The sequence below is a fragment of the Hirundo rustica genome, chromosome 6 (assembly GCF_015227805.2).
Source record: "Hirundo rustica isolate bHirRus1 chromosome 6, bHirRus1.pri.v3, whole genome shotgun sequence".
In the NCBI taxonomy this organism is placed as follows: domain Eukaryota; kingdom Metazoa; phylum Chordata; class Aves; order Passeriformes; family Hirundinidae; genus Hirundo; species Hirundo rustica.
This window is the reverse complement of record NC_053455.1, coordinates 10,713,718-10,835,613: the sequence shown is the minus strand read 5'-3', so window position 1 is coordinate 10,835,613 and position 121,896 is coordinate 10,713,718. Positions and strand designations below refer to the sequence as shown.

Genomic DNA, 121,896 nt, shown 5'->3' with positions numbered 1-121,896 from the left:
TACACCCTGAGACCACGGCCCCCTCGGTGACCGTCAGCCTCCCTGGAGGCTCCGGTCCCGCACCATCCCTCAGAAAGGGCCCGAGATCTTCCCTCGCACCCCCTTACTGTGCCTCTGTGCCTTCCGCGCCGTTCCGCAGATGCCGGGGTTAACGGATGAGCGGCCGGGCCGAGCCCGACCCGGCCCCGCTCCCGGCGCTCCCCTCAGGCCGCCATGTTGTGTTCCAGTCGCCCCGGCAACCGCGCATGCGCCAGCCCCGCGCGGCGGCCCGCTGCACACGGCACCGCCGGATGCGCATGCGCAGTGAGCACGGGGTTGCCAGCGCCGCGCCCCCGCCCGCCAGGTGCGCGCCCAGGTGCGGGGGGACTGTGGATGTCGCTCCCTCAGATAAATTTTTTTTTAATTTTTTTTTTTTTTAAGTGAACGGGCTGTCTGGACGAGAGCCATCAGGACCGAAGACAGAAGAATGGAGCATTAACTGGGGGAAACGTAATTTCGGCAGAGATCGCAACCCATTGGCCACCTACCCAAAAGGGACCTCAGTCCCTCAGTCTCGACTGGAAACAAAAACTGAGCCTGCGGACTAATTAACATGAGAAGCAACATGCTACTAGCGAATAGTGGCTTGAATACTAATTAATAGAAAAGTTATGTAGTTGGTAACCAAGGAGTGCTGATGGCTTTGTTTGTTAAAAGGTACAGCAAGCGTAAAGTTTTGATGATCACTGAGCTAGACTTCTGTGGGTTACCACCCAGCTCCCTGCTTTGCTCAAGCTAGAATAAAACCCAAAAATTCTTCGCCTCGAGGTGTCAATTTGCGCGGCGCACCCCGTACCGAGCCCACGTTCGGGACAACACCACGGACACGACTCCCCGGGGATGGCGGGGCTGAGCCGCCCGTGGATGGGGCGTTAAGGAGGGGAGCCCTGGGGACAAGAGATGTGCTCCATAAATCCAGCGGTGCGCCCTTTCTGCTGACAAATCTCCCGTGGCCGGAGCAGCGCCCCGGCGGGCTCAGATTCATCCCAGGTGATGGCCTGATCCCTGGCGGATCCTGCGCGCCACTGCGGGATGGGGAGAGCAGCCGCACCGCCAGCCCGGCATAGAGACCACCCCGGGAAGAGACCAGGGGCTGTGTTCCCCTCACCGAGCTGTCTCCAAAAACCTGCGTTTTGGAGAGCTGTGTCATCCCCTCCCTGTCGCCGCCCCCCGGTGTTTGCCTCTTGCTAAATGGACATCCTGTACTTTAACGTAGGCTTCAAAGGTGAGCAGAAAAGTTGTCTTTTCTATGCAGCGTATGTAGTAAAAATCAAAACACTAGGAAAAGGCGAAATGTTTGTCCGTGCAAAACAAGATCCCAATAGGGCGTTAAACAGAATAGTAGGAGCATTTTAAAAATGTTCAAGTATTTTAATTAAAGAAACTGGAATTGTATCCTAGTAAACTTGAAGAAGCCTGTTGACTTAGAGGCGAAGTTGTCCCCGATCCCGAGTTATGGTTGTTTCCTACCGGGCGCTGCATCTCTCTATAGGGCCGGGAAGTTTTCCGATTTGCTTCTTGGTTTTGCTGTTAAGCATGTTAAGCGTGAGTTAAGCGTGTGTTTCCATATGTGCGGGCCCGGGTCCGGCGCTCCCGGGGACACCCAGTCTTCTAGCGAAGACACACCTTCGCTACCCCAGCTAAAGGGTGGAACATTCTCACCATTCTGTCTTTATGTCTTCCAGAGGCAGCCCGAATAATAGGCGGCCGGTTAGCTCAGTTGGTTAGAGCGTGGTGCTAATAACGCCAAGGTCGCGGGTTCGATCCCCGTACGGGCCACAGCCGACTACTTTTTCTTTTTCCTCTTTTTTTTCATCTCTACAGTTTGTCCCAGCTATTCCCACCCACCTCACGCGGTTCTGCTGAGACGCCGTGTGACCTCTGCACAAGGGCACGGCGCGGAGCGGGCCGGGGTGTGTGTGTCTGTCTGTCTGTCTGTGCGGGGCTCGAGCACCCAGGGCGGCTGCAGCACGGACCGAGCTTTATCGCGTTCCTGCGGCTGATGGAGCCCGGCCGGCTCCGGCAGAAGGCGATTTCTGTTTCTGCGCGGGCGGCTACAGCGTGCTGTCGGTGACCCCTTCGGGCTCTTTTCTGTGTGGGCTGCCCTTCCCCCGTGACACGCGCTCCCCCGCCCGGAACCTCGCCCGGTGACAGCGAGTGGCGGAGCAGACATTCACAGAATGGGTCGCGTTGGAGGAGACCGTAACTCGTCCGACATCCCCGCTAAACACACTTGTCCTACAGGACTGCGTCCTGACCGTTCTGGGATATCTCCAGCTGAGGGAGACTCCACAACCTCTCTGAGCAACCCGTTTCAGTGCTCGGTAAACCTGCACAGCTAAGTTCTTCCGCATGTTCAGGTGGAACTTTCTGTGCATCAGTTTCTGTCAGTCATCTCGTATCCTAGAGGCTGGTACCTCCGAGAAAAGCGTGGATCCATTCTCTCGGCACAAGCTCCTTTAGACATTTATACACAGTCGTGAGGTCTCCTCTGAGTTGTCTCTTCACGAAGCTGCAAAGGCGCGACTCCCTCATCCTTTTGTCGTAAGACAGACGCTTCCAATCCCGCAACTATCCCCCACTGTCTTCCACTGTACCCGCTCTAGGAACTCCATCCCTCCTGTACTTTTCCTGAGCTCGAACAGCGGAGCATCCCAACCCACGGTAACTCCGCCCGCGGGTCCCACCTCCAGCCCCACCTGGGGCCAGGAGCTCCGGGCGGTTTCTGCCCGCGCGAGCCGCCGTCGGTGCCGGGCGGCCCCGCCCCGGGGGGGGCGCGGCGGGCGCTGCCGGGGGCGCCATTGGCCCCGCTGCCGGTGCCCCACGCATCCCCCGCGCCGCCGACACCGCCGGGGCGGCCGCCGATGCGGCGCCCGCCCGCCCGCGCCTGCCAAGATGGCGGCTCCCGGGGCGGGGGGCGCCGGGGCGCTGCCGCCCCCTCCCCCCGCTGAGGACGAGCCCCCCGGGGCTCCCCCCGGCGAGGCGGCGGCGGAGGGAGAGGAGGGCGGCGGCAGCGGCGCGGAGCTGCTGGCGGTGACGGAGGAGCTGGTGCAGAGCTTGGCCGCCCTGGAAGCCGGCGCGGGGGCGGCGAGCGGCACCGTGCTGTACCTGCGGGCGGAGGGCGCGGGGCCGAACGCCGGCGAGCAGCTGCGGCTGCTGGAGAGCCCGGAGCCGCCGTCGCCGCCCCGTCCCGCCGCCGCGCCGCTGGCCCCCGCGGAGCTCCGGCGGGTCATCGAGCAAGTGAGCAAGGCCCAGGAGCAGCTGAAGCCGGCGGCGGCCGCCGCGCCCCCGCCGCAGCCGTGCCCCGCGGGCGGCATCATGCAGAACGCCGCCCGGCAGCTGCAGAGCGTGGCCCAGCAGGTCGCCCTGCAGCAGGGCAGGGCCGCGGCGGCCGCCCGCCTCCTCCCGCAGAAGGTAACCTCGAGGGCTGGGCTGGAGGGAGGTTGTGGCGCTCCGTTGGTGATGAAAACTACGGCTCTGGCGGGTTTAATTTTTTTTTTTTTTTTTTTTCGTTCTCCTCAGTCGCACCTGCTCTCAGGTGTAGACTGCAGTCCCATAGCTCAAAGGCACAGCTTTCAGTGTGGTTTAGGAAAATCCGTGTTTGAATGTAGTTGACAGCTGCTGTGGCCAGTATTTTGGTCTGACAACACGCACAGCCAAGAACAGCTTAGCAGAGCTGTTTCGTAGTGGTTAAGTGGTGATACAAAAGAAGTTACTGCATGCTTCTTGCAGGTTCCTGGGCTTTCAACCCACGATTGGGGTGCAGGTTGTGAAGTAATTGATTTGAACTGTGGCAGAAATTTGGATGAAACAGAGAACCTGTAAGGGAGATGAATAGTAGCATCTGATTCTGTGAATCATCACCACAAAGTTTTTGTGAAGTGAACACGTTTCATAGGATGTCCTGGACTGGGCATTTGGCCTGTGTCATGTAGCAGACTGTAGTTTTCCCGTGTGCGGGGTTTGCTGAAGGTTGTGAATGTGCCTGGGGGGTGGCATAACTCTGCTATTCCAGCCAGGCCTGCTAGTAGGAAACAAAGCTGTGACATGGCCTTAGAGCAGACTTTACATGCTTTAGCTGAACAGCAGTCACAGCAGAAAATGTGCAGGAAAACCCATGCCTTGAAGGAAGGGGATCTGTGCTTTGATGCATTAAGATGGAAAGCTTATGATGTGCAGCGGTTTCTTCACGCTTTGCTTTAAGGGCATGTGTGTATTATCTTGATAAGTATTGTATTTATTTATTATTACTGTATCTGTGTAATTGCAACTCTTCCTTTTTTCCACAAAAGCAGCTGGAAGCCATTTGTGTCCAAGCTCAGCCAGGACAGATGAAGGAAACCGAAGGGTCAGTGACATCATTGGCACCCATCCAGTCCAAAAGCATAACGCTGAGTCAGCCAGTTGGTAGGAATTCTAGCATACCAGGACTTGGCGTTATTAATCCCCAGATAATTAGGATACAGCCTGTTTCAGGAACTGAGCAGCAGCAGCTATTCCTGCATAGTTCTTCTGAGTCTCTGGTTCAGTTGCTTATGCAGAGGCCTTTACCCTCTCACAGCTCAGTGTCTGTGGACAAGATTCCCCTATCTAAGATGGTGAATGGACGGAGGGCTGCTTGTGCCACAGCATCATCTTCAAGGTCTCCAAATCCTACCGTGGCTGCAGGCAGTTCAGCAAGTACACCAAGCCTTGAAAAAAAGCAAAAGGACGACAAGTTAAAGAAATCCTTGAAGGTGAAAACTCGTTCTGGACGGATTTCACGCCCCCCCAAATACAAAGCTAAAGATTATAAATTCATTAAAATGGAGGATTTGGCCCATGGTCATCAGTCTGATTCTGATGACTACTCTGAGCTGAGTATAGAAGATGATGAAGAAGGGAAGGTGAAGGGAAAGGATGCATTATTCAGTTCTTCAAATTACAATCTGAAACCCAAAACATTTAAATGTCAGACTTGTGAAAAATCTTACATAGGAAAAGGAGGCTTAGCAAGACATTATAAACTTAACCCAGACCATGGAGAGCTGGAGTCTTCACCTCAGAAAATACCTCTAAATAAGCCTAATGGAAGTATATTTGTGGAAGAGGAAATGATGAGTCCAATACATTTGGATTCAATTGCTGTCACTTTAAATCATGAGAAAGCACTAGCTACCAGTCTGGAAGAAACTGTTGATTCAAAGGCTGGAGAACAGGTAAAGTGTTACTTAAAAAACCTGTCAGTTCTGTGGAAAGTAGAATGGTAGTTCTGTAGCTGCACAGTCTTGTACTGCTCAGAAATACCGACTGATAGACTACATTAGGCAAATTTCCCATTGAAGTCCTTTAAAAAGCAAATTGCCTCTTGCAGTGCTGCAGCAATAGTACTCTTGCACAGACACATACAACTAAATGTGCTCTGAGTGTTCATTTCTTACTGGGTTTCTGACATAAGTTTTCACCATGTCTGCATAAATGACATTCTTCTCTGCATTTGGATAAGTTACAGCTTTTAGCATGACAGCAGCACATCATCTGCTCTCTCATTTTTTGTTGCTGAAATAATGTCATCACAGAAAAATCTCTTATTTGGAACACAACAGTGAACTGCAACTTTTCCTAGAGCAGGTTTTCAAAGTGAGGCTTTGAAACCCTGCACACCAAACACTGAAATTTGAGTCCCTGGGGTGGAAGCTGCCTCAGCTGCCATTTTTTTCCTGTGATGTTCTAAGCTGGTCACTTCAAAGAAAAGTTTCTCTTTTAATATTGAAATGACTCCTAACATTTTGCAGCAAGAGCTGATGCAGCTGCTGGCTAGGAAAAAGTACTCGTTTAGATGCAGGGGTGTCGCATTTATTACTTGTCTTTGTAATTGTGAAGTTGTTCTCAGGAAAGTGAAAATTTACAGCTTAAGGTGCCAGTGCAGCAAACAAACCTTCTCTCAATCTCTAAACTCAGTTGCCATCTCTGGAAAAAGAGAATTGCAGAATACTGAAGTGTGCTCTCTGAATTATTGTGGTTTGATACAGACAGGAAGCCAATCAAGATCCCCATGCTCAACCCCTAGTCCTATATCAAATTTAGAACTAATTTAGTAATTTAATCCCTGGATAGAACTGACATAAATTTGCCATTTATAGAGCTTTCCTAATCAGTAGAATAGTAGGGAGTTACTGAATGTTGGGATGCAAATGTACAGGTTATGCAAAGAAGCCTGATGTACCTCAGTACTATTATAAACTTGTTTCTTGAAAGATGCTGGAACATCTTAGAAATTTTAGCTTGGAAGATATTTAAATAAGAAGTCACTGCTTTGAACAGTTAAAAAGTTTTACACTGAACTTATAATGATAACTTAAACATAAAAGGTACTTTAACTTCCTGTGTGAGCTTATAACAGAGGCTGCTTCCTAGCTGTATTCCTAGGGAAGATAGGATTTTGAAATGTGGTAACTGGGCAGTACATTTTGATATTTAATTACTGCACTTGTCACTGTTCATGATGTCAGAGTTTTTGTCTCTCTTATAAAGTCTTCATGCCTTGACATGGTTACAATGAAACCCAAATTATTCTTTGAGTATGTTTTACTGCTAATTAAGCTTTATTTCTACAACCTCTTTATCTAAAGAGGACATATTTTATTTCAAAAGTATTAAATGTATTTAAGCCACTTAAAACATCTCTTTCATTACGTTTAGTTAATCTTCTTATTTTGTATGAGATCTTGTGGTTAAAAAATGCTAACTTTGCAAATAATGGCATATGTGTGATGCAGAAGTAGCAGTCTTACTAATGTGTTGGACTTATTCCACAACTTTCTTTGCAAGTTATGCTTGTATCTGGCTTTGCATTACTTCAATATGCTATTTATTGTTTGCATAGATGACAAACTTAATTCTAAAACTGTCTTCCTCAAAACTGTTTAAAGCAGTGAATAAATACTTTTCCTTTTAATTAAGGCTTCAGAGTGTAAGGAAAGCAGACACTTGCTGGCAGAACAACCAAATGAAACCAGTTCAGGACACCGGGGGCCTGTAATACCAAAAGGACCTGGAAGACCCAGAAGACCAAAGAGACGTGGTCGGCCCAGGATGGGTGGAAGATCCAGGTGTTCTGGAAGGCTTAGCAGACCTGGTCAGTCCCCTTCAAAGTCACTTAGTAGTGTGTCAGCAGAACACAATGTATTCAGAAGAAAAGCTAGGTTAAAAGAGGTATGGTTCTCTTCTGCAATTACTTCACAAGTTATTTTTCCCCTGCCCTATTCCCCTCCCACCCCTTTTTTTAGCTCAGATATCTTCAATGAATTATTTTCAAAAAAAACCTTTTTTTTTTTTTTTTTTTTTTTTTTTTTTTTTTTTTTTTTTTTTTTTTTTTTTTTTTTACATCCTCATGTATGGACAAGGTAAAAGCCTTAGATGGTTTGTAAGAAGAAAATGTTTTTTTAAGAAAAAAATACTTCAACAGAACACTGGAAAAAGGGAAAATGGGAACTCAGTTTGGAAAAGGACTTTTGACATGTAGATATATTGTTGCTACCCTTTTTTCTGGAGAAGGAAAGTTACTAGCTACTACTATATATCTCCTCCAACACAATAAAAGAAATAGTAATTAAAAAACCGAAACCAAACCCACAAAGAAGGTCTTGGGGGAGGATAGAATGGGGATTGAAATCCAAGTAACACAATTTGTTCATTGTTTTCTGTGTGTTGTAGATCATTTATGGCTACTAAAGCTACTGAGGTTGCTGTGCTTGTTATGAATTGGCAATATTTGTGGGACTGAGTTTTGTCCGTACATGAGCAGTAACTATTGTGAGGTTTTGTAACTTAACCCATTTTGGAGTTAGTTAGTTTGCATCTATTCTTGAAGCTGCCTAAACATACAGCATACAGTCAAAAAAAAGTAGTGATATTTATTTTACGTTTTGAAAATGGGGTGCATAACGTGTGGGCTGCTTTTTCCTAATAATCTCATTCTGGCTTTTGACAGCTAATACAACAATGTGATAATGAAGACTTAATGGAGCTGGCTCTCCCACGTCTTACAAAGCTTGTTACAGTGTATGAGTTTCTGTTGATGAAGGTGAGTTTTTACATAAAAATATTAAATTATTTTAGGGATGTGTCCATTAGTATACATAAAAATATTCCTTTAGAGATATAATTGAATTTTCTACATTAGTATTGTGCAACATGCAGATGTTCAGTTTTATGCAGGCAAAACTCTGAGTAGATCTCAACTCAAAACCTTGCTTTTTGCTGTCTGGTTCAGTGGCATTTTGAATATTCCACAGTCTTTTGACTTGAATGTTTCTATTTTAAAATGTTGAACAGAACAAAATTGACAGATTTCAATTTAATCTTTTTTTAAAGTATAGGGAGGGAGAAAAAAGCCCTTTTCTATTCCTCTCTTATTCCTAGGTGGAAAAAGGATATCCAGCCAAAGCTTACTTTGCAGATGTGTATAGGGAATTTGAAGATTTGCATAACATGGTCAAGAAAATGGCTTATGATCACCTCAGTAATTCTGATTCTGTGAATTGCCAGCAGCCTGTTGAAGTAAAAGATGCTAAGGTAATAAAGCACTCTGGAACTGTGGTTGGTTCGTTTGCTTGCTTTATTTTGAATGCTTCACGTTTTTAATTTTCTCTGATAAGCTTTCTCCTGCAGGTGAACTTACTTGAAAACATGATTTTTAATTAGCAAAAATAGACATTATTGTGAAAAGTCCAACAATATACCAAGAAGAAGAAGAAATCCATAATAAAACTGCAATTCTAGTTTATATCAGTGGATACACTAGAAACATTAAAAAACAATTCTAGCAGTGCGGATACCTGCCTTGCGTATCTAGGGTAGTATGAAGCTGCATATTACTGCAAGGTTTATTTAGCATTAGCCACCTATAAAAGTGCATCCTGATGTTTGATCAGGAAGGGGGGGGTCTATATTTAAAATGAGTGCCCTTGATTTAAAGAGATAAGTCATTTCATTGCAAAATGAGGGCAGAATGAATGCATCTATGCAGTTCACAGTCACAATAACAAACGTGAAAGGTAGCGACTACATTAATAAAATTGCAAACTGTTATTTCAGTGACTCCAGATTCATTGTTTATGGAGCTGTATCTGGAAAGACAGATGGAACATCTTTCTTGCTTCTCTTCTGTGTTCATGTGCATCCTTAATATAGAATGATGCTCTTTAAAAAAGAAAAACAAGACCAAACCAAATGCCAAAACAACCTAGCCTGGAGAAGCTGGATAGTAGCACACGTACATAAGGAGGAGGCACGGGAATGGAATGTGGGGGGGGGGGGGGGGAAAACCTTAACTACGCAGAGATACTCTAAACAGGAAGACTTCAATGTTTTTTATATGATGGAGAGCCTCAATAAGCTTTATTAAATACTGCTCTGAGTGACTGTCCCTGGGTTCTATATATAACCATAATTCTTTCAAGTTTGCCTGTTAACAGTCACCTTCAAATGAAGGTCATGTGTCAGTGTGAAGGCTAGTAGAAGACATCGGAGTCTAAACACTTGCATTGAGCTGAAGTGATTGTCAGGCTAGACATGATGTAGTTCTAGTTCAATTTTAAGAAAAATAATCTGTATTTCAGCATTTTGTATTCAGATCTGAAAGAGTAACTTTTACTTTTTTTCCTTATATCTGTTTTTGAAGGTTGCTGAATCTCTAGGAATCACAGAAATACTCAGTGGAGAACAGAAGATTCAAGGTGCAGGCTCTTATTCACAATGTGTAATTAAAATGGTTAGTGAGCAAGTGCCTGTGGACATACTGGGACAAAAACGGTCAGCTGAGGTATGGAATACCTTTGTGAAGATTAACAGTGAAACTAAGACAAATTAAAACTTGAAAAAATGCAGAATTATTCCTTACAAAATCATGCTAGTATTATCTGAGTCATTTTAAAGTAAGGCTTTTGTGGTCACAAATACTGAAAATACTCTGCTGTGGTATCAGAACAGGGCATATGAACTAGCACACCAAGTCTGTGCTTTGGGATGACGCTTGGTAGTATTCAGGACAGAGTATCAAAGACTTACAGGTCTTTGATACAGGGACAGAAGAATTTTGTTGAGGTGCTGGTAACTGGGGGCTCCACAGATTCCAACCTGTGTTAGAAGAAATGGCCTAATCTACAGCAGGTTCAGACGATGGAGAAGTGGTTGCTCTGCTAATTGGTGGCAGATAGAGGGGCATGAAAACAGGTTTTTTTCTTTCTGATAAGTCAGTTGATGAGCTTCAGTCTGTTTAGAGCTGTAGCAGAGAGCTTTTTTGTCCCCTTGGAGTTTTGGCGAAGTGTTTAAATCCTTACCTCTTAGGAAGACCTTTAGTGTAAATCCTGTTTTCAAGGATCAGCAGTTCATTGTCATGATATTCCCAGTTATCTTTGCCAATATTGTCAACTGTTACAGGGGCAGCAGTTAATCATGTCTTGTATTGACAGAGCTCAGGGGAAGAGCTGTTGCCACCAGCCAAAAGGACCAAGATAGAAGATGTAACAGAGACTGTGAACAATGCTTATGCCAGTCAAGATGAAGTGAAAGAAAAGAGTGGGAGTTTGTGTACACTGTTTGAAAAGGATGGTAACCTCTTCAGATTTTCCAGTTCTGTTCTGTTCACGGAGGAGCTGAACAAATCTTTGTTGTTCAAGCTACTGTGGTTTTTGTCTTACAGTTTCATTTTTTGACTTGCTTCCCAGGTCCTTCGAAAGCAGCTGTTTAACTGGAAAGGCCTCATGAGGAGGGAAAAGTTACAGATGATGCAGACAGCAGTAGCTTAATCCTGGATGCATGATAATCAGTTATGGATACTACTTAGGAGCATAGGACTGTCCTCTGCTGTGTGCTTCCTGTCTGTCCTGTCCCTCTGAGTGCGTGACCATTGTGTCAGCTATGGGAGAGCAGAGGAGGAGGAAGCAGAGTGCACCTCCTTCCTCTTGGCCCCAGCCAGCTACAGTAGCAGAATTACCAGAGCTTTGTGGAACTTGGAGAGGGAGAGCTGGTGTAGGCTGTCCTACATCCATTATTGGAATACATCTTGTATTGGAATCAAAGCACCATTTTGCACCACAGTCTTCAGGTGGTTGCCTTTCTTTTTATTCCTTCTTCATGTTTCATCCTGCTGCCCTTCAGATTAGCAGGGTAACAGTGAAAGGAAAGTAAATGTCTAGTAAAATACGTTTATCAGTACCATCCACTTTATAAATACCTTGTTCTGGTGTTGCTGTAAGTGGCTTTGCTTTTGCCCTTTGCATGTCTTTCAGCCAATGGTTATTTTTGTTCTCCTCCCTTAGATTTTCTTTCTCTGAAAGGGTCTCTGCATGACCATGCTTACTTTCTTGCTGCACTCTGATTTTTTTCTGGGCTATGAGTTTTTAAAATTACATTTTGCTTGCACCTGCTAGTAGGGTGTTAGCTAGTGCAAAATGTTAAAAATAGTCCTCTCTGCAGTGTTAGGTCTCTTTTTTTGTGCAGTGGTATGTTTAATAACAAAAAAAAAATTCAAAAGCAAACTGACTTACTTATTCCTTTTGACCTTTAATAATAAAGACTGACAGCTCATACAACTGCAGTGTCAACTACTTTTCAGGGTTTGGGACCCTGGTCAGGTCCAGGTCAATTAACTGGTAGGACACTGCATTTCTTGTGGTTTTTACCTTTTCTGGCACAGGACAAAAAGTGCTGCTGGGGCTCTTAGCACAGCTAGTTATATGTAGTAACCTGATGACAATTATGAATCCAGGGTGAGCTTGATTAGGAACAGAAATTTAAACAGAATTTTAAATGCTTCCATCAACTTACTAAAAGTGATGAGGATGAGCAGCTGACAAGTTTGTGCCTGGTAAAGTCTTTATCTTTTAATGTTACTGACTGCATGATGGAAGAAAACTGAGTTTGCCTTTCAGCCCAGGCTGTCTTCAGGATGAACAGAAAAATGCTGCCCCTTAATGTAAGGCCTCTTAATATAGAAATACTTGATAAAATAACACTATTCAAAAATTCCTTAAATATTTTTTTATAGTGACTTTCTCATTGGGAAGTTCTATGAAACTCCTGTTCAGTGCTTCAGGTTTGCTAATTTGAGGGAAGCAAAATAGGGAAATAATTTTGGAGGAAAAGCTGGACTATTGCTGAAAAATAATTTTTTTTTGACATGCAATATTAGATTGCCCAACGAAATAATACTTCTTTCCCCTTTTCAGGTTTTAATCCATTAAATGGAGAAATCCTGCTTTCAGAAGATAGGCACATCACTTGCTGTACAACTGGAACTACATTACAGCCAGCAGAGGAACATAATTCACTTGCTGATTCGGGAGTTAGAATCGATGGTGAAAATGCAGGTACCTTCTCCCAGACTGTGGAAATGAGGATAGAGTATCCCCAGCCCGTGAGCACACAGGGACCGGGGGTGGCAGGTGAAGTTTCTCTGCTGCACACTGAAGTGGTGCTGCCTGTCGGAGCGGGCGGCTCGGCCGGGCCGGGTCAGGCGCGCTTTGTGAGCGGGAGCGCGGCGGCTCCTGAGCTCCGCGGCTCCGCGTCAGAGCAGGCGGCGGCCAGGCAGAGCAGCAGCCTACCCACGAATGAAGAAAATGGTCACGGTCAAAAATATCGTGAACTGCAAGAAGAAAACCCTAATTTTGCAATTAAAGAACGTTCTGAGCAAGTCCATAATGCTGATATGACTGATGAGATACAGGAGCTTGAAAAAGTTTTTTCAACGAACGTTGTGCCAATAAAGTACCCCCAGAGTGCTCAGACTCAGTCGCACCAGAACGCTGTCCAGGGAGCCTCCCTGTCCGCTCATGGGAACCAGGAAAATGCTTTCAAAAACGAGAGTGAATATCCTTGTGGGACACAGGAAGCACAGGAGCTGGCAAATGCAGTTACGGTAGATGAAACTGTGGCTTTTGAGATTTCTGATGAGAGCCATGATTTTTTGTCTCAGGGACACGAACAGATTTTTATTCAGACTTCAGATGGGCTTATCTTGTCTCATCCAGACACTGCTGTTTTGTCTCAGGCTGAAGGCATCGTTATTGTGACTGATTCCAATGGTACTACAATGCACATTCGCACATCTGAAGGGATACCTCTGGAAACAGTGGAAGCACTACTGGCAATGGAAGCAGGTGGCCAAAGTGAAGATATTTTGCTCTCGCAAAGTGAATTGGAGCCATAAATTAGGATACCCTATAAGCTTTCTTCTGGAAAAGACTGATTATAAAATGTATATTTTTCTAATGTGAATACTGAGATAATTGAAATTTAACTTATTTGTAAACGGTTTCTATGCCCCGTACTTTTTATAACTTATGTTTATATAAATCTAGCAGCATTGCAACCAAAAATTCTAGAATTAACATTGTTCTATTTGCTTTATATGTTGGGGATGGGTGGAAAGTGGAAATCTTGTCAACCCTAAACCTTGCACTGTTCCCTTTTGTTACGTAGTTCCTTTTCTCTCTAGCCATCCAAAAATGCAGTAAGTTGTACTGCTGTTCAGCAGTGATGTGCTGTGTACTGGCAAGCTGTATATGGGTAAAATAAAAGCTGTGTTAAAAATGTGCATTTTCTGTGCCACTGAGATTACAAAACACTGTTATTGCGCTTTTTAAAAGGTGTCTTGAATATTCATAAGCATCTAGACTTGATGCACATAAATCTGCCTGGAAAAATGGGCAGGTTTAAGTATAATCCACCCTTGTGCATTCTGGGAATAATGTGACAGCCTAGCTGATCCTTAGTGAAATAAGCATTCAACTGAGTTAAGAGACAAAAATAGCCTCAAACAAGATCTGATTTTTACTGAACAGTTGGAAGTGTATTAAGTTGCTTGTCTGATGTTTAGCCACACCTTTTAAAATTGCTGTTACATAGACATAAATGGGAAGGTGCGTAAGTAGTGATCTAATTTTCCTTAATTAGGTACCAAATCCTTTTTTTGCTTTAGTCTGTCATGGCCTGTCTTTGTTTGACTGGTATTAGACTCCTTGTTTTCTTTTCAGAGGATGCATCCTTTATCAATTCTACCCTTGGACCTTTCCAGTAACTCCACACTACCTTGTACTGTTTAATCATAATACAAAGAGACTGTTGCTCTAGGCAGGGAGGAAACTTGGCAAATTACTTGAATTTTTGTCATACTTTCAATCTCATCCTTGGATCAGATTATATTTTTGTGGAGACCTCCTACCAGCATCTTGTCCAAGGCACTGTCTTTTCTTTCAAGAAGTTTAGCAGGTGAAAAAGAATAGTATTAAATGAGCAGATATTAGTGAAAAGTGATAACATCCTTAAAAAGTGTGTGTCACCTCATTGCTGAATAGATGCAGCTACTGGGACAATTGGACAAATCTGCCAAGGACAGGAGAGTTGTTCTTAAATTGAGTATGAACACTGATTCTTTTTCATGGTATTGTGACTGAAGAAAAACACTAAAATTGAATCTAAACAGAATGCAATTTGCAGATTAAATAAACTGCTCTACATCCCTTTAAACATATTTGGGTTAGGCTTTTTTGGTTTTTTTTTCTTGGTTGCATAGATAGTAGAAGATGAATTTGATTACCCAAAATGTTGCCTTTTATGACTAGTTGTGAAAGATACTGCACATTAACAAGTAACTATTTGTTTTGGGTTTTTTTTCCCGCTTTTACAGAGGATACAGACCTACCTTGTAAGTGAAGGTAGCATACAAAGCAAAATTCTGCTGATCTTTCAAAGTCGTTGATTGCAGTGAGCAATTCTTTATGATCCTCTTTTGTACTGACTGTCTAATAATTATATTTGAGGGCTACAAATACAACAATCAACTGCCTAGAGGTAGAATGACAAAACATCTCTGCAGTGATTTTGCAGTAATCTTCCAATACCCAACAACAGTCAATAAGCAAGAGGGTCTTGAATGTGAAGACCCCTTCCTGAAGAGCTTTTTTCTTCTTAAGAAATGAGAACAAACCACAATTTCCACCTGTGCAGAAAATGAAAACTTGCTTCAATTTTTCCTTCCCTATCAATTTTCACATGCTGGGAAATACAATACACCTACTCTCATCTTAAAAGAACAATTCTATATGTGAACCAGTCTTTTCTCCTTGGAAAATATTTTTTGAAGTACCAAGATGTTTCCATAGTGACATTGGTCTGGCCCAACTCAGATTAATTAAGTGAAACACTTCCACTGAAAAAATAACAAAACCCAACAAAGCTGTTCCTAACTTTATTCTCCTTGAACTACAGTAGAATTTCTAGATGCTGGAATTGTGGGCTAAGAATAAAACTCTTACTAGCTGCCAGAAAATAACCTCATTGTTCAACAGAGTAACATTTCAAGAAAACTTTCCAATTCATGTCTGTCTATCCTGGTTCTGCAGGAAACAGATGTATTTCCCTTACTAAGCTTATGAGGTTTCAGCTTAGGGCTAATTAGGTAAGTGACCCTGCTTTTCCTATCAGTACAGAGGGATGGACACACCTTCAAACCAAAACCACTTGACATCAGTAACAGTGACCCAAAGAAAAAACTCCCTGAGCTCTGTGACAGGCAGCAAACAAGATGGGATACAGCCTTGACTAAAGTAGGTTTTGTTTTATTCAATGGATGCTTTCATGAAACATCTCTTAAAAAAAAAAAAAGAAAAGTTAGAATTAATTAAAAGAGACAAGACCTTATTATATAATGACTGTAGAATGCTGAGTTGTACTAAACCTTTCCTGGGTGCTGGTTCAGACTTGGATCACTTTTGAGGGTGACGTACCCAACAACACCAGAATCAAAACCAAACCAGAAATGCTGCAACAGCATTTCAGAATCACATACCAAATTATGTGGATCCTTTTGGATTTTTTTTGTGCTTTCCTTTCCTTCACTTACAAAGCAAGTACAAAACCATTTGCCCTGTTAATTCATGCAAAAAAAAAAAAGCCCATGAAAGATCAAGAAGTGTTGAATTTCTATGGCAAGAGGGACCATGTAGATATTTTAGGCTGTCCAGACTTGGAAGGAAGTAACATATTTTGTTGTAGCTTCTACATGCATTGAATCCCCAGACCACCAAGCAGTCTTGCCTCTTTCTGATTACAGAGCATTTAGCCTCCTACTTGTAGCCTCTGTGTTGCCCTTAAAATAGATAAAAACAACCAAAACTAGATTGTCCCACGCAGGACAAGGCGTTATCAGCCCAGACAAAGTAAGGAATATGAATAGAGAAAAATATTTTTAATAAGTTTTACAAAAAATCAACTTACTTGGTAAGCCTTGCAACATGCCAAATCAGTTTCATATAAGCATCACTAGGAGCCAGCCATGTAACCTTTAGAATTCTAGCACTGCCTGTGTCCTGTTTCCAGCAGCATGGCTTCGAGCAGCAGCATGCTGCTGTTCTCAATGTAAGGCTGGTACAACCATGATGATAAATACACCATCATCAGATCCTGGTCAGCAGAATGAGCAATGTCTTGTACAATTGTTTGCTTGAGTTGTAGTTCCTTCTTGTACATTTCAGACAGCTTCAGAGAAACCTCATCTGAAATGGATTGAAAAACCACACACATTGACCAGAACATTTAAGCAATTCTCTAAAACCTAAATTATACTCATAATACATGGATCATAAAAAAACCCAACCTCATATAAGCTATTCCCCAAATTTAGGCATCTTTTTTTTTTACAGTATTAATGTTGTTTTTACGTTAGAATATGAAATGCTAAACAATTTCCTCAGCTTTGGGATGTATTTCACACACTGCTGGTTTTGGCATGAGTCCGCATTTAATTATAGAGTAAGCAGTTGTACTGGTTCTCAGGACCCACTATAAAATTACCAGTTACAGCTGTTTCTCAAATAACTGGAATTTGATTTTACAATTTGGTAATGCTATCCTGCAATACAAGCTTCACATTTTAGAGTCGCTCTTGGATTTTAGCTAATATTAAGGATGGCCTCACATGCTGTGATGCACTTCAGCAATGCACGATCACCAATGAGCAATACCAATAGTGAAAAATGACAGTAAAAAACCCCAACAGACCAAACTGAAGCATTTATTGCAGAAGTTGTTACTAGTTACATTAATCAAACTGGTAGGGGGTTTAAAATGCATCTGTAATCCTTCATTGTTTAAATTACTAAAAAATAACCACACAAATTATTTTTAAAGAGAGTGATTCTTGTGCTTCTAACTTAGCCTGAACTATCATTGCCTTCAGAAGGATTTAGTATTTCATGGAGCAGACAGCATCACTAAAGGATTCAGTCACAACGGGTGTTTTGACAGCAGTTGTCTTTGTTATTCTTTTAAGCTGGCAGAAACTAATATATAAGATTCCTGCTAAACTGTGGCAGTGAAGTAAGAAGCAGAGCTTCACAGAGGTATGATTTTCACCTCACAAAGAAGGCAGTTGGTTTGCATGCAATCAGGCTTCTTTTAAATTCAGACAGCTTTAAAACTGGGGTAATACCAGTTGGGAGGCAGCACCTTTTGCCATCAAGCGAACGCTAAAAGAATTAATATTAACAGTAGAGTGTAACATTTCTTGTCTTGATTGACACTGAGATCAGAGGTATTTTTCTTTGGCTGCTTGAGAATTAACTGAGGTATAGCTTGCTCTTCACATTCAAGGATTTAATTTCAGCATCAAGTAACAAGTCAAGTAGTTAAGCCTGCAGCTTAACACCAGCAAGTTGCAAATACATCTCTGCCTGCAGAGGCCGTGGCTGTTGCAGCTTGGACACTGCAAGCTGCTGACAAATTTAGTTCTATGCTGTAATTGTTGCATGTCAGACAATGCTTGGCAGTCATCAGCAGTAACCCTAAACCAAGTGGTGCATTCATGTGTTTATTGATTAGATTAGTCAATTGTAAAGGAGACAGCACTCCCTCCCTCTCAGCAAGACATCCAAATAACAGGGCTTATTTTTCAGTCATAAATTAGATGACACTGATGACACAATGTAATTAGCTAAGATAATCAATATTTTACTTACAGAAGTATGGTGTGGGCCATGTATGAAAGAAGGGTGCCGTGCAATTCCCAGCTCCATGGTGGAATGTTTCCAAGTCACAGATTGCTTTAGTAGTTGAAGTAAGCTTTTCCATTTTTAGTTGTATTTTTGTCTGAAAATGATGAACATGGAATATAATGAATATCTCAGGAACATTAGGCTACTATAATCTTAAGCATTTTTATAAAACAAGCTATTTATAAAAACTATTTAATATTAACATTTCTAACTCACATTTTTTAACTCCAGACAGGAATCAAAACTGGAATCTATATAAAGACTTAATATGAGATACCCTGAAATTTTTGAACACTGCTGATATGACTCTGTTTTGGACATTCTTTTGTTTTCTACATGTAGAAATATACTAAAGCCCTCTCATTTGTTCACCTCCCTAGCTTTTCCTATAGCAACTTAGCACTGGGGAAAAACATCACACCGGTATAGCACAAGCCCTATCAAGACATTTTCTTACATTACCATATCGAGATGACTTTAATTTCAAAAGATCAGCAGCAGGTGAGAAAAGCAGCTCAAGCTACTACTGACAATACACCTAGGCTGATCTATCAGCTTGCTTCAAAAAATAGGTCATTCCATCCACTTCCTTCATGTGCCTCTGACTTTGTGCATTTGGGTAGGAAGATTTCCACCAAAATGAAGCTTGCAGGCAGTATCTTTACATCAAGCAGCTAAACCACAGGTACATCTGTGAACCTGTAAGCTCACATAAACTCCTAAGGAATGAAAAATAAATTAGGTCATAGCTATGTTTAGTATCTAATCTAACACTGCCTGCTTAGACTCCTGTTATTCAGGAAGAGTAAAAACTTTCATCAATGCATTTGTAGTCTGAATACAAAAGTATATCAAGGGGAAAAAAAAAAGGGAAAAAGACAATCCCCACACATTTTTCCCACAGAACGAAATCTGAGGGAAATCTAGCCAGTTTCCTGCTTTTTCTAAATACTGGAGGACTGTATCCTGTCTATATTAAAAAACAGATCTACCATCCTTTTAATGGGCCTCCACTTTGGCAAAAGGCTGTAAAAGTTTTAAAATAATTTAGTTTAGTTTAAAAAATAATTATAAATATTATTATAATTATAAGATTAAAAATTATAATATTAAAAAGCTTTAAAAATAATTTAAAATTACAATATCTGGAAGAAAAAACTGTTTGCTCCCTGTCAAATTGACAGATGACATTAGTTCCTAGCAAGGTATCCAGAAAAAAAGATGGGTTACGTAATAATTATCTTATTCCACTCTCCAGAGAAGATCTGCACAGCAAATACAGGCAGGCAGACTAAAAATATGACTGCATTATGTCCGATCAAAGACAGCTGCAAGGATATGATGGCAGGTAAAGCACTGCTTTATGCTTTGCTGTTTCTTTTGTTCTAAACAGAGGGAATAGCCAGGATGAGAAATAGAAAACAGGTGCAGCTTTGGAATGCATTCTTTGTACGATTTGTTTCCAGATCACTGCATAAAGGGGGGAGTAGAACTATAAGTCAACCGAAGATGTAAAACCAACTTTCAAATTTACCAATCAATCAAATAAAGGGTGAACTCTGGATTTATAGTTATTTAGGTTTGAAGTCAAAGAACTATGAATGAAAATCCCAATTTTCTGTCTACAATAAATATTTCAAGACATTTCCTTGTTACTTGAGCACACTTGGAATTGATTCATAATGACTAAGTCTGAAAAATGAATATTACCATATGATTTAAGGTCTCAAGTAATTCTGCACAGCAATTGTCCAGCTCTTCATTGTACTTTCGGGTTGGCTTTTCAGGTTCTGTGGCATTGTTATCACATGCTATCTCCAGTTTCTTGTCTTGAAATCTAAAATAGAAACATGAGGCAGCGTAAACAACTACGTATAGGTTCACTTGAGCAATGCAGACTTAAAGTCCTTGTGGTCTGATCCCACAAAATCTCTCACTCACAGGCTGTTCATGAGAATTCTTACATAAAAACAGCACAAAGTATAGCTGGCCATGTGAGCAAATGGGGATAGTACCATAATCTTCAGAGAGAAACAGAACTACTCTACCTTAGAACATGTGCTTGAAAAAACATTTGCAGGTGTTAAGATAACACTTTTTCCCTCTTTACCTTGCCCCTGTGCTGGAGGTTGTTCTGCCATCATCAACATGGTACACCCAGGCTTCAGCTGCTCCACAGGACAACCTGGTACCTGACCACAAACTCACCTTTGTGCAAATGTCATCCAAGTCATTTATTTGTGACCCCAGAGCAGCCAATGTACAGACCCCCACCCTGTCTGGCAGACTTTCCCACACCAGCTGTAAACTTAGACCAGAGAGAGAGAGCTGCTGAAGAGCAAAGGCAACATCTGGCACCATTACAGCAAAATATTCCTCAGCTTGTACCTGTCAGACAAACCTTCTTCAGCTGTCAGGACTCTGGAGAAGCTGCTCAAAGCCCTGTTAGTTAAGGTTTTTCATTACAGCATGAAAATAAAAGCTCTACCAAAGTGGTTTTTTTCAGTTTTGCTGTGGGATTTTTTTTTTTTTAATGGTGGTTGTGGTGGGGTATTTTTGTTGGTTCTTTGTTGGTTTTGTTTTAAATCATCACTATTACAATTTTTTGTCTGTACAAATCACTGATTCTTTTTAAAAATCTTCTGCACTTTTGACTTGAGGTTTTTACGCTTCACTGTAAAATATGCAAGCGAACAAGGGAACTCACATGGGCTGAGGTTTATAGAATTAGCTTTGAACTTGGTACATTATGTAAGTATTTAAAATATGCTATGTTTGAATATTTAAAAAAATATTTCCCATTTCTTACAAATATCATTACTATACGAGATATTATTTGAACGTAAATAGTTTATGTAACCAAAATGCAGCTGCTGAGTTTGATCTAAGAGCTAGCTTATCCACTGTGACATGTTCGTTTCCCATCTCCCAAAAGAACTTTCTAGTGAAGAAAGCAGATTAATTCTCTCAATAGAAGCAATTTTTATGCTAGCTTTATTTGCGTGCATTAGCATACTTACTGCTCACCGATCCTCATGTTGACTATTTTGTTTGCTGTAGTAAATCCATTATCATTCAGTCTCTCCCATTTCATCATTAAATTATGCCAGTCTGCTGCATTATCTTTAATTTTTCTTGCACTGACAGATAAAACAGGCCTTCTTGGAGTACTATCAGGAGGACTTTTTGCTGTATGAAAAAATAAAGATATTGAAGCCATTTAAAGCGTACAGAAACAAATCAGTGTCCAGCAGCTATTTGTGTGAAGGATTTCCTTGCTTTACTGATAAATATTACCGATTAAAGTAAAATAAAATTTACGTTATCTGTCTTTGGTAATGAAATCTAATTCCTCATATATTACTATTTGCAAGAAAACCATGTTATGAAACAAATGCAAGCACATTCTGTGTTGTGAAGTTGCAGCACAGACAGCAGTGGCTTTGTAGCGCTGGCAGATCTAGCAGTCTTCTGCCATCAAATGACAGCCAGATGCTAATGCAGTGTATGACAGAGAAATCATGGCAGCAATTACTGTGCATGCATACAGTGCTCATGCCATGAATGTCAGAATTAATTCACAGCAACACGTGAGCTGCAAGAGTTTGGGCAAAGGCTGGGTCCTGCTGAAGCTGGTGGATGCTTCACTGCTGAGCACAAAGCTCTCGTGTCACGGTGTCTCCTTGGAGAGCAGATGGCTGTAAGAACATATCCTCTCATTACACCAAGCAGCCCCACCTTTGCACTTCAGGCCCTGCCCTGGCAGCCAAAGCAGGGCTCAAAGCCAAGCCAAACGCCCTGCCTGAACGCTTGCTGGCATCTCTTTTATCTCTTTTATCCACAGAGATGCCTGAAAAGAGTTCATCACATCAAAAGATGTAAAATCCACACAAAATCACAGAATGGGTCAGGTTGGGAAGGGCCGCAGTGGGTCAGCGGGCCCAACCTTCCTGCTCAAGCAGGGCCATCCCAGAGCACATGGCACAGGATTGCGTCCAGACGGTTCTTGGATATCTCCAGTGAAGGAGACTCCACAACCTCTCTGGCTCTTCTGTTTCAGGGGTCGGTCACTGCACAGTAACCAAGTTCTCCATGTTCAGGTGGAACTTCCTGTGCAACAGCTTCTGTCCATCCGGCTAGTTGGCAGCACCGAGAAGAGCCTGGCTCAATTCTCTTACACCCACCCGTTAGATATTTATACAGAGATGTGGTTAAACCCATGGGGGGGGGTGGGCGCTCCACCCGGGGCATGAGCGAGGTGCTGGACACGGTGCACACCGGGGTGTGACAGCAGCAGCCCCGGTGGGCTGGCAGAGCACCACGGGCATATTAAACCCCGTTAGTCTGCTGCGGAAACGCCGGAACCCCGCCTCTGGCTGCTCCCTGCTGCTCCCCCATCCGCCCCTCCGGCTCCCTCCCTCCCTCCCTCACTCACCCGCCATGGCGGCCCCGCCGCCCCGCGGAAATTCGCTCACGTCCGGCCCCGCCCAGCCCGGCCCCCGGCAGCGCAGGCACCGGGGCCGCCGCCGCTCCGCCGCCTCGGGGCTCGGTGACGCCGCTCCCTGCCGCCCTGCCTGAGCCGCCGCCCGCGCCCCGGAGCGGTGAGTGCAGCCGCGGCCCCGCGGAGCCGGGGGGAACCCCTCAGGGCCGGCCCGGTCCCGCTCCCCTCCCCGGGCGCCGCCAGCGGGGCCTGCCGCGGGCGGCGCTCCCGGCCGGCTCCCGGGGCGCGGGCAGCGCTCGGTGAGGGGGCTCGGGGCGGGCTCCGGCGGCTGTCCCCCGCAAGGGCAGCGGCTGGAGGGGCTGCGTCGCCCTCCCCTTGCCGGGGCTCTGGGTCTGGGCGGTAAGTCCGGCATAAGCCGAGGTAAAGCCGGCGGGAAGGCGAGGCTGCCCCGTGGGTGTCCTGCCGTGAACCGCTGGTGCGAGAAAGCACCTGTTGGGAAGGAGCGGTTTGGAACATCTGAGTATTTTTCAACAGAATATGTCGAAGAAATACATTTGAGGAAGGGAGGTTAGGACAAGGGGGAATGTCTTAAAAGTGAAAGAAGGGCAGGTTTATGTTAGATACTAGCAATAAATTCTTCGTTGTGACAGTGGCAAGGCGCTGAAACAGGTTGCCCAGAGAAGCTGTGGATACCCCATGCTTGAGAGTGTTAATGGCGAGCTTGGATGAGGCTCAGGGCAGCCTGGTCTGGTGGAAGGTGTCCCTGCCCATGGCAGGGGAATTGGAACTGGGTGATCTTTAAGGTCCCTTCCAACCCAAACCATTCTAGGAGTCTTTGGGGGTTTCGTAGGGTGTCACAAGACCGTCAGCATGAATACAGCTGAATTTTCCCATCCGTTTAAGGATGTGCAGTGACTGTAGGTTCCCCTTTTCTATCCTTTCCACTTCTTTCATCTAGTGGTGTTTGTTTTTTTGTGTGTGGGTTGTGTTGGGGGTTTTTTTGTGGTTTTTTTTTGTTGTTGTTGTTTTGTTTTGTTTTTGTTTTTTGTTATGTCACAGAGGAAAGAAAACCAAATATAATTTGAACCAAAAATGCAACATTTCATTGTTCATTGTGTAAAGCCGAGTGTGTGTTAATCAGGTAGCCATGACCTGTGTGCCAGCTGGTCATTTGCCTGTGTGCAGGACACGTGAAAGCAGAGCTCCTTTGGCAGAGTGTGTGTTTGTGTTCTCTGCTCTGCTTGGCAGCATTCTGCTGTGAAAAGCTCTGGAGATGTGACACTAGGGTAGCCTGCTCTGGGGCTGATTGTGTGAGAAGTATTAGAAAGGAAAACCGCTTTCCTTTTTTGTTGGCAGGATCTAGCTGAGAACAGAGACTGTTGTGTTTAGCTGTGGTCATATGGGAGTTTGTTCTGTGCTCTGAAGCACTTAAATGTGAGTTTTAATGTCAAAGATTAAAAAAAAAAAATGGTGCTGTTTTCCCTCTAGTATAAACAGGACCCTTGGGCTCAGAGAACTGCAGTGACAGCTTTAGTTTCTTACAGTCTATCTGTGGCATATCCTGGCACTGAACCTTTAGCCATTGCCTGTCTGCTGAGCCACAAGATTACCTCTCAGTTTAGTTGCCTCTGTTGGGCAGCGTTCCTGTTTCCAAGACCAGAAAAAAAGAATTGAAAAAGCTACTTTTCAAAGCATGGCCTTGGATGCAGTATTTAAGAACTTGTGAGGTCTGAGAGTTGAGAAGGAAGGACTCAGGTGATTGTGGTGTTTTTCTCCATTTTATCTCTGCTGCAGGACAGCTGCTTAGCACAAGCTGATGTTTGCCCTATGCGACTGTTACGTACTTCAGAATAACTCTGACTGACACAGACTGAACACATGCATCCAGTTCCAAAATCTGCCTGAGAAAATAGATTATATCCGCTGTTGGCCTTTGATTAATGAGGTAGGAAAAACAGATAACAATTAATCCTAAAGCTGTTACAGACTACATGTGATACACAACTGTCATTAGAGGGATATTAAAGACTTTAGGCTCAAAAGCGGAGAATTGTGGCATTTTTGCAGATGCTTTGAATATACAGGCCATATGAGAGATCTTCTAGTCCTTTATACATTTGGTTACTGTAGATATAATTACGTAGTTAGTAGTATTTTTAATAAAAGTATGATTTTGAGTTTTTACACAAGCAGTAGAACTGTTTTGTTAGTCTCTAAACCTCTCAAGATAAAACTAATCTGTGTACAATGTCAAGAAATTACAGTTCATTGATAAATTTTTCCTTTTGTTGATTGTACAAGGTGAATGGGTTATAGAGAACGAAGTATTAATTTGTGGGTTTTTTGACTACTTTGTCATCAGAGATTGTGTATAAATTATATGAAGAGTGAGATCCCTTTTTGCATATTTCCATAGCTGGTAGTCACTCTGTTTTTAATGGTTTAGTTGAGCTGGAAGAATAAATGGTGGAAATGGTGGAAACTGAGAAAGAGTATGAATTTTGAGGGCTTGGTAAGTTCTCTAGTAACTGAGGAGTGTGAGATGGTTCCAGCTACAAGAGCAGCTTTGGATGCTGACAGATGTAAATTGCAGGAGTCAAAGAGAGGAGTTGAAAACTAAAATATGTGAAATTCACGAGGCAGTAGCTGTGTGATAGTGATAGAAGCTGAAGTTAGACAGAGGAAGATTAGTAAATGTGAGACTTGGGACAAAGACTGGATTTTGTTTTATTGGAGGAACGAAAAAAATACCGTTGACTAGTAAAATTACTAAAGTGGCAAAACAGCATATCTAGAACAGAAAATGAGTGGATTATTTTTATATTTAGTTGACTGCAGATAGTAGTAAATGCTAAGGGAAGGGGTACAAGACTTAAAATATAGGATAGGACTTAGATTGTTTGTGAAAATACTGTGGAAGTGTCATGATGTCGTAAGGTTTTGTGTTAACTTAGTAAACATCTCTGAAAGCAACTTTTCATTCAGAAATAGTTTGGACACATGTATCAGCTTGTCTTTATGATATTTCCTGAAATACATCATGACAGGTTGTAAACATTGGAGGAAAGTGGAATTAATTTCTAAACTCTAGCAAGCAGTAAAATTTACCATAATTAGGAACATCTCACAACTGGTGCTAGTGTAGTTATTGGCAGTTGTCATAGCAGATAAAATATAAGCCCAATAACCAGTCTTTATTCCTGTGGTCTTGTCTATGACATACATGGGCAGTGTCATGCAAACAGTCCCTTTGGACTTAGTGGAATTTTATATTGACAGCAAGTGTGGCAGGGCCCAGAGTGTGGGTGCTGAATGCTCTTGTACAATTACTGAAATAGTTGGAAAACTGAAGCTCCAGAGCTTTTCAAAGTAATGGAGATATTGAACTAGAGCAGGTGGTTTTTTTGGTGGTTTGGTGGTTTGTTTGTTTGGGTGGTGTGGTTTTTTTTTTTTTTTTTTTGTTTTTCTTTTTTTTTCTTTCTTTTTTTTTTTTTTCTTTCTTTTTTTTTCTTTTTCTTCTTTTTTTTTTCCTGATATAATTGATACACACTGCAAGCAATGTATGAAGCTGCCAAACAAAAAACATTTTCAATCCTTAGAGAATTAAAAACTAGGCGCAATAGGACATATCACAAATTGCGGTAGGAGTACTTCACAGAATAATTGTGAGCATTTAGAAGCATTTCTAACTTCAATTGGCTGATTTCTGGTTTTTATTTCTCTAAGGAAGTTCTAACTCTGCTGAAGCTAAAGAAAAGCTTCAGTGTTAAGCTCTTAAACAACCATAAAACACTTTCCTGTCTACAGATATCCAAAACTCTTGTCTTGGAAAACTGCAAGACTCTGTATACCATTCTGTTAATTGGACTTGGCTCATGGCAAAATAAAATTTGAGAAGTGAAGGCTTCTTTTCTTTTCCGTGTTTCAAAGTTACCCATGAGGAGAAGCAGCAGCTACTGCTGCAAAATGTTCTTGTCAAGGCTGTAGAGATGAGAAGAATTACTGGGTTTAATTTTTTTTTTTTTTTTTGCATATTATTGCCTTCCTCATGATCAGCTTTTTCTGAAGGTGCCAGTGTGTTATTACTGGGATGAGCTCTGAGTACATTGTTTTTCTTGGAGAAGGCAAATAGACTCTTTGTTTGTGTTATTCTTAGATACTGTGCCTTAAGTATTTTCACAGTATTGCTCACAAGCGTGAAATTATTTTCTTATCCATTGAAGGAAACCTGGACATATGGTACTTTTTTCCTGTTTGCTCCTTATCTTTCTAAATTCAGTTGCTACATGGATATTTTCCTGTGTCTGTCAAAACGGGAGTTCTTTAGTTTTTACTCTCCCCTTTCTTCCCACGTTATTCTAATTTTTTGGTTGTTATTTGAATGTATAGCAGATGTAGCTCTAGCTGAACTGTTTCTCAGCTGTGTTTTTTCTCGGGCTGTGGGGCATTAAGGAGTGGAGCACAAATGCCAGTCTGTTGCTTTGATCTCACAGCACTGATACAGTGAATATCCCATGCTCTTGGACACTGGTTGGATTGAGGGTAGAGGCTGCAGAAAGATGAAGAAATACGTCACATGGATTGTTCAGTGTCAGAGTCCTTATGGGTTTGTTTCACTAGGCAGATGAAAACAAACACTGCATTTCAACTCAGCTTTGACAAGCTTACAGATGCAGGAAAAAGTGGGTATCCCATATTTAGGGGTTACCATACATCCTTATATGTTAGCTGAACTTAAGGAATGCACTTTTTAGTAAGAAGTTCCTTCTAAGATTAGGTTACATTCACTACAAGAATTTAACCTGCTTTTTCTTTATGCAAAGCAAAGTCTGAGAATTTTTTTCTTCTTTTTTGCTAAATTGTGGCTATCTGTTAACCTTTTACTCTCTCCACACAAGTTAATGCTGTGTCTTCTGCTTTTGTCTTCCAGATTTCCTTATGCGGTCATGTAGATGTGTTTATTTCGGCCTTAAAACTGCTGATGCAAATCCTTGCTATGGCATCTGTGGCTTCACCGGTTATATTTAAGGAATTTTGTCCCTTGTATTATCTCCTCAATGCCATTCCTACAAAGATCCAGAAAGGCTTTCGCTCTATTGTGGTTTACCTCACAGCGCTTGATACCAATGGAGACTACATTGCTGTGGGGAGCAGCATTGGAATGCTTTATCTCTACTGCAGGCATTTAAACCAGATGAAAAAATATAATTTTGAGGTAGATACTAACTTTTACTGTTGTCTCTTCCGATGAAGCTGAGTTGCTCAGAATTGAGCTCTGTGTTGGTGTCTCATTAACTTGTGAGTTCTTTGTATGGTTTGTTTCAACAGGGGAGGTGTGAATCTATAACTTTTGTAAAGCTTTTGAGTTGTTTTGATGATCTGGTTGCTGTTGGTACAGCCTCAGGTCGGGTTGCAGTTTTCCAGCTTGTGTCTTCGTTACCTGGAAGGAATAAACAGGTAAATATTTTCATTTGCCTAAATCTCTGTGAGGTCTAGTGGGGCCAGTTCTAGTAGAGTGTTACTGTGATTCTTTGTAAGCTATTTCAGTCTTGCCTGATAAAATAGCTGTGAATATATTTTAGGCTTCATATGTTAAGCTTATAAAACAATAATATTAAAGCAAGCTTTGCATTACAAAAGATGTATTTAATCAAATACGTTTCTGAGAGATTTCTTGTGCAATAATTGGCTGATCTCTTTGGTGGAGGGGGGTTTGTGTTGTTGTGGGGTTTTTGTGCTAAATAAACTTTAGAAGGACCTGCACTTTTGTGTATTTGATCTCCAGTTAAACCGGTTAGGAGTTACTGAATAGGGTTTGTGCATCCATTTTCTCTTCAGCTCATTCTTCTATTGCCTTGTTATTGTTTCACAGCTTCGCAGATTTGATGTTGCTGGCATCCACAAAAGTAGCATTACAGCTTTAGCTTGGAGTCCCAATGGAATGAAATTATTCTCTGGAGATGACAAAGGAAAAATTGTCTACTCTGCATTAGACCTAGACCAGGTGAGCATTTGTTATAGGGACCTTAATTCACATTTGCACTTTCTGAAAGGATGCTTGTGTGTTTAAATATTTAGCAGTTATTTAATTGCTCAGTGTTATGTGTTTAGTTGGATACCTTTATTGGTAAGCGTAACATGTGGCCTGGTGTATGCACACCCAACAAGGCAACCATTGGATATCCTTCACAACTGCCTTATCTTTTTGAAAAAGTAATGCATTTTAAAAGAATTAGTGATCCTTCTCCTTTTTCATTAAATAACAATTAAATCTTCCTTCAGCTTTCAGCCAGTACTTTCTCTTTTATTTTTGGAAGGGCTATTTTTGACTGATGTGGCTCTCTTGGTGAAGTTATTCTCCCAGAGCTGTTCAGCATCTCAGTCTAGAGTGTAGAATGAAAGTAACATTCGGGTGCTGCTGGCTGACTAGCATGTTACCAGTAAATGGAATTTTTCTCACATCTTGTTAGTTAATACAGACCTGAGATGTCAACAAAATTAATGCCAACTTGAATTTCTAAATGGGAGAAAAGTTTAGACAAGGTCTGTCCTGATTTATCTGTAGCTGTCCCTCAATTTGATTTGACAGAAAACACCGAAAGTAATGATTTTCTCACCAATGTGTCAGCTGGCAGTGGGGAAGAAGGAAGAAAATGTGTCCTAAAGTTCCAAAGTTTCTGTTGATTTCAAGAGAAATGTATTAGCTAATATTCCAAGAGGAGCTACATTTTGTAGTGTGTCACACACAATCTAACCCCCTCTTGCCTATATAAATTTAAGTCCATAATCATTAAGTGAATTTCATGCAACAGGAGTTCAAAAGCTTCTTGTTTGTTTTGGTTTTTTCCTCTTCTGGTTATAAATTTCTTTAAAGTGTTAGTTACTACCTTGTATTTTTAGGAGGGTTTGACTCTAGTGAATTGTGTGTGTCTTTGAAAGGGTATTTGCAACTCCAGCCTTGTATTGGAAGAGCCATCTTCGATTGTCCAGTTGGATTACAACCAGAAGGTGCTGCTTGTCTCTACTTTACAGCGGACTCTGCTTTTTTACACAGAAGAGAAATCCGTCAACCAAGTTGGAACACAGCCCAGAAAAAAGTAACCCTCGTAAAATCCTGATGCAGGCTCATCTATTAATTCTTGCATTTCAAAGTGAATTATAGACAGAGTGATCTAGGCAGTAAAATTATTACAGCACAGCAGTCTGCTCATAAAAAGCTAGTTACAATAGCTGTGTGTAATCGAACATGAAATGACAATTACACCTAGTTAGAAAGTATGTGGTTGCAAGTATGTTAGGATCATATTTTCAAGGCACTATTAGGCAAAAATATTTCAGATGTTTTCTCCTTGTTTAAACTGAAAACACTGCCAAACTTCCTCTGCAGTCGCTCTTTGTTTATTGTGATTTAGAGTGAGCAAGCATTGTAATTGAGTCTGCCTAATGGGTGACGTGATAGTTGATCCAAAAGCAATCATCCTTTTTTTCTTATACACTGAAGTGAGTTAATAGGGAGAAGGTATAGTGAGCACTTAAATTTGGATTAGGAGCCTTTTGTGTGGCTTTGACGTCTTCTCTTATGTAGTCCCTCTCGGGTGAGGAAGAAGGAACCTGGACGTAGAACAGCATGACTGACTCTATCTCTAAGGAGAGGAAATTTAACCTTGAAAGAGGGTTCATGATGTATCTTTCAGGGATATGAATAGTAAGAGGAATACCAAGGTCCATCTTAATATGTGAAGTGTTTCCTTGGATGATAGTAATGATATTTCTGTATATGAGAAACCAAGGGCTAGACAGCAGAGGTCTGTTCCGTGCTTCTTGCCAGTAAAGGCTGTCAGTTTCTTAGCATTAGTTGGTAGTGTTTTGCTTGTTTTTTATTAATTCTGGGAGAAGGAAGAATGCCTAGTAGGATCTTTTTGAGATGGACAAAGTGGCATTAAGGCTATGCGGCTTATTAGGAGGAGTCATTTAACTTGCTTAATTGATGAAGTGTCTGACATCCAAAGCTGAGGGGAAACTTGTTATTTGGAATTACTGCTGTTGTCTTACTGTAACTAGATTTGTATTTCAGACATTTGACTGAATATTTTAACCAAACACTTTTGATAATTGGAGGTAGTAAATTTGTGCCATTAGTTTTTAAATTGTTTCTAAGTTGAGTATATAGCTTTTAAAAGAAATTCTTTTGCATTTTAGCACTGGGAAATTTGGAGCATGTTTTATACCTGGCCTGTGTAAACAGAGTGACTTGACACTATTTGCTGCCAGACCTGGGCTTCGTCTGTGGAAATCTGATGTTCATGGGACTGTTCAGGCCACGTTCATATTGAAAGATGTATTTGCTGGAGGAATAAAAACTTTTGAACTGTATCCTCGTTTGGAACCACCTGACAGAGGAAGTTACAGCTCTCCAGAGAAACACCTTGGGCTTGTCTCTTGCTTTTTCCAAGAAGGATGGGTGCTGACTTGGAACGAATACAGCATCTATTTACTGGACACTGTGAACCAGGTAGGTAAATCTTGTCGCTGCATATTTTATTTCTTTCATGTTTTTGTTCATGCTATGCCATGAGACTCTGTTTTGGTTATGCATTCTATGGCTGTGATTTAAAATCCCTATTTAAAATGAAAAAAAAGGAATATTTATTGTCTCCCTTCTCAAGTTGTCATTGCAGTGATATACTCACCAACTAGCTCAGTATGTTGTTTATGAAAATGACATATTTAAAGATTTCAGTTGTGGTGTTAACATCAAAATTAATTCTGATGCTTAGTGAAACATTGAAACCTGCAGTCTAGGAATTAATGCAAAAAGATATTTTAGGCCTATAAAATGTGCCTGGGACTATTTATTATTTCCCTTCTACTACTGTTGGTGTCTGAAAAAAAGATGTATTACCTTTTATTTGCCATACAGTGAAGTGTTAGTTATTTTGTTGTCTTAAAAAATGCATATGAGCGTGGATACAAGCGAGTATATTTTTGTCTAAATGATATTAAACATTTGTACTGGGGTGCTCTTCTGCCACCAAGTTGTATATTGCTTAAGTTGTTATATTTAGTTGCCTTTAGTTGGACAAGGAATAGATCAGTGGAATTTAAATTAGTATAAAAATGGAGCTGCATCATGATTAAAGGGTTCTTTCCTGCTTCTTTTTTCTATTTTAGTTTTTTTTTTAATAAGATAAAAATCTTTAGCCTGTAACTATTTATGTTGATTAAAATCCAGTGAGTGCTTTTGTTAAGAGTACTGTGTTGTGCAAACACTGTGTTAATCTAATGCCAATTATTTCTTTCTTTGTTGACTCTTTACAGGCTTTGATTGGTGGCTTGGAAGGATACGGTGATATTGTGTCTGTGTCCTGTACCAACAATGAGATTTTTCTCTTAAAGGGGGATAGAGACATAATAAGAATTTCAAATAGACCTGAAGGACTGTCATCAATAGGTTTGTATAGATTAGTAAGCTTGGTATGTAGAAATTAGTGGGTGGTTTAGTATGTGTAAATTAGTATGTACCTCATGGAACATGGTGCCTATTGTACTTTTTTAATTAAAAAAACCCAACAACAACAACAAACAAACTCAGCAGAACTGAAAACCAACAAAACTGAAACAACCCAAACCTCAGATAAAACCCTTCCGATTATTGCAAAAACCTGCCAGGTCCTGTAGAGTTATGCATCTGTTCTGATAGGTTATATTCAGAGATCTGGTTTATCTGCTTATCTGAGCTTCTCTTTTGGCTGCAGTGAGAATGGGGGCATTAGGAAATTAAATATGCTTGCCTTTTTTGAGAGTGGATCAGCATTAACCTAATGAGGCATCTCTAATCTGTGCATTTGGGAGCTCATTCTGAACCATGATGCTGAAGCAGTCTGGATTCCTGATTATGGTTATCCCTTTGGGATCAGTCTCAGTAGCTGAATACGTTGATTCTGTGCCACCTGTCACCAGCCACATTCCAGTGGAAATCTCAGCCTTCCTAGCAATGAAAAAGAAGGAATTGGCAAATAGATCTAAAGAATGCTCACTAAAATTCCAAAAATAATTTGACTGTTTCATACTTGTTGCTGTCTGAATTAAACATTTATGTTACTAGAACTCTTTAAAAAGGACTACTGATGCATCTAAATACTCCACCTTGGCTTTGTTTTAGCAAAATGCTAATAAATTCTCTATGCAGTCTCGTTGGATGCTGGGGAACTTAACTTTCTTATCATTGCGTATTGGCATTAGCTTTAGTCATTTAGGCAGTTCTTTACTCAAACTTCTAGATACTGTTTATTATTTGTCTCAGCTTTCAAGTATAGATTGAAAGGAGCCTTTACAAGTGTGTTTTCTTCTAATCACTACAATGATTTATCTGGTCATTTTCCTTGGTTTTTTTTTTCAAGCTACTAAATGTTTGAATGAAGAAGTCAAAGACATAGGATGGCACTTCAGTGTGTGATACAATTGGATCTTCCAAGCTGCAGACCTGTACCGTTCTTTTTACATAAAAGTGAATTCAGAATTTTGCTGATAGAAGCTTGATACAGGGTTTGGGGGAAGTGCTTTCATATAGATTGATTTGCAGGAAGTTTATAGTGTGTGCGTGTGCACAAGTATTTCTTTTTAAATGTTGTTAGCTTAGAATTTTTTTGTGTGTATACATATTCTTTTCTTTCAAAAGTCTCCAAAATTATGCCCCTACTCACTTGATGCTCGTATTTATACTTGAACTTGTATTTATACTTTTATTTTTCCTTTGGACAATTTCAGATGTGAATTTAAAATTGTCAAATCCTTTAACAGATACGAGTCCTAAATTGCTGACCCCATCATCAGTAGTTTCATCTGTATCATCCAGCCCTTCACTGGAAACAGAAAAAAAAATGATTACTTCCCCTTCAGTTACTGGTGATAAAAATGGCACTTCTTCGGTGAAAGATGATCTGGAAACTCCAACGCTGTCAGAGAAAAGTTTTGAGAGGGGAGGAGACTTGAGCAATGAAACCAGGAGAAGAGGCTGCTCTGTAGTAAGTGAATCACGAAGCAGAAGCAGCTCTGTGAACTCCGTGGACAGTGGCTCGAGCTTCATGATGTGCGCAGACCAACTTCCAGAAGCTCAGAGAGAAGGTCAACTTTCTTCACAACGGTTCAGCACCATCAGCTCTGAAGATTTTGATCAAGAACTTATTGTAAAGCCAATTAAGGTGAAAAAGAAAAAAAAGAAGAAACAGGGTAGGTTGAGCATAGTTTTCCCTGACACTGCTTGTTGTTAGAGCGTGTTACATGAAAGAGTCTGTGTTCGGCAGGCTTCATGTCTGCTGTGTTGTTGTGCTTCTGAAATGGTTGAGGGGTTGTGGTAGGCCATTTCTGTCTTGAGATTTTCATCTGAGATTTTATTTCTTTTGTTTTGCTTTATGTAAACACGCTCTGAGTTCTAATGTATTCATTAATGGGAACATACAGTGGGCTCTGTCCAGTTTTATGTTGGAATTCTGTAATATCTATTCATCCTATTCAAAATATTTGGCAATGTCTTTCTTAGCCATCCTCTTTAGTTTGATGAAGTAGTGTGAGTACTCAATAATTTTAATTGTTTATTGTATTGAGGCTTTTTTTGGCTTTATATGTAAAATTTAATATTAAAGTTGAGAAAAAATTCAATGTGGTTAAAATTTAGATTTAACTTTGTTCTTCCTCCAGTTCTAAAAATATTTTAATTTCTTACTTGGCACCGGGATTTAATAGATTTTATTAATATTACTTTTCTCCTTTTTTTTTCCATGTGTGCATGATAACAGAAGGTGGGACAAGGAGAAGCCACAGCTCTCTGGAAGGCACACCAATTTATGAGCGTCAGCTTTCTGGTGACAGTCCACATTCCTTGAATGCAGACTCCTTTTCCATGACTTCCAGCATAATGAGTGGCAGCATTGATCATCTGAGTACTGGATCTCCCGATCAGGAAAGTATGTTCAGTGTGGAGTCCCATACAATCTTGCAAGAAGATAACGGTTCAGAAACTTTCAGTGTCCTACAGTCTCCTGAGTCAGCAAATGTACTAATTAATGAAGAAAATGGAGATGTGGTTGATTTACAGAAACTTCCAAACGGTGACAGTGGCACGGGTACTTCAGCTGTTGTAGATACTTTGACGTCTGCATCTCCCCTGATGCTCACAGAAGACTTGACAGGCAGTGTTGGTGGTGAGTGTAATGGTGGTGAGGTTTCTGCAAGCAATGAATGCTGTCCTGGAAAGCTGAGCCAGGAGGAGGAGGAGCAGGATTTTCCTACATCGTGTAAAATAGATGAAGACTTGGATAAAGTGAAGCTGCAGGATACTGAAATATCTTCTGAAGATCCAGACCCTACAGACCAGATGTTTTTGGAATGTGACAGTATACTTGGTGTCCAGACATTCCTGACACCAAAGGAAAGTGATGAAACTGGTGGGGAAGACCCACAGCAGCTGTCTCTAATCCACAGTGCTCTGTCAGACCCTTCTGGGCTCCAGTGTGACATCTCTGACAGTGTTCAATCAGATAACTGTTCCATTTCTGGGTGGAATTTTGAAAGTGCAATCAAAGCTAAATGTAGTACTAGCACCGCTGAAAGGGTAGCAGACACTCATGAAAGTAAGACTGAAAAATCTGCCTCAAGTGATGAAGAGGATATTTATGGACATGGATTACCATATTCATCCTCAGAGACCAGCATGCCTGAAGTTGGTTCTGTGCCTGGTGCACAGGACGTAGCCAAGATAAGCCTAGATGAAATGGTGCTGTTAAAATCTGATCAGGTATTTCTTTTCAGTTTAATTACAGTACCTTTAACCTTAAAAAGAAACAGCTTTTCAGAAGAAACATTCCTGCAATTACTGTCCTTTACATCTTGAGGAGAGCAAGTCTTTTTTACTTGGTTCAATACACAAGTAAAGTATAAAGCCTAACAACAGTACATGTTGTAACTTAAATAATGTGATATATCTGACTTCAGAATGGGTGATGTGTGCTTGCAATGCAAAGAAGCTCTTCTGGTTGTGTTATTCCCAGCTCAAAAAAAATGCTGTTAGAAACCCATCCATTAAAGAGTGAACAGTAAAATGCAGTCAGGTTCAAAGGCTGCTGCTAGTTTGCATCTCCAGTAGTCCAAATTCTGTGTGATAATGTTCTGAAATTCAGCTGATTTCATGGAGAAGTAATGCTAATTATCTCACATGGCTGGCTTCTGCTTAAGGATTATTTTACCTGTAAATACTCAGAATAAGGATTAGTCTTTGCCCCCTAGCCAGCAGTGGTTAGTACTGTTTAAAATGTTGTCGTTCCTTTTTCTGTTATCCCTATTTTTCTCATCATTATTTTGTGGGTAATCCTCATAGACACTATAGAAAAGAAGTACTGAACTTAATTGTAAAATCTGCAAAATTGCCAGATTCACTGGGGCTTTTTTAGCAGAAGTCTTAAGAAGGAAATGCAGTTCTAATGCAGTTCTTGTAGGGTGGGGATTTTGTTTCTTTTAAATCTGTAGCAGCCTTGTGTTGAGATCAATCAAATATTCATTCTTAAAGGTTGAGTTATAAGTTGATGGTGTCCTATCTATCAACAACTGCAGCTCAAAGTGCAGAAGATTTTAGTTTCAGGTTATGATATTCTTATACTCTGTCATGTTCAGAAAAGTCCTGTGGTAATGTATGCAGTGCTTGAGTTCACCTCATGCAAGCAATCAAAATTTAAGAGAGCAGGCTGTAACCAGATTTCTGCAAGATGTGGCTCCTCTACCATACAGAGTATCAGAGTTGGATATTCATCTGTCTCTGCCCTTCAGCTGTCTTGTTCCCTTTGCTCATCACTTCCTAGACGATGAATAATTTCCTGGACTACAGGCAGACTGTACCTTTTTATGTATTCCTTCTTTGGAGGTGGATGACGGGGTGGAGTGGTTTATTTTTTTGCTAAGTCTGTTGTTCCAGCAGTCTCGTTGTGCACGTGCTGCCTTTGAGAAAAATGACAGACGTAGTTTTATTTTCTCAAGGCAATTTTATTCATTGATTAAAGTACTTAAGTTACCTTTTTAAAATCAAAACGTGGGAGCTGCTGTTCTTATATAGCCGTTTTCTTATGCAGTCTGAAGACACCTGACACTGTTCTGACTCTACAGTTTTTAGTTTGCAGAGAGCTGGATGGGATATTCTGGCCCTGGTTATGGCATCCTGAGCCTTGTTGTCTCAGAAAAATACATTTGGTGCCTGGACTACCGAGGCAGCCTGTACTGCAGTGCCCTTCCTGCAGCTGGGCTGCGCTGGCAGAAATTTGAGGATGGAGTCCAGCAAGTGGCAGTTTCCCCCTCAGGTAGGTTGGCTTCTACTGCACTGTTGCCTTGTAAGTATAAAACTTGGGTAGACTTGGGCATTTTCTTTGTTCTTGTTCTTTGGTTGGTTGTTTTTCATGGGTTTCTTTAATATCAGTTATTATTAATTAGGTGAAAATTGTTACTTTTTTGAGAGTACAGATTTAGTTGAGTGCATATGTAATTTCTATGTAGGCAGTTTATTGGGTTTTTTTCAAATCAATTACTTCCAGAAACTTAGTTGTTTAGGGCTTTTTTTTCATGTAAAAGTAGTGTGTTGGTTTGGATTTCTTTTTGGTGGGTTTTTTTTTTTTTCAGTCACAGTTGTATGACTGCATCTTCACTACCTGTGCATCCCATGTTCCAGTTTAAGTGACTGTCTTTCTAACAGGTTCACACTGCATTTTGGGAGGTTTTCAATATGCATTTGCCCGATTAAAGTGAACTTCAGAAGTAGCAGTTTAGTGGTAGGCAGAGAAGAGCTCCTTGTCTATACAAAACCTTGATTTTTGTTACAGAGCAATGGAAGTTCTTGGCTGTGAGGGTGGTGAGGCACAGGAAGAGGTTGCCCAGAGAAACTGTGGTTCCCCCATCTCTGGAAGTGTTCAAGGCCAGGCTGGATGAGGCCTTCAGCAATCTGGTCAAGTGAGAGGTGTACCTGCCCTGGCAGGAGGGTTGGAACTAGATGATCTTTAAGATCCCTTCCCACCCATACTGTCCTGTCATTCACAGTTTTAAAGTTTTTATTGTAAATATAGAATTGGCTTTGTGTATGCATGGGTTGGTTGATTTGATTTGTTTTTAAATACTGAAGAAAAATACTTTGAAGTTCTAGTACATTTGCATATGCATTTGTTCTGGATGGTTGTGAATGAGGATTATGTTGGATTAAAAATAAGCAGGTTTTGGTTATAAACTTGCGTCACTTTTGGCCTTCCAGATTGTTCCAGGACTGGAGTGAAAATACAAAGTTTCTCAGCCATTTTGATTTCTTCTGCCTTGCCACTACTTTCCTTCCCTGTCATCTCCAAAAGCACATGTCAATCTTCCCTTCTCTCTGTAGGGGAAGACTTGCTATCTGTTTTAAGAGGAAAGAAATTCTGTTTGATGTGTAGCTGAGCTTTGCTATAGACAAAACAATTCAAGACTACTTGTAGTAGGTGAGAGTGTGGGTTTATCCAGCTCAGTATCTTGCCCTTAAGAGTGGTCCAGCAGCAGGTCCCTGCAGAAAGGTGAAAGGAATGGGCCTGTGTCATGTTTGCCCTTGGTAGTTTCAGGCTGCGGTTGGTGGTGGTTCGGGTTGCCTGGGCAAAAGGTTGTTCTTCTGCATTTCTTATCCTTCAGTTCCTGGAATTCACCCAGCTTTTCGCTGAATCTGTGGAGGTTTCTAGCCTCCACAGTTTGCCATGCAGGAGCATCTTAACCATGTCAAAATAGAATTAAATGCAACTTTGTGGAATCATTCAAAGGAAATTAATATGACAATGTACTGCTCTGACAGTACAATATACAAGCCAGCAGTGAGGTTTGGTGCTTCATTTTGGGTTTTTTTCGTTTTCTTTTTTTTTAAGATATTATATATTAGAAGTCAGTTACTGTTCTGGTCTTCCTTTTTTAAAAAAAAAAAAAATTGCAGGGGCTTTTTAAACTTACATTTCTGTTTAATGCTAGTGGTTTGCTTTTCCTCTCCTGTTAGTTTAGGTGTAGCTAGGACACGTCACCTGTGACTGTTGCAGTAATTGCTGAGTGCTATTATGTTCTTTACCTCTCATACAGGGGCTCTTCTCTGGAAGATTGAACAGAAGACTAACAAAGCTTTTGCTTGTGGAAAAGTAACTATAAAAGGAAAACGGCACTGGTATGAGGCTTTACCCCAGGCTGTATTTGTAGCTCTAAGTGATGACACCGCCTGGATTATCAGAACAAACGGAGATCTGTATCTGCAAACAGGTACCTGAATTAATTGCGGGCTCTTTGAATTTGTGTGGGCTGAGATTAGATTTCAAGTCTATAGAATGATGGCAATTTGCTACAAACTTTTATCCACATAAGGAAACCTTTTTATCTTGAGAAACACTTGGAAACAGCTGTGAGATTTTGTGTAATTATGAGAGTGAAAAAGCCAGTTCATGGCCACTTGTTTTGTGTGTGCCAGTTGCAGTACATACAGTACAGAGAATTTATGGCATGGGGAAGATATGAGATGGATGGAGATAAATGGAAAGGGATTGTAGAAAATATCTAAATAGTATCCATGTTTTGAAAGTGGTATGGTGCACTGAAACAACTCAGCCTTAAGTGGGCAGAAGAGGGAAAAGTAGAAGCAAAGCACAGATCTCTAGAAGGTAAGAGTTATTTACCACCTGCTAATGACAGGAAGGTATTCTGAGACAGAATATCGTGAAGTGCTTGGGGAGTATAGACAAGTGATAGGTGTTTATGTGATAGAGAAAGCAGAGCTATGGGGGAATGGAATGGACTGTGGAGCAGGAATCTGCAGCTGCCTTTTTACTGGATCTGAGTGAGGCACAAACTGGAAAAAGGGGTAGTGTAGTGGCAACTTTGAAGTCATGGCCTTAGTTTTAAGTTCTTCAGTGAATAGAAGAGGATGCATTTGGAAGGTGTTATGCAAACAGTATTCAGGCTAAATGCAGGTAGCTAGAATGAAGGATGGCAGTACTAGCTTTAGAGAGAGAAGGAGAAAAGCATCAAGGACTCTTGAGCATGTGGGGCTTGCACAGAGAGCTGAGTTACTAAGGAAAAATTACCAATAACATGTTGAAGGAATTACTAGTGAAATGAAGAGGTGGACTGGGTTAAGGGGAAACTGTATAAGACATACAGAAACGGGACAGCATGTCTGAGTGGCTATCAGAATTCTTACTTACTTTTCATTTAATTTTGTCACACTCGTAATTTTTAGATTTATTTACTGTAGCACAATGCAAAAATTCTTTGTGATTGAGAAAACTGTTTTAAGCAGACATCACTGTTTCAAAGAAACTCTATTAAAAATATTTGGGTTTTTTGTTAAATGTAGTACTCCCAGAAATCAAGTGGCCTGCCCATGGTCACATGCATACTGCCAATAGGCATGGATAGTGATGATGGAGAGTAAATTTTGGATGCTAATTATACAGGGCTCTGTGGAGGCTTGAATCAATATTTTTCTTCCCTTTGAGAGATTGGTGTGATTACATCAGCTTACATTCTGCTGTTCTTAGGCTTCCAAATTTGTCTTTTGATGCAAAAAATAAATTCTCAGTATATCTGCCTTCCTAATGAGAGACAGCTAGTAACAATTGTGTCTCCAGGATCTTTTCATTCTCTTCACTGTCTTGTGTAACATTTATAACAAAAGGGTGTGCTCAGAGGTTTAGAAACGAGTGTTCTTGTTAGTCTAGAATATATCATACACATGAGTCTGTTCATACTGGCTTTGGCAGCATGAGGAGATGAAACAAAAGCTCTGTCTCCTGAGGTGTTCCACGTGCAGGTTCACGTGTGTAAATCAAGCTTCAGCGTAATCGTAAAGGAAGCATATTCCTGTAGGTTAGATATAGAAATGTGTGCAAACTGCCTGTAAATCTACCAGAACCTCTCTGCTTCTTTCAGTACTATACACTGTGGCATGCTCTTTTGTAGTTGCTCTGCTGTCACTATTCAGATCAGGTTGCTTCTCTCCCTGGCATGTTTTGGACAAAAGTTGTTCCATTATTGGCTTTTTCTTTGATGCTTCTGTCAGGTCTGATAGGGGTTTTATAAATGGAGATTCCTGGTGCTGACACTAGAGGGAGAAAAGGAACAGAAATGGCAGGACTGGACATGCACTGTGCAGGATGTTGAAGGATGTACAGTGCCTTATTTTTTTAAATGTAAGGTCAGCTACATTAGAAGAAATTATTAATAGCTTATAGAAAGAACAGTCACTCAAGGAAACTGTGATCAAATGACACGTGTTAGCAGGTCAAGGATATTCCCTTCTGCATTTTCTTTTATTGAGTTGCTTTATCTCTTATTTTTTTGTTGCAAAGATCCAAAATTTGTAAAGCAATCCTCATTTTCTGATTTCTAGGCCTGAGTGTGGATCGTCCTTGTGCCCGAGCAGTAAAGGTTGACTGCCCTTATCCACTGTCACAGGTCACGTCCAGAAATAACGTGGTGTGGGCTCTGAGCGAGCAGCGGGCCCTGCTGTACCGGGAGGGAGTGCGCAGCTTTTGTCCTGAGGGAGAGCAGTGGAAGAGCGATATTGTCAGGTGGGACACTCCAGTGGGACATTCTGGGCATAGCCAGAGTGACACAAATGATTGTGCTGGAACTCCTCGATGGTTAAAAAAGTATAGCCTGAACTCGTGAGTCTGGATACCACTGTGTGTGTGTATATATATATATATTTTAGCTGTCTGTCTATCTATATTTCCTTCCTGCCATCCATCCATCCATCCATGAGTGCTCTGTAATGAAAGGAATTGTCATGAACAGAAGCAGGTTGAAAGAGTGCGAAAAAAATTTAAAAGGTCCTTATGATGTCTATCAACGTGACTTTTATTAAATACTGCTGCTTTAATCTGTGCCATGATGGTTTTAAGGAGCTCTCTGGTTTTTTGAGAGGAGTTTTTTCTTTCTTTTTTTTTTTTTTTTTTTTTTTTTTTTTTTTTTTTCCCTGAGATTAAATGTATGCATTTTCTTGGTCATCCACACAGCTGGATAACACTTCTGCACTCCCCAGCCACAGATTTTTATAAATATTTTGTGTAGTTGGTATTTATCTTTGTAGTTGAGCCCATGCTCACCTTAGTTTCTTTGTGATAAAGTTAGAAGCGCTGAGTCTCTACTGCTGGCTTTGAGAATGTAGAATTTAGTGTCTCTTGTGACATCAGCCTGGCACAAGTTTAGGAAGAAATTCAAGTTCTTGTCCTCAGGTGATTTTTATCTACTGAATGTCTTATTGTGAAAGCTCAACTTGTGCTACCTCCCAGCCTGGTATTTGGCTTTTGAACAATCTGAGACACTGCTGTGTCTTTGTTCAAATGTGAAATTTGCTTGAGCTTTAATGAGTTTGTTTAATGAAAATACCTGCATGACCTACACCTTGGGTACATTTCATGTTCTTGGGCTTTGTGTTAAAATTGCAGGAAGCAGTCACTATTTGTTCTTAAATTATCAAGAAAGGTTATCTGAAAGAACTAGCATTGTTTGCTACCTTTTCAGTGTCTGATATGATCACCTGACCCTATTGACTTTCTGAACTTGAAAATAGTTTACTTGTGCAGGAAACTTAGAGTCCTAAATTCAGCATTTATCTTTGTCATATAGTTAAGTTGAGTTTTCTACTTGTGGTCCCTGAACTGCAGGTATTGTTTTCAGAATAGGTCAAGGAAGTTAAGGAGATACATTTATGAAGCTGTTTTATCAAAAGAACACAGCTCTTGATTGCTTATTTACTGAGCAAAATCGGGCTTGTTTAGTTTTATTGTTATGTATCTAAATTTCAAATCTTGACATCTTTGAAAGACTTGTGGGGTTTTTTTGTAGTTGAATGTTTTTTACTTAAACAAATAAAATATAAAGTACTGAATAACTGAAAATTTAATGTCAGATGTGTTTTTTAGCTTGGCCCCACTGATTTTCAACTGTGTTAAACTATAAACATTGTAATATCTTCCTTAAGATACCATTAACATAAATTTCAGTTAATGTTTTTAACACTTTCACTTGTTTGCATTTCCAGTGAAATGCAAGCTTTGGAACCAGTGTGCATAACCCTTGGCGATCAGCAGACATTATGGGCTTTGGATATCCATGGCAATCTCTGGTTCAGGACTGGTATAGTTTCAAAGAAACCACAAGGAGATGATAACCATTGGTGGCAAGTAGGCATTTTTTAATTTTGCTTTCAGTTTAGTCTTTTACCTTGGGTTGATTATTTTCGTTGTTTTCCCTCAAGATTCTAGGAAAAAATTCAGTTAATTGCTTGATATTTTATAGTACACTTTATTCAGTATGTTGAAACTTCTGTGTGGCTATGGCTGCAATCCCTTTTTTGTGTCTGCTATAAAGAGGGGAGGAAAACCATCCCATGGTCATCCAGAGCAGCATTGCAGTGGCTTTCAAGAGCACAAGAAGTGCTCTGCCAGGTCATAGGACATGCTGTTGAGGCAGAGCATCAAGTCTGACTGCTGAATGCGGCCTCTTCTCTTGTCTTCCAGTGCCCATCCTTCTCCTTAGCTAGAGAAAATCAATAAGTCACCATGCAAGAGGATGAGTTTTGCATTTTTCCATTCAGTTGAAGTTTCTTTGGGTCATGTGGAGCTGCTTGCTTCAGCCACAGTTCATGTGGGTGAAACCACACCAAGTACTGTCCGGTATTGATTTGGAATTCCTGACTCTGGTTTCTCCAGCTTTTCTTGTTTTCTCCAGAGACAGGAATGGGGAGGAAATGAGTAAAAATGGTCTTACAGAAAATTTGTCCACATGCCTACCTTAGTTACAAGAATTTTGATCTTTGTGCATGTATAATCCTTTTTTTGCATGTGGCCATCATGAGTAGCTTGGCTTTGAGGTTATTGGCAAACTGCTGCTTTTTTAGTTGCTCTTAGGCATTTTGTTCCTTTCTGGGAGTATCCCAGAGTGTTGCCAGTTTACTTATCCATGACAGAACTTGGGCAATTGCTTATTTAGACCTCCTTCTGCACTATGAATTAAAATGTCCATGAGGTAGTTGCAAAGGAGTATTGCATTCAAGTTTCTGTCATGTGGTTTGAATTCCCACACTGTGCAAGTTTCTCTCTTCCTTTGGGAAATTGAAAATTCACCTCTTAGTTTGCAGAGTTTGGCATGTTTTTAGAGGGAGACATCCTAAAATAAAGGGCTGTCTTAAAATGCAGATTTCTGAATGGATTGTTGGTTAGAAAGGCGTTGTAAGCTGGTGGTGTTTAATACTGATCGTGGCTTATTAGCAAGACAGTTACTCAAAATGTACCATTTTTGTTTTTCCCTTCCTGCACTTTGAATATTTCTAAAAAAGCTTCTGGTGAAAGATTGTTCACCCCACAGCTTAAACTAATCATCAAGAGCACTTTTTTCTTTCTCCTCCCAGGTAAGCATCACTGATTATGTAGTGTTTGACCAGTGCAGCCTGTTCCAGACCATAATCCAGGCAACTCACACGGTGGCAACAGCAGCTCAGGCACCTGTGGAGAAGGTGGCTGACAAGCTTCGAATGGCATTTTGGTCACAGCAGCTTCAGTGTCAGCCCAGCCTCCTTGGAGTTAATGGCAGTGGAGTCTGGATCTCTTCAGGCAAAAACGAATTTCATGTAGCAAAGGGAAACTTAATAGGTTGGTGTGCCTTTGCATCTTAATTTTTTTAAGTTAAGAATATTAAATAGGAGATAACTAACTACAGTTCTGTCACCACAGGAATTACCTATGGCAAGTCAGGGCAGCTTGAACTTGTTTAAAAATTAAATTAAATTAAATGATTCATTAGCATTTGGTCTTAAATACTTTCTCATTTAAAGGGAAATATTTTTCATGGAAAGGTCATTGTCAGTCAGTGAACTGTGCACAAGTTACGGCTTTTAACACCTCTTCTGTGGAATAAGAAGGCAGTCTTAAGCTGCTGAACTTGTTTTATCTTGCACAGTGGACTCTGGCTCATGATGAGTGTGACTGTGCAAGACAATGTTATGGTTTTACAGTGCAAATAGAGGGATTGCTTTATTTTTCTTGCTGCAGTTCTCAAAATAGAATTCTGATTAGGTACATTTCTTTGTTTAGGTAAACTCTAACAATACATCTAGGAAGTTGTTTAACCTTATCACGAAGTTGGTCCCCTGTTGAAGACCATTAATATTCTTCTTTATCCTCTTCTGCACTCCCAGTTTTCTCTCTGTGTATTTACATAGGTGTCAGGAGGAGGTTCCCCCCTCCCCTCAACAGTTTCTTGAAAGATTTTCATAGAAAATCTTGTCTAAAATATATTTAATACTTGATTGCAGTAAAATGTCTTTTAAATTTTAAATAACAAATTTTAACAGAAAACTTAAGTTTTCAATTAATACCGCTCGTTCTTTCTTTCAAGGCACGTATTGGAATAATATTGTGCCTCGTGGTACTGCATCTGCCACAAAATGGATTTTTGTGTTGGCTTCCCCAGCTTCATCTAAAGAAGGTTGGTAAATCAACAATGCAGGCATATAATATCTGATTTTTAAACAGAGTGGAATTGATGGTGTAAGTAAATAAATATCCTGAATTACTTCAGATTTTGGTTGTCTTCTCTGTTTGCAGGGATATGAAGTAGGGTGGAAGTATGTCTGTAAAACTACTGGAAATTAAACTAATGTATTATTCACTCTCACCTTTGGTGTGGAGCAGCATTCAGCAGAGAAATGGGTGGTCCTCAGAAGCAGCAACTTCCTAAACTGCCAAAGCATGAATTGCCAGAATCTGTAATTGGAAGTTTCAGAGCATGCTTTATTGAAATGCCTGATTCTCCTGTTGGTGCAGTTATTGCAGTAAAATTGCCCATTATTGGTATAAGTGAGACCCTGTCAGGGAATTGAACTGCTGGTTGCAATAGTTAGCAATTGCATTGTCTAAGTACGCTGGCTTTAGTGGCAAAAACGTGGTTTAGAGCTGAAAAAGAATGCTGCTTTTTAAAGGCTATTATCAAGGATAAAGAAGAGCAAAAGAATAAAAAGAGGTGATAGTGCACTATTACATGTGTCTTCTCTGTATTAGTTCCTTCAAATGAAACATTTCTCTAAATGAGATCACTTGCTACTTCCTTTATTTGAGAAATGGAGTATTTAAGTGCCTAAATATGGGCTTAGGATGTGTGTTTGTATTTCAAAGCTTTACCCTATGAACCTAAGCCAAGAAGCTTTGGTTTTGCCTCCAAATGTACTGATCATTTCTTTCAGAAAAAGTGGATGTGTAAGCTTTCTCAAAGTGGATTAGGAATTATTTTAATAACAGAAGTGTCCTTTCCATAGGAAGCTTTTTGTGGCTGTGCCAAAGCAACAAGGATCTGTTTTGTGTCAGTGATCAGAATCCTCATTTTCGTCCTTCTACGGTGCAGCTGCCACCAGAGGCTGAAATGGTGCACTACTCTGCTTGCCAGGATGCCATCTGGGGCTTGGATAGTCTCGGGCAGATATTTATCAGAACACTTTCCTCTAGCTGCCCAACAGGGATGCATTGGACAAAACTGGATCTCTCCCAACTAGGTATGACATTTTTATTGAGTAGACATCTCCTAGCAGACCATATTTTCCAGAAGTATCTCTCAGTTTACTGATGTAGAATATAACGTTTACTGGATTAAATAGTACCTGTTGGCAGGTGATAGTAAAACATCAAAAGCAGATGTGGCTTTCAAAGAGTGTTCTGCTCAGCCTTTTCCTGGAGATAGGAAGTTTTCTGTTTGCAAGATGCTTTATGTGTGTTCAGTGCATCTTGCAGCTGGTCAGTCTGAGGTGGCTGGGCCTGACACGGTGCCGTGCAGGGGCTCCATCAGCTTTAGCTAGGCTGGTTCTTGTACCTCAGTGCAGCCATAATCACCTGGTCTAGGGCACAAAGGTCTGAATTTTATGGTTAAACACAGTTTTTTTCAGAGTCATCAAAGCTTCCTGCCAAGGAAGAATTACACTCCCAAGAGTTGCATCATTCATGAGTGATGCTGCTGTTAACACTCATGTTCAGATTTATAGTGATGTAATAATTCAGCATAATGCTTAGAATGTGATGCTAGTTAACTGGTCTTTTCGTTCGTTTAGGTGGTTGACCATGATTTGATCACTGAAATGTAGTCACAGTTTGGAGTTTGACTCTGGGTAATCAGGCTATTTGCCAACTTCATGAGTAATATTCTAATCAGATTTATTTCTTTAATAGTATGACTGTTAGAATATTCTTACCTTCATGCTAATCTGCATTCTGGTTTCAGGTGAGACTAAAGGAAATTGAGACTATGCACCATTCTCTCCCCATTTTAAAAATAATTCAACTTGTGTGCAATTTTTCCATTATGATGGCAGTGTTCATGACTGGTCTGAGAACAGACAAGCAATTTTAACTTAAGGTTTACGGAAAGGCAGACATAGCTGGCAGAGCTTAGGCCTCATAGTTTATAATAGTAGAAAAATTCTAAAACATGCTTTTCAAAATTAACCTGTTAGTCAGTTGTGCACCAGTTGTTTTTCAGACTTGATGGATTGGTTCTGAATCCCTCATCATACCATAGTTTAAGCACTGATTGATGCCTTTTACTGAGCTGCAGGATAGATATGGTCACTTTGTCCTTTTCATGTTCCGTAGTGTTGTTTGAAACTCTTCTCATGAATCACTGCTTTCCAGCAGTTTAGACAGTAAGTGTTTAACTGAAAAAATAAATAACTTCTGGTCATTGTCTGAAATCTCAAAAGAATTCATACAGGAAATCAGTGTAATTGGTGTTCGCTGACTGTAATTCCTAGCCTGTGAACTTCAACAGTTCAGAAATTCAGCCTTTACATTCAGCAGTTTCTTTCAGCTCTGTGGCACATGGTGGTGGCATAGAAGAGATTTGAGGTCAGGAGGTACTCAAACACTCCAAAACACTCCATTGTACTTAACATTTCACTGAAATGTGAAAATGTTTTAGGCATTTTTTCCTCCATTTAATTGCGTGTGGTACATCACTGCTTAACAATTGCATATCCATTGCTATAATAGAAAAGCCTTTATTTGTTCTAATGGGGCTGAAGAAATTGGAGAGCTATTGTTACTGTTCAAGTTCACTCCAGAAACATTAGAACTTTAACTGTGGTGGGCAGGCAGGGTGGGATCAACTACCTGTAAAATGCAGTTCAGGATTCTCTATGGATGTGGTGGGATTTACCAACATTAAGGTTGAAATATTCCTGTTAGTTGGTAGTATCTTGCCTTTTACATTATGGACTGGGAGTAGCACCCAGTGGATGATTTTGATCAGCGTTCCACTATCACTATCAAGGTTTCTAAACACAGTAGAAGGACCTTTAGGTTTTAACAATAAACAATACTGCTGGTTCATGCTACTTGCTCTAGAACAGTTGGTGAATGTGGTTGACATGACCTTCTCCTAAGATACAAACAGTAAGTGGGAGGAGGGAGAAACCCCAAAACGTTTACGTAAGGGCTGTGTTTTTGAATATCAAATTTTACTGTAGACATAAATAATGTCAGCGATGCTGAATAGGTGATATGTGATTCCACGTTTGAATGCCTGATGCTTGTCTGGATCAGAACACTTTGACAGCTGAGATATCATGTGACAAAGCCATTGCTTCAAGTCATACTTTATTAGAGGGAATAATGAGGTTTTAAGTAAGAATTTCACTTTGCAGCTCAAAGTCAAGCCTCTGTCTACAAAAGAAAGTTGCTGTAGATGTTCTCATCCCAAGCAATAGAAATTTTTGTTTGTCATTTTGGTTTTTATATGAAGCTGTCTGGTTAAAGGAAATTTTGGGATGAGATAGGTTGATTTCTATTCCTGTGATTCAGAAAGTTAAATAATTTTGGTTAGTGAGATCTGTTTACCACTACAGATAATTAAAATATAAAGCTATGTTGTCCTGTTGTTTCCTGTTCTTTTTCTCAGCAAGCCCTAACCAATGGGAATATTGCATTGTGCAGAAATAAATGCTTTGAACTTGCGCTCTGTGGGATAAAATTCCAAGGCCCTCTTGAAGGAATGCTGTGTCTGATGCACTTTACAGGGATTTGTTGCCAAATTTCACATCCCTGAAAACAGAACTGTTACCAAGAATGGGATATCCCAAGCAGCACTGGCATGTTCAGTTAACCAGCAAAGGCCTATTTTTAGAGTCTCTAGTTTGGAGTCTGACCAGAACATTCCTGCTGTAGTGGATCTGTACTGCATGGGTCCTGCTTTCTTTGGAACTTGTTTTCCATTACTTAGCTTTGTTTCGTCCAACGTGGGGTGAAAATAGGAAATCAAATGTTAGATACATTACATCACATGGCTATTTTAAAATGAATGTGAAAGAGTAAGAGTTTCAATAGACAGTTAAGTAGCAGTTCTTTTTAGTCTAAAATACCAGGTATGCATCTCCACTGTCTTTGCAGGAAGCTAGACCAAACCCAAAATTCCAACACACCTCGCCCTTCTTTGGCGGCTTTGTTTTCATGGTGCTGACAGGTTTAAAATACTGCTGCACATTTGAGCTTGGTGTAATAAGTATGTACAGTGGTGAATATAAATCCATTTGAAAATCAGTTCCTTTATTTACAGATGTGACACTGGTATGTTAACACTGAAATGCATAACCTGTTTGCTGTTATAGTTTTGAAATGCTGGTGGCATTAGGAATGTTCTTTGCTGACTGTATTAGCAGATCAACACCTTTAAAAGTCTCTGAACTTAGCCAGCTACAGAGAATAGTTCGTGTTAGGTCATGTGAAAGTTTGTCTAGGCACTGATAACATTTGTCATGGAATGTTTCCCTGCTTGAATTTGGTTATTGTAATAGCGTATTTATAATGTGCTTTAGAAATTGCACTCTCCTGTGACTAAAACATTTATTTTTAGAAGAGAAATTTGTCACATATGCACTACCTGTTGGTTTTATTCATTGTATCCAGCAATTATTTTTTTTTTTTATTCTCTCACAAGTTGTATTAACTTCTAATCATTTTTATGTGCCTGTGTTTAGAGCGTGTTTAATACAATGAAGTCGAAATACAAGTCCTGATTATTAGCTGAATTTGAAAGGAAAGTGCCGGGTTGCTAATAATCTCTTTGTTACTAGGTGGTGTAAAGTTGATCAGCTTGTCCTGTGGAAATCAGCATGTTTGGGCCTGTGACACCAATGGTGGCATTTATTTCCGTGTAGGAACTCAACCTCTTAACCCAAGTTTGATGCTTCCCGCGTGGATAATGATTGAGCCACCGATACAGGTAAAATGTTGATTACAATTCTCTGTAACCCGGCGGTTTAGCTCAATGCTAAACAATAAAACAGTAATTTTAGCATTCATGGAAAGCAGTAGAGCCAGATTTTATAGCAGTGTGGCACTGAGCTATGCCCTGAGTACGTTCTGTGTGCTAAGCAAGAGGCTGGATGGGCAAACAGCAGAGAGAAGAGGCTGTGGGAAGGCTCTGCTCAAGTGGCATGGTGCTGAAGTCCCTGCCACCCTCTTCCTTTGTCCTCACCCTTGTGACTCTGGGATGTTTGCTAGGTGCTGTGCCTGAATTCAGGGACTTTCCTTCTCATGCAGTGCTTTGTAAGCATGCAGTACAAATGCAGCTCTTTCCCCTTGTTACCGGAATGGGCAAACTTTATGTCCTTTCTACCTGCCAGCTGGGAGGGTCAGAGTTGAAAGAAGCCTCCTAAAGTAACCTGAAAGCATATTTGGAAAATATAGAAAACTGACAAAATCTGTTTGTCCAGTGTCTGTTTGTTGTTTGGGTTTTAGTTGTTTTCTTTCTTAATCTCTCCTTAAACCACAGTGCTTGCTTTCATTGCTGCTCTAATACTTTGCAAGTTAATCTCTGAAATGGGAGTAATTTCTCTTGTGGGTTGGGACTGCTGTCATGGAGCTGACCTCTGACTGCTGATTTCATTCTTTGGTCCTTGGCACAAAATCGCTTGAACTGAACTGTCTGCTGGTCTAGCGCAGTAGCACTGGATGTGCTTGCATACTTGATGGACATTTTATGATGTTACAGGATTGCTCCTAAAGAGTATGAAATGCGTGATACTTTCAAAAGTATACATTAAGAAGTAGAAGCAAATCTGTGGCAGTTGAGTTGCAGTAATTTATTTGGTTTTTACATAATTTGCTTTTAGTTCTGCTTCTCTCTCATCAGCCAGTTGTTGACTCGTGTGTATCTCAGGGTGTAACAGCAAAGAAGGGCAGGGGAACAGGGAAATGAAAACTGCAGATACGCGTCCCATCAATGAGCACAGCGCTGGTTAGATGACTAATTCTTCACTGGGAATGTGATTCTGGAGAAAATGGTGACTTGTTTTGCAAAACAGCTGGGCAGACTGATAAACAGGTGCCAATACCACTTGCAAAAAGGTCTTTGTTCCAGTGCTCGTTCTTGATGTGCTGCAAGCCTTTCTGATGTAATCTGTAACACATTGTCCCTGCTAACAAAGGGGGTAGGGCAGCACGAAGAGGACACCGAAGGTGTCAGTGATGATGTCTGCCATAAAGGCAGTATTCTTTAAAAAAATAGGAAGAAACATTCCATTTAAACTGAGTTTACCAAGAGGCAGAGAATTAGACTTGTGTACTATCTTTTTACCAAACAGAACAGCCCAAAAAGATGGTTCTCTATGCTGGTAGTATTTTCTCTGTACTAAGGGATTCTCTACTTCTCCACTGAAGTAGATTAAACTACTCGATACAAAGGTGTTTACAAGACTTGGGAATTGCTGTGGCTCACGATCTGGCAGTGAATTCCTTATGTAGAAAGTGGACAAGGTTGAAAATCAAATTATTTCCCATTATCTTATCAACAAAGCTGGGTGATGTTGCCTTCCAAAAATTATAACCTGATACCCAGAGCAATGTCGTTCCTTTTCCTGTTATCTTGCCAACTCCTGACATGGCAAATTTAATGAGTCAATATGAAAGGGCAAGAATTCAAACATTGCTTGTAGAGAAGATGAAACCTTTTGCATTACATGCTTGTTTTGAGACAATTCCAGTGTGTTAGAACAAGTCATTAAAGGAGCAGCCTTTCATGCTTTTGCAGAGGCTTAATGCAAAATAAGAAAATATGTGAACTTTAAAAGTATTTCCAAATGCTAACTTAATATTTGGAAAACAAATATAACATGATGTAGGCTGAAGTGTTAAGTGAACAATATTTGCTTATTAGGAACACCTTTCTGTTATCTGTCCCTTAATTGACTTTGACACAGTTCTTGCTGCTTAGCTCTTATGTTCAGACCAACAGAAATATTGTAAGAAGTATTTGTGAATGATTTGGCCATTTTCTGTTTGAAGAAGGAAATCAAAATTGCTTTTCACTTGCTTCAACTCCAGGAGCGCTCTCAGCATAATTTAAATATCCAACTATGGCTATTTAATTCCCTAGTAAATGTCAGAGCCAATATGACTCGTCTGTCCCAGATCTCATGACTCAGGAGCAGCTTGTGAGCAGCTCTAGACTCTGCTTTTATGGTGTCACTTCTCCTTAAAGGAGTGCTGCAGTTGCACAGCATTCATCTTTGCGTAACTTCACAAAGGTATTCAGAGACTGCAGTTTTGATGAGATTTTGCTCATGCTAAAATGAGTGAATATAATTTAAGCTCAGTCTTTGGCTCTGTGATGCTGTATTTTTTTCTTAAATCAAGACTAAACTCATTCTTGTCTGTTACTCTTCCCTCTGTACCTCCTTACTGAAGCGTCTCTTGAGATGAAGAATAAGATTATATGTTCTCTGCCCTCCTTTTTTATTTTATCCGGTACATCAGAAATAGTTGATAAAACCATTAAGAGTATCTTGAGCAGTAGTAGTTTATATATAGCTGTTTTCTGTGATTCATCAATTTGGTTCTGCAGTCTTAGAAGTAAAGTAATTATGTAGTTAAGCAGCTTTTTGGAAGCTGCTTCAAGGACATTGGCAAAACTGATCAAAATGCTTTGATGAAATTATTTTAGACCAGGAAATAGAAAATGTTTTTCCATTCTGTTGTTAACATGCAAGATAAAACCATCATCTGTTGTAACGTCTCAAAAGTCATTCATATTTTTACATGTATAAAAATCTTAATTTAAAAAAAGAGCAGGAAGTACAAATATTATTTATATAGATAATATAGAATATCTTTTTATGTGTGTATCTTTATTATTATTTAATTCAGATTTCTGGCTTAAAGGAAAAATAACAAAAAATAAAATGGAAAATTAGAATAGACTGTAAGACTAATTTATATGATTAAAGAGTAGAGCTTGATCAAAAGGAAAAAGTCTTTAAATTTCTTTCAAAGGCCCCTCCAAGTTGAATGGTTTGAAAACGATTCTTTGAGCATTTCAACTTTTATTTCTGGTACCTTCTGAAGAAGATGACGAGACAAAATCTGATCTTGAGAAAATCTTACTTCCCACAGTTTAAAAAGTGGCCTTAAAAGCTACCTTTGCAGATTTATATTAAGGCATCTATCAGATAAACAACTTTATCTGACAGAATTAAAACAAATATTTGTAATGAGTGACTAATCATCTACTCATTGTAAATAATCAGCCTTACTCTAAAAATAGATTGAGACATTTTATTGTCGCTTCTATAATTGCTGTTCTTTGCTCATTTGTAGCCAAATTTCATAGAAAATAGAATTGAAAAAGCGATGTTATTAAATCCAGAGGTGTGTTTAAATATCCACATAGCTTGTCTGAATTACAAACTACAAGGGCTTTGTTTAAGGAAACGTTTGGCTACTGCATAAAGCTTTAGTTGATCATTTGTAGTTCCCAGGGTCTCAGCGATGAGAACTCCTTGACTTAGTTTGCCATAAAACGGTCACGAGCATTTTGCGTGTTTCAAGTTAGTGAAACTTTTGATTTACTGCTCCTCCCATAAACAGCCTGGTAATTGTGTCTCTGTACTTTAAGCTTGGTATTTTAGGTAAGAGAAATTCTTATAGGTAGTAGAAATTCTTACTGATGTAGGAGGAGTTACTTTTTTCTTGCAGACTGACTTTGAAAAAACTAAATTAAGGCTGTTCATGCTTTCACAGTCATTCAGTAGTAATAAAAACTGTAAAACAAGTGGTAATCTAAAAATACCGTTTGAAATTTAGGCAAATTATCTGTAGTTCTGAAAAATCAGGATAGATTTAACTTCTTTTCAATACCTTACCTTGAATATATGTCAGGAAAAGGTAAGGAGTTGGTTATGCTTTGCAGATGAGTGTTGACTTGTTAGAAACAATTGTCATCATATTTGTTTTATTTTCTTTATTTAGATAAAATTCTGCTTACCTTACGGAACACTTAATGTGGATCTGGGAACTTTCTTGTTCTGCATCTGCCTTGCTTTTGCATTTCTCAGTGAGATTTCTGTTGTTATTAAGGCCAGTTCTGCATTAAGTGGTACTTAGAGGAGGAAGTGGTGAGCAGTCCTTCAAGATCAGATTTTGCCATTAAGCTGAAACGTAGGAGGGGTTGTTTGAAATGATCTTCAAGAATTGAATATTGCGAGGGGAAGGAATTTTTTCTGTTGAAAATACTTTATAACTTTTGCTTCAGAATCATCTGTGCTATTTTTGAACATCCATGTCATGGAAGTCTCTGTTCTTTCCAATACAATATCCACATGCCTGTTCTTTCCAAGTCCAGTGGTTTTCACCAGCACAGACCAGCTTGCATTACTCAGCCATTGCACAGACGTCTTCTGAGTTATCATGAGTTCTACTTTGGAGTGCTAAGATGAGATTCAGAGGAACTATCTTTTATTAACCAAAGTCTGCTTAGGTTGGAGATGTAACTCATTAGGCCTGATTCTCTCTAGACCAGACTAACTAGTCTGTTGTTCTATATATCTTCACTCATGTGAGACCTCTGAAAACATTATTAGGGAGAAGATTTTCCTGGAGGACTGCACTTTTCAAGATGATGTAGAGAAAAGCTGTTTGGCAGTAGTAAGAGCAGCTGTCTCAAGGTGGGTTGCAAATAAGTATAGGGGATCAAAGCTTCTGCAGCTGAGTCTTTTGTTTAGCTGATTTAGAATGCCATAATGTTTAAGTTCAAGTCAGTGCTATTCTTCACAGGCATGCCTATCTTAAGTAATTGTAAGTTACATAAAAGATGCTTTTAGAGGCTGAGAAAATGCAATTTCAGCATTTGTTCTGAAGTTGCCCCGCGCTGATTCCATTGCTGAGCGCAGTGCTGATTATCTTCCTCCTTGTTGCTAGTTAAGAAAACTGCTGTCACTATATCTCAGTGTATTTTGCTGCTGTGGAGTTTTAGCCTTCTGATACTTGTTTTAAGGCACTGCTATCGCCGTGTTCAGAAAAGCGTGCGTGTGGCCTGTCACGGGAGATAGCAGTTGTTATCAGCACCAGAAGCTTCAGATCACACAAAGTGCTCAAATTAGGGTACACCCAGAAAATTCAGTAGGCAGTCCTCCGGTGTCCTTGTAAAACGTGATCTCAAGGGGGTGTATTTGCTTTTTGACAAGACTGGCTTACATTTAAAACGATTGTGGGAAAGAGAACCTTCAGTTTACATACTTCAATTTGGTCATTACTTGGAACATCCTCATACCTGCAACTCTTCCAACATTCCCATATTTTGGTTAGTTAGCACAGAATTAGATATTTAATTATTTTTCAGAGAGATGAAGAAATATATTTAATATTCAGTTGGGCAAATAAAGTAACCACAACTATCTTTATGTTTTGAGAGTTTTTCAGAGTTATTCTATTAAAAAATAAAAGAACCATGGTATAAAAATTCATGGGTAGAGGATGATCATCATGATTTAGCACGTATGAGTTGTGGTTGCACAGAGTAAGGAGACACCCTGGGATGCCTGCTGGACACATCAGACCCTTTGACCTTGAATTAGGAGCTTGAAGGTCCTTCCCTATAACCCCCAAGAAATGTTTTCTCTCTTTGGTAAGGTATTTAAGTTTCAAAACTAAAGAGGGGCACTTTATGGGCGTAGGCTGCATGATGTTTCACTGATGCTTGTTAAAAGTGTGTTTATAAAAAAAGGAAAGGCCTTGGTTACTCAGACCTTTGCTTATACAAGGTTTTTATTACCGAGTGTTAATTTATGTTCTGTTTCCTGGGAATTTGCACTTAGTGTTTACTTAACACACATTTCTGTAAGTAATTCATTCTTATTCTCCTAATAGTTAGTTCTTCAGTATGTTATTAAAAATACCTGTAGTGGTAATTACAGAGGGCTTATCTCCTATATTACAGTTTATAATCTTAGTTATAAAACAGTGTGACCAGAAGACAGTTGGGCAAACCTGAGTCGGCCTGGAATTTGTATAGTCTCTAAAGTGGTTACATGAAATTTAAATTATTTATTTTTAAAATTGTTTCTGAGGAATAGTTGTAGTAAGTGTTTTTTAAATATTTTATGGTTCTCTTGAGAACGTGTTGAGTAGTTGCATGGGTCTGGTTTGATCTTTTCTATGATTTGATACCATATGTTGTCTTTCCCATGTTTCTGCAAGAAAAAATGTTGGAATAAGACATTTAGGGCTAACAGAAGGTAGAGGTCAAGGGATTTGCTCCTTGGCTTTGCTTTGTCTTCCAGATTGTGTTAGTCATGGACAGTACAGTAGATACATCCCTGGCTGGAAATACCCAACTAAGGCCTTTGTTCCTTTTATTCATTAAAGGCAGAAAGTGGGGCAAAGAGTCCTGTTATTCTAAGGCTTCTGAGGAAAATAATGCTCCAGTTTTACAGACGATAAATAGTTACGTTTTTCTGACATTTTAATGCCAGCTTTACTGAAGAACACGTGGCATCGAGGAAGACCAAACATACATTCATCTTTCCCGCTCCTGTATATTGCCTTGAACTTCTCTGCAGAGAAAAAAAAGCAGCACTTAATTTAGAAAGCTAATGCTGGAAGAGCTTTATAACATTCATTTAAATGGACCTCAGAAAATAATATGTAAATAGGCTTATACTGGGGGAGTCTAAGTTGCATTCTTTTTTGTTATCCTTGTTAGGAGGGTCTGGATGCTGTAGTCAGGAAAATAACCACATTAGTCTGATACACTTAGAGTGCTCGAGAGTGAGAAGTATCCCTGATGTGACCTTCTTACAGCCTGACCTGGACCCACTGAAGGTGTTTCTGATTTGTCTTTTGAAGGCAAGAACGTTTGTGCTGAACGTAGCCACTAACCTGTGACAAAAAGGACTAGGCTCAGACAGACTGATAATGTTATGTTTAGCCTTCCTTATCCTGGGTATTTGCAGCAGAACAGAGATAATGGAGGTTTGCTGGTACGTGGACTCTGTGCTCCTGAAAAGTGACGTGGAAAATGTTCTGGTGCCTTTTTTTTGTGTGCGTGTGTTTCTTTTCTTCAGTGACAGGGAACTTTAACCATTTGGGTTCAGCTGTGACCAATAAGACAAAACTTTTGAGTAGTATATAGGGGAGAGTGGATGGGGGAATGCGTTAGTTTTTACTTTGGATTTTGTTTGATACTACTGTTTAAGGTAAATTCTTACACTGAAGCTTACTTCTCAGTGGTTTGCGTAAAGAAAGGAAGTAACTTGCACAGAATTGTAGAGCTAATGGACAACTTGATAAATATGTTTAGCATAGACATTGTTTCTTGATATCATTTAACAATTTGCCAGTTATGTGATTCCTTCAACTTTATTTCATTTTATCAACACCGTTTTCACAACAGACGTGAAAAGCTGGTTTTCATTTTTTTTATTTGCAGTAGACAACAAATATATCCATAGGTCTTAGTATATTGCTTTAATGTTGAAAAGGACATAATTAATAGTGTTGCAGTCCATGGTTCTGGTGGGAAATTCTTCATATCAAAAGACAGAAAGTGACTGAGGTGTTTGTAGCTAAGGCACAAGACCAGAGGATGGGGAATCTGCATTCTGACTGGCTAAAACAGTCAGACTTCTGAGATTTTTAGAGTTTTGAAATGTTTGGCACCCCAAGTAATAGAAAAACAATGTTCTGCAATTTTTTATCAAATAGCACTGGATCTATGAATTACCCATAACAGGTTGATCTCTCACAGTGGCGATTATATTGTGGATAAATGTATAAACAGAGTTTGGTGCGTCAGAGCAGGAAGGCTGAGAGATTGCTGCAAGGTTCTTTAAAATTCCAGATTCTCTAGTAAATTACAAATAGGACAGTGTTTCACAGTCAAGGTATATAAATCTCATGAATGCTGTTGGAAGTTAAACTAGTTGAGTAAAGGCTACGCTGAAATAATTTATCAGTTTTCATGGTTATCAGTCTCTGAAGTGTTATCAGCAGATTTATGAATTTGCAGAGATATCTCTCTTTAGTGCTTGAGAGAACTATGTTTAACCTTTAGCTGCAGCTGTAGAGATTTTTTCTTGTTATATAACTTACAAAATACTTAAAGCATACATATGGTAATTAAAACTTAGCCAAAATGGGAGATACCTGAGATAGTATCAGCATGATTGTTCTAAGAAAATAGTACATTTATCTCAAGAAAATTTAAAATTAATCTCATCCACCTTACTGTGGTAGCCATGAGAGTACCTTCTTCTTTGTAGATGGCTTCTTTCTGTGTAAAACATAATCCAGAAGTCAAACCTTTGCAACAGGCTCTAAGAATTGCCTGTATTTGTTTCCAGTGGCTTGTCCCTGGTTTGTGCCAAAAGCTGCTGTATGTAATGATGTCACTGTGTCCTGTCAGTTGTGTCCTTTAGTGGCTGTTCCACCACAGAAAGCTGGGGGGTAGAGGAATTGCCTGGATCCTTTGCAGTAGGAGTAAGAGGATTGTTTAATTGATGTGAGGTTATCAGAAAGAGCTGAGTAGCCTGAAGAAGGAGGAGAAGCTGGAAGTGAAATATGCAGAGTGGTAGGGAAGCTTAAGGACAAAATGAGTTAGCTTAGAAAAGCATAGAATGAGTAGAATATTTAGCTTTTAAACACATTATTTTGAATTTGATTGTCATTTGCTTCTTAGATGTGTTGGTGGTGCAAGAATAGGGTAGAAATAATTGCTTTGATTACGCTTGAGCCTGCCGTGGTATAAGGAGCAATTTAGCTGAGATTTGTGCAATCCCTTTTGTGGCGCTCCTTTTGGGCCTTTCCTCTGCTTTTCTTAACTTGTAAATCTGTAATAATACACAGGCACACAGGCTTAGGTAGTAGGTTTAAGCACTCAGTAAGTCTTTTTGGATGGAAATACCCCTCCAGCTCTTTCTTGGAGAATTATCTTCTAGACAAATGGCAGTAGAAGAGAGGCATGGGATTCTGACATATGAGAGTGGAGAGCAAGGTGCACAAATCCCAACAGTTCAGCAACAAAAGTCCCACCAAAGCGTCAGGCACTGTTTGGGACAGATCTTGGTTGGAACATGAAGTGTATTGCAGAGCACAGACAGACACACTTTGTGGTGTGAAGGCCATAGGAGAAAATCCTAAATCTGGAAAAGAGGTGGCTATCTAGTAGAATGTGCTAAGAAGGAGATAAGTGGATTTAAAAAAAAAATAGATGAAAGGCAGAGATCTCCTGTTCATGCAGTACTTCAGCCTGCACAAGCTCGTAACTGCCCAGCTCCCTTGTGTGAAAACGTGGGACTGCAAAGAGCAGAATGTGGTGAGGGATGTGATGGAGCAGGAGGCTGCACAGGAGTGAGGCTCTGCCCTGTGGCAGTGATGTGGGGAGGTGAGCAGGGACAAGTAGGGAGTGAGAGCCAAGGTGTGTGTAGAAAGAAGGAAATAAAAAATGGAGGGGAGAAATGGAAACTGGGCCAGGACTAAGGATCACTTCCAGCAAAAGGGGCAGAAAGTCCAAATGGGAAAATTGTGTGGGGTTTCTGGGTATTTTTTTTTTTAATTTATTTATTGTTTAGTGTGGTTTGGGTGTTTGATGGGTTGCTTGGTTGGTTTTGGATATGTTTGGAGGTTTTTTGATGTGGTTTGTTGTTTTGGGGTTGGGGTGGTTTTTTTTGGTTGGTTGAGGTTTTTGTTCAAAACACTAGTTTAATACCAATCTGAAAGTAGCTAAGCAGCTATGTATTCCATGTAGTCAGTGCTTTTTAAGACAATTAGTGCCTTTATTTTTAAGTATAGTTAAATTCACTGCAGCCACTTGTGAATTTGCTGTGACCACAGGTAAATAAGTTGATCCAGCCTCTACCAGCCTCAAGCTTCCAACAGAGGCCAAATACCTAATGAGAGGAAAAACATGAGAAGATAGTCTGTCAAGGGCCTTGCAACCTGAACAGACAGGATTGATTTGGTGATGCAAGTCAGGTTTGGTTGTAGCTTGGTCAGGCCCAAGTCAGCACCAGAATTTTAAAAGCAAAACCAAAGCAGGTAACTGTTATGTACACAGAAGGCCCATCTGGGACTGGGTTGTGTGCTTATATATACGTGCAGATCATGTTTCTGTATCCCTTGGTTTATACATACAGGGAGATACTTGCTCTTCTGTTTAGCACTCTGGAGTTTTAGCTTATGCCATGGGGCTAAAGCAGGGAATGCAGTGCTGCTTTGTGAGCATGTGATGTGTTTCAGACATCATACTGTCTTCTGCAATGCCTTTACTAGGCTGGTGTGAAGAAAAACTTTTATTAAAGTTTTAATTTAATATCTATGTTTTATGCAAAGTTTTGCAGGATATTTGCAATCAACCTGCTTGGATGGTGTATTTTGCTACAAAATCATGATATTATGTCTGTACCACTGATTTTGAACAGTAGTTAAGGCAAATCTCTGTAGAAGCAGGTGGAGTAAGGACATGCCTGGGAGCAGAATGGGAAGTGTATTTTGTTTGTTTTTGCCAGTGGGTAGCGTTGTGGATCCTCTCCTGCAGGTGTGGCTGCTCCAGTACTGTGGTGCTCTGCAGTGAGTTCCATGGCTGTATTCCTGTAGAATGGAGGACGGGCAAGAAGGCAGATCATCGTTTCATTGTAAAGAGGAGACATTCAGACTGTAGAAATGTACTGCTTTAGAATATGCTTAGAAATAAAGTGCAGATTTAATAATGTTAGGAAAACTTTCTGTCAAGCAAGAGGAAAATACTGCATTTTGTGCATTTCATTGGAAGAGCTTCCTCTTCCAACTTGCAGTTGAAGCTGTATCTGATTGGAATAGCAGTGGTTAAGCAAGCGCTAACATTCTTCTTGTAGGTGATTTTAACCTACCAGACATCTGCTGGGAACTTAATGCAGCAGATAAGAGGCAGTCCAGGAAGTTTTTAGAGTGTGTTGAGGACAACTTTTTGTTGCAGCTGGTGGGTGAGCCCAGCAGGGGAGGGACTATGTCAGACACGTTGTTTACAAACAGGGATGGGCTGGTGGGAGATGTGGTGGTTGGAGGCCGACTGGTGCACAGTGATCATGAAATTATAGAGTTCTCAATATTTGGTGAAATGAGGAGGAACATCAATAAGACTTTTACATGAGACTTCCAGAGGGCAGACTTTGGCCTATTTAAGAGACTTATTCAGAGAGTTCCTTGAGAAGCAGCACTTAAAAACAAAGGAGTCCAGGAAAGGTGGGTGTGCTTCAAAACAGAGGTCTTGAGGGCACAGGAACAGACTGTCCCTGTGTGATGAAAGATGAGTGGACGAGGCAAACGTCCAGCCTGGATGGGCGAGGAGGTTTTGAAGGAACTTAAGAATAAAAAGAGGATGTATCATCTTTGGAAGGAGGGTCGGGTCTCTCAGGAACTATTTAAGGGGGTTGCAAGGGCATGTAGGAAGAAAATTTGGGAGGCCAACACACAGTTTAAACTTAATTTGGCAACTTCTCTAAAGGATAATAAAAAATGTTTTTACAAATATATTAGTGGTAAAAGGAAGGGTAAGACCAACCTTTGTTCTCTATTGGATGCTGGAGGAAATTTAGTAACTGCGGATGAGGAGGAGGTAGAAGTGCTTAATGCCTTCTTTGTCCCAGTCTTTAGTGGGAAGATGGCTTGTCCTCAGGACACCTGCCCTCCTGGGCTGGTAGATGGTGTCAGGGAGCAGAATGGTGCCCCTGTTATCCAGGAGGAGGCAGTCAGAGAACTGCTGAGCCATTCGGATGTTTATAAATTTATGGGCCCAGCTGGGATCCATCCCCAGGTGCTGGCAGATGAGCTTGCTAAGCCACTCTCCATCATTTACCAACAGTCCTGGCTCACTGGCGAGGTTCCAGATGACTGAAAGCTGGACAGTGTGACACCCATTCACAGAAAGGGTGGGAAGGAGGTGGTGGGAAGCCAGTTAGCCTGACCTCACTACCCAGTTAAGGTAATGGAGCAGTTTATACTGAGTGTCATCACACAGAATTTACAGGATTGCCAGGGTCTCAGGCCCAGCCAGCACAGGTTTAGGAGAGGTAGGTCACGTTTGACCAACCTGATCTCCTTTTATGACCAGGTGACCTGCCTGGTGGATGCAGGAAGGGCTGTGGATGTTGTCTATTTGGATTTCAGCAGGGCCTTTGACACTGTCTCCCACAGCACACTCCTAGATAAGCTGGCAGCCCGTGGCTTGGACAGGAGCACTCTGTGCTGGGTTAGGAACTGGCTGCGTGGCCGGGCCCAGAGAGCGGTGGGGAACGGTGCTGCATCCAGCTGGGGCCAGGCACCAGTGGTGTCCCTCAGGGGTCTCTGCTGGGGCCAGCTCTGTTCAATAGTTTTATTGGTGACACGAATGTGGGTACTGAGTCTTTCAACAGTAAATTTGTGGATGACACTAAGCTGGGAGTGTGTGTTGGAAGGTAAAGAAGGCTCTGCAAAGAGACTGAAATGATTGGATGGATGGGCAGAGTCCAGTAAGATCAAGTTTAATAAGTCCAAGTGCCGAGTCCTGCACTTTGGCCACAATAACCCCCTGCAACATTATGGGCTGGGGACGGTGTGGCTGGACGGTGCCCAGGAGGAAAGGGACCTGGGGGTGCTGGTGGACAGCTGGCTGAACATGAGCCAGCGTGGCCAAGAGGCCAATGGCACCTGGCCTGGATCAGGAATGGTGTGACCAGCAGGAGTAGGGAGGTCATTCCTCCCCTGTACTCGGCCCTGGTGAGGCCACACCTTGAGTGCTGTGTCCAGTTCTGGGCTCCTCAGTTTAGGAAGGACGTTGAGATGCTTGAGGAGGCAACAAGGCTGGTGGGGGGCTTGGAAAACACAAACCCTGTGAGGAACAACTGAGGGAATTGGGGTTGTTTAGCCTGGGGAAAAGGAGACTCAGAGGTGACTTCACCACTTTTTACAACCTACTGAAAGGTGGCTGTGGTCGGGTGGGGATTGGTCTCTTTCTCCAGGCAGCACTGACAGAAGGAGAGGACACAGTCTCAAGCTGCATCAAGGGAAATAAAGGCTGGATATCAGGAAAAAGTTTTTTACAGAAAGGGTGATAAAGTACTGGAATGGTCTCCCCAGAAGGTGGTGGAGTCACCATTCCTGGGTGTGTTTAAAGAAAGACTGGATGTGGCACTCAGTGCCATGGTTTAGTTGGAGGTGTTAGGGCTGGATTGGATTCGATTATCTTGGAGGTCTCTTCCAACCTAGTGATTCTGTGATTGTTAGACTTGAACACTGAACATTAAATATGACTATCGTTATCAGTAATGATACATTCATTCATGTTCCTTTTGTACTTACAAAGGGCATAAGTTCTTGGAAAGGGGATCATTTTGTACAATAGCACATAAAATATCAGTTACATTTCTCCCTGTCTTTAGTATCTGGTAAATATTTTACTTCTCCTTTGCACTTCTGTGAAAAACAAATGCTGCATTAGTACAAAGACACAAAAGTAGTACAAAGTTTAAATACTGTGCTTAATTTTTATAGCCAGTAGGAATCAACTTGGTCAGCATTCATTCAAGTCCAAATGATCAGATGTTGTGGGCAATTGATAGCAAATGGAATGTCCACGTACGAGTTGGAATTACAGATGAAATGCCTGTAGGCACTGACTGGGAACATGTACCAGGTAAAAATGAATGCATCAGTTCCTTGTTGTTTCTGACATTTTTTCAGTGTATTTGTTTTGTTTATTCTTTTTCTTGTTGCTTTTTAAATTGCAGTAATGCTTAATTTTTTTTTTTTTGGCAATCAAATGTTTGATAAGGGTTATCTTTTAAAGAGAACCTTGATTTCACTTAAAAACACTGAGTAGTTAACTGGGAGAAATACGATTTTTTAAATTAATTTCTGTTGTGTTATTTCAGCTGCTGCCACTCAGTTAGCGGTACAGTTCCCTTTCAGTTAAAACTAAAGCAGAATTCCTAAGCAGTAGGGAGACTGTTGAAGCTGTGGGGTTTTGTATTTAATTGTGATATCCCATGAGTTTTCTGCCTAGATGAGGGTAACGCAAACCTTTTGCTATTCTGCACATCTTTCTACTAATCCTGTGTGCCGGATATGTTGTGGATTAGGCAACTACTTTTGCCTTGCCTTTAAATGAAACTAAACTTTGTTTCCTTCTAAATAACTGTGCATTGATGCTGTCTGCTTTTTAAAGACTTGTCACTGCATTAACTCAAGGCACTTAGTTGCAGAGTACTCTTGTGAAGAGGGGGCAAGAGTCCACAACGTCTGTAATATTAACCATTTTTAGACAAATTCAGATTGTAATTGTTGGCTTATTCCCCATGTGGTAGTCACATACAGTGAGGGCTCCAAAAGCATGTTATTCAGGTCCTGTAATTGGATGTTGCTTCTGGCTGGGGCTACATAAATTATATCCATGTTGGAATAACCCTTATGGTCAGTTAGATGCAAGGGAGTACCAAGTCGGCAGTTAAAAAGCTTTTTTGTTCACCAGTGCTTCATGTAAGAATATATAAACACTACCATAGTCTTGATGTCTGCTCTCAAAGTACTTTCTGCAAGTGTCCTTGGTCTCTAGGGAAGCCTGACTGTTCCCTCCTCATGCCCAATTCCCTGTAGGTTTGCAGGCCTGCCAGCTGGCTCTAAGCACCAGGACCGTGTGGGCGCGCTGCCCCAACGGCGATGTCGCTCGCCGATACGGCGTCACGGACAAGAATCCTGCCGGGGACTACTGGAAAAAGATTCCTGGGAATGTCTCACGTTTAACAGGCAAGTTGGATCTGCATGGCATCACAAAACATGGTGGTGTCTGCTTTGAGTTCTACCTGATGGTGCTCAAGCTGACCATATGCAGGGAGAGCTGCACACACTGTTTCACCGAGGGTGTTTTTATCACATTAGTAAAAAGCTTCTCTGGGTATTGGGAAAACAGATCCAAATATTATTTAGTCAATGTTTAGAATTGGAACCTGCTACTGTAATTAAAAGATGGATAATTTCTGCTTTGCAGTGACCCCTGTAGATGAACTGTGGGCGATCAGTACGTCAGGATCTCTCCTCCAGCGTCTCACGAAGACCTTTAGCCATTCCCATAGTTTGCAGAAAAATAATGACACCTCTGTTCTGCTTCACCCTGATGATTTGGAAGATGAATGGGAAGTGATATGAAGTCTGTCAAGCTTGTGAAGCAGTGAAAAAAACAAGAGGACAGAATTTCTGTAATGTATGTACAGAGTATTGGATCTAAAAGCCACTCATATTGGACCTGTGATATTAGCACTTTTGTATTGGAAAACTGACCTGTTAAATAGCCTCCAAGCTGTGAGTTCTGATGTTTGTTTCATAATCTTTTGGGAGACTCTTTAGGTGTGGCATACTGCCATTGTTATACTGTACTACTGTAGAAACTCCTTTGAAAATACAACTCTTAAGTTAACCTTACTAGCAATGGAAGTGAGTACTTCACAACAGCATGCAACTAATGTATTGATTTTGAGAAGGAATTCTGTTGCATTAAATATTTCTCTACAGAGGAAACATTAAGCATTTCTCAATTTCTTCTTGTATTTGGAACTCCGTACCATACTGATGGGATCTCTCCCTAACTCTTGTACATATATTTATTTTTCCTTGCAGCATGGAAGCAAATATAGTGAAGTATTTCTTAGCAAGATCTGAGAACATCATGATTACACAGTATTGTTAGAATGAACTTTGTTTCATCCATTTCCATATAAATAATTGCAAGGCTATACTAACCTTCAATTTCCAGAAATTTTGTTCATAATTTGGCTTCATTCACAAGGTAGAGGTTTGGATTACACCTAATATCAGGGGGTCTTTTGCCCATTTCCATAGCCATTAGGAAGCTGACAGAGTTTTGGGGGTGAGTCCCAGTTTAGAATAAGAAGAGGTCGCTCGTTGGGTTTGTAGTACAAAGCAGGAATGTACAAGGCAGCTTTCATAATTCCTGTTGTGCTGTATTTGTGCCTCCAGCCAGTGCTTTAACATTTGGGCTCATATTGTTTTGAGTACCAAACTTAGATATATTAAGATTAAAATGGTAATTGATAGAATTACCTGTATATCCCATTAAAAATTGTGATATTGTGAGAAAATACTTAACAATATTCTGATTTTTAGCTATGTTAGCTAAATTTTGAAGTGTCTTATACTTAACAGATGTTGCAACAGGGGTATGTGATGAACTGGGAAGTAACCTACGTTAATCATTGCAGTTTATTTTTCTTTATACTAAATCTTGTTTGAAAGATACCTCATCTTTTTTAAGCAATAGAACTATAGATGAGAGAACCTGAGTTCAGTATGTAGGTGGAGGAGTTACTTTGTGTTTGTTCTAAGCTTATAAATCATCAGAATGTTTTAAGCAGCTGCTAACCAATACTGTAAAAGAGCCAGCCTCAGGAAAGGCCAAGAGTTGAAAAGTGGGGACATTTTCGGTTTTCAGAACGTAACACAAATGGAAAAGGATATATTTTCTTTTTAACCTCTGTTCTCTTTCAGAATAGTTCATGCTTGTACTGCACTAAACTTGGAACAAACATGGTGCAAGGTGAGAATGTGTATTGGTGGAGAGAGAACCAAGTTATGTTTTGTTTTGGGTTTTTTTTTCAGTAGCACTTGTGGTATTCGCTGTCAGTTCTCAGCTGAATCTTAATCCTACAGGAAGGACAGATTTATTTCCCTTATACAGATGATATGTTTGCTTCTTTGCTATCTCATCTCTGTACAGAGATTACCCCAGAGGGATTCTTCTAGCCTGTCTGGAAGTGGATGGTAATGGAATCAGCTTGTGAAGTAACCTAGTCTGTTTTATGCAAGCATAGCTTGGTGTCTTGAGGACCCCAAAGAAGCTGAAATTCAGCTTGAAAGTATCTTAGGGCAACTCCCGAGTCAATCACTTTGGAGAAAGGACATGAGACAGAACAACTTCTCTGTGCCCTCCAAGCACCAGATGCTGAAGTACAATGGCATTATTTAATAGTGACACTTTTGTATTACATTTTTCAAAGTCATCTTAGTAATGGTTTGAGCTTGCTAGTTGTTTATTTACTGTATAATACTGTTCCTTGCTACGGTCGTTAATATTCAATTGGTGTCAAGAGCTCTTACAGACTACTTTTTAGGGTAGTTTCAACAAAATTAGGATGGTTTTTTTTACTTTTATTTCTGTATTTAGGCTTTTGGTTTTGTTTGTGCTTTAAGACAAGTGCAATAAATTAGATTTTTAAGAAATAAATTACTGTGGTAAGACTCATCTTTTGTGTGATTTACAAGAGAATTCCCTATGTCTGGCAGTTGTCTTGTGAAGGACTCTGCTTATGAAATTCTTCCCTAATGTTGCCCCAGACCACGTGGTAATGACAATGTAAAGACCTGGATACTGTGCAGTTTATTTTATATTTTTTTTTTAATTTTGACAGGTGTGTGAAGCCAGCAAAAGGTTTGTCATTCAAGCAAAGACAATTAAACATGTCTCATATTTGAATATTAAGCTTGTTGCCTCCATGTTAAGATAGTCTTGCTGTAATAGAAGTAAAAAAAATTCTTTCCTTAAGTGCTGAATGAAAATTGCATGTTGAATATTTAGCTCTCAGTGAAAAATATGCATTTGTGATTCAAGCTAGAAAATGGTCCAGCAGAAAATGGTGATTGTACCACGTGTGCTGTTACTGCACCCTTCCTTGAATTATTCATTATCTGAGCACTTCCTGTGTTTCTGGCATTTTACTGGAACCGCAGCTCTGGCTTAAAAGAGAACACCTTGGCTTAGCTTCCCAAAGGAGAGAGCTGTTTCCTGACTGAGTTGGGACCTGGGTAACTTCACACAAGAGAACATAACAGTGATTAATGAGGCTTCTGACTCTTAAACACACTTCCAGCCCCAGGAATCCTGTTCAGATTCAGATGGCAGTGTCCTTGCTAATTATCATAGCTTTTATCTTGACAAACTGGTTCAGCTGCCTCTCTGACTCCTGCAGGGAAATAGTAGTCTCCTCACAGCACTGGTTCCTTGCTGTTATGCAGGAGTAATCCTGATGTCACAGCTTAAGGAAGATGGCTGTGATGAGTTGTTGTGAAATCAGCCATCTGAGATAGATGAGAAACTCCTGGTTCTCTTTGTCTCACAGCAGTGAAAATAAATAGGATCATGTTAAATGGTACAGAGAAATATCTTTCAGTAACAAGTGTCAAAGGAAGTATACAAATTCCTTAGGTAAGATAGTAGAACTGTTAATGTGAAACAGTGCTACAATTAGGGAAATTACAGTGAGAAACCATTCTGAACTTGGGTCATTGTCTAAACAGTTTTATTTGTGCAGGTACAAAATTTCACATTCAGCCTTCATTACCTGTTCAAAGAGTGTCTGATGGAATTCACTGGGATCCCCCCTTCTTCCCACACACTTGGGAACATCAGAACCCCATAACTGCCCTATATTACTTTTCAATAGATGAGGTTTGCCAAGCATTTCAAAGTCACTTGTGGGCTATTTCAGACTCATGTGACATTCTGGTTTATATTTTTGCTTTTCTCTTGAAAGTCTCTTTAATGAGTGAGCTTTTGGTAATTGTTTTAGCCGGTTCTAGGTAGATTTCAAGGAACAACCTTGATACACCTTTTCAGTAAATGCCATTCTGAGTATAAAGGCTTGAAATTCAAGTGCTTGTATGGCTTTGCCTGGGTAATTAGCAGTTAGTGAATCATAAATTGTTTATGAAGGTTTGGAGTTCTCCTCATTACTTTGGTATAAATCCTCAGGTCTCCAGATTTCACACTAACTGACCCTGTCTACATCCCATCCCTACTGTCAGGAGTACAGAGGTAAGACTGGATTGAGGATTTCCAGCTGTAAAATGTGAGATGCAAACTTTATTCCTCTTGCAGCCTTCCTGAAAGCCAGTTACATGTTGGAAACAGCATTATGGTGGCAAGTAGCCTGCAAAGAAAGCTGATGGGTCCTGTGCTAAACAAAGTAGATCACTCTGATTTTTTGATAATGAGTTATCTTAGTTAAGCATTCTCACATCAGCAGGACAGAAGATAACTTGCAATTTATAGAACTAGATTTTAATTACTGAAAAGCAAAAGCTGAGTTGCAGTCGTTATCTTTCGTGAATTACTACAACCAGAGCTCCACCAATAAAGATTAAAATGTCTGGATGAATGAAATTATCTCCCTGGTCTGCTGAATAGCAGTATCTAGGTTTATCAGTAATGGATTTCTCACTGCTTGAAATTGATGGGAAGTGAGGTTTGGGTTCAGTGCAGGAAATGTTTTAGAATGTTCCGTGGCTGGTATCACACTAGAAGTTGGGTGAAATGACCATGATGATTCCTGTTGTCTTTGAGTCTGTCTGACTTGAAATGTATATAAATATATCTAATAAATATTAGCCATATGGTTAAAATCCTGCTTGATCTAATGGAAGGAAAAAAGCATAGAAAAAGTAAAGATCTGTTTGAGAATCTTTATGTTCTTATGGATGGTGGACTTTTTAGATATATTTATGTATATATACGTATATAAGAGCTTTGATTTCTGTTCTGTAACAGCTAATAACGATGATAATAAAATACCAAAAAATCTTCCAAACTATAAAATGCCCTTTCCATTTTGACCCTCAGAAGTTACTTCAAAATTCAGGGATTTTTACAGCCTGTGATTCTAATAGAGGAATTGAATAGTACACAGATGAATATCACTGAGTGAAGCTGCAGTTATGAATTAATCTTTCAAACATTATTCACTATTTCTCATACTGAAGAAACCAGTGACTTGGTTTTTATTTTAATATAATTTTCTCATAACCTCAGCTGAGATACACTTAGAGGAGATAAAGGAAGGAGACTTCCATTTACAGCACTTGTGTTTTGAATCTCATATCCAGAGAAAATGTACCTAAAGATGTGTACAGAATTTTATTAACATCTTGCACTTACCATCTTGGGTTTGTACAAGTGACTGTGCTTTATTTGTATTCAGTGGACCTGCTGTCTAATCAGTGTGAGGAGCCTTTGCCGAGAGCTCTCTGCTCTTAAGGGTGTGCAGAGGTATCTTGTGTGTGGAATGGAGAAGTGACACAGGTGTTAACATCTCTTAAAGCGTGAAATGAGAATACTCAACAGATGACTCCTTGCTGAGGCTGTCACGCTGCTGTATTTTTCCCTAAACGTGGGCTGGATGAATTTAGCTAAGCTCTCTTCTTGGGTCAGGTGAAAGATCAAACTAACTAGATCTCTCCCCTCCCCAAAAAATATAAGTTCCAGGGAAGCCTCCAGCAGAATTTCTGGCGTGTGTGCCTGCTACAGAGCAGGGGGATGTACCATAGAGAATGAATTTGCTTGAGCTGCAGGGGAAAAACTGCAACTGCCAGCAAGAAACCCCACAATCCCTGGTTGTTCTAGGGAACACACCAGCCAGCTGATCATGGGAAGTGCAAAGTCAGTCGGGTAATTGCTAGAATGACTGAGATTTTACTTGCTCAGCTCCCACGCTTGCCTTGCTAAATCCGTTCTGTGCCTCAGCAGATGGTCTAAGGTCTGTTCCCTCTGTGAGCTGCACCCAGCACTCCAAACTGGGGATAAAAACATGTGAAGCAATGGACCTGCACTTTGCTCCATGCTGCTGTGGTGAAAGTCAGACCTTTTAAGTTAAGGAGAACACGGTAAATGATCAGTGTAACACTTTGAAATAACATGTTTAACACTGTTGGTTCTCTTTGTAATTGCTGTAATAATAATGCTGACCTTGCTAAATATTAACATCGATGCCATAGGTACTTGTGTAGAAGATCTGTTGGGCTTCAGGTCTCATTAGCTGGTTACTTAAAATACTGCCAACATGAGGCCTGTTTGAAACAACACCAAAAAAATCTGAAACGTGTTTGTCTCTGCTTGGAATGGATACACTGGGGAGCTGAATCTCCTTGCTTTTAGGGCCTGCTGAGGGCTCTTCATACTGTTCTTTGCTTAGTGAGGAGATCTTTCTCCTGTCCTTTCATGTGTTTACATGATGTCCATATAGAGCAAATCCTTTGAGGAAAACACAGGCAATTGAGTGTTTTGAATGGCACCCTCTAATTGCTGTAGGATGGGAGGTCCATCCTACAGCATCCAGGTCCATCCAGTTGAGGTCCAGGGATGTAGTAAAGCAGTTCCTTCTACTTTAACTTCAGTTATAATTAAAAAACAGAGCTTAAACCAGCCAGGTTTAGTGTCAACTTTAACCTTGTCCCTAGTCCTCTACAGCATATTTTCACCATTGCTGGCTGCTTGCAATGTAGTGACTTCTTAGAGCTGATTTTAATAGAAGACTTTTGAGATGGAAGGTGACAGAAGTTTGTTTTTTCTTTTCTCATGGGTGAGAGATGCCATATTTTTCCAGATGAGTTTTCAAAGCATTCCAAGCAAGATGAGCTTGGCTTTCATTTAAAAGGCGTGCCTCATTCAATCCCTGAGTGTCACAATCATACAGCCAGTGATTTCTCAGCGCCACTTTTAGAAGCAGGTTGGCATCTATCTTGCTGTCAGCTTCAGGGACCTTAAGAATAACATTGTCTCTGCAGAGCTGTACTGCCAAGAGCCCAGACTTCACTGTCTCCCTCAGCACATTTGTTCTGGGCAGCATGGACAGGCTCATCACCTACATAGGATCCCCTGCCAGCCCCTGTGTGGGATAAATCTTTTGCAGATCTGGACAACAGGGTGGCTTCTTAGGTCCATCTCTAAGGATCCTTGCTATAAGTCTAGGGTTCCCTGCTAGAGTTCCCAAAGTCAGCCAGGGTAGAACACATCAGCACAGGAGACACAGATTGCGTCCTTGGTCAGTTGTTATCACAGATACAACTTTGTTCATGTTCTCTCAGGGTGAATTTCACCAAATTTCATGCAGTTTTTAATTTTAAGAGTTAAATGTTGAGGGGAGCAGCACAGCCTGTGTTGTATCTACCGTCTACAATTATTTTAGGACGTTGAATGACAGTGGTTTTCCAAAAGTACCCATCTCTGACCTTGAGATGAGTACTTTTAAAATCCAGTGTCTAATGGACCTAGCAATTATGCCTCTCACCCAGATGATTTGCATATTATTACCCTGTTTGCATTTTGCATTAGAGATTCTCACTTTTTGTTAGTTTTACAAGTACAGCTTGTTCACAGTGAGTGCATTGAAAATAGCTATTCCCAAATTCTTGAGTGGGTTGACCTGGGTCACCACTAAAACTTCTTGTAGATTTTCCTGCACTTTTTCCATCTAGTTTTTAATAGAAAGCACCACAGTTGTACGCTTCTGTAAACAAATGTGGTCCACTTGGCAGAGCCTGGTGAAGCATCTTGGAGAGTCACTGCTCCAGAAACACTGCTGCAGTGGGAATATGAACATTGCTCTCACCGCCAAAAATAAAATAAAATAAAATAAATCTGAGTTTATTTTTATTAGCACTGGTATTGTTGATCTCTTGACTTACATTAAGCTGCTTTCCCAATAGCAGATTATGAATATCTGAATTCAGTTGTCAGGTAATGCTCAGGAAACGCCGCAGTTGTAACTACACTAACTAGGGGAAAAACAAAAGACTTCTTTTTACTATTTTGAAAAAAAATATTTTGTGAAAATTCAGCCAAGCAAGTAGGGAGTACTGGAATGCTTATTTTTCATATTTAGTAGTATTCATGGCAAAGCTTTCACTACAATGGACCCTAGATAGGCTTCAGGAATATTATTTTGCATGTAAGGCTTTGCCATATAACATCTCTGGAGGCAACTCCGCTTATGTTCAGCCAAGAAAGATGTTTTTGGAAGCCACCCCAAGCAAGTGATTTTGCAAAATAAATGGATCTTCTTTCTATAATGTGATAGTCCTTTGGCAGTGACTCATAAAATTTTAACGTGTATTACACTTGGGGAAGGAACCATCTTTTTTTCCCCTCTCTCTTTATCCCAATGTCTCTGCTGTAGTCCATGTAAGTAAGGAGTATTGTTGGAAGCCATTTTATGCCACTGGTTGGGAAATAGGAGCGTATCTTTTCAAAAGATAGTCAAGTCACAGGAGGCCTGTGGTTGTGGTTCTGTGTAATATTTGCATTTTTGTTCCTGCTTTGGGGTGAAGTCTTTTGCATTGTATTGCATTGTGCTAATGTAACTTTGCTTCTCTCTGAAATTGATATGTTCACATCAGTGTTATTGCAAACAGCTAGAAGCACCTGAATTTCAGAAAAAACGTTCTGAGAAAACCAGTATGAGCAGAGATAATGCTCCCCCTTGGGAAGGGGGGCAGGGATGGGAGTGAAAGAGCCGTGAAAGAATACCTACCTTAATCTGTGGTTGCTAGGATGAGTAGAAGTAAAATGATGGTTTCAGGGAATGTTGAAGAAAGTAATTCTGACCTGTGGAAGAAGAATGAGGGAAGAAGAAACAGGCTTAATTGGTAGGAAGCATTTCCTTATCATACGACTTACTAGGCTGTGCTGTTGTCAGGAAATGGTGGCAGTTCCATTCCATGAAGCATTTAAGATTGGACAAAGGGAACAAACCCTGTAATTACATACAGGAATAAGAACATCTATCTGTCAGAGCCATTTAATGTTCTGTTGCTTTGCTTGATTCTTTTATGTAGGTGGTATCACCATGTTCTCTCTTCTTAAAGTACTCTTATGTCCCTTTGTGTTCTGCTTGGTAGGTCTGAATGACATTAGCAGAAAGTTGGGAATTCTGAAGGTGAAGAAGGAATGCACCTTCCTTTGATGTCTTTTTCACAGAATCACAGAATGAGTTGGAAAGGACCCACAAGGATGATAGAGTCCAACTCATGAATAAATGGCCTGTACAGTCATTTGGTGAACACACAGCAGTTTTGCATGTCAGTCCTCCTGTGCTTCTCTTTTCCATGAGAACACTCAGGGCTTATTGATGACCTGTGTGAAAACAGTGCTTTTTATTGGAGAAGAGGCAAAAAAGCAATGCCACCAAGTAGGCTCATAACGTGTGACATCACCTGTAATAGCTGTAACCTACCTGGGGGTTGATTTGGGTTTTTTTATTTTCAGAATCAGTATGTCACAAGCATAAATAAGATTCCTTTGACCGCTGATGATTTGTCATGACAGCAATATGGGAGACTTGTAAGAGGCAAATGGTTAGACTTGTGCAGTAAATCTCTTTTTGTTAAGCTGTAGGTGCTGGTTCCAATAGTCTTTCTCCACAGAGGTGATCCCTCCACAAGTGGATGCTCATGTGTAGTATCAGTCTTTGACTTCAACAGGCCTGAGCTGTGTGTTTTATTTATTACCTGGTCATTTTCCCCAAACCCAGCCATCTCATGTAGTAGTAAATCAGCAGTAAACTTACCTTTACCTAAAGGCAGGTAGAGAAGGAGAGCAGGCAAAGAGGAAAGAGGAATTGAAGGTTGGCTGCTGACAGACTGACTGGTTGGGCAGTTCCCAAAGGCTGGACAGAAAGGAGCAAACCAGAGTGGTCAGCAGAGTGAGGTGACCCTCGCTACCCAGTTCAGCAGGATCTCAAGCATTGAGCTCACACTGAGGGAGTGGACTTGAGAGTAGCATGATGGGCAGATACACCCTACTGCAATAGGAAAGGGAGCCACAAGCCAGTAGAGTTATGTTTTCCCATTAACCCATAAAGAACCATGTTGCAGAGGCTTGGGAACTAGGAAAGCGGGTAGAAATGCCAGGAGCACTGCGCTAGTTTCATGGTTTGATACCACAAAGAACGTGGGTTTTCAGAGCTCAAGACTTGCTGTCACAGGGGGAGCCGCCCTTCTGCCAGCTGAGCTAAAATTCATCAGCTTGGATAGCCAAACTTGCTTTTTTTCTTCACAGACAGCAGCTGACAGAGAGGTAGGACATGTCTTTGTACCACGCTCTATTTAATGTCAAGGTCACCTGTGGTCAACATGGGATTAAAACATCATGTTTGGTATGTGTCCCATCAGCAAGGGTGTCTCCTACAGAGTGAGCTGCATCAGTGTCAGGTTTGGATCTGAGTAAAACTTCAGTGTAGCCCAATTAATGAATAGGGCCTGGTAAGGTCACAGTCTCCAAAGCAAGGATTTGGTTACATAAATTTCTATGCTTTTGTTTTAATAGGGAGTCTACACAAGATTTGTTTGGTATCTGAGCAACCAGTTTCTAAAGCATCAAATCCCAAGTAGGAGGCAGGAAAGGCTTCTTTTGATTCTGGAACAAAAGACTTCCGAATACCCTCCCAGCTCTGTGTCCTTGGTTTGGTACAGTACGGTGCCACTTCCCATGCATGAGCTGCAAATGCTGAAAAGGTGAATAGATGCAGATCCAGGCTACCAGCTGCGACTTATTACCTCCCAGAGTGAGTACTCAGTGCTGCTTAGCACCCTCTGAAAGGCACAGCATTTGCTCAGCAGCGCTTTTCTTTCTGAGTTGGAGGTGGGCAGAGCCAAGCTCTGTGTCCCTTCTTCCCTCTTCTGCTTGGCTGTAGCTTGGAAAATTACTCCCTCACTGTCAGAGCTAGCAAAGTAATTTGCTCCCCCTTTTTCCTCCCCCATCCTTCAGCTAAAGTGGAAAGAGGATGGGAACACATGAGAGTCCTGCTGTTTGAGCAGAACATTGTGGTTCTGTCTTTAGCCCCATGGGGCTCAGCTGTGCAGTAGAAACACCTGCCTGACAATCCCTAGGCTGGTACCAGCAAAAATGCTGCAGGTGCAGCATGGACTACTGCAGGACAAGGTCTGCTGCTATCTGGCTTGTGTTGTGGGTGCCTGTGAGACCTGAGGAGTTAAAGGTTGCCGTGATGGCCATTGCAGGACAATACTGACCCAGAGACCTCTGGTGATAAGAATATTTGTGGATGTTGCTGATAAGAATGTTTGCTGATGTTACTCAGGAAAAGCTTGACCTCAGAAACTGGGATTTAACTGCTCTGTGTCTCTCTAAACTGGCAGAAGGAGATGTGCTGTGTTGGCTGTTCATCATGTGGGCAGTGGCTCAGTAGCACGGGCATATCATTGCTGGTCGTGTCTAAGGCTGTGTGTAAGCGCAGCTGACACCATGGGGTACCAAAGGAACTCAGGTTCTCACTGCATTCATGATACAAGTGTTGTGGTGCTTGGCCCCAGTGTCTGCCTGGCCATGGTGTCTTCCCAAGACCCCAGAGGCTTCCTGCTTTGTGCTTCCACGGGGGCCTGACCTCACTGAGGAGCTGAGGCTTACCCAGTCTCTTGAACAGTGAAGGACATCTTGGAAGCTCTTTGCCCATCGCCGTGCTGGTAGCGTGCTTCCCAGGCATCCTGAGAGCAGGGCTGGAAGCGCTGGGAGGTAGACAAGAGCCTCGGGACACGCTGTGCTGGAGACAGGACTTTACTGCTGACAGAAAGAATGGAGGGTGGAGTGCCTCTCTCTGCACACCCAGTCTGGGGTGGTGACTCTCAGAAGAGTTACGGTCTCATAGAGACCATACTGACCGGAGCAAAGGACTATGAGGAAATACACCTTGTATCTTTCACCTAGAGCTTGATACCACAGTCCTGGCTGATAGGATGGTAGCTTGCTGATCTGCCATGAAGGTTGGGAGGATGGTGCTGGATGTGAATTGCTTGTCTCTGGCCAGGAGGTTGTACAGAGCACCAACACCTCAGCTGATGTTCTCCTTAGTGAAGGCAGCCTGGGTGATGTGTAGCTGGCGTTTCAGTCAGAAGGAAATGACTTGGGTTTATCCTTCAAAACATTCTACCTGCTGAGTGACTCAGTGAGTGACTCACCTGTTCTGCCCTCCCAGCAGCTCGTACCTCAGGGCTGTCTCAGAAGGTGTTTTTCTACCAGGGCATTCATTCATGGTCTAGCCACAGCCCTGCTGCTGCTGGCAGGGAAAAGGAGGCAGAAGCAAAGCTGAGTCAAGCCTTGGGCATCTGAAGGAGGAAGCAAACCCAAGGGAGTGCCACGTTCTTCCCACTGGCACATAAACATTCTCCCCAGAGCACTGAGAGCTTTGCAATGGTTCTCTAGCCCTACAGTGCTTGCAGCCATTTTCCTAAGCTCTGGGGCCCTTCAGATCACCTCCTTTACCAGCTGGGGAACTTTATCCAGCCTGCCTTTGGCCACAGCCCTGACTGGGCATGGCATTAGCTAGGGACTGAAATCAGTGTGAGTCTGCATCCCTCTGTCTTGTCACTTTGAGTCACTAACCATCAATAGTTCTCCCTATTGCAGGAGTGGGAGAGAGCAGGAGAGCACTAGCAGATGGTCTTAGAGGAAAGCATGTTCAGAAACTCAGCTCCTCAAGGGATTTCATTCTCTCAGTTACTGTGAGATAGAAATTACTTACCCTTTTAGGCTTTACTCTAAAATGCCACCTCAAACATTGTCATAAAAATGACATCACATTAAAAATATGAGTGTGATGTAGTACATGTTTACTGCAATTTACTCACACTATTAAAAAGAAAACCCCTATGGATTATAAAATAAAGCCTGAATATTAAGAGCATGATGACAAAAAACACCCCTTACATCAAAACAGTAATTACCGCTGGGACTGGAACAAAGGAGCGGAGGGACAATTTTGGGCAAAGTTGCTTTGCTGGCTGAGAGAGAAGATGGGGCTGCCCAGTCTTCCAACAGAGTCAAGGTCTGTGTGCACTGCCTGCTCACTGCTGGGAGGACAGTCAATTTGCCCTCAGAGCCATGAGACTGAGAGGAGCTGTGGCACTCACAGCAAACCGTGCAGGAATCAAGAGGCAGGGAGGGTGCTGCCCTCCTCAGAGCTGGAACCTGCTCCCCGTCCTGGCTGAGCCAAATCCTTTCTGCATGGAAGTCTCTCTCCTCCCTTGGCCTCCTTCCTCTACTTTCCACAGAGGACCCTGGGGAAAGGACTTGTCTAGCATTAATTGTTCATCTCCCTGTTGAGGTCCATGGAGTGTATTGCTCTTGTGTTTATCTTAGTTGGGGAGCACAGGGAAGGGGAGACTGGTCCATGGTCACCCCTCATATCCCAGGCATGCAGGTGTCTTGCCATGGCTCCTGAACTGGGGAATTGAGCTTTTCAGGCCTTATTTGCTTTCCTGAAGGAGAAGTGTTGATTTGTTCTGCTTCCCATTCGATTTTCAGTGCAGGGAATGTAACCTTGCAATGACTGGAGGGTCTGGAGCTCACACAGGATCCCGACTTACTGGCTCAGACTCGATTAAACCTTTCTCAGAAAGCTGAAGCATGGGACAGATCAAAGCCCTCTCTGCCTACCTTGCTTCTCTGAATTGTCTCTGCCTCTCTCCTTGCTGATTGAGATCCATCTTGGTCAACTCTCACATTTGTACTAGGAAAAGAATATTTTTTCCTAGAGAATAACGAGGCAAGGTGGATGGCAGGGGATGTTTTGGGGTTTTAGGGACAGATGAGAGATTAAGGTTATCTGGATGGGACCTTTGTTTGGCTCAGCTACAGGTTGCTCAGAAAGCCTTGGATGTGCCACAGTTAAAAAATCAATAAAGTAAGGTCGGATTTAAAGCAGGTGCTGTAAATCAACCAGATGTGATAAGCTCAACATGAGAACTGCTGGCCTGGGTCATACACATTTTAGACTAGATGGCCAGGCTCTCCTGGCTTTAGCAGTAATTCCTAAGCATGATGAGTTTCTCTTCATCTGAGGCTTCTGAAATTTGCTTTGTTGATTTATGTGATTTTTTTCATCTATCAACTAAACCTACTGGGCAAACAGATACTGGTCATTTCAGAGGTCATCAGGGCAAGTGGGGGCAATGTTTCTACCCCAGGTGAACTTGGTTCCATTTCTTGTAGCAGCAGAGAGGGATCTCTGATGTTTTTGCAAAGTGTACTTGTGTTTCCTGCTGAGTTAGGTTTTTTGGGGGAGCTCAGCTCCTTCCACTCTTGTGCCACACGTGCACCTGACCCTGTGTGGTGGGAAGAGCAGGAGGAAATCAGTGCAAGCAGCAGCCTTGCAGCACCATAGATGAGATTCTTGGTAACAGAGGACAGTTTGATGTGGTCTGAGCAAGTGATAAGCAGAACTTCCTTTTCACACGTTACAGGTGGAGGAGGAGAGACCACTGAAGCCAGCCTGGGAATTGATGGTTATGTAGCCTCAGACACATGCTGACACCAAGCAGGGATGGAAGGACTGTTATTAACTTAGATCTTATGAAATTTGGTTTGAAAGGATTTACAGTGCTCTTTAAATATTAAGCACATGGCATGAGTGCCTTGTTTGCCTGGATGGGATGATGCAATGCACAGGGTTCTGCTGATGTCAGTAGATTTCTTATACTGCAAATCAAAAAAACCCATACGGCTGGAACACCAGACACAGGACAAACAGAGAATTAGGAAACAAACCTGGCACCCTGGCCCCTTTCTAGTCTCTGTCTTTCCTTGCCTCTGTGCCAGGGTAAAAGAAGACTGCTCAAGAGCACAAACCCCTCTTTTAAAAAAATTGCTCAAAATTACAAGACTTCATCTCCTTCAGCAGGCTCTAGGCAGGCTAAACTTTGGGAGCTGCAAAGAGGAGTCAGTTGCAGAGTCAAAACTAACACAGTACTTCCTCCCACCCTTGCTTTCTGAATGATAATTTTTCAGGCCTTTTTTACCTGTCACAGCAAATAAAACCACTTTGTACTACAAGGTGGGTAGTATATGAATATTTTGGTTTCAAAGTGCTTGAGCAGTCCATGGGACATATTTATTAGATTTCATCAGTGTTTCCTGACAGAAAGTAGTTTTTTAGGGGACTGGCTGTAACCAAGCTTTTCAGGAATGCTGGTTCTATCTACTGTCTTGCATGCTCTTGGAAAGCATTTCCTATGGATGAGCAATTTGCCGTGTGTGACAACATTAACCTGTGCTGGTAAGACAGAAGCTTTTATCTCCTTACCCCTGTGCTCCCATGGTGTTAGGACTTGGTGAATCTTCTTTTCCACACCTTTGTGGCCAGCTTCCTGGCTCTAGCACCACAGTTCTCTTCTGCAGTGACATAATCACTGTCCACGTTCGCTTTATTAAGCTCGTCAGTGGTGATGCAGCTGACACTTCTTGGTGCTTTTGTTGGTAGCCTTCTCCAAGAGATGGAAAACTGAATGGGCTGTGGAGCCTGCACTCCACTGTGCCCTAAAGGTGGTAGAAGACAGAGATGTGCTGGCAGATCAGTCTGAGGAAACACGATGCTGCTATTGCTTGGTCTATAAACAAAAGATTTCCATTTCCAACGCCAAGGAGCCCCAGCCTTTTTGCAAGCTGTGACTCTGTCTGACAAACAAGCCTGGACCCAGCTGGGGGAGTGATCCGTGTGCTCATGGGTGTATTTTGCCCACAGTTCCTCTCCAGATGAAGCATGGCAGACAGCAACGAGCCACAGGCAGCGAGGGCTGTCGCTGACCTTCGGCAGAGCCACCCCAGCGTGGGCTCGGCCTGGGTCTGACTCCTGTCCCAGAATAACAGGAAGGGCACAGCAGTCAGCTTTGGAGCCATCACATGTTGAGGGGATCCATTCTGTTTGTTGGAATGAATTACCCCAGAGCAGCTGGGAGGGCTCCAGGGAGTCATGGGGCAGCCCTTGCATTGGTATTTTGTTAAAGGGCTCATTTGAAAGTGTAGGATATCCTGCCCAGCCTGTTGTGCTGTTCCAGGATGTAATTACTCTCACAGCCTGGGAGCAGGAGCAGCTTCCAGCACTCAGTTCAACCAACCAACCAACTCCCCCCTACTGCTGAATCTCGTTATGTCTTCATCAGCAAACCTGATAAACATTCCGTCCCACCCCCCAGCTCTGTCTCTTCCCCCACCTCGGGACACTTTGCCATGTGCAAGTTAGACCTGACTGCTTTACTACTTGTCTGTTTCCACACCATTGTTACAGAAGCAATGGGGACTGGTACTCTAGTAAAGAATGCAGCAACATATATATATATATATATATTTTAAGTGGCTAGGTTTAGAATATTAGCATTAGTTCTCTGGATCTCTGTATTTTTATACTCAACAAGGTAGCTGAAGAGAACAATTAGAATTTTTCCATGATTTCCAGCAAGGGATTTGAATTTCCCATGGTAATGGGTTTGAGCATGTATCCACTTGGTTTCTTAGGAAAAAGGAACATTTTTGTTCTAGGAAACATTTTCAGTGCTATCAGGCTAAGAATAGCAATCTTCTTTCTGTTTCTTCTCAAATTTCAGAAGCATGGCTTATCTTTTATTGTGCAAGCAGGATGGAGATTATTTTAGATGAAATACCACTGTTCTGCTGAAACATGAACAGCTTATAATGCCTAATTCTGTGTTTTTTTCATTTCTTAACCAAAATTAATTGATGAATAAAGAAGTTTGTGCCTTGAACATAGCTCTTCTCTCCTAAGTTCATCACTTCCTTGATGACTCTAGAGTGAACAGCAGTCCTGAAATAGTTCAAGTGGCAAACAACTCCCTAGCTATGAATTTAAGCCCTGAAACAAAACTCTACAGTTTCAATGACAACTTCCAAGAACAGAGCCAAGGCTCCAGTGCTGTGTCCTAGGAGATCACCTATCATTGCAGGGCTGCTGGAGCCAGCACAGCTCCCTGCACAGCACACAGGGACTGCCCAGAATGCTGAAGAGTTAAGCTCAGCAGGGAGCTGAAGCTGTACCCTTTGCTCAGTCAAAACAGAAGTGGTGGAAGCAGGATATTACCCCAAAAGGGCTTTTTGATCTGGAAAGCTGTGAGGATGTTGTTTGTACCTTGGAGCATCTCAGAAGGGATAGTTGGGGAAAGGTTGGATATCTAAGCTACTCCTCTGGCACCCAGGGTGGACACCCAGACTGTCATGGTGCTCTCAGCTGAACCTGAGCCATCACACACTGATGGGGAGCAGCAGTGGAGTGGCCAGAATCCACTGAAAAAAGCCATGATCTAGGATCCTGGGCCATTGTCATCCCTCCTTACATCCCTCTGAGAACAGCAGGCTGGCCCTCCTGCTCTGTGCTACCTTCCTCACCTGCAATCACACAGAGGGGCTGCAGGGTCCAGCCAGGGCAGGTCCATTTTTGGCCACAGCAACGTGTGCTCCACCTGTCTCTGCCTGAAAATAAACACCTTGGCCCTCCAAGGGGAACAGAGACAACTTTACAAGGAAGCCAACTGTTATTTATGCATATTTTAAAATACATTTTGTTCAGATGCACATCCTTGCCAACCTTGTTTAGGGAAGTTGTAACAGTATCTGGCTTCTCTTTGGTCTTGTGTACAAGACAAGGAAGTTCTCATCTGTGCCTTTAAAAAAAAAAACTCGCATCTCTGCCAAGATGTATTAGGAGAGCTGTAAAAAAGGAGTCATCCTGTTCCAGGACAGCGAGGCTTATGTAACAGGGAAATCCTAACAAAAAGATACTCCCCCACCCTGCACACGCTTTCCCAAGGCACATTCCACTCCAGGGTTTTCAGCTGATTTGCATTTTGATCACATCTGCCACTGGTTTATTCGGATGTATTTACAAATACGTTCTTCCCCATACCCTCACTTGTACATGCCATAGAACATCTTTATAAAATGCAGCACGGCCCTCGCCTCACCACAAGGATCTTTAAATAAAATATATTGTAAAGTGCCGGATACAATTCTTTTAAAAAATACTGTTCTCAGTAAAACAGATAGTTGGCCACTGCATTAGCAGCTTTGTATATTGATACATTTTTAACACGAGTCTATTTCTGTCAGGTGAGCGGGAGGCTCTCATACCACCCCCCTAGCTCTCCAGTTTCAAGTCCAAAGGCTTTAGAAAATGAGGCAGAGGCAGATTATCCAGAGCCTCTGGGAAGTGCTCCGGTGAAATGGTCCTGATCAAGACACGCATGGCTCCGACAAACAGCGATGGGGGAACTAAGCCCACCAGGCACTGGAACCTGTTCTCCCCCAGGAGGTCCTGCCACTGCTGCCGGTCGTCCAACAGTTGCTGTTTCATTGCAAACTTGAGGTCCTGAGGCACGAAGAAGAAGAGGCAGTCGAGGCAGAGGATCTTGGCACGCATGTTAGCTGCCGGCATGTGGGAGATCTGCTGCAGCAGGGTGTCCAGGGGGGTGTTCCCAGCGCTGTCCCGCAGGCAGGGCGACGCGCCGTGCCCCAGCAGCAGGAGCAGGCACTCGGGCCGCACCAGTTCGCAGGCCATGTGCAAGGCTGTCTTGCCGCCCTCCACGCGGCTGCAGCCCTGGCGGTCCAGGTGGGCGGCTCTGTCACTCGGGGGCAAGGCTTGGATAGCCTTGAGGATTCGGAAGAGCACCCGGACGCGGTTGTAGCGGACGGCCATGGCCAGGTGCGGGGCCGACTGGCAGCAGCTGAAGCTTTGGCTGGGCACGGCCAGGGCGCTCTGCGGGAACTTAGTGAGCAGGTGCCGGGCGTAGGGCTGGTGGTCGTGCACCAGCGCGTAGAGCAGCGCCTCCGAGGGCGAGTACACGCTCACCTTGCCCCCGTCCTCCCAGTGGAAGACCTCCATGGTCCGCATGTCCTCCAGGAACCAGACGGGCAGCAGGTCCCTCACCGCCTGGTAGAAGGCGAAGGAGGATTTCTTGCACTGCTTCTGGGACTGGGCGCCGCAGCCGCCGACCCAGCGGACGCTCCAGGGCATGGCGTGCGGCCGGGCTCCGCCGGGGGCTGCCTCCCACCATCGGCCCGGACCTGCGGGAGCGGACGGGCGGTCAGTGCCGGGCGCCCGGGGCTTCCCCGGGCTGCTTCCGGGGCTCGCCGGCTCGGCCCGCCCGCCTCCCCGCCGGCGCGGGGGACAGCGAGCCGGCGAGACACCCCGGTGCAGGAGACACCCGTACCCCCGGGATCGCCATCCCTCCCTCCCTCCCTGCTCCCGCTGCACGGAGAGCCGGTACGCGGAAACGGCCTCCCTTCCGCGCACAGGACGCCCGTGTCCCTGGCGCACGGGAACCCGGTACGCGGAAACGGCCTCCCCGCGGTGCACTGGACACCCTCATTCCCGTGCACGGAGAGCCGGTATAGCGGAACGGCCTCTCGGCAGCGCACAGGACGCCCGTATCGCTGGTGCACGGGCACCCGGTACACGGGAACGGGCACCCGGTACACGGGCCTGCCTCCCTCGCCTCCCGGCGCTCACCTCTCCGCCGGTCCCGCCCGTGCCGTGTCCGCCGCAGTGGAGAGGCGGGAGCGCCGCGCGCCGCCGCGGGGCCCTTTTATGGCCCCCCCGCCCGGGCGGTGAAGGTCGGTCAGGACCGGGGAACTGTCCGGCCAACGCCGATTGGCCGCCGCCCCGGAGCCCCGGCCGCCCATTGGCTGCGTCGGAGGGACGGGGCCCGGCGCCGGCGCGTGCGTCACGGGAGGCAAAGTTCCAAGAAACTTGGCCGAGGGCTCGGAGTCCCGCGGGGGCCGGGCGGGAATGCCGCGGGGCGGGGGCGGCGGCCGGGGGCATGGGGGTCCCGGGGGCGTAGGGATCGGGGCTTCCGGGAGCGGGAGGTCGCAGGGATATGGGGTTCCCGAGGTATGGGGGTGTGGGGTCCCGGCGGCGTAGGGATCGGGGTTCCCGGGGGTGTGGGAGCACAGGGATATGGGGTCCCGGCGGTGCGGGGGTCTGGGGTCCCAAAGGTATGGAGTCCAGGTACACGGTGTCCTGGGGGGATGGGGCCTTGGGGCTAAGGGATGCGGAGAGCGCAGGGTGCTGAGTCCCGGGGACACGGGATCCTGAGTCTGGAGGATCCAGGGCACACCAGAGCCTGGACACATGGGTCAAGGACACACGGCGTCTGGGCCACGGCGAGCCTGTGCCCAGGGGCTGTGGGACAGCCGGCCTGCTGGGTGTGGGAGGCTGCAGACGTGCAGTGCCCGGGTGCACGGGTGCGGGGCAGGCGGTGACACAGCCCGTGTCACAGCCCGTGTCTGCCCTGGCGGGGCCCCGCCTGGCCTGTGCCGGCTCTTGGCTTGCCCCCTGCCCGCCCCGTGGGTGGCTCGGGCCGGGCCTGGCACTGCCCTGCGGCCAGCGCACACGTGTGCTCCTTGCTGAACTTGTGGCTCTCGGATGTCTCCAGAGAGTGACATTTGCTTGCAGCTATTCCCTCTGACAGGCCATGACTGACAGGTCATGGCGTGGGGTGGGCCCAGCACTGCCCACAGCCCTGCAGCAGGGGCTTCCCTTGGGCACCTGCAGTCCCTTGGCTCTAAAATGTACGGGAAAGAGTCACACACTGCAAAAGCAAGTGCTGGCGTTACTGGGATCTGCTCTCTCATAAGGCCTTCCTTACTGATAGCAAATACTGGGATCTTATCCATCCTTGACCACTGAGACCATTTCCCTCTTCCTCTGTGTGTTTGGCCTCAGTGTCTCCTCCTCTTGCAGCCATTGTCCTCTCAGTCAGGGAGATCAGACTCTGGCATCAGCAATGCCAGTTGCTGATGGGTTCACACGCCACAGCTCTGATTTCTTTGTCCTTGGAGTTGTTTCGCTGCTGCTCTTTGCTGCTGGAATGGGAGACTTCACACTGAGGGGGATCCCCAGACAGGGGCTGAAATGCTCTGCTTCCCTGCAGCATTCCCTCTCTGGGAAGCTGCTCAGGGAGACAGGAAGGGACACCACATCAAGCTACCAACTGTCCTGATGACCCTGAGGAGTATGAAGCTGGCGAGGAACAGCCGTCCCCTTTGTCGTGCCTCTTCTGAACCACCATTCAGCCAGGGAAACAATGCCCAAACTGTGCTGGTTTGCTTTGTAACTTCTTCCCTGCCATGTGATGCTCACAGCAAGCCCAGGGATCCGTGTGAGGGAGTGCAGGCAGGTGGGGGAGCTGGGCAGGATGCTGTGCCACTGGCACACTTAAAAACTCTTGCTGACCACAGCTGAGGGAAGAGAATAAAAGAAGGATAACGTCCACTGATCTGCTTTGCTGGAGAGAATTACGTCCAGTGTTTGTCAGCACAATTCGTCATCTGAGGATCCCCGCAGATCCACCACAGCTCCTGGCGTCTTGGATGTCAGCCACGGCACAGAAAATCCTCTTTCACTGCTTGTTTCTGATTCCAGGTGAAAACCCATTAAAGGCAGCCGCTTCACCACTCCCTGCTGCCACCGGGGCACTGACCTGTCAGTCCCGCCCTGTCACTGCAGCCATGGGATAATTCCTGCCAAAGTGCAGGACTGAAAGAAGTGGTTTAAAAATAGTTGCTTCTCCAGCCCTTCCTTTGTGTCTGCCTGTGCCTGGCTGCACATTGCTGATGGCAGTGGTACCACCACATTTCTGTGTGCTGCCTGCTCTGGGGGATGCCCTGATGAGAATCCCAAATCCTTTCCCAACTCTTGCTAGGATATTGCCATTGATTTCCGTATCCAGTGTGGTGATGCCAGGTTGCCCAGCCCTTTCTACTCATCCTGCACATATGCCTGGGCAAGCCAAGTTGTGTCAGATCCCAAAGGCAAGGCATTAGTACAGTTGCAAAGCCAAACTGGCATTTCTGTAGGAAATAAATGTCTTTGGTGTAGGAGTGGCACTATTCATGGGCCAAGCTCTCCTGTGGAGGTGGTGGGAATGGTTACAACCACAGCATGCTTTGGGCCCCAGCACTGGCTTAAAAATAGGCCAGAGCATGCCAAGTCCTTTCGGCCTCGCAGCTGGTGGGTAACCCTTGGCAAATTGTATTTATCACAAACATTTGAAGTGGGAGCCTGCCTGTAGGAAAGGCAGCTTGTCTGTGGGCTGCACTGGATTACATCTGACCCCAGAGTTGTTTATAGGGTGTGGTGCTCAGCACTAGTAATGTAATAGGACAGTCCAGAAAAGTCTTACTTTTTGATATGTATATTTTTTTGCACAGACCCATGAACATGATTTGTTTGTTTGCAGTCCAGCCTGGTTTTAATCACTTTGAATTAAGTAACTGATCTTATTACCAATCCAACTATGAGAGGGCTTATCACAGGTTCCTTGGCACATGACGGAGATTACTCTGTCGGTGCAGCCACATCCAAGTAACATGACGTATCCCCTCAGAGCTATTTTCGCCTTCACCCTCCTCCTGGACCTTGATCCTTTGGTTTCTCCAGCCAGTGACCAGCTGAAACCTTCTTAATACAATGGAAACCCCAACTACGTAACTGGATGAAGGGAAAAGCTCTGCCATTTCTTGTGGCAGACGTCATTTACTTCCTAAGGCTTTCATTAAATTGAGGGCAGGATAATTTTGACTTGATAGACATGACTGTCTGTATAATTAAAAGCAGAATAAAAATAGGCACTCTCATGGAGTACACTGAACATGGTCTAGTGCTGGTTTTGAGCATGAGATTGAAGATGGGCAAGGAGTACATCCCTCATTCTTGAACAGAACTGAAGGATACAGAGTTTACTCCAGTCCTTGCAAAGAATTTGTGCATGGCTTTGACTGAACCTTTACCAGTCTCCTCTGGAAAAAGGCAGGCTCAGGACCAAAGGTCAGCAGAGTTTGGACAACAGCTCCAGATCCCTGGTGAGCTGGAGCAGCACAGCTGCCACTTCAGTTTTAGCCTCTGGGATCTTCACCAACAAGTCAGAGAGAAATGCCTAGCGTCCTGTTTAGCTGAAACTGCACATCTTCAGAGTGAAGTAAGGAATGAGGAGGGGCAGGGGTTTTGTGGTAGGGACCCTGGGCTGGAATATACACACCGTATGTCCCCCTCTCACCATAGGTACATCACTGATCTTTGGTTTAATCTCTCTGTGCCACCACCATCCCACCTGCACAGGAGATGTAGTAGCACTGCTTCGACCACCCAGTTTCAGCTGGTGAGTTCTTTAGGTCAGGGATAATATGCAGGTATATTGTTCTGGTCCTTGGGGTCTGGGCTCTGTGTGAGGAACCCTCTGCTCTGCTGTTTTAGACAGAGGACAGAGACTGGTCATCCTGCACAGAGGCACGGCAGCAGAGCTGCTGGCAGTCACTAGACAGGATTTGTTCTCCTTTGGTGAGGACGTGCCATGTGAGGAGGTGGATGGCAGCTCCAGGCGCTCCGTTCAGCTCTGATGAATAATAGCTGTTGCTGACACCTCGTGGAAGCCTTACACAAACATTTTTTCAGAAACCTTTCGGTTTCATTTCTTCTTCTGCTGCTGGCTCCCCTGATGAGCTTGTCCTTTGTTTCTGTCATCTCAGGGCCCTTGGCTGCCTGAAGCACCAGGGATGGGAAGGCAGCAAGGGAAGCTGCCTGGGGCTGCCTGGTAAGGAGGAGTGTGCATCTTCTTCCTGCATGGTGGTGAGTGAGGGCTGTTCACCATGGATGGCTGTTGCACATCAGATGCAGAGATGAAAGCACCTCCCTCCGATACCCACCTGGGTCTGTAACACCTGGGTCATGTACCTACATGCCTTTTGTGTGTCTCTTTGCCCATCTCAATTTCTCAGGGGAGCATTTTGGCAAGTGGTTGTGCTTTCACTTCAGAATATCAAATCTGTTTGGAAAAGATACAGAAGTTTTCCTGGGAAGTAAAAAAATATTTTCATTTGAGAAACAAGACAGCTGATTAGAGAGTCAGCAGTGTTCTGGGTTGGGGCAATGCTCCTGGCTCCCTTGCTGGAATCATCAGAAAACATCATCCTGTCCAGAGGAGGAGTCTTGAACCTCCCCTTGTTCTCATGACTCACCACTGCACTGTCTCGCTCTGCATCTCTCTTCTTCCTCCTCAGTCTTCATTTGTATTACAGTCAGTCTCTGCTTGCTTGACTGTGTGTGAATCGCCATTTCTCACTGAGCTGGAGCTACCCATAACCTTGGCTACTCTGCTTTCTCTGCTTCATTATAGGGTCAGCTCCATCCTGATCCGTGGCATGAAAGAAAAATCTGCTTTGGAAACAACAAAGTGAGCAAATCTTCTCTTGCTAGTCTTGTTTCCTGGCTGTTGCTGAGCAAATTCCAAAAATCTGCATCTGCAATGATTCTTGATGGAGTAGGTTGCCCAGAGACCTTGAGGAGTCTCTTTCCCTGAAGATATTAAAAAGCTGCCTGGAGTATCCAGAGTAATGTGCTCCTGGGGACACTGCTTGAGTGGGGGCGTTGGACTAGATGACCTCCAGTGGTCCCTTCCAACCTTACCCATTTCTGATTATTGAGAGCCCAAGTGAAGCTCTGATACATTTTGTTTTGGAAAGGAAATTTCACCAGTGGCTTTGTAGGAAGTATATTATGTGAGAGGTTGACTGCTGTCAGTCTCAGCTGATGAGAGGATGAATAAATGGCTCAGCTGGTGTCACAGATTTGTTGATGTTGCCCACCAGTGGGATTACCCAGTTTTTAAGACTTTGAAACTTATTTTTTCTTCTGGTTCCTTGATAAAATGGTCTGGCAGAGTGAGGTGGGCAGCAAGGTGATGAGCTCCTTCAGCTGCAGCTGTTTTGCAAGCCCTCAGGGATACTCACAGGCTTTCATCAGTGTCCTCTTCACCTTGGCTGGGTTCAGAGCCTACCTCTCATTAAGCCTTGATTTTGGCACCTGTAATAAAACAGCAACATTCATCCTTTTGGAAACTTAGGGAAATTCCCAGAGCTGCAGCAGAGATTAAATTTCATCCAGCATATTACAGAGGGAAGCTGAAAAGCGTGCTTGGCCCTTAAAAGTCTACAGAGTACCTTTTGGGGAGCCTTCCTGTTTTGTAAGCAAGTGGTCAAGAGGGGTCAGAGAGCCCCTGGTGCCTGTGGATGGCTTTGGCCTTCAGCTTGATGTTGGTTGTTAAAAATATTTTCCCAGATGTATTAATATGACCAGACTGGATTGCATCTGAACTGAACACAGTGAGCCTGAGGCAGGACATAAATATAGAAGCAAAACAGGCTGACATAAGAGTCATCTGTCCTCTTCTACACAAGAAGTGAAGGGGAAAGAGAGGGAACTTGTTCTGTTGCAATTTTTAGACACTTCCAGGAATTAGCCTGAGTGTCCTAGAGTGCCTGCATGGGGTCCTGAGGCACAGAAGACCCCATGTATCCCTCTCTCAGCTCCTGGTGTGCTGTGCCAGAGGACTGCACACTCAGCACATTTTTAACCCAGGCTTAGATCTGCCTAGACAAGGTCTGCAATCAGGAATGACTATTTGTTTGATGTGTTTGCCTAACAGGATTACCCTTATCATAATGATATAGCAACCTGGCCTTGGCAGAGCAACCCTCGAGGGCACAAGGGGTCAAACCCGTGCCTCCATTGCCCCAAATATGCACAGCATAGCTTCTCTCTTATTGTGCAATATCCAGCCATGCTTCAGTTGGCATTCAGTGCTCCATTTTGGGAAAGAGCAGTTGTGCTCTGAGGTACTGCTGCCTGCTGACATCACACTTGGCATTTCACTCTCCCCACCTAAAAAAAAAAAAAATCAATAATATTCAAATGTTAGAAAAATGATGCAGTGTTTTATAATTAGAGAACAGGATGGCTTTCCCAGTGGGAATTGCTCTGAGCAGGTGCCTGATTGAATTCAACGTGAATTTGTTGCCCTGGCTCCCTAAGAACCAATGAATTGCCTGTTTTTTTATTATATATCATGAACATGCCTTAAAATCATTACAAAGTCATCAGTTTGCCCATAAAATTATACCTGTGTTTATTAAATTTTGCTACTTAAAACATTCAAGGAAGGTTCAGAATGAAAGCTCAGTTTTCCTGTAGGTAAGTAGGATAAAGGCTTTGCTAAAGCAGATCCTGGCCCCATAGGGGATCGGTACCCAGACTTATTCACTCCAGTTTCTGGCCAGGCTGGGCACATTTCCTTGTTTCCTGTTGGTGTAGTTTTAACCCCAGCACCTTCCAGACCAGTGCATGTGAGCCTGTCCTCACCAGCTCGCAGGCTATTTGTGGAAGCAGAACCTGCCGCCTGCTATGTGCCGCTTCCAAAACAAGCAGGATCCTCTGTTTATAATGTGCTATAATTGGCCTGAATGAAATCTGTGGTTCAGGCTCTAGGGCCCAGGACTGCTGATGCAGCAGCACCCTAATTCCAAGCAATACTGCTGGGAATGCCATAATGGCTTTGCATAAAGCTGAAGGGTATGTAGGTACATAGTGTTAGTGGTATATTCACAAGCTCCTGGTTTCTGGAGCAGGCTGTACTTGTCAGGGCTGGGTAGATCCCCTTCTCTAGATGAGGTTTGGGGGGATGGAGCCTCCTTGAAGCAAAGCAGAGATATCTTCTTTCTACAGCAGCTTTACTGTGTAGATGCTTGGGTTGCCATGGGGAGCATTACCCTAACCATCCTTTTTTTTTCCCCTAAGCTAAGGTATTTGTAGCTAGCATGTGAGTAGGGCTCTGTGACTCAGAAATTACTTATCCAGCCACTGGGCCTAAATGATTTGAGTTCACCTGTGATTAGTGTATATTTACTTTTCGGTGGCATGTGTGGCCGTTAAGACCCTGCTGTTCAGCATGGAACTGTTCTGACCTTGTAGCTCATTGCAGGACAAACTCCTGTCTAAGATAAAACAAAGCACCCTCCTCACTTGTATTTAGAGGTTGGTACATACAGTATAATGTTCACACGAAAGTTGTATTTGATCTGGCTTTGCTGTAAGAAACCCTTCTGCTATTTCAGCTCTGAAACACAATAGATATATGGCCAAGCAGAAAGATTAAAAAAAGAACTGGCTGATGCTTTGCGTGTCTTAGAGGACTTATTTTTATTCCCATTTGTTCATTCTCTCTGCTCTTGGCTGCTGCTGGGTCTGTTGAAATAACAAACAGGGATGAAGAAAGAGGGCAGCTCTGTCGTGAGCTTCCTTCAGTGGGAAGCGGCTGCGGTGCAGCAGTTAACTCCAACGGTGACTGCAGCCTCCGCAGCTCTGCCACCAACAGCGCAACGGGAGACCCGTCCTGTTTGTCTGAAAAAAGACTGGATTATCAGTCAAAAGCCTTTTTGCTGCAGAGTGCTGCTTAGGAAGAGTCTGCCTCTTGCTTTGTAAAAAAGTGGTCAGAAATCTAGGGCTGCATGCAGCTGCCAAGAAAACCTCCTGGGCCTGCTGATGAGGCCTCTGCAATATTTCCGGTTTTTCTGTGATTACTTTCTAATTAAATTTTCAAATCCAAGTACAATCAGGAGGTTAAACCATGGTGAGTTCATAGTAGGGTCTTTCAATTTGCTTTTTCTTTTTCTAAGTCAGTAGCTATCCCCTATGTAGAGGTGATAGTTAATTTTGTGAGTATAAAGGTACTTAAAATCAGTGTAGCAATGCCTTTTACCTGATGGATTCAGCACTAGCATAATTTTATGCACTCTCCATTTGGAAGCACTGCTTTTGCATAGAAATTTTTGTAACTGCCTGATCAGATTTGTCCATTAGTATGTCTACTCATGGCTTATTAAGTGGCTGGAGCATTAGGGTCCAAGCTTCCCTTGCCAGGATTTTCCTCTACTCCTCCACATTCAGTTTAGGGAAATGGGAGGACTGATGTTTCCAAAGTGTTGTAAGAGTTTTGTGATGCCTCCACCCCCAAAAACAGAAATTAAAAAAGGTCTTAATAGATGATGTAAAGTAATTGGGAGATGAGATATGGGACAAAAACTGGCCACGTGTAAATAGTGAAGCTGAGAAACAACTGAACTCAGCTGCTAAGCACTGCACAAAGGTCAACTTGCTCCCTGCCGCCACCTGAGCCATGCAGGGGCCCCAGTGGTCTCCTCCCTTTTGGCTCTGCCCTCTGTACCTCTCCTATAGCCCTGCTTGGATACCAGGGCCAAGACAGGCTGACTGGCTCACCACTGCCTTCCATCTCCACAGCAGTGTGCCCACAGTGGAGCAGCCACCGCTGAGGCAAACAGTGTTTGGAGCACACGCAGGTTTTTTACTGCAGAAAGGTGTGAGGCACACTTGGACAGAGGTCTTGGGCTCCTTCAGACTTTTGTGCAGTGCTGTGGGGAGAGCCCATCCTGGCCACCCGTCCCACCTGTGTACCCCACGCTTGCCAACACGGTCTGTCACTGATGGGGGCTGTTCTATGGCTCTTGGGAGAGCTGCTGCTCAGCAGCTCACTCAGAGCCGCGTACGGCAGCACCCGCTGAAGCACCCAACAGTGCGAGTGGCAACTTCAGTCATGCTAAGAAGCTTTGTAGGAGACAGAAAAAATTGCTCAGGCTCACCACTTCCCATCTCTGCTTTGTTGCTGTCAGCCTCTAGCTCAGCTCTCCTGCCCCCAAACGGGAGATGGCAGAATAAGAAGTGCCTGTGTCCTGGTTTACAGCCAGGTGTTTCGGCTTAAACCACTGAAGAAAGTGGGTCTGGGAAAACATACCAGTGTGATAAAGGGAGGTAAGCCTCAGAGTAAGGTCTATGCTTGGGGGAGGTAATAAATACTGTGGGGCTGGGTTTTTTTCATTATGTCAGCATTTGAGATTCCCTTAGACTTGTGTTTTGGTTAAGCCCACGAGAGATGTAAGAGTTCATTTGAGTTTACCCTGGAAACCTGGCTGCTGTCTCTGAGGCACAAATGCTCCTGGAGACAGCCTGCTCTTGCAATTCATGTATTCCGTGATGCAGAAAGAAAAACATATTGGCCAGGGTTCAAGCGCCTTTCTTGGTTGTCTTGGTGATAAGTGCCTGATAAAAGTTCAAGGTCTTTGCTTGCTTGTGTAGAATAAAAGCAGCTTTGCTTAAGTTAGTGCTGGCATCCATGGTCTTCCAGAGGGTGCTGATCTGTCGTTGCCAGTGTCTGGGCTGTTCTTGGTGAATGAGACAAGGCTGTGCTGTGTGGGCTGCAGTTTGTCCTGTGTCAGAGGTGACCTCTCAGTCTGTGGCATGCAGCAGTGGCTGTGTCATGGCAAACATTTACAGTAAACTGGATGCTCTCTCTGAGGGGCTGGGGTTTTGTGGAAGGAGTACTGGATGGTAGCACAAGCCCAGTGCAGTTGGCAGCCTGCTGCAATGGTCCCTGGAAGCAAGCCAAAGGTAACTGCTGTGTCAGCACAATCATTAGGTTTCAGAGTTGACAGCATGTGGAGCTGTAAAGGCAAGGGGAGCCTCCTTGGCACTGCCACTTCCAGCCTTTTGCTGTCTGGGGAAGAAGGGACAAGTTCTCCAATGCTTGGTTTGTGCTCTGAGAGACTTAAGTGTGTTTTTAGCAGAAGTGTGAGCATGGTGGTGGGGGGGAGAGGCGAGGTCAGAGCAGTGGGATTTGATATTCAGGTTTTCTCTCAGGGCTCCCAAGGGGCTGAAGTAGATGTGAGAAGCTGAACTCCTTGAGTCACCTGCAGTGGTGAGGATGGAGCTGCATTCCCTCTGCTGCCTTCAGTCCCTGCTCTCATGGGGATTTCCCAGCCCTGTCTGTCTGACACCATGGGCAGCTTCCCAAAGCTGGGACCTCAACTGCCTTCATTTCTGTACAGGCCAGTTAGTCATTTCCCTCTTACAAACAAACATCTTGGAGACACCAGAGAAACGGAGCCACCAAGAGGACAAAGTTCTGTTGCCTTTAAGGCAGCTCATTCATCAGTGAGTTTTACGGCACAGCAGCTCAGCCAATACTGAACTGAAACCACCCTCTGCTTGTCATACAGGGAACAGGAAAATGTGCTTCTGGAGCAGGCCAGTCTTCTAGTCATCAGCTTGACTTCCATTTAAAGTGTTGTAGTTGAGGTGGCCTCTGAGATTTTTTTTTTTTTTTTAATTCTGTCTTGAGACATCTCCTTCTTCCTTATATGCAGAGGTCTTCCTGAGTCCCTCTGGGGATGCTTGCATTGGCAGTGCAATGGAGATCGGAAGCATGGCTGTTGCTGCAAACTAAAGTCAAACAATTCCCCTCAATCCTTGAAAAAAAGAGGAATCTGTTCACCCATGTTTAACTGCTGCCTGGCTTCTGGACTTTCCTAGCCTTCGTTTCTACTTGTGACCTGCCCATCGGTGTTTGCTTACATTTGCCTCCTGCTGACCCGGGCAGTGGTTCTTGAAAATCCAGTGACTGAGGGCACGCACAGCTTGGGGGTGAATTATTGCCAAGTCTCCTGGAGCTTTACCCAGCACTGCTGGAAACGGCCCCAGGGATCAACACTCTTGCAAATGATCAGCCAGCCCCTTCCTCACAGAGACCCTTACAGGAAAATGTTTGTAGGGTTTAAAGTGGAAAATTGTTTTTCATAAAAATCTCAGCGAGAGGGATAAATAATCAAAAGGCAGTGGGAAGTATTTAAACCGAATTTTAAACAGCACAGTGGACATTTTAGTTGAGAGATTTCTTCTTGTCTCATTAAAAAAAAATAAAATCCAAACTTAATTATTTACTTAAAAGCTGTATCACGAGGGCGGATGCTGCCAGCATGAAGGGCTGAGCCAGAGCTCCAGGTCCCACTGCTCCTGCTCTGTCCACAGGCTTCGGGCTGGCACCGTGCTCCTTCCTGCCTGCCACCAGCCTGTAAACACGGCTGGCTTGTGCTCAGGCTTAGCACAAGCTCCGTTAGGCACCTGATAAATCTAAGCCAAACCCGAAGAGCGTTTGGCTGCTGAGGATGGAGTTGCTGTCAATTTGTTTTTCTCGGCTCAGCAGTTTCCCCTGAGATCTCCATCAACAAATCGATGCTCGGTGTCGCACTGTCGTGCCTCAGCTCCTCATCCCGGGAGCTGTGTGTGTCCTCAGGCTGGCCCTGAGGGACGTGTGGCGGCCCACGGCCCCTCAGAGCAGCGGCCTGGGCCTGGCTCCAGGCCGGGCTCAACTCCCATCGGAGCTGCTGGGATTCAAGGCAGAGCGCAGCGGGTGCCAAGCGCTCCCCGGGCCGGGGCCCGCTGGGACCTGGCTGCCCTGAGAGGGGTGTGCCGCTGTTACATAAACCTTCTGCCTTCCCTCCGCTTTGCTGCACTTCGCTAGGAGCCGGGATTTTACATTTTTTGCTGGACTTCCCCGTCTGCAAGTGACAGCCTGACTCTGTGCCTGTGAGGCGGAGTCAGGTTTTCCATTTGGGTATTTCCAGTGACATTGGTCAGGCACAAAAATCGTGTCATCTGAAGGAACAATTTTGACTTACCCCAAATGTCAGATTCTTTCTGTCCTTTTAAAAATTATTTTAATTTTTTAGAACTCTTTTTCCTAAACGGTTTAAAGCTAGGAAAAAAACCCCAGAAGCTGTAATAAAATCGGGACCACGATGCGATTCACCAGGGCTCTTCCTACCGGCATTTCGTCCAAAGTTGACTCGCGGTGCCTGCTCCAGCTCGCAGCAGCCGCGAGTGCATCAGCAGCCAAAGGTTCCCCCCTGCAGCACAGTGACAGCTACTGCAGGTGCCCCATCAGCTGGAGCTCATTTATCCTTGAGGATATTTCCTCTTTAAAGAAAAAAAGGGTCTTGAGCTGCAGAAATCCGGAGAAAATTCTACCGACTACAGCAAAAGCAGGTGGGATAATGCCATGTGACGGAATTGGCAATTATTGGCACTACTTTTCCTTTGTGGGACCCGATCTGGGGAGTTTCCCAGGGAGATATGTTGGGCCACGGGTCATGATATAATGACTACATCCATGGGTCATAATTTTGCTCCCCACCCGTGATGAGGGATGAAGAAAAAATGGGCTAAAACTGCGTGGTTCAAGGGACAGCTGAAAAAATTCACAGTGAAATGTGCTAAAGGATACTGAAGCAACACCACAGCCCAAGGACAGGGCTAAGAAACAAACTGTTGGAGGCAGTGGGGTTTTTTGGGGGGGAGAATTTTGGTTGATTCTCTGTTCTGTCAATACCCCCTTTTCTGGGTGCACCCGGGACTGATGGACCTTCACATGATCCAGCCCCACCACTCTTGTTATCTCACGGGCATCTGTGCCACTGCTTGTCGAAGCATTTGGGCTTGCTGTAGCTTCAGGCCCTAGCCAAATTTAGGCAAATGCAACTAAATGTACCACACAGAGGTCACTGATGAAATGCACTTTCCAGCTTTACCTGGTTAGGTCCTTTTCTAAAGGAAAATTGAACTCCTGAAAAAAGTTCTGGCCTTGTGTATCACCTACACCAAGAGCATCTACATGAGTACATATTGACCTGCCCCATTTTAGGGAATGCAGTGGGGCTGGCCAGCAGTTGGCAGAGGCTCATAAAGCAGTTGGGGTGCTTTGTTCCCCTCTTACATGCACACACAGACCCCCTGAGCTCTTGGCTGGCTGCTGGCACAGCCCTCAGTGTAGCACAGACTGTGTTTTCTCATGTGAAATTCGATAAATTCAGCATTTTCAGGACCTCGGCATAATCAGGGTTTTCAATCTTCTCCTTCATTGCCTTCTAATATACCCTCCTAACAATTAACTCTGTGTGTTGGGAGAACGCCAAATGCAGGGTAAAAGACTTCGTTTTTCTTTCCCATAATTAAATGTCGTGTTCGCTGCTGTCTTTCCCACTCGATTAAGTGTCCGTGTATGGTCTAAAATGCTCTTTGGTGAATTAGCATGAAGTCTGTCAGGATTTCAACCAACATTCTCCCTCCTGCTGCATCTGTGCAGCTCACAAAGAGCAGAGCTGGCTGGTGGCTGGGGTCTGGAGGTGGGTTTACTGCAAGTCTGAAAAAACCACTTGCAAACCTCTCCTTGGTCTCCCTCTGTGCTGCAGGCCAATTGGGGCAGCTAGCTGATGAGAGTCTTTTTAATTACATCTAAACATATATTGGAGAAACACTCCCCAAGCTGGACTCTGGCAATATCTACAGCACTGCATGTGATGGCAAAAAAGATAATCAGTTGTCAGTGACTAATAGATGTGTCTATTAGAGGGGCTGGGAGGTGAAATATCAACTTTTCACCGGTTCAGGATGAGCTGGAAGTGACATGATGACTGGGGTCCTCAGCACAAGACAAGGAGTGTGTTTATCCTTGTTGGCAGCCCTGTCCTGGGAATGGCCACTTTCCTCAAAAAGCATTCCATGGAGTCAGTGCACCTTTTGCCGCAACCCCCAGGGCTGCTCTGTGCCACCCAGGTCCAGAGTCTGTTAACCCAGCACTAAACCATGTCCCAAGTGCCACATCTGCACATCTTTTAAATACCTCCAGGAACAGTGATGCCACCAATTCCCTGCACAGCCTTTTCTGTGCAGTGTCTTCCCTGGGCAGCTTGACCACCATTTCAGTGAAGAAAGTTTTCCTCATACCCAGTCTAAACCTCCTGTCACAACTGGAAGCTGTTTTCTCTTGTCCTATTGCTTGTTTCTCTCATTTTCATAATTCTTCAATCTTCACAACTTCTATGTTACCAAGTCCAGAAGCAGTCTCTGATATGGGAGGACGGGTCACTATAAGTTGGGAGAAGACTTAGTGGTGAGGGGAACGGAGCTGGCAGATAAACCTGGAATGTGACTGTGAGTTCCAAGCCCTCCTTGTCCAGAGACACCTCTGCTCCCTGAGAAGGGATCACACTGGGTGGGATCTCATACTCCTGCTGTTCCCTCAACTCCTCCTACAGCTCTCTCCGTGTCCTTTGGATAAACAGCTGCAGAAAGGGAGCCTTTGTTTCCAGAAGCATTAGGGGAATGGCTCGTGGTGGTACAGATAACCCTGCCTGTTGAGGAGAGGCTGCAATACAGCTGGGAGGGTACACAATGTATTATTCACCAGCTGTTTTCTCTCCTTTCAAGACATTTTCTGTAAAAATAGGGGCTGGAAGTGGTGCATGTGAGACGTGCAATCAACAACACAGAAGGAGTTTGAGATTTTGGCTTGCTGGGTACTCAGACCATCCGTCACGAGGAACTGGTTTGTGCAAATCTGTGTCTGGACCTCCATGATGTTTGACTGCAGGTGGCCCATAAATGTATTTTCTTTTTCTCTGAATGCCTGCTGAAGACCTGAAAATCTGATTTACAGAAATGCGATGTGCCCGCAGCTTTGACAGGTGTTGGTAGGAGTGATGCTTTGAACATACAGAGAGAGGCACAGTGCCACACACCCCCATGACTGGCTCTTGGGGCTTTCTGCTTGGGCCCCTGGCTGTTTGCAGGGAACAGCCCCTCCCTCCTCAGGCTGCAGATAGAGGAGATGCTCTCACATTGGTGAGCACTGGGCTACAGTGGTAAGGTGTGGTGGAAAAAAGCCCATGAGAAAAAAACACAAGTCCCCATGTCTGAGTCCAGCACAGGGAAAAAGCAATTGCCTAAGATGTGAATAAGATGCTTTGCTGTTTGGGGTTTTTTTCCCCCTATTCTTAAACCTGGCTATTCAAACTGCCATGAAAAACATGTCCATTCTTTTCTTTTATAACCTCTTACAAGCTCTCAATTTTAGCCTCTGCTCCCCAGAGCCCATAAAATAAATGGGTAGAAACACCATAAAAATGAACAAAATCCCAAACCATAGCTAGTTCATATTCTGAGTGTCTCATTAAATGCATATTAAGGAAAATCCCTCATCTTACATAAATATGTAATTGTTTATAAATCTGTAACTAATTTTAAGTTATTTGAAACAGCCTTAGAGTAGAATGACCTTCTAGAAATTGAAGGGGGTGCCAGCTGACTGCACTAAAGGACAAGAACAGATTAGATGTGAAATACCTCTATTTTAATGTATTTGAAAAAATTTCCCAGAAAGCAACAGGTTAAAAAAGGTAAAATTGCTCATTTATTTCATGTTTTTGTCTTTAAATTATAATAATATTTTCCCCCTAGGAGCTCAGCATGCTGCCATACCCAGGAACTGAGGACTTAACCAGGAGTCAGCTGGTCAGGCTACCTTCCTCTTTTGTTGTCACTTTTTAGCAGTGGGTACTCAGCCTGCTTTCTGCCATCACCTCCACCTCTACAGGGCAACAGCACAGATGTGAGAGAGGTTATTGGGAAAGGATAGCATCTCCTTGTACTGCCTTGCCTATTTGTATAACAGCTGTCTCAGAGCTGGAAAACAGTCTAATGTGCCTGCACTTCCAAGGGGAACGCATGGCAGGAGGAACAGAGGAGAAGACACGAAAACAAATGGACACACACATTGCATTTCTGTTCCTTGTGCTGAATATTGATGCACAGTGTTTCGAACACATGGCCTGTGCAGCCAAATCCTCCCTGATCCCCTGACCCTGGATGCAGGGGATGAGAAGTGCTTCCCAGTCTGCTAGGTCGCATGCTGACAAGGTCTAGGCATCAAGCTGAGACTTGCCCAGCCATTTCCCAAGCCTAGGCAGGTCCTATTCTAAGCAAATAAGAGCAAGGTTTTCTGCATCCTCCTTCAGCATTGCCCCCAGCTGAGGAGCATCCTTCACAGGTGACCTCCTGCTCCTAAGTGTACCTTTGTCATGAGACCAGAGACAGGGAAGGTGGAAACAGCTGAGCTGGTAAGAAGAAAATACATCCCAGTCCTAGCTGTGCCTGGGTTCCTGCACCGACTCCCTGAGTGCTCTGGAGAGGAGTTAAAACGTTGCTGCCCCTTTGGTGGAGACCGAGCTGACCCCAGAGTGGGGTTGAGGCTGTGCTGCTGCTACGGGTGGGTGCACGATCACAGCCCCCGTGATTACATTCCCAGCAGTGGGTACAGTGAAGTGCTGCCAGATGATGACACCTCACACGGTCCCAGGGATGCTTTTAGATTCATCTATTAATAGCTCCCTGTGTTTTCATTTCTGGAAACATAAATATGTATCCCCAAATGCTCCCGATTGTCACATGCCTGGAAGTTGGTGAATTGGTGGCTGATTTTGGATCTGTCCGATGTAAGGCTCTGTGATTGATCAGCATGTCCGGAGCCGTCCCCGCCTCACTCCTACGCCAAAATCCTGGGAGCGTGTGCTCGTCACTATGACAGGCTGGGAACAATCTGAGGAGGAAAGCTGCAGGAGCTGGGTCAGTCCTGGAGCAGGCTAGCATAACTTCAGCTGATTTGAATGTGAATTACACTCATTTAGGCCAGGTCTGGAATTTGCCCCTGGCATGGGCTAGCTCTATGCAGCTTCACTAAACCAGTTGTTTTTGACCCAAAAAGCCTGTGGGAAAAGAGCTGAGCAAAAGCAAATCGCGGTGCCAGCCTCAGCTGTGACTTTGCCTATGAAAAATGCAACTAATGCGAGCGATCCTTTTCTTGTGATCTTGGATTTTAGCATTTTTTAGAAACTGCAGTAGTTAATGAGTGCATACAAATGTGTATGCATGGGATGCAAACACATACACTCCCACCCATGAACACACACTCTAAATACTGGCTGATTCAAGTATAAGTGTTTTGTTTCTGGATTTAAACTTCCTCCAGATTCAGTAATTTTGGAGTGGAGATTTTGTCACACTGTACTGCTGAGATGCTCAGTGCAAATGTTGGGTTTGATCTGGCTGCTGACAGTTTCTCGGGTGATTTGCTTTGTCACATGTCTCTCTCTCTGAACCCAGAAGTCTCTCTGGGCTCTGGACCAGCTGAGCTGCTGGTTTTGGGATACGTGGGTATGTTGGCAGGGCTACCCCCGGATGGGAGATCAGCATTTCCACCTTCCCAAAAGGTCACTTTGCAGCATCTTTTAGCTGTTGAGTGACTAAATTAAAGTGTTCAATCTAGTGGCAGCATAGGAGGGACATCAGCAACCCTGCTGACAGGCACACATGTGCACAGGTTTGTTTAAGACCAAGTACAACGGTGAAATGTCTATCAAGAAGATATTTCCAGGTGATGACAAATTCAATCTGCTGAGACAAGAGCCACCCTGAACCATGCACAGCTGGTGGGACTATGTCCCTGTGCCCAGCACTACCGCTCCAACCTCTGGCAACATGAAAATCATCCAGGGTGAGCTGCTGCCTCCAGCCAGCTCAGCATGGACCTGCCAGCTTCAAATATCACCCTGAGCCATTATCCGATACAAATGCAGCTCTTCCTGGGATCAAAGAAAGCCACCTGCACTGAGAAAGACTCCTCAGAGCTTTGACTCTGTGCCCCCTGCTCTAGGCAGGACAGCCACCGTCAGGAGTGACAGAGGACACAGCCATGCCCTGCAGAGGTCATGCTTCACTCCAGGTGGAAAAAGCATTTCTGGACACCCTCTGGCCTCTTTTAAAAGTCCTAATGATTTTAAGTCCCACATTTGGCTAAGGTAAAACAATTTGCAATTCTAGTCACTCACATGAGAATTATTTTAGGATAAAGAGCAGAGGCATTTGCAGTCTGGTGAGACATTCCTCACAAGTATTAATTTGGTCTTGTTGCTGGGGGGACTTTCTGGAGAAAGGAATGGTGAGAAGAAAAAAAAAAAGGAAAAAAAGAAAGCAAAGAAGGAAACTGGAAAGTGAAGGTCATGTCTTCCCTGTCTGGAGATGGTCTTTACCAATGGTGGTGAACTGTCCTTGTTTAGATCTCCATGCCTAGGCACAGAAGGGGAGAGAACAGCAGTTTTGGCCCTAAAAAAATGCAGAAATAGGAGGGTGATATTTTGCTTTCTTGCTGCTTACAAGGAGTCATTCAAAAACCTACTGCAGTGCAGACCAAAACGTGGCCATAGTGATCCAACTGTTTATCAAGATATGGAGGGCCTGAAGTCAACTAACTTGGTTGCAGGCTGTTTGTGGAGTGTAATCCCATGTTAGCCTTGAAAATGCTAAATCAGGAGTGAAATCAAGATTTTTCTCACCACTGGATTTAGTTTAGCCTTTCCAAATGGGATAATACAGCAGAATGCTGCCTTCATTAGAGATGTTCTATTTTGTCCCATTTTATTTCCTTGTTCATTTTTAGTAGCCAAGGACTTTCCAATAGAATATCTTTGTGCTCTGCAGACTGCTCAGAGCAGGTCATATTAATGAGCTGTAGATAATATTTCAGAGAGCATCTCAGAAACCAGAGGCTGTGCCTCAAACCCAGGCTGCAAGCCCCTGGGCTATCCAACATCAGGCTTCCCATTCCAGCACTGGTTTTCCCCAGTACGACCAAGGCTGTGTGAAACAGGCTGTCAGTGAGATTCCTGCATGGCTGGGCTCTGCTTCTAAGGGACAGGAACCTCCATCAAAGAACCGGCTGCAGGTCACAATGTGCACTGTGCTGAACTGAGTGGCACTGGTTTGGAGGCTGCTGGTGCATGGAAGCAGTGGGAGATGGTGTATCCCCGTGTTCAGTCCCTGTGTGCAAAGGCTGTCACAGGATGCTTGACTCATACCTCATGGCCTTAAACTGCTTTTGTTAATGTTGCTGGCCTGGATGACCTGGGAAAGGCTGGCCGGGAGAGGTCCCATGGCGGGCAGTCCATGCACAGCCTCCTCTGCCGACGCAGCACCTTCTTCCCGTGGTGGGAGAAAGGCATGTGAGCGTTGGGAGGAGTTTTTTAGGAATCCTTTGCGATGGGGTTTGCCATTCCTTGCCCCTGGTTTCCACAAGCAGGGTGTGGGATAGGCTTGGTAGCAACGAGGAGTTCATTAGGACTGGTCTGACAGGCATCCTGTGGGCAGTGTTGTGAAATCCAATCTGTTTTTTTCCCTGCGACACAGATCTCACTTTACCTGCTCTTTTCCTGCCTAGCAGCAGCTCAAACCAGCTGTGTCTTACACGGAACTCTTGCTGGAAGTCTTTGAATTTTCCTCAACCTTCAGTCACAGATCTGAGTGTGCTGATAACTGATTACAGCTTCCAAGGGCTCCTCCATGCAGTCTTCTGTATCCACTGTGAAACAGAGACGAATGGCAGAGAAGGAGATCAAGTAAGTGATAATGACAGAGTTGGTCACAAATGAATGAATCAGCAAACACCCAGTTTTCAGTTATTTACTTTCAATAGATCAAATCTTCAGGGCTGAATTTTTCTCTTTCAGTTCCTCTTGGGTGCTTGAATCACATGCAATACTTTGCAAATATAGATTTCCACCCCATGTGTAAAAACAATGAGATGAATAATTTTAGCACAGATGGCTCTTGTAATACTGTTCTGGTTCCAAATATTCAAGGATCCTTTTAGAGCCCTGGGTCCTCATTCCTGGTATTTGAAAGCTAATGTTTGACTCTTTTTATCTTAAATTCTATTCCATCTCTCAACTTCAAGGTCATAATTTTGCCCTAGAAAGGCTGAGGAAAATGAAGAAATTAAAAGACACTCTCAAATACATAGTTTTGGAGATCACTGGTGATTTTTACATTAGATAATTTGAGCCTCTCTACATTGTGGAATCACAGCTGATAATGTCAAAAAAGGGTATTCAAGATGAGGTCCCTTTAAAACAAATAGTATGTAAGGTATTGACCAATATTAAAACCTCTTGGAAAAAAACCAAACCCTGTGACACAAAGGAAAGTAGATGGTGTGAATGCAACCAAGCATGGTTTCTGCCTGGTTCCACGTGATGCTGGGTGGAGAGACCCAGGCCCAGAGACCTCAGTTGCCTCTGACTCCTTGTTCACTGTGGCTGCCCAAATACCCACAAACACCCCCTTGGCTGATGAACTCCTCACCAGGTGAGTGGTTAAAGCTTTCATTTAGACATCAAAAAAGCCCCAACAACCTCTAGCTCCTAAGGACTGGCCTTCAGGTGGTTGCTGTTAGCTGTTCATGCTGGATACCGAGGGCACTTAGAAGCTGGAAGGTTTGGGAATCCCAAAGTGGAGCTGCTGGTTTTGGGTATCCATCTTTGCTGGTATGTTCAGTAGCAGTCCTGGGATTTGGGCTGGAGGGAAGTTTGTTTTGTTAAGCTTTCTGCTGGGGGCTGAGTGCTGCCTGCAGGGAACGTTTCTCTGCCTTGGAAGATGAAGGTGGTCTCTGGCTTCCCTGGAGGATGTAAGAGCTGGGCTGGAGGCCAATGTGTGTGTTTTGGAGGATGGAGAATTGCAGAGCCTGTGCAATGAATAGGGGTTGGAAAGCTCTGTGAAACCTGATGATAGCAAGTTCAGTGTGATATGGGAGAACAGACCTATCCAAGTTATTCAGAGCTGGGGCTTAAGAAGCAGGAGAGCTCAGGATGGGCAGTTTGAAGTGTGAGGCTGGAGGAAGGCAGGTCTGCAGAGAGATGCCCTTGGGGGACATCCCAAAGGTCTCTCACAATGACTAGTCAGTGCTTTCAGGAGTCGTTGCTGTGCTGATTCAGAGACTCCGTGGACAGAGTAATTATTACTCTCAGAAGTATCATCTTGCTGCTTCAGATGTGTCGTTTTTAGGCTGATTTGTGGCTGGGTCTGACCCTTCCAACAGCAACTGAACATTAACAGCTGAAGGCTTAACAGTAATATGCTTAGTGTAATAAGATCAATTATATTAAATGCCTGATTAAGAGCCCCAGGGAGTGGAATTCTTCCTCTGCAGAGGCACCAGTGAGTGCCCTGGCACCAGTGGGTGATGCTTCCCCTCCTCCAGAAGCTGTGTGTTCTACACTTCACTCTCATGTCCAGCCTGCTTTTAGGTCTAAATAGACATTTTTTCCTGTTCCTACCACTCTGCACTCCTGGTGCAGGTTGCATCAGGGACTCCTCTAATGTGGGCTTCTGCTCTTTTTGCTGGATGGCCATCACTGAGTTGCTTCATGCTGGCTGGGAAACAGGATGTATGTAAGGGCACTTCTAAAGTGGGACTTAGGGGCATTGGCACCTGAGCATGGCTGTGTTCACATGGGGAGCAGTGCTGCAAAGCACTTGTGCATGGCCAAATTAGCTTTACGTGTAAAGTGGCATGTGCAAAATGCTTCAGAAAGGGGGAACCGGCTCAGAGCAAGTTGGGGATGAATATGCTTCTACTTCTAGCAGCTCAGCCTTCACATTCCCAGACAAAACATGAATTTCAAGTTGATGATAGTCTACTAAATGTCTTCAACTCTCTACTCAATATACTAGAGATGCACACCAGAAATTTAGAAGGGAATTGAATCTGAATATTAAACCAGTAATTCCCCAGAGGGAAATTTTCTCAACTTGTCTGATTCTCCAAGGAGATGGTATTCCCAAAGAACTAATTTTGTAACTAATGATCAGATGAAATAAGGCTCTGTCAGAGGTTTAGAAGACCTAACTTGGCACCAGTTGAACACATATGGAATTTGTAATCAGTAATAATGAAAAAAAATTGTCTGAAACCTTTTCATCAAATGTGCTTTTTTTTCACTGAAAGTGCACTTAGAACTAAAACCACTGTTCTTCTAATCTGTGAGGTGAGTAAATGATTATGTCCTCTGAAACTCATATCAAAAGGGATGGTCTACCTTTCTATAGTGTTTTCCTTTTGTTTGAAGTCCTTTTATAGAAACCAATGGAAGTTGTCATGACGTGAGAGGCAGAAAAGTTGCCAAATGTCTTGGAAACACAGACAGCTACTTCTGGGAAAGCGGATAGCTAAGGGCTAACAGGAAGGCAACTGCCTGATTCCAAATTTAGATTCAATGTCCCAAAACCCATAAATCTGCTGAATTCCATCCTTGTCTATTCAGGCCTCTTAAAAATCTTGTGCTTGGGATGCTGTGTCTCAGGACTTTTGAAGGTAAATTCCATCCCCGTTTGGCTCTAGCAGAATGGCTGAGCAGATCAGGGATTATTTATTCTTTATTATTCACATGTATTGTAAAATATAGTAATTTTTCAATGTGTTCAGCCCTGGGCAATTGAGGAACACGCAGAGCACAGCAGCTTTGACCTGAGTTAAGTGAAGGAGTTGGAAAGAAAGGACGGAGGGAGGAAGGGTGAAGCTGGGGAGAGGTTGGTGCTGTTCTTCCTGTGGATGGACTTGCCTGATGTGGGGAGAAGGTTCTCTGCTTTCTCCCTCACTCAGCAAGAGCAGTGCTGGCCCAGCAGTGGGGACCATCGTGTGAGTGAAACAAGCCATTGCTGGGTGGGTGTTTGTTGGGTGATGGGAGGATCTGGGAGTATGTGTACATAAAGGATAGGAATAAAGCTGGAAGAGTGGGGAAGAGAAAGATCTGACTAACGGGCCTGTGTGTGAGAGGCATGTGAAATGTCCCATAGAGTCCAACAGTATATCCTCACCAAGGGTGAGTGATCAGCTGCATCCCAATGCCCAGCTAAAGGGCATTGTGCACTTCCGTCCAGTGTTGTGCACAGCATCTGCTCCCAGTTTTCAGGGGCAACCTGAGTGCTGTTTGCCCCCATGATTCTTCTCTCAGCAGGGATCGGCTGTTACCCACTGACCCAGGCTTGGAGGAACAGCACCTCTTGTGTACCCACATCCTTTTCCTTTTCTTTCTTGCCCAATCTCACATAGAGAATGCACCAAGAATTCACCTGCATGGCTTTTGTACCTGAACCATGGATGCAAGGAACACAGATGGAGAAATCAAACTCAAAAAGCAGCTGTGTGCCTGACCCTCATGGAGTGTTGGTGGAACTCCTTCACTGAGGGCTGTCAGCTAATGGGAGGGTATGAAGCCTCTTGGTTGAGGTGGATCAAGAGAGGGAGAAGACTTTTGCTCTGGTCCCTGCCCTCGTGGCCTGCTGGGGTGCAGCTGACCTGCATCCTGACCAGGTGACACTCCCAGGAGACACAAGGTTCCACACACTTCTACCCACAAACCTTTCCTTGACTAGTGGCCGGTGGTGCCCAGAATCATCCCAGGAAGAGTGTGGAGGATGCCTTTATTGGGAGTGGGGGGTGTGAGTGCCCAAGAGTGACATAGTCCTGGGAGGCTCCCTGCAGCATCTGAGCCTGGATGAGCTTCCCCTCAGCAAACTCTCCAGCTGGATGACTTGGTGGTGCAGTCATGCAGTGGCAGCTGTCCAACCCCGCAGACCACAGAACAACAGAAACTTTAGACAGAAGTTGCTGAATAGCACTTGAGGAGGGGCTGCAAGAGGCTCAAAGTACTCTGGTTGGGCCATCTTTCCACAGATAACTGGGACAATACCCTGACCCAGCATGGCCTTGAGCTCCTGGTATGACTGTTGGCATCCTGGGGTGGGTGAATCCTTCTATGGAGCAGAGGCGCAGGATTGTCTGTGCTGACCTGTAAAGCAAAAATAGCAATGTTTCTTTTACCTTTAACTATTTTTAAGTGGAGGAGTAGTTTGAAAGTTCAGTTGTCCTCACATTTGTGTTGGTTTTCCATCAAGCCCTGTCAGGAGTTTAGCTTGTTCCTTGGAGTTAATGGAACAAGCAGGCCAGGTCTTGCACTGATCCTCCCTTACCGGGTTTGGAGTCAGATTGCCAAGGAAAATCAACCCCTTGGGAAGTTGGGCAGCTTTCATAGCAGTTAGTGATGCCTCTTGGCTTTTTGTGTCTTCCTGGGAAGCTTCTCTTGTGGCTCTGTCCTGTAGGAGCTGGTAAGGATTCATGCTGAAATCGCTGCTGGGTGAAAGAGCTGCTCCAGTTCCCCAGGCTTTGCAGGTTCCTGTGTTTCAGGACTGAACCGTGGCCTGTTTGCCACTGGCAGGGCCACCACCTCCCAGCTGTGCTGCCCCTCCTTTGGAAGGGATGAGCTGCTGTCCTGATAGTTCACAGGTCCTGCAAGATGCTTTGAAATCTTGTTCCAAGGGAGATAATTGATCCCGCTCTCCTCGGTGGATGTGGGAGCGATGCAGTGAGCTGGGGAGTCTGGAGCAGCTTGGAGCCATCACTTTGAACCCACCACCCCAGCTGAACAGTTGGATTGTTCCCCTTTCAAAAAGCACCTGCATTTTAGAGTTCGGTGGCTGCAGACGTAAAACGCCCCCGGGGAAGAGGGACATCTCTTGTTCTTTTTCATCCGGAGTGCAGCAGCCTTTGATAACCCAGGCTCCGGCCCCGAGCGTGGAGGGGAGCCGAACGCTTTGTGGGATGTCCCGGCCTTGTCCCGTGGGATGGCTGGGAGCTGCACCACGGCTCCGTTGCTTTTCACGGGAGCGAGCGCTTGGCGCTGGCATTTCTTACTGCTCGGCCAGCGGCTCCGGGGGCTTCGTCCCGCCGCGGCTCCGCGCTGCTGTGGGACCCGGCTCCGCACGCCTGCTCGGGAGCTGATCGCCTGCATTTGGAGCTCCTATTGTCTCTTTTTTGGGGGGGGGATGGGGCGTTCCTAATTTCCCCCGTCGTTGTGGCCGCTGCTGAAGGCTTTTTGTGACTCCAGCTCCGCTAGAGGGCAATGCGATCTGGCGTGGGGACGGGAGCCAGCCGGGCCGGCAATGGCACGGCTGCCGACGGGATGGGGTGGGATGGGATGGGATGGTGGCCCGGCCTCGGCTGGCCCAGGGCTCGGCTCACCCCTCAATGGCACCCCGAGGTGCGAGAGCATCTCCTGTTCGCTGCCCGCCCAGCGCGGAGACAGGACGGGACTTGACAGTCAGTGAATGTCGCCGAAAAGGGGGGGTAAAGCCCCAGGGACTCCCGAGCACTGCCGAGATGGCAAAGCAGAGGCGTGGGTGGGGGATGGATGACACGCACAAGCATGTTCCTGCCGTCAGCAGAAGAGCCTGCCCTGGACACTTCTCCTTCCAGGAGATGTCGGGGATGATTGCTCTGTGCTTTGAGCGCAGGCCGGTGTGGTGGGAGGCGAGGCTGTCTGTCACAAGTTGTCTGTTCTCTTGTCCTTCCCTGGGCTGGGGGGGGAGGTGAGTGCAGGGAGCCCTTTGTCTTCGTAGGGTCTGGGAGATTGTATTTTACTCAATATATTGGAGATAATGGGGGATCAGTTTCCTTTGCTGGTCTGGATATGGTTTGTTATCACATCCCTCTGTTTTGAGACAGTGTGTGATGCAGTGTGGCTTCACCTGTGAGTCCCGAGGTGGGGGGTTTTTTTGTTAGTTTGTTTTTTTGACTGTGGTGGTTATCTGATTATCTTTGCTTCCTTACACATGATCAGGCACAACAGAACGAGCAGAAATGAGCCCGGGCTGAAATGGAGGCAGGGGAAGCTCCAGACCAGGGGCCAGACCAAGTGTGGGGTAGAGGGGTGGGTGACCGGATTCCTTCACCGAAGGAAAGCTCCAGGTTTGCCAGTCGTGAGGCCGGCGTTGGCAAGCAGCGGTGGCTGCTGGCCAGCAGCTGTGTGGTGTAGCTATGAAGCGCCCACACCTTTGGATATGGATTGTTGGCTGCAAGCTGATTGCTCCCATGGCCCTTCCTCTGCAGAGGTTCATTCTCTTCCGGGCCAAATGCTGTCCCAACTCTTACAGTGGCTGAACAACACATTCCTTGTGTTTAGAGAAAAAGAAAGGAAGAAGGTGACCTGATGGAGTCTAGTCCTACCCTAAATGTGGATTTGGGGTTTGAGGCCAAGTCTCCTGAGGGGGTTCAGGGGGATGTGCTTTGGCAGCAGACTAATGCTCCATCAGTGACTCTTGGCATTCTTGCAGCTCTGTCCACCCTGTTTTAGGCTTGTCATTGTCCCCAGGGAAGTCTGTGGAGCAGCATGCTGGAGGGGCTGTGGGACCCTACCATGGCTCTTGGTGGCCAAAAAGCCTGGCTCTGCCCTAAGCTGGTTTCTGGAGTCGACACAACCAGGACTAAGGGCTCCCTGTGAGGGAGGCAACACCACAGCAGCCGCCTGCCCTGCTGGAAATTGCTCCCATTAAATTAACATGAAACCTGGTGCAAGGTGGCATATCAATAAAAAATGTGAGTTGCTGACTTTGACACTCCCTCGCATGAAAACTGACCTTGGGAGATGATAAAATGCAGCTGTACTGAGGAGTGACCTAATGAAGTTTGACTTTAGTTATTCTAGGCTTTCTTCAGCGTTTGGTAGGTGTTTTTACTGCATTAACACTGTTGTGGCTCTCCTCTCCTCCTGCCCAACACCTTGGGCATGGGCATGTGGGACTTGGTGACCCCTTCCAGAAGGCTGTCAAGAAAGCAAAATTAATTCCAGCTCAGTACATTATGTCATTTTGTTTTTCTTCTGTGGTTTATTTTTCTTTAATTTCATCTACTTCAAATTTGGTTACACAGAAATTTCCACTTCAACCCAATCTGTGAGTTTTTGACAGACAGGCTTATTTAAGACCTACAGCTGGAAGAAGTAATTAAGGTTCCACTGAAAATGCAACTTCTTGACCTAAGGCAAAAGTACTAAATTTCAGCTTAGTTTTACTTTATAATCTCAGGCTCAGCTTCATAGCCGTGTAACATTTCGTTGCTGATGGCGGAAACAGGGCTCTTGTATCCTCCTTTTGTTTTTGTAGCAGAGGCTCACAAAGGTATAAAAAGCCCCTTGAAAACCCATTTACCTCCCTTCACAAACCAAAGCCTAACAATGCTGCAAACACTTTTAAAATGCTTGCTTCCATGGTAGGACTGGTGTTGTGGTGGCCAGGGTTTGCCCTTGTTTCACCAGGACTGGCAGGAGTTGTCTCACAATGCCTGGATCTTGTATTGCTGAGTTTTGGAGCTTCCAGCCTTTAAACCCTTCCGGGTCATACCTGCCCAGGGTCAGCTCTGGCCTTTGGGGTTCTAAAAGTGGTACCAGCCCCTCACCCAACACCGGGAGTAGGGATGGGAAGGGAAGCTGTGTCTTGCCTGCATCTCTGTGACAGCAATTTCCATGCCAGAGGTGGAGGGAAGTTTTGGTCTGGCTCAGGGAGAGGATGTGTAAAACTCACACTACAGCTGCCTGGAAATATGGCCAAATGGGAATATACCCAAACCTCTTAAAAAATCAATAAAGCAAGAAAGTAGAGTGGAATCTTTGGAAAATCAGATGTTCGTGTTTTGTCACAGAAGAGCATTCCACACTGGTTTTTTATTAATTTGCAGACATTCTTGAGCAGCCTTCTCTTGTCATCCCTCCGTCTTCCCCCTCAACCTTTCTGAAGGTTTTCCTGGAAAGAGTGGACGAGGAAATGGCTGGTACTCAATGGAAAGCTAAAAGCCAACTGTTTTGGAATGAATTACAGGAACAAACCTTGCTCTGTTTTTTCTGGGAAAACTTTACTTAGTTAACTCTCTTGGATGAATCACTGCTGTTAGCAGGAAAGCACTGCTGGTCTCGTCTCTATTGCATCCTCTTGCACCCGTACCTCATCTCCAGAATATGTGCTGTTAATCCTGTCTGGAGCCTGTTGCTGTCTTAGAATTCTCCCTTTTTGGCTGGACAGGGTGGCTGCTACTGTTTATTAACGAGCACAGTGAAAATATGCCGCTGCTTTTTGCTTCGTGCCGTGATGCACATTTGTCTGACCCCAGCATCAGAAGCTGGATGAGAGGGGAGTCATGAGCTTGGTTTGCTGCTCCTGGAGCCTGGATCACTGCTGTCACAACCCCCTTGCTACAGAGCAGTGGTACAGCAGGAACTCCTGCTGCACAGCCACGTGGCCTTAAAACATTCTGACAAGTAAACTGTATGGGCTGGCTTGTTGCACGATCAGATAGAGTTTGTCAGGGCTGCTCCAGCCTCATGGTTCATTGGAGATTACCCATCTTCCCACAGCTGGCATGGCCCTGGCACGTAGCTCCCAGCCAGCTGCAGTGCTCAGGATAACCCAGGCCCCCTGTGCTTTACCTGAGCAGGACCAGTTTTGGACTGTGGGGGCCTGCTGGTGTTCACACCTGGTGAGGGTGATGCCATGGCTGGAGTGAGCAAGGCCTGTTCCATCCTGCAGCTGGCAAACACTGCAAAGGAACAGTATTTTAGGTGGGCAGGGGTGCAGATCCCAGGGGACTGACAATGTGCTGGGCTAACCCAGCCCAGGCAAAGCTTTGCTGAGGTGTGGATCGCTGACCCTGACCTGGGGAGGAGCTGGTGTGGTCCTCAGCCTTCAAGAACCCAGAGGCAGCTGAAGGGTTGCAGCCCAAGCCTGGAGGATCTGCCCCTGTCAGAGACAGAAGTTCAGTATTTGTGGAAGAGGAGATGGATTGTGCTTGCTCAGTGGTCCCAGGGGATGCTGTGTCCTGGGGAGTAGGGAGTGGGAGGCAAAGAGAAAAACAGAGAGCAGTTTAAAGGAGCCCTTCATTCACTGCCTGTGCTGTGAGCTCAGCAAGGAGGCTCTTGGGGAGCTTAATGGCACTGCTGCTGCTTTGTGGCATTTGCTAACACAGCTTCTAAATCCAAGCGGTGGGAGGGGAGGGGAGAGAGAGAAAGAAAATTCAAAATAAACTGAAAATTTTGGTTTAATATAAAATAAAATCTGCTAGATGCAAAAAATGGGAATAACTATATCCCTGTCAAAATACTTTTTGATACAGTTTTGTGTGCGCACTGCCTCATTTTCATCCGTTCTGCAATAAAAAGCACCCGACTTCTCACCGGGGCTGGCTCTGGCAATATCCCTTAGTGACGCATTTGCAGTTGGCAGGGGAAGGAGGGAGAGGGTTCACGTGGGGTCAAACACATCCCAAACGGGTGTTCCTCCAAGCGGGAAGCGCTGCAGTGCAGAGATGCAGCTGCGGTGGCTCCTTGTCCTTGGAAAGGCCCTGCAGGGCTGGAGAGGGACAATGGTGTTCCTGTGCCAGCTCTCATGTGTGTTCAGCAGAGCCCTTCTCTGCATTTTGGTGCCAGGGGCTCCCTCTGGGCTCCGTGTGGTTTGAGGAGGGGCTGTGATGAGCTGAGGCAAATCCTTCTGCCAGGGCTCTTCTCTGTGGGCTTTGGGTGATGCTTGGGTGGAGTTGGCCATGTGTTTACATGTCTCAACACCCGGTTCCTCAGTTACCTCCTGTTAAGAGTGATACCTGCTCTTTCTAGAGTCTCTAGGGCAGCCTGGAAAGAGGCAAAGTCTTCGTGTCACAAGCAGTGCTCCAAAAACCCAGTGTTTGTGTTCCCATCCTCTGTCCTCAGGTGGTTTATGTGTATGAGCCACACTGCTGCTCCCAGATAAGTGATGGCTCAATGTTTTCAATGCTTAAAAAAAAAATCTACTTTTCTTGTTCTAAATTATTTCCAAACAGGAGCTAATTGCTTTGACAATTCCCCTTGTATCAGAGAGTTCATCTTCCCATGTTCAGCCCAGGGTCTAGTCCAGTAGTAGGGCTTTTGCTGCTCTGGCAAACAGTGATGATCAGGAGGAAGAATGACAGTGACGTTGAAACAAAATACACCGAGCTGGACTGGTTTTCTTAGCAGGCATTTTGTTTTCTGACAGCTGCAGAATTCTTTGCCTGAGGATCCCGTGCTGAGAAAAATAGCCCTGGGAAAAGCAGTTCAAAGGCATTTTTGGGAGAGGAAACTTTGTTGCAGTCCAGCTTTGACAAAAGCACGCAGACCAAAACCCTCTGACCTCTCCCAGCAATGGGCTGGACTCCTCAAGAGCCACAAGCCCTCCTTTCTCCTCTTCTTAACTAGAGCCACCCCAGACACCTAGGCTTTGGCATCTGAATCATACAATTTGTCGGTGACCGGTGCTATTTGGAGACTTGGGAATGTGCCACCAGGATGCAGAGCAAGGCTCTGTTTATAAGTCACGCTGCTGCTGGAACACTTGTCCTGGAGGGCAAGTCTCACGAACATCAGCTGTGAGACGAAATGCTCCCGTGTGGCTCTGCTCCCCCGGCAGGGAGAGATGCACGGCCCGTGCTGGCAGCCCGTGTTGGTTGTGATTTGGGGCTCCCCGGAGGAGTTCTCATGCGAAGCCAGGGGCTCTGGGGGAGGAAGGCAGCCGGCCTGGCTGCGCTCGCTGAGCTGGCGTTGGCGGCCTGACCTGCCGGTAATGATCTGACCTCCTCCTCCTCTTAATTAAGAGAGCGAGCCCTGGCTGGGGTGATCATCATCACGGCGGCTCCTCGCTGGTGCTGAGCTGTGCAGGGCGGCAGCGGCGGGATGCAGATTCGGCAGCAAGGGTGTTTTAACGGGGATTGCCAGAGCCCACACAGACCTCTGGATGCACTGAGCGGCCTCTTTATCCCAGCAGGGCATGAAAAGCAGCCCTAGAAGGGAAAATGCCAGGATAGGGGGGCTAGGAAGTCATGGAAAGGGAGTGAAGGGCAAGGGAGGCAGAGAAGATGTTTACCGAGGGTCTAATTAGCGCAAGAAAAATGATGCTAGGGTGAAGAGAGACTGGGGAGGAAGGGGAGAGCTGTGTGTATGTAGAGACCAGCTGGTGGAGAGGAACCAGATGAAAGGGAAGAAACCAGAAACAGGAGGTGGGAGGCAGAGAGGGAAAGCAGGAGGATTAGTTATTCTGAGGGACTTTTTTCGCAGAAGAAATTTAAGGTAAGGGGAAATGGCATCTGTGGAAAGTAGAGAGGTGAGTTGAACTGAGGGAGGAAAACCTGTGCTTTAATATTTCTCTCCTCCAGGAAGAGAAGAAAATGGTTTCAGGATAGCTGGGTGCTTGATTATACTGAGAGGAAAACCTGGACAGTCAGAACAAGAAAAAGACGGAGGTCCATAATGAACAACAAAAGAACAAAGGAACAGAAGGAAGCTGTTGAGTAGCTGGTTGCAGAGGGAATGCAGTTGGATTTTCTTTTCTTCACTAAACAGGTAAAAGTGGGCTCAGCTCTCCTTCTCTCTCTGAGGAACCCTGAGATGGCTGTTTTTCTGTTTCTTTGTTGATTGCGCTGCTGTTGGGTTACATCCATGCTGTGCACGTGTGAGCAGAGCTTCTCCACGGAGCTGTTTCCCATTTCCAGGCCTCTCCTGGGGGTTTCTCCTGCAGGGCTGGCTATGGACACTGGCAGTGCTGGGGTCTGCAGCCCCAACACAGGGCTCAGAAAGCCCTGTTTGTGATGGGGTGCTCTCCCTTGACAGCTGCATCCCAAGGCAGCTAAACCTTAGCTGCAGCCTGTCTTGCTCCATCTCCCAGCTGTGTGCCAGGTGAGAACTGAGTTTTAATTGCTGAGCAATAATGTTTGTCACTCTCCCTTTGGAGCCACTGCCGTTGGACTGTGCTGATGTGCTCAGGATCAGTGCTGAGCCCCTGTGTGCATCTGCCACGCCCAGACCACACAGGCAGGAAAGAAACATGCACCAGGGAAAAGCCTGAACCACGGAGACGTGGCTGTTGGGCAGAGCTTAGACCAGGGTGCAGGCAGGTTTCCCTTGTTTTTTTCTTTCTTTCTGCAATATCCACCCTCTACAATTCCAGTAACTTGTGTGTAATCATGTCTAGAGGTCTCAGTTGCTCTTCATCCCCAGTTTGGACAGCAGTACTATAGGCAGAGGAACTTGGGTCTGATTCAAGAAACTGCCTGGACAGTTCAGGCTCTGCTCGTACCTGATGGCTGGGCACATGCAAGACAGCACTTGTTGGCCTGGAAACTCAATTGCAGGAATTCTTTGGTGTGTGTGTGTGGTTTTTTTGCAACTTAATGTTCTGATGTGAATTTCTGACAGACCTGGTGAAAACATTTAACAGCTTCCACATCACTTAAAACATCCCCCTGCCTCCCCCTTCCCCTTACTGTAACGGGAGTTTTTGTAAAATAGAATGAGCACTACCCTTGATGTCTATCAGAGGTACTCATGGAAAGGGTCCTTCTGTGAAGCACAAATAGTTTTGCATTTTAATGCACTTCTGCATTAAATCTGGATAGATTTTGGTTCTGTGTGAGGTTTGCACCCAGCAGAGAGGAGGAAAATGTCTGTTAAGCAGAAATTGTTATCAAAATAATGACACCATAATACAGGCCCAAATCCTGCCCCTTGTCACCACCCCAGTAATCATGTGGAACCAAATGCAAGTGCCACTCCTGCGGGAATCTCTAAATCAGTGGTGGTGGTGTAAGTCAGGAGGGACTCCAAAACTCAAAGCATCACCCCTCTGTGTGTGTCCTGCATGGGGAGGGCACAGTACCTGCTGTGAGGTGGGGGATGTGAGCATGGTGTGGTCCTACACATACCAGCCCCCTGGGCAGGACTCCACAGCCAAGAGGGAATCACTCCCGGATGGTGTCATGTTCCCCCCACTTTGGGGGGATCCCCCCACCTTTGCAGCTGTCCTACAGCGCAGCGGGGCTGGTTTGCTGCCTGAGCTGCTTGCCCTTGCTGCAAAATGAACCATTGTGCAAACAAGGCTTTGCCTTTGATGGGGGAAGGGAAAATCCAGGACCAGACAAAACTGAAAGCAAGGTGTTCCCAGGTGAGTGGAGTGAATCCTGTCTGAGGACATAAGGGATGGCAGTGGCCAAGGGTGTTGAGAAAATCCTCCTTCAATGGGCATCTCGGTCCTAATGTAACTGCACTTCAGGCAAAAGGCACGTCTGATTTGGCAACAGATAAAGGCTAAGTGAAACTCTTCTTGTTTATTTTTCTTAGCTTTACAGCTCATAACTGGAGTGGCTGGGTTTCCTCCACAAAAAAATGCAATTTAATGACATTGAAACAGCTGAAAGGTAAAGCAAAATAAAGCTGAACAGTTCCCTGTTTTTCTAAAAATGTCAGACTTTCAAACTTTTCTTCTGTTTTTACTCAGTTTTTATTAATTTAAATTAAAAACCTGAAAACCATGGTTCAGTACCACACCAAGCATTTAATTTCACATCACACTGAAGTGTCAGCAGCAATAGTAATCATATAAGCAGCCATTTTCATAGTACAAAGAAAGGGCCTTGCTGAGGCTGGAGATCTTGTTTGGAATGGGAGACTCAGTGGGTGCCCTGGCGACAGCAGCAAGAGCACAAGCGCAGGCAGTGGTCTGTCCCTTTCATTGACAGAGTAAGGTCATGCAGTCAAATAGCAGAGTCACAACCCTTACAGACAGAGAGGCCCTTCTGGGATGGAATAAGGTAACTACAGTCCCTCTTTTTGAGCCTTTAACAGCAGTTCAAGGCCCTGGATCAAACTTTTCTCATTATAGAAGGCCAAAGTGGTTTTGCTTGGTGAAAAGAAAAACAAACACAAAGCCTCAGAAGAAAATATCAAACTCCCTCCCCCTGCTGAATAAGGTATTTTTTATAGGATGACATTTTGAGGGAAGCAAACATCATGAGAGCCAGCGAGCAGTGAGAGATCTGTACGTGGTACATGATAAACTGAAACCATGGCAGGTTGGTTTGGGTGGTTTAACTGTTTTAGCAGGCAGATGCTGGGGGGTGGGAGGATGTGGGGATGTACTCACAGTCCTGCTGCCCTTATGGACTGAGCTGTGAGCAGAGTGAGGAGCAGGTGAGGACCTGACCTCCTCTCCCACGGGAGTGAGCAGGGAGCAGGACCAGTGCTTGCCTCGCCCTGAGCTCTGCCCACTGGCTTCACCCTTGGTGGGTTTGTTTCCTCTGCTGTGGTGGACAGGTTCCCATGTGGCAGCTCCTGTCAGGAATCAGTTGTGGACCACAAAGCGAGTCAGATCAATAGTCTCATTGCTGTGATGTCCTTTTGGTTAGCACGGTGTCCTGGTGGCCAGAGCTGGTGTCATGTCAGCTGCCCTTGGCTGGAAACTGAGCCAGGCTCAGCCCCTCTTGGTAGGGAGAAGGTTTTCTACAGCATCCTGTTACCAGTGATTTCTCCTTTGCATCAGACACAGACAACAGATTTGTTGGTTTTCCTCTGCCAGAGGAGAAGCAGCTAGAGAGATGTCCCCCATGCAAATCTGCACAGCCAGGTGAAGAGCACAGCCACCCATGGAGGTCAGGGCCCCTCAAAGGTCTCCAAAGATCTCTTCAGTATTCTGGTCATGAATCCTTGTAATAAAACCACACTTGCTTCACTCTTCCCCTCCATCTTTAGAATGAAAGGCATTTGTGAAGGTAAAACTGCACTACTTCCAAGTCCTCTTCTCGGTCCCATTTTGGGTCTGGGAGAGTGTTTCCCCATCTCTTTTATAACTAAAGGCTGAGGGATTATGTTCAGCCTTTGGCTATCCAGTTCCCTTTCTCCACTCCTTCACTCCAAATGTGAAGTTTGCTGGAAGTGACTTGGGCCAGTTCTGTGCTGTGGATTTTAGAGATGGTGCCTTGCAGCCTGCCTGCCTGCTGGTCAGGCAGGAACTTTCTCAAGCACTCTATCAATGAAAATGGATATATAGACTGTTCCTGGCCTTATAAGGGAAAAAGATTTTCACTGTACTGCTTATTTTTTATTGTTATTGTTACCTTTGCAAGCACATGTGGCAGTATGACAGGACAGAGGCTGTGCCAGGAGGTGCAGATGTTACACCACTCAACACAGTGAATCTTTCACCATTTTGGTCAAAAGCATTCTTAAAAGTGAGGAAAACCTTAGCATTGGCTTGAAGCACAGAGCATTTACATTTCACTTTGCCCTTGAGGCCAACTTAGATACCAGCTGCCCCTGCAGCAGAAATGTGCCTGGGCTGCCCATTTTTTGGCACAGCTGAGACCCCTGGCAGAGCAGGTGTCAGAGACCACCAGCTCCACCCTTGCACTGCCCCTTCGTGCTACCAGAAGCTGCTGGCATGTCCTGATAATCCATTATTGTTTGATGTAATTGAGGAAAAATGCTGTATTTATCTTCTGCTCATCTAAACTCAGTTTGAAGGAAAGTCTCTGCTCTCACAGCTTGAGGAGAACCTGTCCAGAGAGGTTAATGGCAGAAGATGTTTATACAGGAATGGAGCTTCCCAAGGAGGGAGAGGGGTGAAGGAGAGGTCTCCTCTAGCTGTCACTTTAATTTCCTGTTTTTAAATGATCAGTCTCCACCTTTTAAGAAGGCTGTGTGTTGGGTGAGAGCTTTGCCATTTGTGGTGGTGTGAAGTGAATAAACCCATGCCTTCAGCCCCACTCCTGGAAGTCAGAAGCCCAATGCCATGGGTTGGGTGGTCCTGTCTCTGTAAAACAGCCTCGGGCTGGAGGCCCCTTTAGTTTAACAATGGGAGGGGTGTACCAGATGGGGGAGACTTGTCCTACCTTCTGTGCTGCCCAGTGTGATCCGTGCCCTGCCAGAGCCATAGGACAGGTGGTGTGCTTACCCCATGGGCTCCTGGACCTTCCTCCCCACCCACACCTGCACAGAGGCTGCACCCAGGCCTGCAGCGGCATCCAAACCCCTTATGGGTCTCCAGCAGTGTCCTGTCAACCTCCTAGCCAGGAACTTGGATGGAGAAATACATGCTGGCCATCTTCTGGAGGTAGGGGCTGGAATGATGCTGTTTTGCTGCTAGATGCCCAGCCAAATTTATGCATAAGCACAGCTTCTTTCCCCATCCTGAAAGCCTGAGAGAAAATTGTTCCACTGTCTTCTGTACCTTGGAGGAATGAGGACCTAAGGAGTTTTGGGGCACGATTACCTGTGTAAGACACCAACAACAGCTTGGGTGACAGATGTGAGCCAGTAGACTTGAGAGGTCATTCCTGCTGCCCATGGTACCAGGCTGTGGTTGGAAGTATTGATGGACATGGGTTATTTGTACCAGTGAAGATTGCATTATGCAAGTGGTAGCAGATGGATGCTTACCATAAAGGATTATCCAGTGCTGCTGACCTGCACCAGGGGCAGCCCTTCAGAGGGATGGCATGGGGTGCCAGGCAGCTCCCAAGCTGTGTCATGTGAAGCCATGATTTAGCTGGACTCTGTCGTAAGACATGAGGTTTGCTGTGTGAGTGGGAATGTGATCAGAAATGTCTGTATGGGAGACACAGCACACAAACAAAAGTAATTTTGCAGTTTTTCACAATTTGAATATGTCACTATTTTAACGTTTCTGAGAAGATAAAAGGGCTCCTGATGGTGATGCTTATTTAAAATTTCTTCTAGGTAGCTGAATTCTGCTGTGTCCTTCCCTGACCCTCCTTTGGTTTCAGCTGTCACCAGCTGTCCCTTGCTCCTGCCTTCTGAGCTATGTGAAAAAAAGCAAGAATAAGTACAGCATGGAAGTGTGAACGGCCTGTGCCGCAGACCACCCTCGGGCTCCCTCCACGAGCAGAATTCGGGAGTCAACGGCTCTGGAGACCTGTGCCAGCTCCAGGAGGGACAACCTGCTCCACACACCTGCAAAAACCTTGCATGGCTGGGGGCACCAGGCTCTTGGTGCTTGATAGAGCAGCCAGTGTGGAGGGGGGGCAGAGAAAGGTCAATCCTCCAAAGTCCCTTTGTAGTTTTCAAATGGATGGACTTGGACTTCAAGGCAAGCAGTGCCCACTGAGCACCCTGCCTTCCTCTTCCCAGGGGAGCACAGGAATGGGGATCATCTTCCTCAGCTTTCTCATGTGATGCCTCAGAAAGTCTGCTGATGCTGCTCAAAGTCTGGGTCTGGCTGACTGCAAAAGGCGTTACCCAGCTTTAGTTCCCTGGGCTTTGCTTTCCTCTTTGGTTTCCCCTCCTACTCCTTTTTCATACTGGGTAAAGTGAGCATTTGAATCTCCAGCAAATACAGACTTTAGGCAAGTTAACACAACCATGGCTCTCCTGCAGCTGGAAGAGGCCATGTGAAGGACTGTGCTGAGCTGCAGTGACTCGGAGGGACTTTATTGTCTGTGTTCACCAACAGAGGGTCTGGCAGCTTGGAGGCAGTGAGAGCAGTCCCATGTCTCCTGCCTGCTGCCACCAACTCGTGCTCGTGCTGCCTTCCTCTCTGGCAGAAACACAGGTCTCTGTATATATATATGTATATAAAATAATGTGTGACAGAAGCAAGATTAAGTTTACCTTTGGATGCCCGTGGTTTTTCTGGCACTGTGATCATTTGACCTCTCCCAGCTCTGCAAGGAGAGGAAGCTGACTGAACGTTTATTACATTTGCACATTGCAAATGCCCATCTACAGCATATGTTTACAACAAATTTATAGACCCCTATAAAGGGGCTAACAGGCATTATATTTAATTAATGTGGCAGAAATTATATCATTGTAATAACTGCCTGGCCTTTAGAGGTAAAACTTAGTGCCAAGGATTCCCAGATGAATCATCTCTGATAAGAACCAGAAATGACATAGGCCATATATTGTATGGTGAATTTGTTTGGATTGGTACCTTTAGGGTATTCAGCCTTGCCAAGTCTCTGTGGTGCTGACACAGTTTATTACACATTTTCATTTATTAAGAGATTATTTGACTGCAGTTTGTTGTTTTATTGTACAGCAGGTGATAATTTTACACTAAATTAACTGTAACATCTCTGTTAGGAACGGGCCGAAGAGGCTTCTTGCTATGATGCTAAATACTAAGTAATGGCTTTTATTCATCAAGGGAGTAATTTACTGCCATGTGCAGGGCTTGAATAAGACTTTCCACTAACCTGTTATTAGTCTGTGTGTGTTCAGGTTAGGGTTAATGGTCTTCTGCCAACACAGGCTCCCACCTGAAAACAGGTATCTGTGCTAAAATCTCACAGCTCACCACTTTCAGGCTGAACTAAAAAATGGTTTGAGGCTACTAAATCTACACACAGGCAGAGAAATGGTCACCGAGGTCTGGAGATGGGTGATGCTTGTTGTGTCAGTCCATGAGCTTGGATTTTAGCATCAGAAGAG

The 121,896-nt window shown here is 43.9% G+C and overlaps 4 protein-coding genes, 1 long non-coding RNA gene and 1 other non-coding gene across 15 annotated transcripts; 4 read left to right on the top strand and 2 right to left on the bottom strand.

The window, feature by feature from the left end:
* The first annotated feature begins 1,744 nt into the window (after positions 1-1,744).
* TRNAI-AAU (transfer RNA isoleucine (anticodon AAU)) lies at positions 1,745-1,818 on the top strand. The gene has a single exon. It is a non-coding gene; the product is annotated as a tRNA-Ile (tRNA).
* A 1,116-nt stretch (positions 1,819-2,934) lies between these two features.
* On the top strand, positions 2,935-13,681 carry ZNF839 (zinc finger protein 839). Of its 3 annotated transcripts, XM_040066876.2 has the most exons (9): positions 3,355-3,453; positions 4,332-4,387; positions 4,601-5,237; positions 6,982-7,233; positions 8,012-8,104; positions 8,443-8,595; positions 9,704-9,844; positions 10,494-10,632; positions 12,252-13,681. In XM_040066876.2, exons 1-9 carry the CDS (start codon positions 3,358-3,360, stop codon positions 13,229-13,231), a joined length of 2,547 nt encoding a protein of 848 aa, XP_039922810.1. In that variant the 5' UTR covers positions 3,355-3,357; the 3' UTR covers positions 13,232-13,681. The 3 variants fall into 3 exon arrangements, with proteins under 3 accessions (XP_039922808.1, XP_039922810.1, XP_039922809.2); XM_040066874.2 differs by having other exon boundaries at positions 2,935-3,453; positions 4,332-5,237; XM_040066875.2 differs by having other exon boundaries at positions 4,335-5,237.
* On the bottom strand, positions 4,590-22,567 carry CINP (cyclin dependent kinase 2 interacting protein). Of its 7 annotated transcripts, none has more exons than XR_005701296.2 (6): positions 22,510-22,567; positions 21,095-21,263; positions 19,785-19,911; positions 18,039-18,168; positions 16,300-16,577; positions 4,590-4,730 (listed from the first exon to the last, which is right to left on the bottom strand). XR_005701296.2 is itself a non-coding variant. In XM_040066878.1 (5 exons), the coding sequence occupies exons 1-5, from the start codon at positions 22,514-22,516 to the stop codon at positions 16,375-16,377; spliced, it is 636 nt and encodes a 211-aa protein (XP_039922812.1). In that variant the 5' UTR covers positions 22,517-22,567; the 3' UTR covers positions 16,243-16,374. The 7 variants fall into 7 exon arrangements, 1 of the variants encoding a protein (XP_039922812.1); XR_005701295.2 differs by lacking the exon at positions 22,510-22,567 and adding an exon at positions 22,259-22,387; XR_009207924.1 differs by lacking the exon at positions 22,510-22,567 and adding an exon at positions 21,813-21,830.
* Positions 22,568-22,595: 28 nt separating this feature from the next.
* On the top strand, positions 22,596-67,100 carry TECPR2 (tectonin beta-propeller repeat containing 2). 2 transcript variants are annotated; one of them, XM_040067213.2, is made up of 21 exons: positions 22,596-22,675; positions 24,310-24,460; positions 27,446-27,730; positions 27,844-27,972; positions 28,388-28,519; positions 29,455-29,612; positions 30,715-31,027; positions 31,834-31,966; positions 33,316-33,744; positions 34,311-35,308; positions 36,674-36,857; positions 38,632-38,805; positions 40,931-41,111; positions 42,587-42,728; positions 43,955-44,195; positions 44,941-45,030; positions 45,857-46,090; positions 49,655-49,803; positions 63,360-63,501; positions 64,461-64,610; positions 64,852-67,100. In XM_040067213.2, exons 3-21 carry the CDS (start codon positions 27,497-27,499, stop codon positions 65,007-65,009), a joined length of 4,371 nt encoding a protein of 1,456 aa, XP_039923147.1. In that variant the 5' UTR covers positions 22,596-22,675; positions 24,310-24,460; positions 27,446-27,496; the 3' UTR covers positions 65,010-67,100. The 2 variants fall into 2 exon arrangements, with proteins under 2 accessions (XP_039923147.1, XP_039923148.1); XM_040067214.2 differs by lacking the exon at positions 24,310-24,460 and having other exon boundaries at positions 22,597-22,675.
* A 15,181-nt stretch (positions 67,101-82,281) lies between these two features.
* On the bottom strand, positions 82,282-84,012 carry ANKRD9 (ankyrin repeat domain 9). Its single transcript, XM_040068643.2, has 2 exons — positions 83,951-84,012; positions 82,282-83,505 (listed from the first exon to the last, which is right to left on the bottom strand). Exon 2 carries the CDS (start codon positions 83,453-83,455, stop codon positions 82,580-82,582), a length of 876 nt encoding a protein of 291 aa, XP_039924577.1. The 5' UTR covers positions 83,456-83,505; positions 83,951-84,012; the 3' UTR covers positions 82,282-82,579.
* Positions 84,013-104,220: 20,208 nt separating this feature from the next.
* On the top strand, positions 104,221-120,262 carry LOC120754350 (uncharacterized). The gene is made up of 3 exons (XR_005701396.1): positions 104,221-104,331; positions 114,828-115,014; positions 120,181-120,262. It is a non-coding gene; the product is annotated as an uncharacterized LOC120754350 (long non-coding RNA).
* The last annotated feature ends 1,634 nt before the right edge of the window (positions 120,263-121,896 follow it).

Bases quoted from the DNA above. Each gene is read 5' to 3' on its own strand.
- ZNF839 (XM_040066874.2), top strand. From the start codon at position 2,935: ATGGCGGCTCCCGGGGCGGGGGGCGCCGGGGCGCTGCCGCCCCCTCCC. The intron at 7,234-8,011 runs GTATGGTTCTCT...GGCTTTTGACAG, and splicing joins GAAAAGCTAGGTTAAAAGAG to CTAATACAACAATGTGATAA. The intron at 8,105-8,442 runs GTGAGTTTTTAC...TCTTATTCCTAG, and splicing joins ATGAGTTTCTGTTGATGAAG to GTGGAAAAAGGATATCCAGC.
- CINP (XM_040066878.1), bottom strand. The intron at 18,169-19,784 runs GTAATATTCATT...CATCATTTTCAG, and splicing joins TTGAGACCTTAAATCATATG to ACAAAAATACAACTAAAAAT. The intron at 16,578-18,038 runs GTAAGTAAAATA...AATCCATTTCAG, and splicing joins ATGGCCCACACCATACTTCT to ATGAGGTTTCTCTGAAGCTG.
- TECPR2 (XM_040067213.2), top strand. From the start codon at position 27,497: ATGCAAATCCTTGCTATGGCATCTGTGGCTTCACCGGTTATATTTAAG. The intron at 31,028-31,833 runs GTAGGTAAATCT...GACTCTTTACAG, and splicing joins TACTGGACACTGTGAACCAG to GCTTTGATTGGTGGCTTGGA. The intron at 49,804-63,359 runs GTAAAATGTTGA...TAATTTTTATAG, and splicing joins TGATTGAGCCACCGATACAG to CCAGTAGGAATCAACTTGGT.
- ANKRD9 (XM_040068643.2), bottom strand. From the start codon at position 83,455: ATGCCCTGGAGCGTCCGCTGGGTCGGCGGCTGCGGCGCCCAGTCCCAG.